Source organism: Aquarana catesbeiana, linkage group LG10, assembly GCF_042186555.1.
Source record: "Aquarana catesbeiana isolate 2022-GZ linkage group LG10, ASM4218655v1, whole genome shotgun sequence".
NCBI classification, from domain to species: domain Eukaryota; kingdom Metazoa; phylum Chordata; class Amphibia; order Anura; family Ranidae; genus Aquarana; species Aquarana catesbeiana.
In genome coordinates, this window is record NC_133333.1 from 152,588,934 (window position 1) to 152,733,112 (window position 144,179).

The 144,179-nt window shown below is 42.3% G+C and overlaps 1 protein-coding gene across 1 annotated transcript; it reads right to left on the reverse strand.

The window, feature by feature from the left end:
* Positions 1–8,147: 8,147 nt before the first annotated feature.
* LOC141110944 (G-protein coupled receptor family C group 5 member C-like) lies at positions 8,148–85,798 on the reverse strand. Its single transcript, XM_073602759.1, has 4 exons — positions 85,545–85,798; positions 37,444–38,503; positions 26,306–26,370; positions 8,148–16,344 (listed from the first exon to the last, which is right to left on the reverse strand). The coding sequence occupies exons 2-4, from the start codon at positions 38,489–38,491 to the stop codon at positions 16,270–16,272; spliced, it is 1,188 nt and encodes a 395-aa protein (XP_073458860.1). The 5' UTR covers positions 38,492–38,503; positions 85,545–85,798; the 3' UTR covers positions 8,148–16,269.
* Positions 85,799–144,179: the final 58,381 nt, after the last annotated feature.

Below are 144,179 nucleotides of genomic sequence, written 5' to 3' on the forward strand. Positions count from 1 at the left end.
CTAGCGTCCCCAGCAGTTTAGGGTTCCCAAAAACACAGTGTTAGCGGGATCAGCCCAGATACCTGCTAGCACCTGCGTTTTGCCCCTCCGCCCGGCTCGGCCCAGCCCACCCAAGTGCAGTATCGATCGATCACGGTCACTTACAAAACACTAAACGCATAACTGCAGCGTTCGCAGAGTCAGGCCTGATCCCTGTGATCGCTAACAGTTTTTTTGGTAGCGTTTTGGTGAAATGGCAAGCACCAGCCCCAGGCAGCGTCAGGTTAGTGCCAGTAGCGCTAACACCCACGCACGCACCGTACACCTCCCTTAGTGGTATAGTATCTGAACGCATCAATATCTGATCCGATCAGATCTATACTAGCGTCCCCAACAGTTTAGGATTCCCAAAAACGCAGTGTTAGCGGGATCAGCCCAGATACCTGCTAGCACCTGCGTTTTGCCCCTCCGCCCGGCCCAGCCCAGCCCACCCAAGTGCAGTATCGATCGATCACTGTCACTTACAAAACACTAAACGCATAACTGCAGCGTTCGCAGAGTCAGGCCTGATCCCTGCGATCGCTAACAGTTTTTTTGGTAGCGTTTTGGTGAACTGGCAAGCACCAGCCCCAGGCAGCGTCAGGTTAGTGCCAGTAGCGCTAACACCCACGCACGCACCGTACACCTCCCTTAGTGGTATAGTATCTGAACTGATCAATATCTGATCCGATCAGATCTATACTGGCATCCCCAGCAGTTTAGGGTTCCCAAAAACGCAGTGTTAGTGGGATCAGCCCAGATACCTGCTAGCACCTGCGTTTTGCCCCTCCGCCCGGCCCAGCCCAGCCCACCCAAGTGCAGTATCGATCGATCACTGTCACTTACAAAACACTAAACGCATAACTGCAGCGTTCGCAGAGTCAGGCCTGATCCCTGCGATCGTTAACAGTTTTTTTGGTAGCGTTTTGGTGAACTGGCAAGCGCCAGCGGCCTAGTACACCCCGGTCGTAGTCAAACCAGCACTGCAGTAACACTTGGTGACGTGGCGAGTCCCATAAGTGCAGTTCAAGCTGGTGAGGTGGCAAGCACAAGTAGTGTCCCGCTGCCACAAAGAAGACAAACACAGGCCCGTCGTGCCCATAATGCCCTTCCTGCTGCATTCGCCAATCCTAATTGGGAACCCACCACTTCTGCAGCGCCCGTACTTCCCCCATTCACATCCCCAACCAAATGCAGTCGGCTGCATGAGAGGCATTTTCTTTATGTCCTCCCCCTAGTACCCCTACCCAACGAACTCCCCCAAAAAAGATGTCGTGTCTGCAGTAAGCGCGGATATAGGCGCGACACCCGCTATTATTGTCCCTCCTGTCCTGACAATCCTGGTCTTTGCATTGGTGAATGTTTTGAATGCTACCATTCACTAGCTGAGTATTAGCGTAGGGTACAGCATTGCACAGACTAGGACACACTTTCACAGGGTCTCCCAAGATGCCATCGCATTTTGAGAGACCCGAACCTGGAACCGGTTACAGTTATAAAAGTTACAGTTACAAAAAAAGTGTAAAAAAAAAAAAAAAAACCACAAACAAAAATATAAAATAAAAAGTAATAGTTGTCGTTTTATTGTTCTCTCTCTATTCTCTCTCTCTCTACTCTCTCTATTGTTCTGCTCTTTTTTACTGTATTCTATTCTGCAATGTTTTATTGTTATTATGTTTTATCATGTTTGCTTTTCAGGTATGCAATTTTTTATACTTTACCATTTACTGTGCTTTATTGTTAGCCATATTTTTGTCTTCAGGTACAGCATTCACGACTTTGAGTGGTTATACCAAAATGATGCTTGCAGGTTTAGGTATCATCTTGGTATCATTCTTTTCAGCCAGCGGTCGGCTTTCATGTAAAAGCAATCCTAGCGGCTAATTAGCCTCTAGACTGCTTTTACAAGCAGTGGGAGAGAATGCCCCCCCCCCCCATCGTCTTCCGTGTTTTTCTCTGGCTCTCCTGTCTCAACAGGGAACCTGAGAATGCAGCCGGTGATTCAGCCAGCTGACCATAGAGCTGATCAGAGACCAGAGTGGCTCCAAACATCTCTATGGCCTAAGAAACCGGAAGCTACGAGCATTTTATGACTTAGATTTCGCCGGATGTAAATAGCGCCATTGGGAAATTGGGGAAGCATTTTATCACACCGATCTTGGTGTGGTCAGATGCTTTGAGGGCAGAGGAGAAATCTAGGGTCTAATAGACCCCAATTTTTTCAAAAAAGAGTACCTGTCACTACCTATTGCTATCATAGGGGATATTTACATTCCCTGAGATAACAGTAAAAATGATTAAAAAAAAAAAAAAATGAAAGGAACAGTTTTAAAATAAGATAAAAAAGCAAAAAAATAATAAAGAAAAAAAAAAAAAAAAAAAAAAGCACCCCTGTCCCCCCTGCTCTCGCGCTAAGGCGAACGCAAGCGTCGGTCTGGCGTCAAATGTAAACAGCAATTGCACCATGCATGTGAGGTATCACCGCGACGGTTAGATCGAGGGCAGTAATTTTAGCAGTAGACCTCCTCTGTAAATCTAAAGTGGTAACCTGTAAAGGCTTTTAAAGGCTTTTAAAAATGTATTTATTTTGTTGCCACTGCACGTTTGTGCGCAATTGTAAAGCATGTCATGTTTGGTATCCATGTACTCGGCCTAAGATCATCTTTTTTATTTCATCAAACATTTGGGCAATATAGTGTGTTTTAGTGCATTAAAATGTAAAAAAGTGTGTTTTTTCCCCAAAAAATGCGTTTGAAAAATCGCTGCGCAAATACTGTGTGAAAAAAAAAAATTAAACACCCACCATTTTAATCTGTAGGGCATTTGCTTTAAAAAAATATATAATGTGTGGGGGTTCAAAGTAATTTTCTTGCAAAAAAAAATAATTTTTTCATGTAATCAAAAAGTGTCAGAAAGGGCATTGTCTTCAAGTGGTTAGAAGAGTGGGTGATGTGTGACATAAGCTTCTAAATGTTGTGCATAAAATGCCAGGACAGTTCAAACCCCCCCCAAATGACCCCATTTTGGAAAGTAGACACCCCAAGCTATTTGCTGAGAGGCATGTCGAGTCCATGGAATATTTTATATTGTGACACAAGTTGCGGGAAAAAGACAAATTTTTTTTTTTTTTTTTTTTTTTTGCACAAAGTTGTCACTAAATTATATATTGCTCAAACATGCCATGGGAATATGTGAAATTACACCCCAAAATACATTCTGCTGCTTCTCCTGAGTACGGGGATACCACATGTGTGAGACTTTTTGGGAGCCTAGCCGCGTATGGGACCCCGAAAACCAAGCACCGCCTTCAGGCTTTCTAAGGGCGTAAATTTTTGATTTCACTCTTCACTGCCTATCACAGTCTCGGAGGCCATGGAATGCCCAGGTGGCACAAACCCCCCCCAAATGACCCCATTTTGGAAAGTAGACACCCAAAGCTATTTGCTGAGCGGTATAGTGAGTATTTTGCAGACCTCACTTTTTGTCACAAAGTTTTGAAAATTAAAAAAAGAAAAAAAAAAATTTTTTTTTTTGTCTTTCTTCATTTTCAAAAACAAATGAGAGCTGCAAAATACTCACCATGCCTCTCAGCAAATAGCTTGGGGTGTCTACTTTCCAAAATGGGGTCATTTGGGGGGGGGTTTGTGCCACCTGGGCATTCCATGACCTCCGAAACTGTGATAGGCAGTGAAGAGTGAAATCAAAAATGTACACCCTTAGAAATCCTGAAGGCGGTGATTGGTTTTCGGGGTCCCGTACGCGGCTAGGCTCCTAAAAAGTCCCACACATGTGGTATCCCCATACTCAGGAGAAGCAGCAGAATGTATTTTGGGGTGCAATTCCACATATGCCCATGACCTGTGTGAGCAATATATCATTTAGTGACAACTTTGTGCAAAAAAAAATAAATAAATAAATAAATTGTCACTTTCCCGCAACTTGTGTCAAAATATAAAATATTCCATGGACTCAACATGCCTCTCAGCAAATAGCTTGGGGTGTCTACTTTCCAAAATGGGGTCATTTGGGGGGGGTTTGTGCCATCTGGGCATTTTATGGCCTTCAAAACTGTGATAGGTAGTGAGGAGTAAAATCAAAAATGTACGCCCTTAGAAATCCTGAAGGCGGTGATTGGTTTTCGGGGCCCCGTATGCGGCTAGGCTCCCAAAAAGTCCCACACATGTGGTATCCCCATACTCAGGAGAAGCAGCTAAATGTATTTTGGGGTGCAATTCCACATATGCCCATGGCCTGTGTGAGCAATATATCATTTAGTGACAACTTTTTGTAATTTTTTTTTTTTTTTTTTTTTTTGTCATTATTCAATCACTTGGGACAAAAAAAATGAATATTCAATGGGCTCAACATGCCTATCAGCAATTTCCTTGGGGTGTCTACTTTCCAAAATGGGGCATTTGTGGGGGTTTTGTACTGCCCTGCCATTTTAGCACCTCAAGAAACGACATAGGCAGTCATAAATTAAAGGCTGTGTAAATTCCAGAAAATGTACCCTAGATTGTAGGCGCTATAACTTTTGCGCAAACCAATAAATATACACTTATTGACATTTTTTTTACCAAAGACATGTGGCCAAATACATTTTGGCCTAAATGTATGACTAAAATTGAGTTTATTGGATTTTTTTTAGAACAAAAAGTAGAAAATATCATTTTTTTTCAAAATTTTCGGTCTTTTTCCGTGTATAGCGCAAAAAATAAAAACGGCAGAGGTGATCAAATACCATCAAAAGAAAGCTCTATTTGTGGGAAGAAAAGGACGCAAATTTCGTTTGGTTACAGCATTGCATGACCGCGCAATTAGCAGTTAAAGCGACGCAGTGCCAATTTGTAAAAAGTGCTCTGGTCAGGAAGGGGGTAAATCCTTCCGGGGCTGAAGTGGCTAGAGACATAAAAGCGTAGTTCATTTCAATACATACAAGAAAACGTGCACAAAGGCTAAGCTTGGTAAATGGAAAAATACATGCATAACAACCCATGATCAAAGTACTAGATGTATATAAAAATGGCGTGCACGTGCCAATGATAACATGCCCAGGTACCAGCATATGCATCCACATGGTGTAGATGTGTCCAACCAAATGATATAAAAACATCCTAAAATATAATAGTGGTAAAAATATAATCATAGTAAATAGATATCTATCAGTCCGTATGGGGTGTAACTGTGGCATCGAGTAAAGCTCTACGCGTTATACAGTTGCAATAAAAAGCAACCCTTTTGGAATGATATGGATTTCTGCACAAATTGGTCATAAAATGTGATCTGATCTTCATCTAAGTCACAACAATAGACAATCACAGTCTGCTTAAACTAATAACACACAAAGAATTAAATGTTACCATGTTTTTATTGAACACACCATGTAAACATTCACAGTGCAGGTGGAAAAAGTATGTGAACCCTTGGATTTAATAACTGGTTGAACCTCCTTTGGCAGCAATAACTTCAACCAAACGTTTCCTGTAGTTGCAGATCAGAAGTGCACAACGGTCAGGAGTAATTCTTGACCATTCCTCCTTACAGAACTGTTTCAGTTCAGCAATATTCTTGGGATGTCTGGTGTGAATCGCTTTCTTGAGGTCATGCCACAGCATCTCAATCGGGTTGAGGTCAGGACTCTGACTGGGCCACTCCAGAAGGCATATTTTCTTCTGCTTAAGCCATTCTGTTGTTGATTTACTTTTATACTTTGGGTCGTTGTCTGTTGCAACACCCATCTTCTGTTGAGCTTCAGCTGGTGGACAGATGGCCTTAAGTTTTGCAAAATGTCTTGATAAACTTGGGAATTCATTTTTCCTTTGATGATAGTAATCCATCCAGGCCCTGACACAGTAAAGCAGCCCCAAACCATGATGCCCCCACCACCATACTTCACAGTTGGGATGAGGTTTTGATGTTGGTGTGCTGTGCCTCTTTTTCTCCACACATAGTTTTGTGTGTTTCTTCCAAACAACTCAACTTTGGTTTCATCTGTCCACAGAATATTTTGCCAGTGCTGCTGTGGAACATCCAGGTGCTCTTGTGCAAACTGTAAACGTGCAGCAATTTTTTTTTGGACAGCAGTGGCTTCCTCTGTGGTATCCTCCCATGAAACCCATTCTTGTTTAGTGTTTTACGTATCGTAGATTCGCTAACAGGGATGTTAGCATATGCCAGAGACTTTTCTAAGTCTTTAGCTGACACTCTAGGATTCTTCTTCACCTCATTGAGCAGTCTGTGCTGTGCTCTTGCAGTCATCTTTACAGGAAACCCACTCCTAGGGAGAGTAGCAGCAGTGCTGAACTTTATTTATAGACAATTTGTCTTAACGTGGACTGATGAACAGCAAGGCTTTTGGAGATACTTTTATAACCCTTTCCAGCTTTATGCAAGTCAACAATTCTTAATCGTAGGTCTTCTGAGAGCTCTTTTGTGCGAGGCATCATTCACATCAGGCAATGCTTCTTGTGATAAGCAAACCCAGAACTGGTGTGTGTTTTTTATAGGACAGGGCAGCTGTAACCAACACCTCCAATCTCATCTCATTGATTGGACTCCAGTTGGCTGACACCTCACTACAATTAGCTCTTGGAGATCTCATTAGTCTAGGGGTTCACATACTTTTTCCAACTGCACTGTGAATGTTTACATGGTGTGTTCAATAAAAACATTGTAACATTTAATTCTTTGTATGTTATTAGTTTAAGCAGACTGTGATTTTCTATTGTTGTGACTTAGATGAAGATCAGATCACATTTTATGACCAATTTGTGCAGAAATCCATATCATTCCAAAAGGGTTCACATACTTTTTATTGCAACTGTACAGGATTTATATAGCACCAACACTTTGCGTAGTTCTTTACAACATGAGGCCAGAAGTACAGTTACAATACAATTCAATTAAAGAGAAATCAGAGAGCCCTGGTCATTAGAGCTTACAATCTAGGAGTTGTGTTGGTCTCTGTGATTGATCACAGTGATCACATGGTACAGGCAGGGCCAATCCCAACCCATCTGTACCATGTGATTAGCTGCGACAATAATACACACCACTGAATGAATGGATTTCATTTAGAAAAAATGGTTGCTTAAAACAGTGATTATCACTGTCACCAGTCAGTGTCCCTGATCACCACCACACCAGTTAAATGCTGTCGCTGTACTGCACTAGTGGCAGTATGTAAAAAAAAATTGTGAAAAAAACAACTTTTTAAAAAAATTTATTCATTTTCCAAAAAATTGTGACAAAAAATTACAACTTCAAAAAACTCACCATGCCTCTTACTAAATACATTGGACTGTCTACTTTCCAAAAAGGGGTCATTTGGGGGGTATTTGTCCTATCCTGGCATTTTCAGGCCTCAATAAATTAGATGGGCTGTCAGTATATCAGGATTAATTGATTTTCAGACATATACCATGGTTTGTGAACTCTATGACTTTCCTACAGACTAAATAACATACACTGATTTGGGTTATTTTCACCAAAAACATCAGACCATGTTGCCATGACAATAGAGGGGTCAACTATAGAAGGAAATAATGGCTTTTTTACCATAGCAATGAAAGTATTTGAGTGGTTGACAGTTCAAGTAGATGATCTGCGCTGGTGCTATTGCATTTTTAACACTCTGACCTTTGGACAGGTAAGTATCCAAGGGTTCTTTTGCTTTCAGTTTTTTGGGAACCTGTTACATGTGTCACAATGTCCAGCAAATCCAGCTAAAGTTATATACAGACCATGACTATTCTTAAAAACATTGAACCTGACCCGCCACCCTGCCATCTCCTGAGCCTTCTTATTAGTGAGTGAGGGGGCCCATCACAGCAAAGTGCCAGCAAGAAGATTTAGAGGGCATGAGGGTGTGAGGTCAAGTCATGATTGGATGTGTCTGCTTCACGTTAATTATCCACTTTGACATTCTTCTATGAAAATGATTTCTCATTTAAGAGAAGGTTCCCCTTGATTCAAGCACCCCATAGTAACTACTTCAGCTAAACTAATCCTATTCACTGGGTCACTGCTCTAGCACTAGCATGATAAGACAAGAAATGGCTGCTTCTTTCAGCCCCTGTTTTGTTCGTTAAGGTTTTGGTTGCTCATTAAAAAAAAAATAGAGACACACATTAAAAAAGCACCCACTTTAATTTCCGTTTCATAAGCAGCATAGCAAATAGTTATCAGAGATTTCATAATGATTTGTCATTTCCAAAATAAGATAAATAAATCAGTAGTTGGCTTATCAAACTCGAATATGTTACAGCAAAAGCAACTAATTAACAAAGGGATTAAAAAAAGACCATCATTTTATTATTGGATCTTTTCCATGGACTGCTAAATAAATCTGCTTATCAGTTCCTGAAGATCTTTATGGAGGAGTGTAATTTGCAAGTGGAAAACGCTGTCAAGGAAGAGGATGATAAAAAGTAGAATTGTTTCTGGTTATAGTTATGAAGGCTTCAATGTATTTTGGAAATGTCATTTTTTAAGCACTTAAAAAAAAATTTAATATGCTGTATTCATTTAAGTATACCTGTTAGTTTGAAATGGATGTCTGTTTCAAGAAGTACTTACAGTGAAGTTACAAATAACTAGGTTGGTATGTGCAGTAAATGCCCCTGTGAACACACTAAGTGGACAAGATTTACAATATTATCCTAATTATTCACCATGTTGGGCTTATTATTTTTCAGCAAATGGGGAAGGACCCTCTCTATGATAACTCTGTACACTCCCTATACACTGCCTATAATTATCTTTTGAGTTCCAAATTGGACTACATTGTCATATATTTACAGATATCATCATTATATTTTGTGCCCAGGATAGATAAAATAAAATTGGGACATTATGGGTTTTCTGCTCCACAGAAGAAGGCTTTTTCTTTTTTTTTGCATATATTATATATACACTATATTGCTAAAAGTATTGGGACACCTGCCTTTATGCGCACATGAACTTTAATGGCATCCCAGTCTTGGTCCGTAGGGTTCAATATTGAGTTGGCCCACCCTTTACAGCTATAACAGCTTCAACTCTTCTGGGAAGGCTGTCCACAAAGTTTCGGAGTGTGTCTATGGGAATGTTTGACCATTCTTCCAGAAGTTCATTTGTGAGGTCAGGCACTGATGTGGACAAGAAGGCCTGGCTCACAGTTTTCCCTATAATTCATCCCAAAGGTGTTCTATCTGGTTAAGGTCAGGACTCTGTGCGGGCAGTTAAGTTCCGCCACCCCAAATTCACACATCCTTGTCTTTATGGACCTTGCTTTGTGCACTGGTGTGCATTCATGTTGGAACAGGAAGGGGCCATCCCCAAACTGTTCCCACAAAGTTGGGAGCATGAAATTGTCCAAAATGTCTTGGTACGCTGACGTCTTAAGAATTCCCTTCACTGGAATTAAGGGGCCAAGCCCAACCCCTGAAAAACAACCCCACACCATAATCCCCCTCCACCAAATTATTTGGACCAGTGCACAAAGCAAGGTATATATATATATATATATATATATATATGTTCATTTTAGCATCATGATGCCTATATGCCTTTGCCTGTGCCGATCCCCCTTTCATTTTCGATTGCATTTACTAGTTTGTCCTGGAGGGACAGCATTGTCGAAATGATTTCGGAGGGAGAAATGGTGGATGAATTTTTTATTGGGATTTGTTATATCATGGTAATTTCTTTATGTATAAAATGTTTTTATTTTTGTACAATAAATGATCTTAAACTGGGGACATGGTTATTGAACTACTTTTTGTGTGTTTTTGTTGAATTGATTTGGTTCCTATAGTAAGTTAAGGTAATAATCCATCCAAGTCTATACAGTGGTGTTTCAGTTATGTCTTCTTACTTTATAGTCACCTAGATTCTGAATTAGTTAGCGGGATTGTTAGGCCTTCATGGTGGGTATGGGTGTATTGCAACTTACTAGCCCTTAAATGTGCTGCCCGCTTTAGATTTTGTTTTTCAGTTAAAGAACATTTTCAGCAGATACAGAAAGTACAAAAAACAGTTGACCTTGCCAGAAGTGTCCTGGTCACTTCCTGTGATCTGAAAAGAAAGCACAAACCTTATATTTTGGTATAAACTTCTAGTCTCATCAATCTACCAAGAGATAAACAAAGGTAGAAATGTTTGAGGTCCAGCCTGATTGACAAATATGGCTCTCTCCATATATACAAAGGAGAAATTAGTGCAGACATGAAGTGGCAGGAAGTGCGTCTTTCACGGAATTACCAGGTAAAAATAAAGTAAAAAAAGTGGGAAAAAAGCAAACAAATACAGCTACCTCATCTGAGGACTGCCAAGCTTCAATATATTACATTTTTGTTTTTGGGTTTAGAGACACTTTAATAGCTGCTTTGGATCTGTGTTGTTACTGTGGCAGCAGTGGACCTTGGTCATGTGAGTGTTCGATTTTACATAAATAATTGGTATTAAACACTTAAAGTGTTACTAAACCCAGGACCCTGCATTCACAATATTTGGTCTCCCACAGTGCACAGAACATGGAAATGCAATTATTTTAGGAAATCTAAGCTGCTAAATACCTTTTCTCATCAGCAGTATACAGCAGTCTTGCGCCTTCTATCTGTGTCCAGCCAAGCACTGGTTAAAGCTTATAGAAGGAGTTTTCTGACTGTGCTATGAGACTGCAAGACCCCTGACCCTCTGTCTGGACAGTGCTGATTGGCCCTGTGCTGATCACATGCATCCTCCCAAGAAAAAAAACCTCTCTAGCAATACACACCAAACTGAACATGTGCAGCCTGACTCCATAGACTCTGTGTTTTGAGGAAATTATTAGGAGTCAGTAGAAGGAGGGAAGGATCAGAGAAGACAAGATCAAATAGCCTTTTTACACAATGCAGAGGATTAACCCCTTAGGTTCCACAGTGAGTATAACAAGCATGCTTTACTGCATATACAAACTGATTTTACTGTTACTGTGGGTTTAGTAACACTTGAAGAACAGAGCTGCTAAGTTAACATTTATTTTTCCCAGCCTTTATTCATATCTGCCAAGTAACATTTCATGTGAATGCTGTAATGGTGACGAGCCCCTTAGCACACAGGACATTTTGCCCAACATATTAAATTGAAGCAGGTCTAATTAAGGTTAGAGGGATGTCAACTGTAAGTCAAATACACCTGTCACTGAATTCTAAATCAGTGGTTCTCCACCCTGTCCTTCAGTACCTCCAACAGGCCATGTTTGCAGGTTTTCCTTTATCTTGCACCGGTGCTTTAAATCAGAGTCAATGGCTTGGTAGTTTGCACAGCTATTTTATCTAAGAGAAATTCAGTCACTAGTGGACCTTTGTAAATTTGAATCTCCACTCTTGATTTGTTATAACAGTGCAGCTTTACGTCGTGTGAATTACTCATTCTTTGCTTTTTCTTTTATATTCTCTCCCTGTTAGAGCAGAAGCATCGGGCCAAGTGTCAGGCTGTAACGGCATGCTGTTTTCAGCCTCAAGTCTACTGATAACAGATGCTCAAAATACAGTCCAATAATGAAAGTACACAAAACAAAAAAACTAAAAGATTTGTTAATTAATGGTTTTACCCTCAACCAGCAGCCCAAATAGAGTGCTACTTATCTACCCTGAGCTCAGACAGAAGACAGTACAGCCTTGATGGAGGGTAGCCTGACATTGGGCTGACATTTCTGTTCTGACATTTAAAGTAAAGGCTTAAAGCACATTTAAATCCAATATTTTTTTTTTAAATATATTGAAGTTTACTTGTCCTTAGATGTGGGGTGTTTTAGTAAGTACAGAAAAAAACCTTGTAGTTTTGCCAGAAATGCAGTGTCAATGTCACTTCCTGTGAGCTAAAGAGAAAGAACAAACATCCATATCTTTCTTTTGTAAACGGCTAGTCTCATCAATCCACCATGTAATGGAGATGAACAAAGGCAGACATGTTTGAAAATCAGTTTGTGACAACCACAGCTGCCTTCATACAAACAGTAGAGAAGTAAGCATTGCCACCCATTAACAGGAAGTGTGTTGTTTATATGAAAATAAAGGGAAAACATTAAAGAAAACTAATGCCATCAGGAGGAGTGGTAATATGCAACACAGTACATTTTTGTTTTTGGGTTTAGATATGCTTTACCATCAATTTTATGTATACTAACCCAATCATAACTAAAATAAATACAAGGACAATGCTTATCTTGCACATTCAACTCTTTAACAGCTTAGTAATTGTTGCAAAAATACAGGGGTTCCTTAAAGTGGTTGTATACTTATTTTTTAAACTTTTACCTACAGGTAAGCCTACAATAAGGCTTACCTGTAGGTAAAATAAATATCTCCTAAACCTATACGGTTTAGGAGATATTCCCCTCGCAATGAGCCGCTGACTGCAGCGGCGCATGCGCACAGACCGGGTGAGATGCTGACGCCTCGTTCTAAGGTAAGTATCTCATAATGAGCTAGTATGCGGTGCATACTAGCTCATTATACCTTTTCCCTTACAGGTGTAGGCGAAAAAAAAAAAGTCTGCGGGTTTACTACCGCTTTAAAGAGTAACTCCAGAGAAAACTCCAAGATTAAAACCTCTGCCAAGTTGGCATTCCTGCCTGGATCTCCATTGGAAAGACTCCCTGTGATTTTCTATTTGTGTCAGAACAGGAAGTATAAAGAGGTCTTCCCAAAAGGAATACTCACAGATATAAAATAATTTCCCTTTTTTCATGGAAAGGGGAATGGTTAGAACCTCTGTTTTTATTTCTTTTTGTGTCTCCACGGGAAGATTTTCCTCACTTTCTGTCCAGATAAAAACCTATGAGAGGTTCTAACCTATCCCCACTCTGTCCAAAAGGTTTTGGCTGGATTGGAGCACTAACACATATTTTAAAAATTAAAAAAAAAAATAATATTAATGGAGTGTTCTCAGAAAAGAACATACATGAAAATGATCTTACATAGATGCATATTCAAGTGCAAGAACAAAAAAGCCATACCAGCATATTTCATTGTCTAAACTTAAAAAGGATCTGTCATATTTATTCACACATTAGTGGTAAACCTACCTCAAGTAAACCTCCGCTAGTGACCAGCTTTCTGGAGCGATCTCCATTGATAACTTTTTTGGACCTGTTGTTCAGTACAGGAATAGCATAGTACAGTTGCTACGCATTTCAGGACCTTCTTTGTAACAATCTTAGAAGTCTGTAAGCAGGTGTTAGTACCCCTTTTAGTAATGTCCATCCCCTGGAGTACAACACCCCCATATAAGCTAGAGTGGTAGGAGTCTTGGTCAGAGGAGTAATGGGAATAGGATACCTCTGATATACACGATGTAGGTCTGTAGACTGAGAGGGAGGGTACCCTTCAGGGTGGGCCATAGAGACTCTGGGGGAGATCCCACTTATGAGGGATCTGCATGGAGGAATGTGGGAGAGCTGGCTAGACAGTCAGTGTTCATGTGTTTCTACACTGTGGTGTATTTTAGTGCTGGACATGAAGTTATAGAGGTGAATGTGATGTACAGATCTCTTGACATGTTGCTGTTACAGTAAAATTCAGTTAAGTGGCTGTACGTGTGGACATTCCAATATTGTTGGAGGTGGGCCTCAGGCCAGGAGAATGTGACTAAGATGGCAGAGTTTCTTCCTATACAGGTATATGCACACCCTATCACACCCTAAGTAAGAAGAAGATAGGTGGTGCCAGTTTGGCAGGAGCTGGCGGTGAATCAGGGCTGCCAACAAATTGACAAAACATCATCTTTAATGCATCTTGGATGACGGCTCAGAAGTCTCAGTTTAAAATGTTTTATCATTGATAATTTTATAATTCTCATAGTATATTACTTTATCGAGAAACAATAAGAAACAGAAATGTATGATATAAGCAAAGTCAATCTCACAAAAATGGATATATTCCAATAGCAGACTAACAAGATCAGATACCACTTGTTATACTGTATTTGATATATATGCATGCTGCATGTTAATTTGTAGAGTGGGGAAGGGTTAGAGTCTCCATCAGGTTTTCAATGCTCTCTGTGCCCACATAGTTTTCATTTCCTTTTCCAAAGATCATTGTCACTAGGCCAGGAAAAAAAGGAAAAATTGCCTGGTAGGAACCTAGTCAGCAATAAATATATTGAAAGCCTGGATAAGAGCGGATGCATGTTGGATAGATGCAGTCTGATATCTAGTGATCAGCATCTAGTCAAATGAGCTGGAAGAGACAATGTCATCAATTTACATTTTTCAGGATGCTCATGTCAGTAAGATGTATGAAATTAGTATTTGGTTGTGTATAGTAACATGTTATGCCTACTCTGAGTAAAAAAGCAGTATACTACCTTGGCTTTCTGTATCACACCTCTACTTCTATCCCCTCACTCTAGCATAGGGTTTCTCAACCAGGGTTCTGTGGAACCCTTAGGTACCTAACAGAAATTGCTAGGGGTTCTTTGAGCAACAAGAGTTTCTAACTCCCAGTAACCGCTGATATTAGTGATCTTTTTAGCTGAATGTAAGGGGGCAGTTTTCCTACTGGTCAACAAAAAGTAAGAGTGTCTTCTCCCATTGACCATTATATTGGAAGGCACTTTTCCGCTGACCACCAATGTAAGGAACACTACAATTTTCACAGTTGGTGTCTCTTTTCTGACCATGTCATGATTGTTACTGCAACAAATTTTTCTTATAGAGCAGGGGAGTTTCAAATATGCTAGATCCCCTACTTTTTTGTGTAATAATATAGTTTCAACTTACTGGCTATACAAATGTTCCCTAAGCTAGAGATGTAATAATACAGCAGGGGTTCCCCAAGTGATAAAAATGATTTCAAAAGTTCCATTGTATTAAAACATGGCTGCTCAACAAACAAAATAACAGCAAAACCAGAAAATGCTTTGATTTAATAAGCTCTGATTCCAGCTTTCCACGTACATGGAGCCCTGATGCAGGGGGATTTTTTCCTAGCCCTGGAAACTTGTTGGCTGCGTCATTCCATGAACCTTGTTTATGAAAATGAATACTATTGTGAACCCTGAGACCAGTGGTGTGGCACTTTCATTACTCTGCTCATCAAAGCAATAAAAATAAGTATATATGTCCTAAAAGGATGAATGAAAATAAGACACAGGTTTTAACTCTTTTCCCACTAATAAAAATCATTATATTGCCATATTTGTCCCTGGTGGAGAGCTTTCTACCCTTCCTATTTTGGTTATTATTATCACTGCAGCAGGAAGTATGGAAAGTTTTCCTAAACAAAGACACAGGAATAATAACCAAACAGAGATTCTAAGCCTTTCCCACTATAGGTCTCACTCCCCTCTTCTTCCATTTGCCAATTGCAAAGGTTCACCAGAGTTTTCCGTGATTTAATGTAGGTGGCTCTCTTCTATGTAAGATTTTAATACTAATTTTCTTTGGTTTGGTAAGAATATGCACATGGTATGACTTTTCCTTTGAGAAAAGGCTAAGGCTTCATGTACACGGGACTAAATTACAACCTCTCCTGAATGATTTGACAGAGAGTAACCCACGCTTAAAATGTCAGTTTTGCTGTGTTTACATGCCGTGTCTAGCGGCGTTTTGCCATATTTGCGCTTAGAAGCGTTTTTTTTTCAATAGCCAAAAATGAAAAATGCCTGTAAACGAAACGTGGCTAAATGTGAGTTACTGCGTTTAGCTGCGTTTAGAAGCGTTTGGTGCTTGAAATGCCTCTAAACTCAGCTTCTGAACCCATTCTTTTGCGTTCCAAAAACTGCCTAGAAACGACTGTAAATGGCCCTGTGTACATGTACTGATAAGATAACATAGCGGAGAGTTCAGGAGCAGTTGAAAAAAATGCCCAACTGCTCCTAAACGTCCATTTAGCAGCAGCAGTGTACATGAGGCCTTAGTGTCAGAATTACCTACCAATAAACAGCAGATGTTTGCTACTCACTTTACTCCAAGCAAACATTTGTCCTTCGGAATTGTTAACAGGTTAGTTAATTAAGGCTCCGGGGAGCTGTCTGGCAAGTAGAAAACATAGTAAATCAGACCAAGAATGATTAAATTATAATGTAGCCTGTTCAAATATTCATAGCACTGGAAAAGAAGAATTGCTGGGATGACTTGAGATAAAATTTGTTTTGTCTGCTTCCCGTAGGGTTATATCAGATTCTTCACACGTATATGTCATGTTCTAAACTCTGCCCAACTGAACTTTATTAGGGTCTTCTTGTCAGGCTGGAGGTCTGTGCTGTCAATGTGTCAGAGATTCAAAGATGGTATCTCCAAGGCTCCATTGAAATCCGTGGTAGATGTACAGGTATGTGATTCACAGTATCCACGTCCTAAAATCAGAATGATAAAGAATGTTGTAATGTATCAGCTTGGAACAAGAAGTGTAATTACAGAAAACTCCAAATGATAAAGACTCTAAAAATGGTACAGATTGACATCATACTCCAGACACAATTGAAAATGAAGTCTTTGAAGCAGAACTTGACTGGGATATTGTTATTTTGGTACCACCATCTATACTTAACTGCATAATTGGGTAGCAGGTCTTTACAAAGCTTTTATGATCTGGCAGAGACCTGGGACATATCTGCCCATGCGCAGATATTTCCACACATATGCGGTTAAGCCGCGTGGGTTCTGACATCAAACTTTATAGGGTTCTGTGGCTTATTGTCACATGCGCAGAAATGTCTGCAGCACAGGTTTGCTGCTGGTGTCTGTTATATCAGAAACAACATGCATTCTATGTTCAATTGTAAGAGAGTCCCAGGAGGCAGTGGAACACAGACATCATTTTGGCTAGGCTCGGTGCGGCACAAAAAAGGCAGTTAATTAGAAAAACACCCTAAAAACACCCTATTCTTACTGGGGCAGGGAGGAGGAACAAGAAAAAGTGATTTTAAAGGTTGGCAGTTGTTTTTGTTTTTTATTTAATAGCAAACATGTTATACTCACCTGCTCTGTGAAATGGTTTTGCACAGAGCAGCTCCGATCATCTGATCTTTGGGTCCCTTGCCAGTGGTCCTGACTCCTCCCCCCTGCCAAGCGCCCCCAAAAGCAAGCCTCCTGCTATGAAGGCACTTGAGCAGGCTTGCTCCCAAACCGTGCTCCTGTGAATGGACATTGTTTATTCACACACACAGAGCATGGCTTGGCCCCGCCCCCTGCTCTCTTCTCATTAGCTCAATGACTGTGATTGACAGCAGCAGGAGCCAATTGCTCCCATTGCTGTGTGATCCAATGAGGAGAGAGAGACTTGGGAGAGCTACTGCTTTTATGCATATGGCTGGATCCAGATGGGGCTCAAGTAGTATAAGGGGGAACTGGGGAGGGGAGTTGCACTGAGAAGGTTTTTTGCCTTAATGCATTAAGGTAAAAATTCTTCTGTCTTTAGAAAAAAATTAAAAATAATGATTACATTCCACATTCCACTTTAAGTTAACACAGGCAATCCAATCTACCCGCACAGGTTGCCAGTTTGTCTTTTGATAATAACTATCATACACTAGTCTATCCACTTCTTTTTTGTTGGTGATCTTGTGAGCTAGAAACCATCCTTTTGCTTATGTGTCTTTCTGGAATGTATGAGAGGCATTCCCAAAATATCCAATGCAGGTTTCCCGTACCGTCTCATATACAGAAAGCCTGAAATATCAAAATGTTGCCAGTAAAAAATTTTAGCCACCAATCAGATTCGGATCTGACTTGCAAATTTGAATCTGTTTGGTGATATGGCAAGCAGAAAAAAATCACCCTTTCATTGACAATATAGGGAATAGAGGTTGATCGATATATCGGCCGGTCAATATTTGGCCATTTTTGAGAAATCGGCAGTGGCTGATTATCATCCAAATTAGGCCGATATTTAACACTGACCGCACCGTGCCCACAAGTGTTCCTCCTCCCTTCTCCACACTCCGTTGGCAGAGCAGCGTGGCGCTTGACACTTGCCAGAGCCGCTGAGTGTGTGAAACTGACACATGTAACTGAATGCAGAGAGAGACCAGCTGTCAAAATGGGATGGGATCTGGGCGGGCCACTACATGTATGTTGCCCTGCCCCCTTTCTTAAGCAGCCTAATCATTGGCTGGTGTTTGATAGCCGCTGGGTCCCGCCCACCCCGGGTCCCACCCACCCCCGACATCACTGCTGAATTTTGACAGCTGGCAACAGGCAAAATATTTGTGCGAACACCGTTAGTCTATGGGACACGAATGTGAAAAATCTAAATTGCTATTTTTAAAGGCTTATATGAAAGTTACTGCCATAAAAAGTGCTTGGGGACCCGGGTCCTGCCCCAGGGGACATTAATTAATGCAAAAAAAGTTTTAAAAACTGCAGTTTTTTCGGGAACAGTGATTTTAATAATGCTTAAAGTGAAACAATAAAAATGAAATATTCCTTTAAATATCATGCCTGGGAGGTGTACTTAGTATGCCTGTAAAGTAGCACATCTTTCCCATGATTATAACAGTGCCACAGCAAAATGACATTTCTACAGGAAAAAATGTCATTTGAAATTGCTTGTGGCTGTAATGTATTGTCGGATCCCAGCAATATAGATAAGAATACCAAAAATACCAACCAAAAATGGCGTGGATGTCACCCCCAGGTCTGGTATGGATAATAGGGGGAACCCCGTACTCAAACTTAAAAAGAAATGGAGTGGGGGTCCCCCAGGTACTATATACTTTGAACAGCAGTATATATACTATACAGCCTGCCCTATATACTCTGCAGAAAATTGGGCCTTAGGTGTTGGTGGTACCAGAACACTGTAAGCTCTCACAGTTACTCTTGTTGGGCACAGGAATGGGCCTGCTGTGAAATATTATATCAAGAATTGTAATTACATGCCCCTGTTAAACAGGGGCAGAAAAATTGGGTCTTTGGTGGTGGTGGTGTCACAACACTGTAAGCCCTCACAGTTACTCTTGTTGGGCGCAGGAACGGGCCCTGCGTTGAAATATTATATAAAAAATTGTAATTACATGCCCCTGTTAAACAGGGGCAGAAAAATTGGGCCTTTCGTGGTGATGGTGGTGCCACAACACTGTAACCCCTCACAGATACTCTTGTTGGGTGCAGGAATGGGCCCTGCATTGAAATATTATATCAAAAATTTGAATTACATGCCCCTGTTAAACAGGGGCAGAAAAATTGGGCCTTTGGTGGTGGTGGTGTCACAACACTGTAAGCCCTCACAGTTACTCTTGTTGGGCGCAGGAACAGGCCCTGCGTTGAAATATTATATAAAAAATTGTAATTACATGCCCCTGTTAAACAGGGGCAGAAAAATTGGGCCTTTCGTGGTGATGGTGGTGCCTTAACCAAAAATATTGTTGGAATCTAGCATCATCAAGATTGAGGAGGAATAGGATAGTCAGCATAGGCAGTCTTCAAGGGATCCCACATCCATAGCAAATTTCAGAGTTCATCAGCATCAGGTGCTTGATAGCTGCTGATCCAAGACTGATTCATTTTTATGAATGTGAGCCTATCAACGGAGTCTGTGGACAGGCGCACTCTTTGATCCGTTACAAATCCTTCAGCAGCACTGAATGTGTGTTCAGAAAGCACGCTGAATGCAGGACAGGCCAGTAGCTCAATTGCATATTGAGCAAGTTCTGGGCAGTGGTCCATCCTCAAGACCCAGTAACCCAGTGGATACTCTGTTGGAAAGGTCTCCAAGTCTGTTCTTGCCCCTATATTTTCCTGCACCATGTAATGCAGATGCTGGCGATGGTTGCTTGAACCGATCAGACCTTGGCGCTGAGGACTGAAAAATTGTTTAAAGGCGTCGGTCAGCCGGCCACCTTCTCCACCGCTCTTCCTCTGACTGAACCAAGCCTCAGCAACACGTTGTCCAGCACCAGGAAATTGTAATCTCCCAGGGTCTAGAAAAGCGTTGCACAAACCTTTCTTCAAGGCCTCCTGAAGATGTTTCATCCTCTGCTCCCTCTGCGAAGGCAGGATGAGTTCTGCAACCTTACCCTTGTAGCGTGGATCAAGAAGGGTTGCCAGCCAGTAATGATTCCTCTCCTTGATACCACGAATCCTATGGTCCTTTTGCAGGCGTTGCAGAATCAGGGAGGCCATGCAGCGTAAGTTTGCAGAGGCATTTGCTGCTGAGTAGTCTGAGTCACTAAGGATCACATGATCAATAACTACCTCCTCCCAGCCACGTACAACTCCTTGGGTTTCTGGGGAATTAAAACCATCCCTTGAAGACTGCTGCTGAGTGTTATCCTCTACATCCATGCTGACACAATCCTCCTCCTCTTCTTCCTGTGTGTTTGGAGGGCCCGCAGGAATGCTATCTGGATAAAGGGGGCCTTGAGAGGTAAGGAAGTCCTCCTCTTCCTCCTGCTGTTCTGCCTCAAGTGCCCTGTCTATGATTCCACGAAGCTTGTGCTCCAACCGGAAGACTAGAGGGACAGTGTCACTGATGCATGCATTGTAGCTGCTCGCCATCATTGTGGCCTCCTCAAATGACCACAAAAGGACAGTGCATGTATCCTTGATCAGTAGCCACTGGCGTGGCGAAAATTACCAAGCTCCCCTGACCCTGTCCTGGTGCCATACTCGCACAGGTACTCATTGATGGCCCTCTGCTGTGTGTGCAGCCGCTGCAGCATTGTCAACGTTGAGTTCCACCTGGTGAGCCTGATGTCACAAATGAGGCGGTTGGTGGGCAGGTTCCATTCCCTTTGAATGTCAGCCAGCCGAGCACTGGCATTGTATGACTGGCGGAAATGACCACAGACTTTTCTGGCCTACCTCAGGAGATCCTGTAAGTCTGGGTACCTGCTGAAGAACCGCTGCACCACCAAATTCAGGACCTGTTCCAAACAAGATGGAAGATGGATCAAGTTTCCCTGTCGGAGGGTGGAGAGAAGGTTGGTGCCATTGTCACATACAACCATTCCTGGCTAAAACTGGCATGACGTCAACCACCTCTGAGCCTGCCCCTGCAGTTCTGACAGATTCTCTGCCCCAGTGTGGCTCCTGTCCCCTAGGCAGACCAACTCAAGCACCACATGGTATCTCTTAGCCTGACTGCTTGTGTAGCCCCTTGAACGCTTACAGAGCACCACTGGTTCAGAGGACAAATCTGCAGAAGAGGCCATAGAGGAAGAAGAAGAGTAGGGGGTGGAGGAGAGAGCTGTGGCAGAATCATCACTAGCATTTTGGAGGCATGGTGGTGGAACAAGCTCCAACAACACTGAACCCTGTCCTGCATCCTTCCCAAACTTGGCATTATGCTACAGCTGGGGGAACATGTCTGCCAGTTTCTTGTCCCTCTTGGGCATCCCCTCTCTCTAGGCTCGCGTTAGCCCCTTCCTCAATCTGGGAACCAACATCGGAGCCTTCAAATTGCTGTGCATCCTCCAGCAGCATGTACCCGACACTGTAGTCGAACAATTGTGGGGACTCCTCCGTGCATGATGTTGGGGCTACAGAAGGAGTGACCGTGGACAAGGAACCAGTGGAATAGGCTGCTTTGACAGCTGCGATGAAAGGCAAACTACTCTGAGCCTGGGTGACAGAGGATGAGAAGAATGAGGACGGCTTTGTTATCCACTCCACCAACTCTTCTGCATGTTCTGGCTCAATAACACGGCCAACAGCAGAAAATAAGGACAGCGTGCCCCACGGCTACCTGCAGAGGATGCACCATGTCCACGACCATCATTGTTGACTGTAAACACAGACGCTGCTTGCCCTCTTTTAGTGGCCTGTGAGCATCTGCCTCTCCTTGGTGGCCTTCCGGACATGATGTATTTTTTGTTTTGCAACACCACACTACACTGTATTAAATACTGTGTACACCACTTGAAGTGTATTAGAAACTGTACACACTGTATTAGATACTGTGCACACTGCCTGCACTGTATTAGCAACTGTACAATGGCTGCACTGTATTGTATACTGTGTACAACACCAGAAGTTTAGTAGAAACTGTACACACTGTATTAGATACTGTGTACACCGCCTGCACTGTATTAGCAACTGTACAACGGCTGCACTGTATTGTATACTGTGTACACCACCAGAAGTGTAGTAGAAACTGTACACACTGTATTAGATACTATGTACACTGTATGCACTGTAATAGAAATTGTACTATGGCTGCACTGTATTGTGTATGTGTACACCACCAGAAGTGTAGTAGAAACTGTACACACTGTGTCTGTCATCAGTGTCACGTATCATCAGTGCCATGTATTAGTGCCATCTGTCATCAGTGCCACATGTCATCAGTGCCACGTATTAGTGCCATCTGTCATCAGTGCCACGTGTTATCAGTGCCACATATTAGTGCCATCTGTCATCAGTGCCACGTATTAGTGCCATCTGTCATCAGTGTCACATCAGTGTCATCAGTGCCACGTATCAGTGCCATCTGTCATCAGTACCACGTCAGTGTCACGTGTCATTGTCCTGGTGCTTCAGGGCCTTCAAAAATGTAATAGGTAGTCAACAAGTTAGATGTGTAATTTATGCTCCTAGAACACTTGATGGTGCTCCCTGCATGTTGGGCCTCTCTAAGTGGCTAGGCTGTGAAAAAGTCCCACACATGTGGTATCGTAATACTCAGGAGGAGTAGCAGAATGTATTTTGGGGTGTCCTGTGTGGTATACACATGCCATGTGAGAGAAATAACCTATTACAATGACAATTTTGAGGGTAAAAAAATCTTCATTTTGCAAAGAATTGTGGGAAAAAATGACAACATCAAAAAGCTCACCATGCATCTTACTAAATACCATGGAATGTCTACTTTCAAAAAAGGGGTCATTTCGGGGGGGTATTTGTACTTTCCTGACTTGTTCAGATCGCAAGAAATGAGATAGGCCGTCAGTACATCAGGTGTGATCAATTTTTTATGATTTGCACCACAGCTTGTAGACTCTATAACTTTCACAAAGACCAAATAATATCCACTAATTTGGGTTTTTTTTTTTACCAAAGATATGTAGCAATATAAATTGTGGCCAAAATTTATGAAGAAAAATTAATAATTTGCAAAATTTTATCACAGAAACACAAGAAAAATGTGTTTGTTTTTTTTTTAATTTTCGGTATTTTTTCATTTATAGCGCAAAAAATAAAAAACCCAGAGGTGATCAAATACCACCAAAAGAAAGCTCTATTTGTATGAAAAAAAGGACAAAAAATTCATTTGGGTACAGTATTACATGACTGAGTAATTGTCATTCAAAGTATGAGAGCGCTGAAAGCTGAAAATCGGTCTGGGCAGGAGGGGGGTTTAAGTGCCCAGTTGTCAAGTGGTTAATACACTACCTGCACTGACTAGACTGACTGTATATATATCAAATACACTGCCACTAACTGAATAACCTGCCTGCTTAATCTAACTCCACGCCAACAACACTACACACGGCCGCCATGTAAGCAGCCTTATATAGTGTTGGGCGTGGACTTAGTCCCCCTGAGCCATGATTGCCTTTGGCCAATTATGGCTCTCTTAGCAGAGCGTGCTGTGATTGGCCAAAGCATGCAGGTCAGGTGCATGTTTTCACCAATCATCATACAGCAATGCACTGCGATCTCGCAGTGAATTATGGGGCATTCGGCAGCGCTTGAATTTTCCGCGAACGCCCCATAATGTTCACTCTTTGGCAAACGGGCGAACACCGATGTTCGACCCGAACTTATGTTCAACCCGAACATCGAGCTCATCCCTATTAAGGAGCCATTTATCCAAAGGAGGTCTGTAATCTACAGCACGCCAGGTGTCATAATTTCCCCAGAGGGCATAACTGCTGATTTTTCTCTGGTATGAGGTGAGCAGCCTGTGAAACTGGTGGTGGAGAGCACTCATCCTTGTTTGCACTGTTTGGTGAATTGATTTATGGCAGGATCCTCTTCAATCAAATATTTTTCACATGAACTTTTGTTTTAGATGTTTACACTTATGGATTTTAGTATTATTGTTATTGTATTTATTCAATAGTGCAACATTTAAATGCATTGTACTTACATTTGTTTATTGTTCACGGATTATGTATGGTTTCAAGTAGCGCAGCACTGTTTTTTGGCACATCATATTGTTTATAGGTGGTAGAGAAATCACTTAAAGTGTCAGCGGCTACTTTTATTATTATATTTTCAAAGTATATTGCGCTGATTGATTTATTCATACTAATTCTATTGACTTGATGCCTGGAATTGCCATTCAATGTCTATTGAAGACAAATATACTTGGCCCTTCCCCCCGCTCCCATGTCACAGCCAGTCGCTCCTGCTGCTATCAATCTGTCCAATGAGCAGAGCGACAGCGGCTGGAGCCACTGCAATTGTGCACATTACTGGATTGGATCGGGCTCAGGTAAGGAAAAGAGGGGGGTCTGGGGGGGAAGTTCCAGCACAAAAGGTTTTTCACCTTAATACATAGAATGCATTAAGGTGAAAACCTCAAGGCTTTACAACCACTTTAAGCTGGCCATAGATGGATTGAATGTCAGCTGGTTCAGTACCCAAGTGGATCCATCAATTGACTTGGGTACAACCAGCATGTTGGATTTTTAGCATCCACCAGCGTGCTGTTGAAAGAATCAAGCAATTTACTTTCCTGCAACCCATGGTTGCAGGAAAGAAAATTGCATAATCTATGGTTTGCTTAACTGTCTTTTGAAAAAGGTAGGAGCGGAGAAGCAGAAACAGATAAAGATCAAAGAGTTGGGGAGACATAGAGAAGAGGGACATGGGAAGGGGAAGAAGAAGAGGGTGGGGAGGAAAGACGCCCAGGCTGGGAGCACACACATATGATGAGGAAGGTATGATAGAGTAGATTCCACCACAAGGTTTGTGAGGTTAACATCCCTCGGAATGGAGCTGTACTACATTATAATATCCAGGATCTACATATATCATAGGTGGGGTATGACAATCATATGGATTTGCTGTTAGTTGCCCAATCATTTCAGATATTGCATCTCATCCACCCACTCCCTGCCATTCATTCTTAATGGCACCCCAATGCACCTTACCAATGCACGTTTGTTGCAGTTCACCACAATGCACAGTAACACACTACTATTTGTCATGGTGTGCTGCGTTACAAAATAAATCCACTTTTTTGTGGATACCCTTAATAAAACTATTGTTCATTTCTTTAGTTTAGTGTTTGTGTTATCATTGGGAGAACACAGAACTATACATACTGACATCTGTATGAAACAACTTTCTTTTTTTGGTGCTAAATCCTACTATCCTTTGGGTGGCTAGGGCTTATTCACACCAGATATGTTCACATTTATCATTTAGCACAGGCATAATGCATGGACATGAGAAAAACAATATTTCCCTGGAACTCATTACATACCTCCCGACTTTCTGAAATTGTAAACAGGGACACTGTTTAACACACATTATTTACGCAAAGGACACGTCCCTGCCATGGCCCTAGTTGCACAGACCACAAAGATCTAATATACAATTCCACCCTCCTAACTTGGTACATCACTGCCAGCGCATTACTGACTTCTGCCTGTTCCTGACCTTGAACTTGATCCTGACCCTGCGCCTGTTTACTAAACCTTTTTGACCTCTATATTTCCTTTATATTGGCTTTTCAAAATAACAAATGCAGTAATATAGAGGCTGGATAAAAAGTTTAGGGCAGCATAACGTTTGGTAGTAAAATAAAATATTTTTTATACAGCTGAACACATTAGACCAAAAAGAGGAACATCTAATGCTGCACGAAGGATAGAGGGTCTCAAACGTGAGACGGTCCCTCCAAATGAGGGACAGTTGGGTGCTGCTGTATGTTGTTTTCACCAACTCATTGTGCTGAGGTGCATTGCAAACAAGTCCATTGCATTGCATTTCCCCATTTAGGTCAACTGCGAAGCATCCTACAGTATTTCTCTGTAAATGCATGGTAGCTCATACTGATTCATACAAGCATTTTTCAGAAATTGCTGGTGTGAACAAGCCCTAAATATGCAATAAACTAAATCTGAGTTGTACAAGATCAAAGGTTGTGTCCGAGCCATGCTGTATGTGACATTTCCTGAAGGGGGCACTGTTCTATTACTTTCTATCAAGGAATGAGTATCATAGGTCCTGGATATTTTCTGCCACTATATTTTAATACATCCCCTAATTCAAAACTTTGGACAGCTGTAATCTTGTTGTGATGTGTATTTAATGTATCAGAGGTTTAGTCACATCATAGGCACAACTTAACAGCAGCTTAATAGCACAGAGTAATAGCTCAATAAGTAGAATAGAATGGTCCTTTGAGGCTGTACTTACCGCAGGATGCAATGGCAGAGTGGGATAGAGTCCAGTGTAGTTACTGTATGGAGAAACCGGCTTGTCTGGTGAAAACAGATGCAAACAAATACAAATAAATAAGTGAATGTATAAATTGTATTCATTTCTCAAAATACTAAAATGGATTTATTGACATCTGCTCAGAAGGGGCTTAGACATTTTTGCATGTTCTGTTGGAAAAAGTATAATAATAGTTGTATATTTTACAGTGTATATCCAAATATTGCTGTATTATTATTATTATTATACAGGATTTATATAGCTCCAACAGTTTGCGCATATTATATAATTTTTGTAGGAATGGCCACATTAAAACAAAGCTGGCAAGCCTAAAGCAGTATTAAACCCAAAAGCAAACATACATTATATTAAACCTTTCCGATTCGATGGCTGCCTTTGTTTTCTTTTATAGGCTTTCTTTCTGAGACAAACCATTTACCACTGACAGCAGTGCTTACAATGATCAGCTTGTATTTATTCATGTAAAAGCTTTATCCCCCAAAAAAATTGCCGTAACGGATTATGAAATGTGTGCTGGAGTTTGGCTTCAATTTGTTAGTGTATCTAAACCTGCTAGTACACCTGACACTTCCTCCAGGGTGACAATGCTGCTGTCTGCTGTGCCTCCTGTGCTCCTTCAACCAGAGTGTAGGCTCTCTAATACAGAAGGTTGGTTACTGGTTAGATCACCAGGTGAAAACAGAGGTAAAACAGCCTAGAAAAAGAAAACTAATGCAGCCACCCACATCCAATGATTGGTAAGCTATATATTGCATTTTTGGTTTTGGGTTTAATACCACTTTAAAGTGTACTGCAATATGCAGAGCCAAAAATCTCTGTGTTAGTACATATAGTAAATGTGTTTATGGGGGGTATCAGTGTTTGAAGTGCATGTGTTTGTGTGACTGGGTACAGAAGGAGCAGCTGGCATTGGAAGGTTTTTTGAAAATTTACCAGTTTAAAAGAGGTTTTTTTTGTTTTGTTTTTTTAATACTTATTTGTTCTGGCCTACATTCCTGGAATAATCAAAATATGGTAAAAAATGTACTATTTTGATCACTCCACACACCCCTAGGGATACCCCAGCTGACAAAGAGCTGCCTGTAAAACTTTAAGGGTCGGTTCACACTGGGGCGACTTGGGATCCGACTTGTACGCCCTCAAGTCGCCCCAAGTCGCCCCAAGTCGCTTTGCATTTAGATTATCATGGTAGGCAATGGGAACGTCTTAATTGACACTACTGAAGTCGCTCCGACTTCAGAAAAGGTTCCTGTACTACTTCTATCCGACTTGTAGGCGACTTGTACCCATTCAACTCAATGTAAGTCGCCTGCAAGTCGGATCTCTCAAGCGACTTTGCAGAGAAAACCCCTCCCTCCCCCCTCCCTCCCAGAGAGGTGATTGGCCACAGGCGAAGTCGCCTGTCATGGAGGCGACTTCAAGTCGCCTCGTAATTTGCCGAAGTCGCGCTGAAGTCGCGCTAAAGTCGCGCTGAAGCCGTGTTGAAGTCGCGGTACAAAGTCGCGCTAAAGTCGTGTTGCCCATGTGTGAACCGACCCTAAACCTCACCAACTTCTCTCCTATTAGTGGGTACAATGTTCCGGCCATACTTTTTGGCCCTCAGTCTATTCCTGGAATCTTTGCTCTCTTGTCAAGCTACAGCCACTGGCACAATCTTCATTTCTGACACTTCCAGGTGTGTCGGACACTTCGTCCTCTGCTGGTTTCATCCACTGGCCCATACATTACTACAGAACATAGTAGTTGTCAGGGATCTCCTATTGCAAGTCCTCGCTCCCGTGCAGCAAGTATTCATTGCCATTTCTGTGCAGTAAGTGCTTGATGGCCTATTTAAATGTATTCCTAGTTCCTGAAAGTCTGCTTACCTTGTTCCTGACCCGGCTATGCCTGAGATCTCTTTTGGATCGCCCCCGCCTGTTATGTCTGCTGCTTCCTTGTGTTACCAACCTCTGCTTGGACTTCTGACCACAATTCCGCCCTCCTAACTTGGTACCTCACTGCCAGCACATTACTGACTTCTGCCTGTTCCTGACCTTGAACTTGATCCTGACCCTGCACCTGTTTGCCTGGCTGCTGCTGAACATAGCTTATGAACAGACTCCATACTGCCACTGGAAGGACTGCTGCTCCAGTTAACTACTCCAGCTTCCGGACACCTGTGCCCTTCCACTGCTCTAGCAGTCCCTGTCTCCACTACTACCCAGATAGCAAGCAATTGTGCTGCAAGTTTGAAAATGACTTGCTAGGCTATTGCTAGACTTGCCAGGCTTCACAAGTTTGTTGCACAATTGCAGCAAGTCCGCATTGCATGACTCCAGATCAACTTTCTTTTCAAACATTCTGCAAGTCTGCTATAAGTTCTCATTCAGTTATGTTGTGCAATAGTCACCCCACCACAGGGGTCACTGTGGCTGAATTTTCATACTGTTGACTTGCAGAGCTCTTGCTGTAAATTCACCACTGTAACTTTGCTCTTACTAGAGAGACATGCCATGCAAATTTGCTACAAATTGGAAAAGTCTCAACTAGAACTTGTTCTTCAAGTGTTCTGCAAGTGTACAACTTACCAGTGAAAAAATGTGCAGCAAGTTAACAGACTTACAATTCGTGCACACACCCACCGGTCTTGGAGCCTGACGGAGCCAAAGCTTAACAGGGAGGAAGGTTTCAGGAATGGATGATGGGACAAGCGAATATAAAGAACCTTCTTTTTCACACTGCTGAGAAAATCACTTTAAAGTGGTTGTAAACCCTTAGGCTCAATTCACATCTATGCATGTTGCTTTTGAGCGTTTCTGCAGTGTTTTTTGCGGTGCTTGCCGTGTTTTTGAACATGCGTTTTTGCAGCGTTTTCGCCGCGTTTTGCGGGGTTTTTTTTACAGTGTTTTTTTTATACTGTATACAGTGCACAAAAAAAGAAAAGAAAAAAATGCAAAACGGGGCAAAAACGCAGCAAAAACACTGTAAAAACGCTGCAAAAACGCAGTACTTGTGTTTTTGATGCTGGTCCATTGAATTCTATTACATGCAAAACGCTGCATTTTGCATGAAAAAAGTCCCCGACCCTTTCCAAAAATGCAGGGGCACAAAAATGCATTGATGTGAACATGTTCCATAGGAACCCATGTTAAAAAATTCCCATGCATTTCTGCAAAATGCATCAAAAAACGCATTAGTGTGAATGGAGCCTTACATATACCCATTGAAGTGACTGGCCTCAGTTGATACACAAAAATTAAACAAACCCTCCTATATAAGTTGTACCTGTGTAACTACAGTCATCTTTTACCTACATTCATTCAAAGTGCAGAATTTACACAGGATTTCTCAGCTCTGAAAAGCAGGGGGCAGGGAGCTGAAGTTACATCAGTGAGGAGAGTTCTGAGAGCTGATTGGAAGGAACACCCCCCTGCACACAGAATACAGGTATAGAGTTGAGTCTGTCAATCACAGGCTGTGCCCTCCCCATCACCATTTTTCTCTTGACGTCAGGAAAACTAATCAGAAATGACTGTTAGCAGAGGAAAGAGGCAGCAGACAGAAATTACATTTAGTGCTCTGGATTGAGACAAGTACACACTATACAGGGAAATGCTTTGTTCATACACTGTATTGTCAAAAGTATTGGGGCACCTGCCTTTACATACACTTTAACTTTAAAGGCATCTCAGTCTTAGTCCATAGGGTTTAATATTGAGTTGGCCCACCCTTTGCAGGGGCATAAAGCAAGGTCCATAATACATGGATGAGCGAGTTTGGGGTGGAGGAACTTGACTGGCCTGCACATAGTCCTGACCTCAACCTGACAGAACACTTTTGGGTTGAATTAGAGCGAAGACTGCAAGCCAAGCCTTTTCATCTAACATCAGTGCCTGACCTCACAAATACTCTTCTGAAAGAACGGTCAAACATTCCCATAGACACACTTCTAAACCTTGTGGACAGCCTTCCCAGAAGAGTTGAAGCTGTTGTAGCTGCAAAGGGTGTGCCGACTCAATATTGAACCCTACGGAATAAGACTAGGATGCCATTAAAGTTCATGGGCGTGTAAAGGCAGGCGACCCAATACTTTTGACAATATAGTGTATTTCATATCTGAGGTTTATAACCTCTTTAAGGCTGGCAACTATATCATTTTGCTACTGTAGAATATTCAGTTAAGGTGAAGACCTCATATGCTAACAACACAGATGTTTCCCTGACCTCATACTGAAGGGTGTTCTTCCATAGTTTGTGTAGAATGTACCCCTCGTGTACAGTCAGGGGTGTTGATTCGGGGGGGGGGGGGGTGGATTGGAGGAATTCAGATTAGAACTACATTTGTCCTTTAAATCTATTATTACTGAGAAGTGGTGTGGACCAGTTTATGATGCTTCTCTGCTATTTCAATGTTGACAATGTAACAATGTAACAGGCAACAACCTTTGTCTCTACATCTTCCCAATCATTCCAATTTGCAGATTATTTTCAGAAAACCAAGAAATTACTGTTCAGTGACAATGAGCACCAGATAGAACATGTGGGACTTGTTCCCAGGCTGTTCATCAATACAACTATGGAAAACGAACTAACTGCAAACCATGCAGTGGAATAACGTCCTTACAGGATGTCTTCAATTTACAAGCTGACCTCAATGCTCTGTCTAATTGGGCGACTGTGTGGCAGATGAGGTTTAATGTTGATAAATGTAAAGTTATGCACTTGGGGGCTAAGAATATGCATGCATCATACATACTAGGGGGAGTACAACTGGGGTGATCCATAGTGGAGAGGGATCTGGGGGTTTTGGTAGATCATAAGCTCAATAATAACATGCAATGCCAAGCTGTGGTTTCCAAAGCAAGCAAAGTTCTTTCTTGTATTAAGAGAGGTATGGACTCCAGAGAGAGAGATATCATTTTGCCCCTGTACAAATCATTAGTAAGACCTCATCTGGAATATGCACTTCAGTTTTGGGCACCAGTTCTCAAAAAGGATATCGGGGAACTGGAGAAAGTGCAGAGAAGGGCAACCAAACTGATAAGAGACATGGGGGAAAGATTAGAGGAACTGAATTTATTCTCTCTTGAGAAGAGGAGATTAAGGGGGGGATATGATCAACATGTACAAATATATAAGGGATCCATATAGTGAACTTGGTGTTGAGTTATTCACTTTACGGTCAACACAGAGGACAAGGGGGCACTCTATATGCCTAGAGGAAAAGAGATTTCGTCTCCAAATATGGAAAGGTTTCTTCACAGTGAGAGCTGTGAAAATGTGGAATAGACTCCCTTCAGAGGTGATTCTGGCCAGCTCAATAGATTGCTTTAACCACTTCCGACCCGCCGCACATCGATATACGTCCTACATTTGAAGAGGGATAGCTTTGTTATGGCAGCAGCTAGCTGCCATAACCCTGGTATCCTTTTCTTTGGCGGGTGGTCCAGTTTCCAATAATAGTGGTCTCTGTGGCGGATTCGCCCCAAGATCACTTTTATCGGCGGCGGGAGAGGGCCCCCTCCTCCCGCTACTCTCTGCCATTTACCGGAGCTGTCGGTAGCGCCGGAGGCAATCGGATCCTTGTCCTTCCTGGGTATGGAGACAAGTGAAGGGAAGATGGCCCCCACCCGTCTCCATACCTTTGCAGGGCGGAATCAATATCAAAACGTCACTTCCGCCCATAGCTCTTAAAGGGCCATTTTTTTTAATTTATTTTATTGCATTTTATTGTAAATATGAGATCTGAAGTCTTTTTGACCCCAGATCTCATATTTAAGAGGCCCTGTCCTGTCAAGCTTTTTTTAAAAAATTTTTATTAAAAAGGGATGTTTACATTCCTAGTAATAGGAATAAAAGTGACACCATTTTTTTTTAAAAGAACAGTGTAAAAAATAGAAAATAAAAGGTAAAATAAATAAGAAAAAAAATAAATACATTTTTAAATGCACCCTGTCCAGCTGAGCTCGCGTGCAGAAGCAAAGAAATACGTGAATAGCGCCCGCATATGAAAACGGTGTTTAAACCACACATGTGAGGTAACGCAGCGATCGGTAGAGTGAGAGCAATAATTGTAGCCCTAGACCTCCTGTGTAACTCAAAACATGCAACCTGTAGAATTTTTTTTAAACGCTGCCTATGGAGATTTTTAAGGGTAAAAGTTTGTCGCCATTCCACAAGCGAGCGCAATTTTGAAGCGTGACATGTTGGGTATCAATTTACTCGGCGTAACATTATCTTTCACAATATAACAAAAAAAATTTAGCTAACTTTACTGGTGTCTTATTTTTTAATTCAAAAAATTGTAGACCGCTGCGCAAATACAGTGTGACAGAAAGTATTGCAACGACCGCCATTTTATTTTCTAGGATGTTAGAAAAAAATGTATAATGTTTGGGGTTCTAAGTAAATTTCTAGCCAAAAAAAAACAGTTTTTAACTTGTAAACAACAAATCTCAGAAAGAGGCTCGGTCCTTAAAGTGGTGTTCCACCCTAAAAAAAAAAAGTTATGATTGTGCCTAAAAAAAAAATAAAAAAAAACATTTGGATATTTTTTTTTTTTTACTTACCTCTAAATGCCTGTTGCTAGGGGATCCCTCGTAGTCTGCCTCTTCCAGTGCCTGGGCTGGTGACATCACTTCCCCCTCGGCACAAGAAGGGCTCAGCTCTGCTCCCTCCCTCCTGTCAATCATCTGGGACCCATTACAGGTCCCAGGTGACTGAGCGGCCAATCATGGCGCGCGGTGCCGCTCGCGCATGCGCATTGGGTGCCAGGCTGTGAAGCCACAGCCCGGTGCCCACAGTTGCAATGCCGGCGCCACTGAACGGAGGGGGAGACGAGCGGGGCTTCGATCCCCCGCATCGCTGGACCCTGGGACAGGTAAGTGTCCAATTAAAAGTCAGCAGCTGCAGTATTTGTAGCTGCTGACTTTTTTTTTTTTTTGACTGGCCCTCCTCTTTAAGTGGTTAAGAAAGGCCTGGATTCTTTCCTAAATGTACATAATATAACTGGATACTAACTTTTATAGGTAAAGTTGATCCAGGGAAAATCCGATTGCCTCTTGGGGGTCAGGAAGGAATGTTTTCACCTGCTGTAGAAAATTGGATCATGCTTTGCTGGGGTTTTTCACCTTCCTCACCACTCTGCATATCACGCATATCGTAGAAGAGTAGAGGGTACAGCGTGGGGAAAATGAGCAGGAGGGGTTCAGAGATGAGAAGGGGATTCAGCAGTGGGACAGATGAGCAGGGGGGTTTAGTGTTGGGCCAGATGAGAAGGGGGTTCAGTGGTGGGGCAGAAAAGCAGGGGGGTTAGAGCAGTGGGAGAGATGAAAGGAGGTGTATTGGTGGGGCAGATGAGCAGGGGGTTACAGTGGTGGGGCAGGAGGGCAGGGGGAACAAAGGTGGGGCAGAAGAGCAGGGGGGTACAGAGGTGAGACAGATGTGCAGGAGGTACATTGGTGGATCAGATGAAAAAGCGGGTTACAGTGGTAGGGCAGATGAGCAGATGGGTTCAGTGTTAGGACAGATGAGAAGGTGATTCAGTAGTGAGACAGAAGAGCAGTACAGTGGTGGGGCAGATGAGAAAAGGGGGTACATTGATGGGGCAGGTGAGCAGGGGAGTTACAGAGGTGGGACAGAAGAGCAAGGGGGTACAGTGGTGGGGCAGATGTGCAGGAGGAACAGTGGTGGGAGGGATGAGAAGGGGGTTCAGCGGTGGGACAGAAAAGCAGGGGGGTACAGTGATGGGGCAGATGAATAGGGGGTTACAGTGGTGGGACAGATGAGCAGAGGGGGGTTCAGTTTTGGGCCAGATGAGGAGGGGGTTACAGTGGTGGGAAAGATGAGCAGGGAGGGTTCAGTTTTGGGGCAGAGGAGAAAGGGGGTACATTGGTGGGACAGATGAGCAGGGGGGTACAGCGGCGGGGCAGATGTGCAGAGGAGAAAGGAGGTACATCGGTGGAACACATGAGCAGGGGGTTACAGTGGTGAGACACATGTGCAGGAGGTACAGTGGTGAGACAAATGAGAAAGGCGGTTACAATGGTGGGGCAGATGAGCAGATAAGTTCAGTGTTAGGACAAATGAAAAGATGGTTCAGCGGTGAGACAGAAGAGCATGGGGTTACGGCGGTGAATCAGATGTACAGGGCGGTACAGTGGTGGGGCAGATGAGAAAGGGGGTTACAGTGGTGGGACAGATGAGCAGGGGGATATAGAGGTGGGGCAGATGTGCAGGGGGTTACAGTGGTGAAACAGATTTGCAGGGGGGACAGTGATCTGAGGTGTGAAGTTGCAGGAATTGGGGCTGATCTGAGGCGTGAGAGTACAGGATGATAATCTCTCACTACTAAAGTAGTTTACATCATTTGCTTTAAAAAAATCCTTTTCGTGATTGAGAGTGTGAAGTTGACATTTTTTTGTTATAAAATCGGCACACTCAATTTCTTTGAAAACTTTTTTCGGCACACTGTGCTCAAAAGGTTGCCTACCCCTGGTATATGGGATTGTTTGATATTATTTTTTATTTATTTTCATCCTGACTATGTAACTATAGAAAACAACTCTGGTGGTTGTTGACAGATAATCATGTGAATGTCCTTGACAAATCTAACTTCCATTTGTTGAGTTGAAGAGGACATGTACATATGTATAGTGAGTGTATGAAGGCACACAGAATTATATCATAGCCATCTAGATTGGTAATATAAATACATAAATGCTGCACAATAGAATGTTATGTCCTGACTAATACACCGAGGGGTTATAAAAAAAATCTTGGCATAACTACACTTGTAAAAGAACACATATCCTGTGCAATTTTTTTAAAACTACAGTTAATGTAATCTGTATTGATCATTTCCGAGGGAGAAATAATATTATTCATGTTCAACAGAGTTAAAATAAATCAATGCTGAGCTCCGTGCATGCATTAAAATAATTGACATCCAGTATCTACTGCCAGCTTAATATGTAACGTTGTGAAATGAAGAAAATTTTGGAATAAAGATACAGCATTCCTTTCTTTGTGTAATTATTCATTTTCTTACTATACAACATCCACAGAAGGGATGACTGCATCATGCCCGCTTTTTATTTGTGATGTTACCAAGTCACATGATGTTTGGATTACTTTTCCACCAACAACATGCATGAATTGTTGGCTGCCAGTGCAGACAGTGCTGGATCATGAGAGGTGTCAGATACAGTAAGTGTTTGAGGAGGGAATAGCTAGTGGAACATTTTTTCCCCTAATGCAGCATTAAGGTAAAAACCTTTTTGTTTTTAGTACCGCTTTGACCACTCCCTTCTGGACTGGGTCATTTTTTTGCGATACGGCACTGCGTTATTTTAACTGACAATTGCGCGGTCATGCGACGCTGTACCCAAATAAAATGTATTTCCTTTTTTTCCCCACAAATAGAGCTTTCTTTTGGTGGTATTTGATCACCTCTGCTGTTTTTATGTTTTGCACTAGAAACAAAAAACTTCAGACAATTTTGATTAAAAAAAAAAACAATATGTTTTACTTTCTGCTCTAAAACATATCCAATAAAAAAAATGTAAAAAAATCGAATTTCATTAATTTAGGCCAATATGTATTCTGCTACATATTTTTGGTAAAAAAAAAAAAAAAAAAAAAAAATCGCAATAAGCATATATTGGACCCGCTGATCAGCTTCCTCTGTGTAAAATCACAGCGGGAGCGAGCTACCGGCAGTGCGCGCTCGCACCCAAAACTCGGAAGTGCAGAATCACACATATATACGTGATTCTGCACAGAACGGCCGCCCTGTAGCAGTAAATCTGCTATGGGGCGGTCGGGAAGTGGTTAAACTCAGAACATCTGATCTGTATACTTTTTCCAGACAGTTACTTGGGAAGCACTGAAACCATTTGATCAGCTGGGTTACTGGCAACCAGCAAACTATAGGGGGAAGTCAAAAATCCAGCCTCCATATTTCTCTGAGCACAGACCTCTTTTAAATTAATAATGTTTGCTTTCTTTGATAGAGTCAGTATTATAAAATGTTAAATATTTTTATTTTTTATTTTGTCAGGTAAAGAGGAGCTGCAGTCTGCTCACAGAATTTGTAATAAAAACATCTTTGCCATTCTGAAGCTTCCCTCCAATCACTTTACATGTCATTTTATTTTTATATATACTGTGATTCTGTACTTGCCAAATATGCTGAAGCAATCTCCCTCCACTAAGTCTGGCTACACCCGTTTTAACTGTGGGCAGCTGAAGCTGCTGCCTGTTCACTTCCTGGATTTACACAGCCACACAGAGGCAGCTCCAGCTCGGCAGCTCTCATTGGCCATCTTATGACTCACTCCCCCTCCCTTCCTGGCAAACTCTCACCAGAGTGAGAGAGAGAGAGCTGTGCATGTTGCGAACAAACATGAGTTACCCGTGTGAAACGCGTCAACATATGCTCCTGTAATTTCCTATGGCATGGTGACAATAAATAATATTTTCCACCAAAGTTATCCCTCTGGGTGATGTCATAAGCCTAGGCTTATGACATCATACCAGACAGGAAACGGGAAGTAGGCTGTATAAGGTTTTTACTGGCAGAAAAAAAATGTTTTACTATCCAAAGTTAAAACAACAATGCCAGAAGATTTAATAGATGGAAAGTTGAAAAAATGACTGAAGTTCTGCTTTAAATTTGAAATATTGCATATCCAACTGTTATATCCTTAATACCAGCCAGAAAGTTAAGCACTATTATTATTATGATCTGCTTTGCTGAAAAAAGTCAGAGGCGTAACTCCCGAAAATGGTACAGTTTTATATAAAGTTTAAATTAGAAAGAGAGTGTGCGAAAGGGAAAAGATACTGTTGTGTTGGAAAACCCATAATGCTTCTTGATACTATGTGTTATGGGTTATAGATATAGCTTATAATGATGTCAAATGTGTTAAAAAAACAAATAAAAATACAAAAAATCTTGATGTCAAACCATTATACAGTAGTTTAAATAAAGAATCTGGTTTGTGCACCAAAACTACATTTCCCAGCATTAAACCAAAGCTATAGCTAGTAACTGAGTACCCATAGCTCTCATATATGATAACATGTCTATTACTTGATTCTTATATATTGCTTACTTTGTTCTCTTCTAGAGCTGTCTGGCTCAGCTAAATTCAGGTTATCCATAGAGAATGCCCGGTTTTCCATTACAATAGAGGGTGACTCGTCACAATGTCGATTCAGGATGTTCAGTCTGTCCCCTTCATACTTGTATCCAGACCTTGTCATCTCTACAAGCTGCGGGATGGCATAGAACAAGAGGAACACCCAGGCGTTTGATGCCAAAGCTATGGCCAAAACTGGATCATCCCAAGATTTGTGGCCTAACTTCTCATCGCCATACAGATACATCACAATCCAGGCCACCCAGATAAGAAGAGACAGCAATGCAGTAGATACAATGTGTTGTCCATGACGCCTCCATTGTAAATAGTGTCCACGGAGCACTAAGCAAGAGATTACCAAGGATGCCACTATCAGGAACATAACATAGACTAATGCTGTCACAAAGTCCTGGTTAGTAATGTTACATGGATGATCAGTATTTTGCTGAGTTTGGCGTACATCGGTAATGAGAAGCCATTCCACATTTATCACCGTCTCTACCAAGAAAAGTCCAATAGCCAGCAGAAACACCAAGCATCCTCCGGGGCCACGATTCTGAAGTACTAGGTAGTTGAGCCTTACTGAATTTGCCACAAGGCATGCAAAACATTTGGCAAATAACACACCAAACAAAAATCTGCGGATTATGCAGACTGCGGAATTAGGTCCGATGATAAAGGCAAAAACTAAAGAAAATAACCCCAAAACTCCAGTAAGAAAAAGAAAATTTAGAGCTAAGGCACCTTTGCGTTCATCCTGAGAAACAGAAGCAGAAAAGGCTATACATAGTAATATTAAGATTAGTGTAACAAAAATACCCAAAGCTGCCACAGATTCGAGGATAATACCCCAGGCAGCTTCCAAATCACATAAGAAAAAGAAAATCCACTTCACATCTTCACCACAACCAGGAGGTAAAACTGTGACGTTCTGGGAATTTGAAGCTGTTGAATTCTGAGTGAGTACTTCTCTTGCATATATCACCAGACACAAAATAATCAGGTGACCGCAACGAGCCATTTTTGGTTAAATCTATGGGAGAAGAAGAAAACAAAATTACTATGACATAACTCTCACTTATTTTTCAAATACTGGGTTTATAGATCAACTCTAGATAATTATATTAAGTGCCTTTCAGCTCACTTCTGTTTTGCTTCATAACGTCTGAAATCATTTTTCAATTAACCACTTGCTTACTGGGCACTTAAACCCCCAGACCAATTTTCAGCTTTCAGCGCTGATGCATTTTGAATGACAATTGCGCGGTCATACAACATTGTACCCAAATGAATTTTTTATAATTTGTTTCCCACAAATAGAGCTTTCTTTTGGTGGTATTTGATCACCTCTGCGGTTTTTATTGTTTGGTTAAAAAATTAAAAAAGACCACATTTTTTTAAAAAGATTTATAATTTTTTTTATATTTTGTTATAAAATTTTGCAAACAGGTAATTTTTCTCCTTCATTGATGTACGCTGATGAGGCTGCACTGATGGGCACCGATAGGCTGCACTGATGGGCTGCACTGATGGGCACCGATAAGGTGGTACTGGTGGGCACTGATAGGCGGCACTGGTGGGCACTGATAGGCGGCACTGGTGTGCACTGAGAGGTGACACTGATGGGTGGCACTGAAGGGCATTGATAGGTGGCACTAATAGGTGGCACTGATAGCTGGCAGTGATGGGCACTAATGGGTGGCAGTTATGGGCACTGATGGGTGGCAATAATGGGCACTGATCGGCACTGGTAGGTTACACTGACAGGCAGCACTGCTAGGTGGCACTGATGAAGCACTGATTGGCACCACTGGTGGGCATTGATAGGTGGCACTTGTTGGCATTGATAGGTGGCACTCATGGGCATTGATAGGTGGCACTGGTGGGCACTGGCAGGTGGCATTGGAAGGCGGTAATTGTGGGTACAGATGAGACAGATGTGTCTCCTTCCTCTTCGGGGCCGATGTCCCTTGCACATAAGCCGGTGATCGGCTGTTTTTTGTCCTCAGGCTGTCAGCGCGAGGAGAAAAAAAAACTATTACCGAGCTTTTGTTTACATCACGTGATCAGCTGTCATTAGCTGACAGCTGATCTCATGGTAAGGGGCCATGATCGGCCCCTTACTCGAATCTGTGATCACCCGAGTCTCAGTAACTCAGTGATCACAGCGCGCCCTGCGTGCTCCCTGCAGGGGGCGCGCGGTGAGCGTGCAAAGGGGAGGACGTCATATGACGGCCTCCCGGAAATTCAGGTCCGCGCTGTGGTCGTCATTTGGCTACAGCGCGGACGCCAAGTGGTTAAAGGAAAAATACAATGTATTTCCAGTAAGCCAATATCTTAATTATTATTTCTGAGTTTAATCTAACATAATTTTTGAAGCATCTTTCACATTTGTATTTTTTTTTTTATTTTGTTATTGTTAAATAAAGAGATTGTTTTCAGCAAACTTTTATTTAAAGTATGTCTAAAGTCAAAAACTTTCAAGGGGAGTGAAAACTAAATTTTTTGCCATCTGTGTCCCATTAGGGGGATTTTTCTTTAGTTAGGCTACTTTCACACTGAGGAGTTTTTGAAGTGCTTTTGTGTTAAAAAAAAGCACCCGAAAAGCTCAAGAAAAATGCTTCCCTTTAAATTCTATGTATATTTTCACACGGAGGCGGTGTGCTTCCGTTGCGGTGTAAAAAATCCTGCTTGACGCATTTTTGGAGCATGTTTGGGGAGCTAAAAAAACCACACCAAAAAAAGCTCCTCCCCATTGAAATGAATGGGAGCTGCATCTAAAATGCCTAAAAAACACTCCATTAAAGGTCCTACACACGATGCGAAAATCGGATGCAAACATTCGTATGAGGAGCTGTCTGACAATTTTCGGATCGTTAGTACGGTGCTTTCGACAGCCGATTTCGCTTTTTCATCAGACAAAAGCTGGATGTGCAGACTATATAATTTTTGTCAGACGTGAACTCAACGTCTGATTTTTGTTTAATTTGTACGGTTTTTGTACGAGTAAAATCATAAGAGCAAGACTATTCAACACATTACGTCACTTCTGATGTTGTATTCTGTCGTCCGAAAATTTTTATATTGTGTGTAACCTCTTCACTTTCGACATAAGACTAGCATGTCACAAATCACGGACGTTCAGTCGTCTGAAAATCTAAGTGTGTGTACAAGGTTTTACACTAGGCATTTTACATGCAGTTTTGATGCGAACCAATGTGAAAGTAGCCATATCATCCAGTAGATTCAACAGGAAAATGATAGGATATATTTCCAATGTGAGTATCCTCCTTTGGAAGATATGCCCCTATTCCTGTTCTAATGGCAACTCAAAATTCTGAATTTACCCCACTTTTATTCTGGTGGCATTGACGATCAGGGCAGTTAGAGAGAGTGTAACTTCCTAATGGGAACACAGACAGCAAAAAAAAAACCTTATAACCATATACCATAATAAACCAAGTGAACTCTGTGCTGATTAAACTATTGTGTCAAAATATTAATAAAAATTATACCAACAGAACAGCTGGTCACAGAAGATACCCAAAAACAGATATCTATACAGATTTATACATACATGTGAAGCGCTGTCCCTAAGTGCCAAAGAAATAAATGTTGAATATACCACTAACCCTTTGAAGATCACAAACATTTAAACATACAATGATATCATTATTACAAATTATATAAAATAAATCATGTCCCATCAAATTCTGTGCGTTCTGCATTACACTCCAAAGAAATGTTTCTTCTTTAAATTTGGTGTTAGCACACCATCTGAAATATACAGGCCAGGAGCTCAGGCACAGCATAAGCGGAGGGCCACATGATGGGGTTTGTCCAGAGAGGCTATAGTCAGGAAGGGGTTAAGTTAATGTTGGTGAATAGTAGGAAGAATTATGAGGTCTTATCTCATTGGAGGAGGTTGTGGTGGGGCAGAGAGGGGTCCTAAGGGGTTACTTGGTGGGAGGCGACCCTCCAACATCAGTTGGACCAGGGGACAGCGCCGGACAAGATTCTCCCACCCTCCCTCCCCTTTGTTGATTTGTGGGCAATGGGTTGTTTTATTTTCATTTCAGTTGTTTTAGTGGGATTTTAGGATGGAGATTAAGGGATGTCGTAGAAGCAGGCAGAGGTCGTAGGGTTTTTGAAGGCAGGGATGGTTATGTTCTTTGGTGAACGATGGGTTGGGCCCATTTCTGGTATGTGTGTTCCTGCCCTAATAAGGGCTTAAGTAAGACGTGTTGGGGCAGTTGGCTGTATCAGCTGGAGAAGTTGCCAAACAATTGTCCCCAAGCCGGTGTATGTTGTGGCTGGGGGCCGTAAAAGGGCAAGGTGGTGTCAGATACAGCTAGTTGGTCAGTCAAGGGTGCCTTCAAAATTCCTAATACATAAAAAAAAAAAAACAGGCAGTTCCATTCAGTCTGAGAGATTATGGTATATTTTTATGTTTATTACTGGTTAAATTATGTAAGAAAGTGATTTTTCATGGTTGGTATTGTAATAAAAGGGCTGCTATGGCCATTTAAACCCAAGAAGTATGTTTGGTCTAATTTATCAAAATAGGTAAGGTGGTATATGGTAAAATGGCATAACAGCCGGTAAGTGGGCAATACCCCAGACATGTCCTTTGCCACCAACAGATAGCCAAACTCCTTACCGTGTGGTCTGAGGTGCTTCCTGAGAATGTTATTTTTAGTGAAACGTGCATCAGAGCACGCAGTCTGACATCATCACACTATGCGCATGTGCGCTGAGTGCCTATTCAGATGTAATGGGCAAATGCAAACTACATGATAAATGAGGTTTAATGTGGAGAAATGTACAGTAATGCACTTTAGGGCTAAAAACATAATAGCAAACTACTCACTAGGGGGAGAATCCCTGAGAGAATCAAGGATCTGGGGGTCCTAGTGGAGGACAATAGCATGCAATGTCAAGCTGCAGCTACAAAAGCCGGCAGAATATTAGCATGCATAAAAAAGTGGATATACTTCAGAGATAAAACTATAATCCTGCCACTTTAAAAAACTCTGGTCCGGCCATATCTGGAGTATTCCCTCCAGTTCTGGTCACCAGTCTTCAGAAGGGATGTCCTGGAGCTGGAGAGGGTCCAAAGAAGGGCAACAAGTAATATGGGGATTGGAGGACCCCAGTTATGAAGAGCTACAAGCGCTAAATGTATTCTCGCTGGAGAAGAGATGCTTGAGAGGAGATATGATGGCGATTCACAAATACCTCAATGGTGATTCCAGCATAGGAAAAAAGCTATTGAGTCTCAGGGATTGTAAGGGGACACAAGGTCATACAATGAGATTGGAGGAGAAGCAATGGCGTCCCTGGGGGGGGCCAGATGGATCCCTGACCCCCCCAACATTATGCTGTGCCCCACCATGTGCCCCCCCCCCAATTGAAAAAAAAAATTATTTTTTTTTACAAAAAAGGCAATTTTTTTTTTTGCATCCGTAGCAAGTCTTTTTGTTTGCATTCGTAGCGGATGCGCAGCATCTTACTCGGGCCACAGCTGGAGTAACACAGTCTCTATTGAGAGGGAGAGCATGCCCAGTCAGCTCCTGCGGGTGATTTCTCCCCCCCTCCCTCTGCTCGCTGACACTACATAATGTGAGCGCTCACACAACCACGGCCGCCCGTTCTGCTCCTTCCCCTGCATCCTCATTGGCAGGGAGAAGAGCGAGTTGCATGAAGGACTCCACCAGGACTCTCAGTTACTGAAAAAACAGACTGATTTCTCCCGTCCTTAGGACAGGAGAACCAGCCTGTAAATTCCAAGAGATGCCAGACCAGCACTGTCAATAGCAGGGGTAGGACAGCAAGAGGAGGCTGGGGAACCAGAACACCAGGGCCCGGTGGCAAGACAACCTTTGCAACCCTGATAGTTCTCCCACTGCTTTGGACCCTTATATTTTCTTGGTATGCTGGTGACATATATGTCTTGTTTTCTGCCACCTTGGGGGGCTCCAATACAGTAGGAAGGGGGCTCACTGCAGAACATGTGAAAGGGCCCATTGTGGGACCATAGAAAAGGGCCCCAGGATATATATATAGATATATATAGATATAGATATAGATATATCTATATATATCTATATATAAATATATATATATATAATTGCATTTTATAGTTGCCCCCCTACTTTTGTCCCTGTCCCCCGATGTGCCCCTCCTAAATATGAAAGCTGGAGACGCCACTGAGGAGAAGCGGTTTAACCTTAAGTTGCGCAGGGGGTTTTTACTGTCAGGGTGGTGAGAATGTATTACTCTCTTTCACAATTGGTGGTGTCAGCGGGGAGAATTTATATTTTTAAAAGACTTGTGGATGTGCATCTTAAAGAACACAACATACAGGGATATGGGAATGATTATCGACACTGACACACATAAACCTACACAGGTTTAACTGGATGGACTGTTGTCTTTATTCAACCTTACCTGCTATGTAACTATGTAAATCTACCCTATGTGAGGTTTTCTGCTTATAATAAACAGAGATTTAAAAATAGTGTTATGCTATGTGCCGTGTGTTTTTTCCCTCTGATTTCACAGTCCTCATTAGATGATGTATGGAGATTGATTGGCCAAATTGCTTTGAAGCAAGTGTCCTGGGAGCCCTGAAGCAAGTGCCCTGTGGTTCCTGTATGCTACCTACGTTGGTTGAAAGCACTTGATGACCTCCATTAATAAGATGTCAGACCACAAGGTAAGGAGTTTGGCTATCTGTTGGTGATGGTATAGGATTCTTCCCTCAGTGTGCTGACACTAAAGCTAGGAATAGATGGTGCGATTTTCCTGCAACCACTGGTTGCAGGAAAGAAAATCAGTCAATTCCCCAATCAGTCAATTCCCCCAACAACACAGTCAATATTGATGGGGGAATCCCTCCCGCAGAGCTATTGTGTTCTCCTGATGAGGGGGTGGGGGGAGCTGTCCCTGCTGGGCAAACACACAGTGATTATTGCTAGCGGCTATAGCCACTGGCAATAATCACATGTATAAATTGATGGAGATTGAAATTGATTCTATTTGAATTTTGGGAAATGGATCTTTCTATTCTATTCTATTCTAATTTGAATTTCAGAAGATAGTTATATTCTTCCTATTTTATTCTATTCTTTTTTTATTCTATTTGTTTCTATTCTATTCTGTTCCTTTATTTGATATTCTATTTTGTTCTGTTTTACTCTATTATGTTCTATTCTTTAAATTTTTGTTATTTTCTTTTCTATGCTATTATATTTTTTCTATTCTATTCCTTTATTTTCTATTTTATTTTATTCTCTTTGGAAATTGGAAAACAAATCAAATACTATTTGTATTCGAAAACTATTTGAACTTGAAAGCTTTTGGAATTTGAATTTTAAAACTATTTGAATTCCAAAACTATTTTAAATTGTTTCGAAAACTATTTAACTCAAATTCAGAAAAATCTAAATCAATTTGAATACGAGTAATCAAAACGAATTCCAAAAATGAATTAAATATTTTAAACGAATTTAACTAAACAAATTTATGTAAATAACAAATCGAAAATGAAATTAAACTAAACAACATTTTTTCGTTCTGCACATGTCTAGTGGGAACCTCAGGTACTTAAATTACTGCTGCCACAAGAGAGACTGGCACATCATCCACCTTGGCAGTTGCAGATCATGGTTTCTGGACCTTGCCTGGTCCCAGTGCAAGTTAAGTGTCCAGGAAACAAAAGGGCTACACTGTTTCCTCTGCTCAATTGTAGGCTTATTTATAGTTCAAGAGACATAAACAGTCAGGCATCAATACAGAAACCTTGACGTGCTGTTCAAGTGAAAGTGATACTCATAAGGCAACTCTAGATAAGCACTTTCTAGTGCGAAATGCGTCATGTTTTTCATATTATTAAATGATTGTTTTTGCCTCTTGAGCTGTCGATAAGCCTATAATTGAGCAGATGAGCAACATAGGCCCATTTTTTTCTTGGACACTTATCTTTAGGTGACCAGCCCTATTTATTGCAAAGACACTGGCCCAAAGTCGGGGGCCTACCAACAGGGGTCACACAGGTCGCAATTGCAATCCAGCCCCATGCTACAGGGGGCCCGTGCGCCCCCCCTGTACACCTGGATAGGAAGAACGGTGGGGGCGGCTGCATATAGAGAAACTGATCTCTCAATTTTCCTCCTGCTGAATGCCTACAGGAGGGAGAGGGGGAGAAGCAGGCATTCAGCAGCTGTGAGAGGAAAATGGAGAGATTGGTTCTTCTGTATGCAGCCACCCCCTCCGCTTCTCCTATCCAGCTTTTTTCCTGCTCCAGCCCCCCTGTGCTCTCACTTGGCCCCTCCTTGTCCCCTACAACTCTACTGAGTTCCACCCTACCCTCTCCCGCCAGGTGCAGCGGGGGATCTGTCAGGATAAAGAGTGGGGAATGGGCCGGTAAATGACTGTCTGAATGGATCACTGACTCTGTCCATTCATAACTAAAACATAGTAAACTGTGTTTACTATGTTGCAGTTTGTGAGTGGAGGGGAAGCTCTGTACAGAGCTATTCCTATCCATTAATTCAGTTCAGATGAGGCTGCAGAGATGGAGATTGAGGGCTGTGTCCTCAGTCTCCTTTCTCTGTCTCAATGGTGAAACATCAGCGGTCTATCTAGACCCCTGATATCTCATGAAAGCCCCCAACGGAGCTCCTAAAAAATTGTAAAAAATAATAAAAAAATATTGTAAAAAGAAATTTAAAGAATACTGACACGAGTGGCGAAACTACCAATGTCACAAAGGTTGCACTTGGAGGGAAGAGTCCTGGCCGGAACCTTCATGGTTTCTTGCACCGGGGCCCTGAAGGTTTTAGTTATGCAACTGCTCAAACTACATATGTGTCTCTGTACCCAGGCCCAGTCCTTCCCTGCACTCATCCAATACCGGCCTCTGAGTTTTAGGCCTCATGCACAGAGGGCGATTGCCCGGCTCTCTTTGGCAGAAAAAACGCTTGACATATGTAGATGTGTTTAGGTGCATTTTGGCATATCAAGTGCTTGGGTGGTAATTAATGTAATTGGCCAGAGTAATAATTTATTCTGGCCTTTGAAATGAGTTAACACTCAAGCGTTTGACACTGCTAGCGTTAATGCTCGCTAGACGTTACAAGCATCAAGCGTTTTTTCTGCCAAATGCTGCTGCTCCTGGATGCACTGGCAATGAGTTTTTTTCTGCCTCTAAATGCCTCTGCTTCTAAAGTGTGCATGCTCCCATAGGCTAACATGGAAGGGAGTTTAGAAGCAGAAAAAAAAGGCCAGACGCCCCTAAAAGAAGTGTAGTTAATGCTCAGTGTGCAGTGCACTTTATTTTTTTTAGAAACTATATGTTTGCTGGAAATTGTACCAAAGATATAGCAAACCAGTAAACAGGCTTTTTTAAAAACCTAGGAAGAAAGAGATTGATTGGAAGCTGAATCAAGCAATCTAACTTTGTTTTTTCTCTCCCCATCCCCCAAACCTCTCCTGAATGTACCCTAAAAGGTCAAGAGTACTAGTTTTCCTAGCAAGAATTCCCTGCTTACTGACCTGCAATCAGTTCTATAAGCAGATCCAAGGATTAATTAGACATTCTTTCTAGAGGGCAGAGAGGGGAGAAGTGTGTTGCTAGTGAGAAAAATAAAGTATTGATGGTGTCAATTTCATTCAAGGATATATTTCACTTTATAATTTTAGGGATATGGTTCAATTTTGCATTTTTATTACATTATTTACAGATATGTGTATCTTGGTTATGGTCTATAACTGACCATAGAATCAAGCCCATCCACAGTAAAAAAAACAGAACAAAAAAAAAAAAAAAAAAAAACAAGCATTGTCTGACTACATAAACATTCATTCAATCAAATACATCAGTAGAGAGATGACATATTAATTAGATACCAACATAAATGTTACTTGGATGTAAAAGCATAGCAAATTTTCTAATCATCACAACTGCGATTTTCTGGAAAACCTTTTTTTTTAGTTACTTAAATTTATAAAATATTAGCAGTATATAACACAATTTTATTAAAGTTGGTGGATGGGATTTATGGTTATCCTTGAAGCCTGTTATATAGAGAAAATTATTTTCAAGTTGTTGATAAAGCCAAGTGTGTTATAATGGGATTTTCATCACTAGGAGGCATTATGGTCTTTATTTTGTGTGAAGTTTAGTAACCCTATAGCAACCAATCAGCTATTGTTTTTTTTATTTTTTGACTACTCTGAATGGATGGAAAATGAACTATATTTAAATATTTTTAATGCTATTATATCTCCTAATGGCACAATATTCACACAATATACAAGGCATGTGATTATATTTGATTTACACATGTGCAAAAGTGAGCCTTTAAGAACAAGTACACAAGCAAGCAAATAGAATTGTTATTAAATATCTAAACTGTATTAAAGACACACACACACAATACATGATTGCTTGGTAGGAGATTAAACTGATAATTTAGGGGTTCATAAGTAGGGGTGAGCTTCGAGTTCGAGTTGAATGTAAGTTTGACTTGAACGGCGGGTGTTTGACCGTTCGCGGAACAGCGAATTTTATGGGGCATTTGCAGCAAATTGCACCCCATAATGCACTGCAAGACCGCAGTGCATTGCTGTATGATGATTGGCCAAAGCATACACCTGACCTGCATGCTTTGGCCAATCACAGCACGCTCCCCAGCGAGAGCCATAATTGGCCAAAGGCAGAGTGCCTTTGGCTAATCATGGCTTAGGGGGACTAAGTCCACGCCCCACACTATATAAGGCTGCTTACACAGCGCCCGTATAGTGTGTTATAGTGGACGGAGATAGAGAAATTGAACTAGATTAAGCAGGCAGGTTAGTTAGTGGCAGTGTATTTGATATATATATATATATATATATATATATATATATATATATATATATATACACACACACACACACAGTCAGACTAGTATATATACAGTTGTGTGAAAAAGTATTTGCCCCCTTCCTGATTTTTTTTTTGCATATTTCTTACACTTAAAATGATTCAGATCATCAAACTAAGAAACGAGGAGAACAAGCCCCACAAGAAAAGAGGCTGTAGAGCAGGAAAGAGAAAACAAACGAAAAAGGGAGACCTAGGAGAAGGCATTTTTAATCTCACAGATATACCACTAACCCAGGAAGAACTAGTAGTGCTTGATAAGGGGTTAAAATACGCACCGGTGAAGAATTTTGATAAATTTGAAACGTATATAAGTATACAAAAATACATAAGAAAATTGAATATCAAAAAATACTTGTTGGAAAAACCCATTAATGTCAGCACGACGCAGGAAGATTCAGTGTTACACAGTAATCTGAGAAATAGATCGATTTACAACCCGAAGCCGAAGGACAATACCCACATAGAAGTCTTCAAGAATCTTGTGACGGAAGAAATTAAGAATTTAACCTACAAAATAAGAGAAGAACCAAGAAATATCAGGATTGGCATTCAAAAACTCACCAAAAGAAAGAATCTTGTTATTAGGCCGTCAGACAAAGGCGGTGGAATCGTGATTCTTACCACCGAACAATATCATAATGGCATGATGAAACTACTAGAAGATCAGAATACATATTGTACACTTCCCAATAATCCCATATTTAAATGGAAAAAAGAACTTGAACAAGTAGTTCAACTGGGCCTTAAAAAGGGCATTCTTAATAATAAAGAATCCAAGTACCTGGTCCCAGAGGCCTGTAGAACTCCGATTACGCATTACCTAAAATCCATAAGGACAGAACAGATCCCCCTCTAAGACCGATCGTTAATGGCATAGAATCAATCATAGCGAGATTGGGTGAATATATTGATAAATACCTCCAACCAGCAGTACAAAGTACAAAGGCTTATCTACGCGACACGAAACAAATGCTCCAGACACTTGAACAAAGAGTAGACATCGGCACTGTATGGATGGCAACAGCTGACGTTTCGTCACTGTATACGATCATACCCCACTTTGCGGCATGTGAGGCCGCGAAGTGGGGTCTGAGAAAATATACCGAACTTCTCCGGTTCCAGAGGAAATTTCTCGTTAAGTGCCTCGATTTCTGTCTGAAACACAGCCATTTTTGGTACTGTAAACAATTTTACCATCAGAAAACAGGAGTAGCTATGAGGGCTAAATTTGCCCCCAGTGTCGCAGGGCTATTCATGTCCCAATGGGAAGAGGAAGTGGTGTTTACAGATCCCCCCGAAGAACTACGACTGTATAAAAGATACATTGATGACATTTTTATTATATGGGTAGGAGATCGTGATCTCCTAACCTCTTTTTTTCTCAAACTAAACAATAACATCAAAAACATCGTATTAACCTGGCAGATTGAGGAACAGTCCATTTCTTTCCTCGACCTAGAGATCTCACGTATTAACAATCAATACACCACTAAAACATTTTTTAAAAATGTCGATCGTAACAGTTATTTACCTCTAAGTAGTTGCCCTCACAGTAACTGGCTATTTAACATCCCTAAAGGCCAGTTAATGCGACTAAGACGCAATTGTACTTTGGAAGAAGACTTTTATATGCAAGCCAGAATGATTGGAGAGAGATTTACCAGCAAAGGATACGATCAAGAGTTTATAAAAGATAAAATAATAGAAGTCGGACAAATGCAAAGAAAAGAACTGCTTGAAGATAAAACACCCATGTGCCAGCAAGACCAGGTACCCCTGGTGTTTGATTACAACTTTCAACACAAAAAGATTGAAAGCATTATATCTCGCCATTGGCATATTCTAAAATCCGATACTGGCCTAAGAGAGGTACTACCAGATAGACCAAAGTTCATCTATAAAAGGGCACCCACCCTGAGAGATCGGCTAGTGAAAAGCGTGATTGATCCCCCAAAAAAACAATTTTCTTTCTTTACGGGTAAAGGGTTTTACCCTTGTAAACGCTGTTATGCCTGTACCCGCACCAAACGTCCGAATGAAAAAGTATTCTCTTTTAAATCAAACAGTAATGGCACCCAATATGATGTCAACGAGTTCATCGGGTGCAACACTGAGGGAGCGGTCTATGTATTGGAGTGCAGCTGTGGCCTCCAGTATGTGGGCCGCACCAAAAGGCTATTGAGAATCCGTATTAAGGAGCATGTGCAAAACATCCAAAAGGGTTTAGACAAACACAATGTGTCCAGGCATTTCGACAAATACCATAAAAGGGACCCCAGTCATTTGAAATTTTGGGGTATCGTACCCTACGCCAGACCATGGCGTGGGGGACACAAAGTAAGGATTTTGAGTCAACTCGAGTCCAAATGGATTTTTTCCATGGACACTCTTGTGCCGAAGGGACTCAACATCGAGTTTGACGTAAATTGTTTCCTTAGCGACTTTTAGGCTTCAATATTCTTCTTAGTGTTCTTCCTCGGTTAGTGGTTCCTTTCCTTTCATCAAGTCAACCACTCTCTGTTTCTAGTTGCACTAGTTTACTAGATCACATTGGTTGTAATGTTATATATTTATACATATTTTTATATTTGTATTTTTGTACATTTTTATTATTCATTTAGTAGGTCTGTGACACGTCCCGAGCTCCAGCTTCCTCTTCTTTCTTTTTTCTTTTTTCTTACATTGGGTCGTTTTTTCCGTTTTTTCCATCTTCCCCATCGTGCTATTTTCATTCTTTATTCTTACTTTATTTTTTATTTTTATTTTATTTTATTATTTTTTATTTTTATTTTCACTCACTTTTTTTTTTTTTCTATTTTTACTTTACTTTATTTTTATTTTTATCTTTATTTTTAATTTTTATTTTATTATTTTCATTTTCATTTTATTTCATTTTTATTTGTATATGTAATTTTATTTTTTTCATCATCTATATATTTTTTTTTTCATTTTTTTACACTTTTTTTCATTTTATATATTTTTTATTAAATTTTTATTTATTTACGTTTTTGTTTTCCGCATACCTCAAATGTTATGCATTTTCAGTACAATTCCATATATGTGATAGTGCGTCTTGGTAGGGCGTTGCATTGTGGTTTTTATTTTTCGGTTTCTAAAATCTAGTTTGAGATTATGTTCTAGCTGATCTGGTCTGTGGCTAAGTACATTCTTTCCAACCTCACCTGTTAGAGCCATCCTGACAACAGGCAACAGCACTGTGTGCTATCCTTTGTATTGATGGGCTTTGAAAAAATGGCCGCCGGGCACCCATTAACATTAGAGCGGGCTTCGGGAAAATGGCCGCTGTGCGCCCATTACAAGGGGACGATATATAAGCATTGGCTTTCTATCCCGTGTTATCCTCTGAAGAAGTCACGTGACGTGACGATATGCATTAGGATTGGAGCACGGGACGCTGCCATAGACAAACAACAGGAGACGAGCTCAGCGCTCGTAGTTACTACACACTGCAGCATTGTTTTAAATGTAAGTTGATTGGACTTGTTTTATTAAATAAATATACCTTTTATATGGGATCACGCTATGTGCGTCTCTTTCCCCCTCACACTGTACATCACTACTCTACCTGACGAACACTGAGGAGAGAGGCACGGGGACATATTCCAGTTTCCAGGCACGGGGACAGATTCCAGATTGGTGACACTCCTGGAGGCATACGAGCTCGGCGCTCGTGGATTGATGCCCACACTCACTTCATGAAAGTGAGTGCAACCTCCCCCTGTGTGTGTCTTGCCCCCCCTCCACTGTGGTCGTTGCAGAGTTATTTTACATGCTGTATACTTTTTATTTTTTATATTTCGCTTGGCATGTTCATCATTGTCACTGCCTGTATACACGGAACGTCTACACCTGCGGGTCATTTGCAACACAGGCTGTACACCTTACAGCTGTAAGGTGTCCTCACTGAAGATCCCCCCTCCCTTCACGATTGGACTTGTTTTGTGTTTCTCATCACATGTTTTTGTTTTTTGGACTGGATGATAGAACTAATATTCATGTTTGTCCTAGGGATTTGTCACTTGTAGTTCACCAGGATCTGGCACGTTTTTGCTAATGGGGCACTAGCCCACATATATTTTTCTTGCATTATATATATATATTTTTTTTTTTTTGCATTGTGTCATTATTCACCCTATTTGTGTTGGTATATGCATTTTTGTTTTGCTATATTCAAGCAGTCACTGTTTCACGATTACCTTTATATATTAGGCTTTGTCTGCCCGCAACATGTCATGTTGATCAGCTACGTTGCACTGCACTGCATCCCCACCATGTTCTTTTAGCATGTAGGATCTATTCATGCATTGGCCCGTTTCTGCTTTTTTAGTTCACTTTGCCACTTTAGTCATCTTTGTAGCTTCCCTCCCCCCCCCCCCCCCCCTTCATCACAGCGCAACTACCATCTTCCCCCACTTAACTAATTTTAATATTACACAAAGATAGCCCGACTAAATCCAAGATGCAGTTTTTTTAATTATTGTTTAATTTAGTGAGGGAAAAAAGCTGTTCAAACCTGCCTGGCCCTATGTGAAAAAGTAATTGCCCCCAGGCATGCTGAATCATGAATGAACTGTGATTAACAACAATTCTTTGGAAAGCTGAGTTAAATTTCACTTGCCACACCCAGGCCTGATTACTGCCAGACCTGTTGAATGAAGAAATCGTATAAATAGAAGCTGTCTGACGAAGTAAAGCAGATCACAAAAACCACACATCATGCCACAATCTAAAAAAATTCAAGAACAGATTAGAAGTAATGCACGTGTATCAGTCTAGGAAGGGTTTCAAAGCCATTTCTAAGGCTTTGGAACGCCAGTGAACCACGGACGGGGAGAGCCATTATGCACAAATTGAGATAATTTGGAACAGTGGTGAACCTTCCCAGGAGTGGCCGGCCTACAAAAATTACTCCAAGAGCATGACGACGACTCATCCAGGAGGTCATAAAAGAACCCAGAACAACATCTAAAGAACTGCAGGCCTCACTTGCCTCGGGTAAGATCAGTGTTCATGATTCAACAATAGGAAAGAGATTGGGCAAAAATGGCATTCATGGGAGAGTTCCGAGGCCAAAGCCACTGTTGACCAAAAAGAACACATTTACTAAAAAACATCTTGATTATCCCCAAGACTTTTAGGCAAATATTCTGTGGACTGATGAGGCAAAAATTTTACTTTTTGGAAGGTGTGCGTCCCGTTACATCTGTCATAAAACAAATACAGCATTTCATAACAAGAACATCATACCAACAGTCAGACATGGTGGTGGTAGCGTGATGGTCTGGGGCCGCTTTGCAACTTCAGGACCTGGACAATATACCATAATTGATGGAATCATGAATTCTGAGCTCTACCAGACAATCCTAAAAGAGAATGTCCGGCCATCAGTTTGTGACCTCAAGCTCAAGTGCACTTGGGTTATGCAGCAGGACAATGATCTGAAACACAACAGCAAGTCCACCTCCAAATGGTTCAAACAAAGCAAAATTTAGGTTTTGGAGTGGCCTAGTCAAAGCCCTGACTTAAATCCAATTGAGATGCTGTATTGTGACCTTCAGGCCGTTCATGCTGGAAAACCCTCCAACGTGGCTGAATTAAAACAATTCTGCAAAGAAGAATGGGCTAAAATTGCTCCACAGCAATGTGAAAGACTCATTGCCAGTTATCGCAAATGCTTGATTGCAGTTGTTGCCGCCAAGGGTGGCACAACCATTTATTAAATTTAGGGGGCAATTACTTTTTCACATTTAGCCAGGCAGGTTTCGACAGCTTTTTTGCCTTAATGAATGAAACCATCACTTAAAAACTGCATTTTGTATTTACTCGGGTTATCTTTGTGTAATAATAAAATTTGTTTCATGAACTGAGTGAGATGTTAAAAAAAAAATACCCATCATATCTGGAAGGCCTCCAAGGAGAGGCAAACGCTCACAGGCCACTAAAAGAGGGCAAGCAGCCATCCATACTAGGCCCTTTGGGTCTGGTATGGATTTTTGGGGGGAACCCCCACGCCATTTTAAAAACAAATGTTGGCGTGGACTTCACCTTAATATCCATACCAGACCCAAAGGGCCTTGTATGGACTGGGGGGGGAAACCCATGTTGTTTTTTTAAATTATTTTTTAGATGCCGGGATCTGGCAATACATTACAGCTGTGAGCAATTTTAAATTACATTTTTTTCCTTTAGAAATGTAATTTTGCTGCAGTACTTTTCTAAACATGGGAAAAATGCGCTACTTTACAGGCAAACTAAGGGGACCCCCCAGGCACGATATTTAAAGGAATATTTCATGTTTATTGTTTCACTTTAAGCATTTTTTTTGCATTGATACATGTCCCCAGGGGCAGTACACAGGTCCCCAAACACTTTTTATGGCAATAAGTTGCATATAAGCCTTTAAAATGAGCACTTTTGATTTTTCACGTTCGTGACCCATAGACTTTAACTGTGTTCACACAAATGTTTTGTCTGTTCGCAAGTTCTGGTATGAACCGAAAAGGGGGGTGTTCGGCACATCCCTATTCATAAGCAGCTTTTGAGGTCTTCTGCTTGCAGAGTGGACAGTGCTCTGTGGGAACCACCTAGAACCACTTGGAGTTTTATAATTCCTCCAATTTATTACTGTAACTGACAATGAAGTTCCAATTAAGAAATAATTTTCATGGTAAATTGAAGCCAATGATACTTACAGGGCATTTAAATATACGTGCTCTTCTTTTTATTTTATATTGCCTTAACCTGATTGGTGTGATTTTTCAATTTGACATAAAGAGTGCTTTGCCAGGCTAGCAAACTATATTAAATCACCCACCTTGATTGTTAAATTATCCATGATCTTAGACTGCATTTAATTATGGTAAGCAGCGGGAACAATCACTTGATTTTATAATCTTTTGCATATATTTGAGTGCCAAGACAGCACTAGGAAAAGCCAAATAACATTTCATCTTGGAAGGTATATGATTCCTTCAGGGTATAACAACAGATTAGGTTAAATATTTAATCGCCTTTAGATAAAGTAGCACATTTACAATGAGAGCACAATTCTACTAATGAAAGGAAAAATGATTGCGCAAATTAACAACATTTCTTTAAAAAAGCACGAAAAGTTTACACTTCAGCTTAGTCACAGTCACACATCTGATGCCACATGCTGACACCAGCTCGGCTTGTTTGATCAATTAGAAATCTGCTTTCAGTGTTAATCACCTGAACATTTGTAAAGATGTTTCAATGAGGAAACAGATGTATTGTAATGCTAATTTAATTGATTGTAGGTGCAATTGTCCTTTTATTTTGCCTTTACAAACATTAGCCCCTTAACCGAAACTGAGTGACTTTCTGGGGGCTTACTGAAACACTGACTGAATAATTAAATGAGCCTGGGGACAATAAGATTAACAATTTACTGTGTGAGTCAGAGGCAATCTGCAGTGGTCTGAAGGTGCCTATAGAGAAAACAAGGGGCTATCTATTGAGGAACCCAGTACAGAGTTTCGGGTGAAACTATGGGACAAAATCAAACACAGCTACAAAAATGTTAATGGCCTGTACACACAATACGAAAATCAGAAGTAAAATGTTTTTCTGATGAACGATCTGTGGATTTTCGGATCGTTAGTATGGTGCTTTTGACAGCCAATTCGTTTTTCGGCCAACAAAACCTGGATTTGCAGACTATAAAATTTTTATCGTATGTGAACTCAATGTCCGATTTTCATTTAATTAGCACGGTTTTTGTCTGAAAAAAAAAACGTAAGCGCAAGACTTCGCATGCTCAGAAACAAAAGAATACATACCAAACTATTCAACACATTACGTCACTTCTGAATTTGAATTCTGTCATACGAGAATTTTCGTATGGTGAGTAACATCTTCACCTACGACATGTGAGTAGCATGCAACAAAAACCGGACGAACGGTCGTCCGAAAATCTGACTGTGTACGAGGCTTTACTTGAACATTGGGAGGTGCGCAGTCATACTCTCATTGCAAAACATATTTTTTTCTAATGCAAATTTTAAATGTAAGCAAACCTGAATTTTCTTTTTCTAAGTTAATATAAAATTTAGGCAAGACTGAGCCAGTTAGGCTTCAAAAGAGGGTGGGTTGGGTTTTTGAAAATCTACATACACTTCAGCCCCGTACACACGGGCTAAACATCAGCAAAAAAAATAAAAGAAATGGTTGTCATTCGGCCTCTGTGTACCACCCATTCTATCAGGCAAACCAGCAGCTGACTGGCTCCCGATCAGCGCTCTCAGCCAATGGCGGATTCCCCTGTCAGAACACAAAAAGCTCAGCAGGGGAGCTGGTCTGGTATGGAGTGGGGGGGAGCCCATGCCATTTTTTTTCTTAATTCGGTCATAGGGTTCCCCTTAACTACTTCAATGCACTGTACTATATACTGACTGCACTGTATATGCAGTGCCTTGCAAAAGTATTCACCCCCCTTGGCTTTTTACCTATTTTATTACATTACAGCCTTTAGTTTTTTTAATCTGAATTATATGTGATGGATCAAAAAACAATAATCTAAATTGGTAAAGTAAAATTAGAAAAATATATACATAAAACTATTTTTCAGAAATAAAAAACTGATAATTGGCATGTGCGTATGTATTCACCCCCTTTGTTATGAAGCCCATAAAAAGCTCTGGTGCAACTAATTACCTTCAGAAGTCACATAATTAGTGAAATGATATCCACCTGTGTGCAATCTAAGTGTCACATGATCTGTCATTACATATACACACCTTTTTGAAAGGCCCCAGAGGCTGCAACACCTAAGCAAGAGGCACCACTAACCAAACACTGCCATGAAGACCAAGGAACTCTCCAAACAAGTAAGGGACAATGTTGTTGAGAAGTACAAGTCAGGGTTAGGTTATAAAAAAATATCCAAATCTTTGATGATCCCTAGGAGCACCATCAAATCTACCATAACCAAATGGAAAGAACATGGCACAACAGCAAACCTGCCAAGAGACGGCCGCACACCAAAACTCACGGATCGGGCAAGGAGGGCATTAATCAGAGAGGCAGCACAGAGACCTAAGGAAACCCTGGAGGAGCTGCAGAGTTCCACAGCAGAGACTGGAGTATCTGTATATAGAACGACAATAAGCCGTACGCTCCATAGAGTTGGGCTTTATGTCAGAGTGGCCAGAAGAAAGCCATTACTTGCAGCAAAAAACAAAATGGCACATTTTTAGTTTGCAAAAAGGCATGTGGGAGACTCCAAAATGTATGGAGGAAGGTGCTCTGGTCTGATGAGACTAAAATTAAACTTTTTGGACATCAAAGAAAACGCTATGTCTGGCACAAACCCAACACACCACCCAAAGAACACCATCCCCACAGTGAAACATGGTGGTGGCAGCATCATGCTGTGGGAATGTTTTTCAGCAGTCAGGACTGGGAAACTGGTCAGAGTTGAGGGAAAGATGGATGGAGCTAAATACAGGGTTATTCTTGAGCAAAACTTGTACCACTCTGTGTGTGATTTGAGGCTAGGACAGAGGTTCACCTTCCAGCAGGACAATGACCACACACTGCTAAAGCAACACTTGAGTGGTTTAAGGAGAAACATGTAAATGCTTTGGAATGGCCTAGTCAAAGCCCAGACCTCAATCCAATAGAAAATCTGTGGTCAGACTTAAAGATTGCTGTTCACAAGCACAAACCATCCAACTTGAAGGAGTTGGGGCAGTTTTACAAGAAGGAATGGGCAAAAATCTCAGTGGTAAGATGTGGCAAGCTCATGGAGACTTATCCAAAGCGACTTGGAGCTGTGATAGTGGCAAAAGGTGGCTCTACAAAGTATTGACTTTAGGGGGGTGAAGTTATGCACATTGACTTTTTCTGTTATTTTGTCCTATTTATTGTTTGCTTCACAATAAAAAAAAAATCTTCAAAGTTGTAGGCATGTTCTGTAAATTAAATGATGCAAATCCTCAAACAATCCATGTTAATTCCAGGTTGTGAGGCAACAAAACACGAAAAATGCCAAGGGGCGTGAATACTTTTGCAAGGCACTATTTATTATATATATATATTTATATTCACAGTTGTGCTATAAGTTTACATACCCTGGCAGAATTCAATTTCTTGGCCATTTTTCAGAGAATATGAATGATAACACAAAAACATTTATTTCACTCATGGTTAGTGTTTGACTGAAGCCATTTATTATCAATCAACTGTGTTTATTTTTAAATCATAATGACAACAGAAACTACCTAAATGACCCTGATCAAAAGTTTACATACCTTGGTGATTTTGGCCTGATAACATGCACACAAGTTGACATGAAGGGGTTCGAATGGCTATTAAAGGTAACCATCCCCACCTGTGATCTGTTTGCTTGTAATTAGTGTGTGTGTATAAAAGGTCAAGGAGTTTCTGGACTCCTGACAGACCCTTGCATCTTTCATCCAGTGCTGCACCGACATTTCTGGATTCTGAGTCATGGAGAAAGCAAAATAATTGTCAAAGGATCTGCGGGAAAAGGTAGTTGAATTGTATAAAACAGGAAAGGGGTATAAAAACACTTCCAAGGAATTGAGAATGCCAATCAGCAGTGTTCAAACTCTAATCAAGGAGTGGAAAATGAGTGGTTCTGTTGAAACCAAACCATGTTCAGGTAAACCAACTAAAATTTCAGCCACAAGTGCCAGGAAAATTGTTCGGGATGCAAAGAAAAACCCACAAATAACTTCAGGTGATACAGGACACTCTGAAAACATGTGGTGTGGCAGTTTCAAGATGCACAATAAGGAGGCACTTGAAGAAAGATGGGCTGCATGATCGAGTCACCAGAAGAAAGCCATTACTAAATGCCACAAAGTATCCCACTTTACGCCAAACAGCATAGAGACAAGCCTCAAGCCTTCTGGCACAAAGTCATTTGGAGTGACGAGACCAAAATTGAGCTTTTTGGCCACAACCATAAAGGCTACATTTAGAGAGGAGTCAACAAGGCCTATGATGAAAGGTACACCATTCCTACTGTGAAACACGGAGGTGGATCGCTGATGTTTTGGGGATGTGGAAATTTGGTCAAAATTGATGGCAAGATGAATGCAGCATGTTATCAAAAAATACTGGAGGAACATTTGCATTCATCAGCCAGGAAGCTGTGCATGGGACGTACTTAGACATTCCAACATTACAATGATCCAAAACACAAGGCCAAGTCGACCTGTCATTGGCTAAAGCAGAATAAAGTGAAGGTTCTGGAGTGGCCATCTCAGTCTCCTGACTTCAATATCATTGAGCCACTCTGGGGAGATCTCAAACATGCAGTTCATGCAAGACAGCCCAAGAATTTACAGGAACTGGAGGCTTTTTTCCAAGAGGAATGGGCAGCTTTACCATCCGAGAAGATAAAGAGCCTCATCCACAAATACCACAAAAGGCTTCAAGCTGTCATTGATGTTAAAGGGGGTAAAACACGGTATTAAGAACTGGGGTGTGTAAACTTTTGATCAGGGTCATTTGGGGAGTTTCTGTTGTCATTATGATTTAAAAAGTGTAAACACAGTTGATTGATAATAAATGGCTTCAGCCAAACACTAACCATGAGTGAAAGAAATGTTTTTTGTGTTATCATTCATATTCTCTGAAAAATGGCCAAGAAATCATAAATTCTGCCAGAGTATGTAAACTCATGAGCACAACTGTATATATACAGACTTACATTCGACTCGAACATTGGGCCCATCCCTATTTTTGATACTATTATAATTCAATATTTGACATTTATAAACATATTTTTTATTTACCTAATTGAACTTGGTTGTTTTTGATACACCATGTGTGTCCTTTTAAAGCAGCTTCCCTTTGACTGGTATTCTAGTCATCTTTTTTCTTTTGTATTAATAAGTATGCTGCAGGGACCGCACTGACTTAGTGAGTTGGCATATTTCTACGGTTTACATTTTACCTCTTTATTAGCAATAAAAACTGAAGGGGTTCTAATACTGTATCTATCCCACTGGATATCCCATGAGATAAAATACCACATGGTTTCATGAGATAAATACCACATGGGGTATTTTAGAAGTGTTTTTTAGTGAATGCCAACAATTTTTTTGAAAAACGCTGTGCATTATTTTACCACGTTTTTTTAACCACTTGCCAAGGTGGTTCGGCTGCGCAAATCGCCGTACAGGTACGTCGATTCGTACACTAGCTTTCGTGGGCGTGCACACTCCTATTGGCCAGCGGGGGAGCCAATCAGCGGGTCCGCCGGCCGCCCGCGATTGTTCCCCGCAGAGACAGAACTGGGATTTGCTGAAGTAAACAAGGTAGATCTCTGTTCTGTCAGGGGATGACACTGAGATCTGTCTTCCTGCTAAGCAGGAAGATGGATCTGTGTGTTTCCCCAGTCACACAGTCCCCCATAGAGTTAGAAAACACAAACAGGGAACACATTTAACCCCTTGATTGCCCCTGATGTTAACCCCTTCCCTGTCAGTGTCATTAGTACAATAGTATATAATTACATATACTTTATAATTACATAATCACATGCAATTAGTGCATATTTTTAGCACTGTAATAATGCCACTGGTTCCAAAAAAGTGTCAGGTCAAAAATGTCAGTTAGGTGTCCAATCTGTCTGCCGCAATGTCACAGACCCGCTACAAATCACTGATCACCGCCATTACTAGTAAAAAAAAAATTAAAAATAAAAAATGCCATAAATCTATCCCATAGTTTGTAGACACTATAACTTTTGCGTAAACCAATCAATATATCCTTTTTGGATTTTTTTTTAGCAAAAATACGTAGAAGAATACATATTCACCTAAACTAATGAATACATTTATTTTTATATATTTTTTGGGATATGTATTATAGCACTAAGTAAAAAATATTGTTTTTTTTTTTTTCAAAATCTTTTTAAGTTTATAGAGCAAAAAATAAAAACTGCAGAGGTGATCAAATAGCACCAAAAGAAAGCTCTATTTGTGGTAAAAAAAAGATGTGAACTTTGTTTGGGTACAACGTCACTCGACTGCACAATTGTCAGTTAAAGTAACGCAGTGCCGTATCACAAAAAATAGCCTGTTCATTAAGGGGGTAAATTCTTCTGGGGGTGAAGTGGTTAAAGCAGTAGATACTTTGTGAATGGAGCCCAAAATTTCTATATGAACAGTTACTTTTTTTTTTACACTCGTCGAACATGTATAAAAACATGCTATTTATGGTATATTTAACAGACCAAAAAAGGGGGGAAAAAAAAAAAGAAAGTTTTTGTTAAGAGTTTAACCTGTTGGCCAAGGCGGTGCGCAAATATGTGGCCTCTAGGCAGGTGGGCCTTGGCACCCAGCGGCCGCATATTTGCACGCAACATTGCAAAACCAGCTGTGCCAAGAGCGTGTGCACAGTTACTGCCGGCTAAAAGGGAAGCTCCCGATCACTGCTTGCAATCGAGAGCTTTCCTATCAGGTCACATGATCATAGACCCCGCCTCCAGGCATCTGAAAACCCTTAAAGGGCCGGAGGCGCCAGCGCTGAAGGGTTAAATAAACTTCAAGCTCCCTACATAGTATACAGTATATAGCAGTGATGGCGAACCTTGGCATCCCAGGTGTTTTGGAACTACATTTCCCATGATGCTCACACTCTGCAGTATAGTTGAGCATGTAGTCACTGGTATATAGTATCACTGCAGGAGCTATAGGTGGATCTCATATGTATATATATTGCTTTACAAATCTTTTGGCAGCTCTAACATTTTCTATATTTCATATGCAGATTTGGTTGTCTGGCTATTCATAATAACTGAATGATTGTACTGACAAGTGTAATGCTATCTTACCTATTTTACTGTTGATTCATTTGATAATAATCTGTCTTATTATTTTCCCTAATGACAGTGGCATTGATAGGAGAAAGAGAGACGTATCCCAGACACTATCATTATTACGTGAAATCTTGTTATAATAAGGACATTGAGCCCCGCCCCCTATTTCATGCATCCGTAAACTTTCACAGAAGGATAACTGAGAAGGAACCACCCAAGCACAACACACTCACCATGTTAAAAGCAAGACTAACAAGCGTACACTGGCTCCCATGCTGGGCAATTTAAATAGCCTTCCACCCACCATCATTCAGTCTCTAAGACTAGACACCGCCTTGCCAAGAGACAAACAGATTAGGCAGCAGCCTCTTCCTTGTTCTGTTTGTTCAACAGTGGCATTATTTCGGCTTCACACGTGAGTTTATGAGCAAACAGTACGGAAATCTATTAAACAATACTGATAGTGGCTGGCAGCATTCTGGTGCGATTTCTTTTATCAGCAAGATAAACATTTCATAATGAGGTTTTTTTATTCTCTAGATTTAACCGTTAGGGCTCATGTTTCGGAAAAATCTTTTGCTGGGTTTTTCCTCATTGCTGTCAGAATAAGGAACCAACGTAGATGAATTGGTTGCCTTCCACTAACAGGCAACCCTAAAGTGATTGTAAACGATCTCCTTGTATAACAACCCATTCGGTTTAAAATAGAAATGAAAGGCATAACATTTTTGTATAGATATAAAAATACATTATAAATAACTTTTTATGAGTGATCACATTCCCTCTGTTCTCAGCTGCATAAGAGCTGGGGGGAGGAGAAGCAGCAGTACACTGAGCTTTCCAGTGAATGGCTGTACAGAGGGGCCATGTCATATACTGCAGCAGGGCGGCCCAGCTGAGCTCATCTCAGTGTCACTCTGCTATCTCTTCCTATCAGCAACAAAAATGAATTGGCTCCTTGTACTGCTTCTTCCTCTGACATTCCAGCTCTGCTTTAAGGGAACTGCAAGAGGTGGATGCCAAGTCAAATCCCGGTACAGGTATTGCTTTCATTTAAAAAATACATTTAATGATATATTAGTTACTACGTAACTGCATTCATTGCGTCTTTTATATCTACCTAGTTTCGTTTTAAAACTGACAGCCAGGCTAAAGCCAAATATAGAGATTCAATACATATAAGAGAGGCATTTTACCTACTAAAGGATTAGTATTTCTGTCCATGCAGTCCTGAGATTTACACAGCTCTATCACCAGAAAAGCTCTGTCTGGCAGGGCAGATGATCTGATTTTTTTCTCTGCTGTAGTTAAAGGGGTTGTAAACCCTCGTGTGTTGAAAAAACTTCTGACAGTGACCGCCCCCCCATTTTACTCACCTGAGCCCGTTCGTTCCCTCAGTGGAGATGTGCTGAGCCTCTCTGCCCGGGGTTCTCGGCTTTTGATTGGATAGATTGATAGCAGTGCAGCCATTGGCTCCCGCTGCTGTCAATCAAATCCAATGATGCGGGCACCGGGGGGCGGGGCCGTGTCTGGCATTCTGTGTCTATGCACTCAAATGCTGGACTCGGGAGCGCGCCTGCAAGGTAACCCCCCAGGAGAGCGCTTCTCCCAGTGGGTTTATTGATGTGGGGAGGAGCCGTGAGCACCGCCGGGGACCGCAGAAGACGAGGTTCGGGGCCACACTGTGCAAAACTAACTGCACAGTGGAGGTAATGTAAGTATGATATGTTTGTTATTTAAAAAAAAAAAATGAGGGTTTACAACCACATTAAAGCTGAGTTTCACCTGCCCCTTTTAAAATTTAAAGTCAACAGCTACAGCTGCAGCGTCCAGCGATGTCGGCACAGAAGGTGATGTTTACTTCGGCTGGTCAGGTGCTGCCATTGCGGGTAAGGAAACCCGGCAGTGTAGCCTATCCGGTTCACGGCCAGGTCTCTACTGCGCATGCCCAAAGCACGCTGTGCTCTCTCACTGGCCCCACAGGAGAGGAGGGAGGAGGAGGGGGGCCAAGCTGTTGACGTAATTCTCCCGGAAGTGGGGACAGGGTACCTGTAAAAAACGGGTATCCACAAACCCCCTCCCCCCCAAAAGGTGCCAAATGTGGCACCGGAGGGGGGGATCAGATAAGCGGAAGTTTCACTTTTGGGTGGAGCGCCACTTTGAAGTAGTATTGAACCCTCAGCGTTGCTTAGCTTAACACATTGAGCACCTTAAAATAAACATCCCCCATTAAAAAAGTTGGTAAAATTCTTACCCCAGGACTTGCAGTTTACAACTTTCAATGCAGCTGGCTGTGCTCTCTCAGTGCTGCATCCCTATACTTCCAGTTTTCACAAGAAAGGGTTAAAGGTGGACAGCTCAGTCTGGAGTCAGTCTGTTAGTTGGAGAAGGGAGGGGTCGTGGGGAGTGCCTTGCCATCCTAGACTATGGGGCTCTGTGTTTCTATTGATGCACACAGTGTATGGAGACACAACTCTAGACCCTGCATGCAATGGTGGCTCCATAGGATGCTGCAATAGAAAAGAGTCACCCCAAAACAGAAAGTCTGGGGCAGCAGTCATGGCACCAGCTTAAATTGGATCATGAGCAAGGATTAAAAGATAAAGAAGCTGCATATTTAGTAAGTGAATACATCAGCTGCTAAAAGTGCTTAAAAAAAAAGAGATTTAATATTACTTAAAGGTCTTGTCCCTTCCATGGGCTGTGATTGGATAGTGAAAGAAGCAGAAAATTGCTGAACTGATCTCACTGTCACTTTGCTTCCTCCTCCTATCAACAAGCTATTTGTTAGAACATGAGCAGTATGGCAGAGTAGCACTGCTGACTGGCAACTTGTGCTGCTTCTTTATCTCCTAGTCTGAGTATTACCAGTGTTATGCCGCGTACACATGAGCAGACTTTTCGACCGGACTGGTCCAACGGACCGAGTCCGGCGGCCAATTCATCGGACCTGCAACGGACTTTTTCGGTCGAAAATCTGACGGACTTTAGATTTGGAACATGTTTCAAATCTTTACGTCTGTATGCTAGTCCGACGGACGAAAACTGACGCTAGGGCAGCTATTGGATACTGGCTATCAACTTCCTTATTTTAGTCCGGTCGTACGTCATCACGTATGAATCCTTCGGACTTTGGTGTGATCGTGTGTAGGCAAGTCCGTTTGTTCGGAAAGTCCGTCGGAAGTCTGCCAAAGTCCATCGGATAGACTGTCGGACCAGTCCGGACAAAAAGTCAGCTCATGTGTACGCGGCATAAGGCTCCATTCACACTTGTACAACTCCAAAGTTGCACTGACTTTGGAATGCAACTTTGGTGCAACTTTGACGCAACTTTGGATGGGTACAACTTGGATACGACTGGCTTTGACCAGTGATAATGGACAACTGTAGCACAGAAGTTGCATTGTATAACATTCAGGTATGACTTTCATGCAACTTCTGAGGGTTAACATTGAAGTCTTTGGCCCTCAAGTTTCATGAAATTCAGACCAAAGTAGTGAACTACTTTGAAGTTGCTGCAACTTCAAGTCGTGCATACATACCTCCCAACTTTTTGAGATGGAAATGAGGGACACCTATCAGCAAAAGTATGCAGGCATAGGACACACCCCTTACCACGCTCCCTTAAAGGAGAATTGTACAAAGAAACAAGATTGGTTAAACCCACAAGTGCTTTTTTTACCACTATCATTCCTTTATATTGGCTTTTGGAATTTATAAATGCAGCAATTTAGAAATCAGATGAAAGGCTTAGCGCTTGAAAACACTTTTTGATAGATAAAAAGTGCATTTTATATACATCTATATACAGTATCTCACACAAGTGAGTACACCCCTCACATTTTTGTAAATATTTAATTATATCTTTTCATCTGACAACACTGAAGAAATTACACTTTGCTACAATGTAAAGTAGTGAGTGTACAGCTTGTATAACAATGTCAATTTGCTGTCCCCTCAAAAAAACTCAACACACAGCCATTAATGTCTAAACCTGGGGCAACAAAAGTGAGTACACCCCTAAGTGAAAATGTCCAAATTGGGCCCAATTAGCCATTTTCCCTCCCGGATATCATGTGACTCGTTAGTGTTACAAGATCTTGGGTGTGAATGGGGAGTAGGTGTGTTAAATTTGGTGTTATCGTTCTCAGTCTCTCATACTGGTCACTGGAAGTTCAACATGGCACCTCATGGCACAGAACACTCTAAGGATCTGAAAAAAAGAATTGTTGTTCTACATAAAGATGGCCTAGGCTATAAGAAGATTGCCAAGACCATGAAATTAAGCTGCAGCACGATGGCCAAGACCATACAGCGGTTTAACAGGACAGATTCCACTTAGAACAGGCCTCGCCATGGTCGACCAAAGGAGTTGAGTGCTTGTGCTCAACATCATATCCAGAGGTTGTCTTTGGAAAATAGACATATGAGTGCTGCCAGCATTGCTGCAGAGGTTGAAGGGTGGGGGGTCAGCCTGTCATTGCTTACACCATATGCCGCACACTGCATCAAATTGGTCTGCATGGCTGTTGTCCCAGAAGGAAGCCTCTTCTAAAGATGATGCACAAGAAAGTCCACAAACAGTTTGCTGAAGACAAGCAGACTAAGGACATGGCTTACTAAAACCATGTCCTGTGGTCTGATGAAACCAAGATAAACTTATTTGGTTCAGATGGTGTCAAGCATGTGTGATGGCAGCCAGATGAGGAGTACTAAGACAAGTGTGTCTTGCCTACAGTAAAGCATGGTGGTGGGAATGTCATGTTCTGGGGCACTGGGGAGCTACAGTTCATTGAGGGAACCATGAATGCCAACATGTACTGTGACATACTGAAGCAGAGCTTGATCCCCTCTCTTTGGAGACTGGGCCGCAGGGTAGTATTCCAACATGAGAAGGACCCCAAACACACCTCTAAGATGACCACTGCCTTGCTGAAGAAGCTGAGGGTAAAGGTGATGGACTGGCCAAGCATGTCTCTAGACCTAAACCCTATTGAGCATGTGGGGCATCCTCAAACGGAAGGTTGAAGTCCGCAAGGTCTCTAACATCCACCAGCTCCGTGATGTCATCATGGAAGAGTGGAAGAGGACTCCAGTGGTAACCTGTGAAGCTCTGGTGAACTCCATGTCCAAGGGGGTTAAGGCAGTGCGGGAAAATAATGGTGGCCACACAAAATTTTGACACTTTGGGCCCAAATTGGACATTTTCACTTAGGGGGTCTACTCACTTTTGTTGCCAGCAGTTTAGACATTATTGCCTGTGTGTTGAGTTATTTTGAGGGGACAGCAAATTTCCACTGTTATACAAGCTGTACACTCACTACTTTACATTGTAGCAAAGTGTCAATTCTTCAGTGTTGTCACATGAAAAGATATAATAAAATATTTACAAAAATGTGAGGGATGTACTCACTTTTGTAAGATACTGTAGATCAGAATAAAATGAGGGACAAATGAGGAGCAATGAGGGACAGAGGGACATTGCTCCAACTCAGGGACAGTCCCTCAAAATCAGGGACAGTTGGGCGCTATGGTGCATATATGAATGGTTATCATTGGAGAACATGGGGAACGACTTGTCATGCAACTTTGATGTCCAAAGTTGCATGACAAGTCGCACAAGTGTGAATGAAGCCTAAGACAATTAGCATAATTATAAAGTAAAAGTGCAGGTTTTATTGTGCTATTTGTCCCTATCTGGTTTCTGGTACAAAGCAAGGCAGAGTTGCAACACTACAAGAATGAACCAAAAAACATGAATAAATAAATAAATATGAATGGTAAAAAAAGGTAAAAAAATAAAAAAAAATAGAAGCTAAAGTGAGAATGAGAGGAACGCGTTAATTAGGATAAGTGTTAAATAAGTGTTAATAGGGGTTAATTAGGTATAATTTTTATATTACATGTTTTATTTTTTCCCTTGTTATTTACATGAATGAATATACATGTACTAAAAACAAAGCCTGCACACACTCTTTGCTAGCTTCATTTACATTGTCGTCAGCAGGCTTGAGACTTAGATTTTGAATTGCCTGCCATGTCCCTGCAATTGTAGCTAACACAGTCGCTACAGCGGGGGAGGAAGCCCGGGGTATTTGAGTAGTTGAGTATACCTTTATGTTTTTTTGTCGTTGTTAGCCTCCTTCTGAAAAAGGCTAGTTGTCTGGCTTGCTCAGATCAAAGTTACAATTCCCGATTTGCATGTGTATTCCAGGTCAGTGAATTAAAATGTATTGAAGCTATTGGATTAATATAGAAGATACACAATTATCAATTTTAAGAGGTTTTCCTTCAATTCTAATAACATATTTTGCAATTGTTGTATGGGACACATACAATTTTAGTGTTAATGGTTGTCATTGCAAATTGAAATAAAAAATATCTTTTAAATTGAAATTTCAACTGCGTTTAAAATGATAACTCATATTGATAACATTTCTCATAAAGGATATGTGCAGACAAAATGGAAAATCATATTCCATTATTTTCTATTAGCAATTATTTTTGTATCTATTATGTTTCAAAAGTAATTTGTCAAGTGATTAAAATGTGAAGTGAACCTCTTCCCAGGCTAGGCACACAAAAGTATTTCTATCTAATTATATCTTCTGAACAAGCAGTAAAAGAACTTTAATAGGTAACTCCACTTTTGTGGAAAAAAATATAACAATATAATGATATAATGTGATTTAGGCATTGGTCATGCGGTCTTAGAACACTGACATTCAGGTATAGTCAGCTCTGCCTGGACAGAGGTTTTCTACATTACTAGAGGCCACTAACAAACGCCAACTAATGCCGTGCCTTATGCAGTAAGAGACGCACTTGTATTCTAGATTTCTTGCTCCATTTTTTATTAATTAACTGCTCTAGGAGTAGCATAAAAGTAATTGAGCTCATTATGGTCATTATATTAAATCATATATTATATGAATAAAATAATAGTCACATGGCTGAAAATGCTGATTGTTATTGGACATAACACGTGTTTTGGCTTAGTGAAATAAGACTATTGTAGAACTGTTCCATTAGGACAAATGTAAAATTGGAAAATCTTGGGGACTACTGAAAATTGACACTTTAGCTTAAGTCAAATGTCTACATTTCAGTCATCTTCTCATTCCATATATCATTATGTTAATGATACCCATATGTCAGAAACCTACCTTACTCATATGTCAGAAACGTCCAGCTATCTGACTGTTAAGAGTTATCATCCTCTCCTCTGCATTAACAAACACGGATCATTTATTGCCGTCACGCCTGATAAGGCAGCACAACATACCCAGGGTAAAATATAAATTCAAGTAGCCGTAAGAAATATTATATTGGAGTCCTTCAACCATTGAAGATTATCACTTGAGCTCTTCAAATATGAAATTCTGCTACAAAGCCATCTGGGAAATGTACAAAGGAAAAAGCATCATCCTCAACTAGGCTAAGTCATGCAGCACCTCCAAGCTCTATGAAACTAATGAAGGAGTTATTAATACCTTCTGTGCCTAGGAGGCCCAATGCTAATTACTGTTTAGCAGTGCATGCCTTTGTGAATGCATCTTACTATAAAATACAGGCAAAGTGCAAATGGCTAAAATCCATCACATGTTGTATGGAGTCTAATCAATACAATAAAGGAACTTACAACAAAAACATGTCACAATTTTATAGTTGTCTCATCTGACTGTGTGATCCACTTGTAGGACTGATTTCCTCCAAATTGTTTATCTTTTCTGGGAATTTAAAGATTTTTACCAGTCTTTTTTTTCGATATTCATGTAAACGTGAATAGCTAAGACTGGCCATACATGAAGCAAAGTTTGGCTGGTTCCTGATGAAGCAGCCGAAATTCAAGCCGGTATCCTACCACCCGACAACCTTAGTTGACGTAAAGTTAATGTGAATCCAAAAATCCCATATAATCTTTAACATTTAAAAGTAATTTGTAATATTTTTAAAATCTATAATACAACGTACTTAGTGATCTTGCCATAAAGGTCTTTGCTTAGGCACATTTCTGATATGGGGTGACAACGCTCAGCCCCAGTCCCCCAATTGCTTGCCTGTGTCATCACCCTTTCACATGCTCTTCTGGTGCCGTAACTCATTGTGCAGACATGTTCCATTGTTGTCTGTAGAAGGCCTCATGCACACAGGACGTTTAAAAAATGCCAGCGCTGCTGCAATGAAAAAGCCCCGTAAAAGCGCGGTTTTGTTCGCATTTTTTGAATAGCGGTTATGGGTGGTTATGCACGTTTTTCTGCATTTTTTAGCATTAGCATTTTTGTCGTTTTTACAGTAAAAACACTCCCTATAATGTAAAAATGCCTAAAAATGCCAAACGCGGCTAAACACGATTAAAAGCTTGTTACAGCTTTTAGCCGTGTCTAGCAGCATTTTTTGGTGTTTTTTTTTTGGGGGGGGGGGCGTTTTTTTTTTCTCTAGCTCAACAGCCTCTGCTCCTGAACACACAGGCTGTCGTTTCTTTATACTGCCCCTAAACGCCTCTGAAAGTTTAAGTGTGTGTAGCACCCTCTACCTTAGGTAGGTAGGTAGGTGCAAGAGTAGTGGGTTTGTTTTATACTGTCAGCGCAGGTAAATTTAGGCAGGCCTATGCTGTGAGCTAGGCCTGTTTGTTTTGATCTGGTGGCAGGGAGTGGTTTAGTGTAGCAGCAGGTGACTGACATGTGCTTCAGCTTTTGGGCGCCTCCTCTGGTTTTCAGAAGGTTCTGGAAAAGAGGCAGGGCAGAGAGCTGGAGTGATATGGGGTGTATGTGGAAGCCCTGACCACTCCCCAACTAGAATTGGCAGGGGGCAGGCCCATGGTCAGCCTGTGGTGGGAAGAGTTGTACCTTGGCATCGATTAAAATGAACACGGGGGCAAGGGGGTCAGTTACAGCAGATCTTTTGTTGGCTGAGATCTTGGTGGTGGAAGAACTTGGCACTGAGAGATGATGGGGTGAAACTAGTGGTATGCACTATATTCAGGGGTATTTTAGGGTAAGGAGGATATAGGGCTAAGGCAGTCCATACATTTATCTTTTTTTTTTTTTTTTTTAAACTAGTGGATTGAACGGAAAAAAATAAAGATCCCATTCCCCCATCCACACATTCGATTTAGGTGGGGGAATCCTCCCGCTGTTCTATTATGTTATGACAGTGGGGAGCCTTCTCCCCTGTCAGAATACAATGATCAGTGCTGCTGGCTATAGTTGGTAGGACTGACCCAGTGGTGAAAACTCGACTGTACAACCAGGGTGCCCATATATGGATCAAAATTCATCTGGTCCCTGCTGAACCATCCAAATTATTACCCATGTATGGCCGGCTTAAGGTTAACATTAAGGATACTTTAATATGACATCATTGGCTGTGATTTGTGAATGACTAAGCAGAGGGAGGTGAGTGTTACCACCACAGGGTATTTATCGAACAGAGATAACAAAAATTATTTCAATTGTAAGAGACCAAAAGAGAGTAAATAAGAAAAAGTTCATTGTTAGGGTTTGCATGCACTTAAAAGAGGAGTCCCCCACCACCACCCAAAAAAATTAAAGTCAGCAGCTACAAATACTGTAGCAGCTGACTTTCACCATTAGGGTACTTAGCTGTCCAGGTATCCGACGGTGTCCTCATCTGAGCTGATCCTTGAGGTGGTGCCGCCGCCATCTTGGCTTCACAGCCAGTCTTCTACTGCGCATGTGTGAAACGTGCTGCGCTTTCTCAATGGGTCGGCTGCGGGGGGGGGGCAGACTTTCAGACTCTGCAGCAACTGAGCAGGAAGTCAACACCAGGTACCTGCTCTCCCCCAAAAGGTGCCAAATGTGGCAGCAGAAGGGGAGGAGGCAAACAAGTGGAGCTTCCCCTTTTGGGTGGAGCTCCACTTTAAGTTTCAGGGTTAAAGACATAGATCAATTAAAGCAAATTAAAATACAGATTATATAGCAATAGGTAGTAACAAGCCATGGTCAGCAGCCATTTACTGTATCTATTTCAAGTTCTAAGATAAAAAATGCAATAAAAATGCTCATCAAAATACATTTCAACACACACAGAACACGCATGTTGACATATGACCATGCACCCGCCTAACACTCCAGAAAAAAAAAACCCACACCTCTATACACATGCATAGATCTAAATGGGCCCCAGTAGTGAAATCATTTCATAGTAGCCTATTAATTAAATAATTTAATTAATTTTCCAAATATTTTTTTCTTTCTATCTTATGGTGCTAGAACAGGATTGCAGCTCACAAAACTTAACTTTTGCAGAAAATGTCGCCCTCAGTGCAGGATGTAAGGAATTTCAAAGCACAATTTTTTTTTTTAAAGAAGTACCTGGACATGTGGAGAACTAAATGCTGTCAACATGTCATCTCTGCTGTTTCATTTTGTATGCTTACAATGGCATGCACAAAGGGGGCATGATGCCAATGTTTAGTTTGGCATTTGGCAATGATCATGATGAGAGAAAGAGTCCTTCAACAGGAATATTCAGCCAGCAAATAATTCAGCTTGCACACAGACACGGGAGAATGAAATACCTCTTCTTAGCTAAGTGCACATTCAATAGTTTCTTTATATTACCATAGCTCCCAACTGTCCCTGATTTCGAGGGACCGTCCCTGATTTGGAAACAAGTCCCTCTGTCCCTCATCCCTGCTTATTTGTCCCTCATGTTGGTGTGATCTATATAGTTGTATATAAAATGCACTTTTTATCTTTCAAAAAGTATTTCTCAGTGCTAAACCTTTCATCCAATTTCTAAATTGCTGCATTTGTAAATTTCAAAAGCAAATATAAAGGAATAGCAGTGGTAAAAAAAAAAGCATTTGTGGGTTTAACTAATCATTTTTTTTGTACAATTCTACTTTAACCATTTGACCTCCAGAAGATTTACCTCCTTTCATGACCAGGCCATTTTTTGTGATACAGCTCTGCGTTACTTTAACTGACAATTGCGATGCTGTACCTAAATAAAGTTTGTGTCCTTTTTTATGTCCTTTTTTCCCACAAATTTTCCCAATAAGCACATATTGATTGGTTGCGCAAAAGTTATAGCGTCTACAAACTATGGGATATTTTAATTTTTTTACTAGCAAATGCGGCGATCAACGTGAGAGCGGGACTGCGATATTGCGGCAGACATCCAGACACTAATTGACAATTTTGGGAGACCAGTGACACTAATACAGTGATCAGTGCTAAAAAATATGCACTGTCACTGTACTAATGACACTGGCTTGGAAGGGGACATCAGAGGCAATGGAAGGGTTAACTGTGTGCCTAGCCTGTGTTTTTACAAACTGTGGGAGGTGCTTTTTACTAGGGGAAGAAATGGATCCTAGTCCCTGCTTTGCAGAGACACCGCATCCATGCCTTCCTTCCTGTCAGAACACCAATCTGCCTTGTTTACATAGGCAGACCGCCATTCTGCCTCTCTGCTCAATCATCAGCGGGTGCTGGTGAACATCGAGTCCTTGGTACCCGCCCCACTGTGTGTGATCACGGGGAGCGAGCCATCGGTGGCACACATGCACGCCACCTACACGGAAGGCACAGGTGCCGCCCTGTAGCAGTAAAACTGCAATGGGGCGGACCTGAAGTAGTTAAGGGGGCGTGTGTCCTATGCCTATATACTTTGCTAGTAGGTGTCCCTCGTTCCCATCTCAAAAAGTTGGGAGGTATGAATTACCACCAGTAATCCTACTACATAGTGTATGGGCAGTTTAACAGTTGCATGTAAATGTAGCTTATCTTTGTGATGGCAATATAGTCCTGTTTGTACCTGGTGCTGAACCGCAGGCCTGCAACCATGACTTAATGCTAATCAGCCCAGAAACTGAGACTGCATCACGTTTCTTTACATTTGTCCCCTCTTATCACTTGGCTGGTTTTCATTTTACCCTTCTTTTAACATTGACATTCTGCATGAATGTTATTTTTTCCCTGACTTGCCTATTATTGCTATTATCTCCTGCAACATTCCAGGAACTCACAATGGTGATTTACAAGGTGCATTAACATTGGCCCAGAAACATCCAGAGATTTCAGCTGTTTACAGGGAAAGAACAGGAATCCTTGAACTGCTAGTGGAGAAATAAAACTTCACAGATGTTTCAGGGTTAGAGCATAAGTATAAATCTTCCTGCAATGGAGCTGTCTGCCAGCTCCTATAAAGTACTGCTCAGGCAGTCCTCCTACACAAGGCTGCAAATTAAGTTTTGGGCAGAACAGAAAAATACAGTGAAATGCAGAACTGGTCTTTTTTTTACTTTAAAGCGGTAGTAAACCGCATTTAAAAAAAACAAAAAACCCTGCAACACAATGACATAATATGCTAGTTTAGCCGGTAACGTCACCGACTGTATGCAGTGCGAATATCTTCTAAACAGTGCAAGTTTTTTATTATATTATTATAGGCTTACCTGTAGGTACAAGCCAAAAAGAACACTTTACTACCACATTAAGTTTGATTTTTAGTTTAGTTTAAAAGGGAGACCATAAAGAAACTATAGTAATTTAGTAGGTATTTCGTATCAAGTGTAACCAAACCCAAAACCAAATATGTAATATAGTGTAGGTTACTAGTCGTTGGTGTGGTGACTGCATTTATTTTCCTTTTTCAGGCTTCCTTTGCTTTATTTTCACCAGGTAGTTGTGCAAAAAACAAGAAAACAAAAACACATTTTCTGTCCCTCGGTAGCTATGTCACTCCAGGATTATATCTATAGAGAGAATCATGGTTGTCACCTTAGGCTGCTCTCCTGATATGGACTACAAACACATCCATTCCTGTTCATCTACATTACAATGTGGCAAGGCAATGGGTGGTTCATAGAGGATAGCTAGAAAGGAAGATTTTCTTTGGTGCAGCTCACAGGAAATGACAATGACATTACATTTTTGGCAAGATCTATGGGTATTTTCTGTATTTGCTGAAAATGTTCTTAGCCTGGGAAAAAAAAAAAGAAAACCTATGCAGCCATCACTAAGGACTGTACACTGTAATATATTGCATTTTTGTTCTTGACTTTAGTTACTGTATATTTTAAGTAAAAATATTATTTATATTTTCATCTAACAAGGAATCCACCAAGGTACCCTAAGGCTCGGTTCACACCTAATGCTGATGCGGCTCGCAGCAGGGGTCCCGAGCTTCCTGGTTTACTGTTTCAGGTCTGATTTCAGCCCGAATTTTGGTCTGAATTCGGACCTGAAATGGACCAAAAGATGCATATGGCTCCTGTGCAAATTTGCACTGGAGCCCCATCGGAGATATGTGATTCCGCATCCAATTCGCAATAGTGTGAACTTGGCCTTAGACAACTTCTGTATCTTTGTAGATTCATCCAGACATCCATTCTTGAAGCCAATTGCTTCTAGAAAAGGCTAGCATCGGGACTGACTATTGCATGAAAATACATGATCTGGTGATACAAGAGTAAATGAAAAACTTTGACTATTCAGGTGTCAGATCATGTTCACCAATGGCGTATGCTACTAATGGTAAATGGCAAACACTGTAGGTGTACAATAAAGAGTACGTATAACCCAAACTTTTCTTTTAGTTTTAGGTAGAGCATGGAAAAGTTAAAATCATTGCTAGTTTATTATTGGTGTCTGTGCACCAATAAAGACATTTCTGTTCACTTGCTGACTCAAAGATGTGATAGGAAGTTAGAGGAAATCTCCCAAAGTCAGGGGGATTCTCCTCTTAGACAGCTGTCCCCAGATCAGGTTACTCCAGAAGATTTCTCCTTACCTCTTGTTTTGTGGACAACTCTCAAATTTTGGATTTCCCATTATTTTCTCTTTCTAGATGACAGTGGCCATAAGTACAAATAGAGGGGTGGATCCAGACAGTACTAAAAACTTAACGGGGAGTCAGTCTAACCTATTACCACTCTGTCTGTTATCCCCTGGTATTCATGCAGCTCCTTGGGGTGTACTCAGATTATTCTTCGTGAAGCATGATTAACTTTCTTTATCATTGATTACATTCAAACTTTCATGGTGAGTTTGAATCAGACTGGTGGCTGTGCCCAACTTATTATTAATAATGAATGTTTCCACTTTCTGTCTATATAACAAAAATGAAGCATGGATCATCACATTGTCAGCTAACAGGGCCTTGGATGTGTTGGTGCATAGAAATCACGACTGAATACAATACTGATGTACCATGCACACTATTGTATGCAGATCAAGGCTTCATTTTAAGTTTTGATTGACATATTCCCTTCAAGAGTCAATAGACATTAAATGATGCCTTGTCTTCTATTAAGCTCAAACAGGCTGGGCTGTCTCCTGTTATATTTTGTTATTGCTGTGTTTGTTTTGCTATACAACTCTGCTTAAAGAGCTGACAATCTAATTTCCCCACCCCCTACCAGACACACAAGCACACATACAATAGGGCCAATTTAGAAGAAGACAATCAACCTACAATCAAATACAGACTGCATGCAGACAGTGTACTTGATGGAAAAAAAGAGCTCAAACACAAGACGGCTAACCAATGAGACGCCAAGCTGTCCTTTGCTATTGAAACTTGTTTTGTATTTCATTTTATTAAGCACCACTGTATGAATTACTAGGGTCTCATGCACACAGACGTTTCAAGTTTTCAGAGCCCTCTAGTGTAAAATCCTTGGCTTTTCCCTATGCCTGAAGAGCTGCAGGTGCCACAAGTGAATGGCTGTACACGGACGTACCCATACAAAACGTGCGTGTGTGCATGCAGCGTATTTCCCCAAATGTCAGAGTGATTCAATTGGGTGCAATATGCTGTAGCCATATGTATAAGTCATCAGCATTTACTTGAGTATTTTTAATGGACAAGTAATATCTCCATAACTTATCAGCCTAATATGAATATTTTTGGCATATTTTGGACTGTAGTTTGCCTTGTTGGATCTAAAATAAAAAAAAAAAAAATTTAAGTCTCTATGATTATCAATATTTTTAATTAATGGCAATCACCACTGAACATTGCTCTACCTTTCGTAATAGAACATCTACAATAGCGATATCTGCCGACTTTACTGTTGTCTTATAATATGCCTAGACCAGTGGTGTCCAAACTATGGCCCTCCAGTTGAGGGCCGTAGTTTGGACATCCCTGGCCTAGACTATTGAACTGTTTATTTTTATAATGCCTAGGTTACCAGCAATTTAATGTCTTCTGTACAAGACCCTTTTTTAGGTGCTGTACAAACAAGTTGCTTCAGGCTTTAAACTGGCTAAGGACATGAGAAGTCACCTTGTATGTGACCTAACCAGAAGGACTTGACTTGTTCTCTGATGCTTTTGATAACAGCGCTTGTTGGCATCTGCTGATAACTTTTTCTACCTCCTTGGTATGTCACATTAGCATATGATATTCCAATCCTGTAGGGTTGAAAATAACACTACTGAGCCTCAATACAATTTTGCTCCTAACTATTTGCAGTTCATTAACATGCATTGCAGTAAGGCAGCCTATTAATTTGGAATGGGTTTCCAACACATCCCAATGGGCTGAAATACTCACCTGCACATTTTTTCCAGCACACCACAATGCACAGATGTGAACAAATGTGAGCATTGCGGTAGACTTAACTCAGATCTCTTGTGAGGCATTAAGGAGCCATTCATAATAAAGGACAGCACAAAGCACTGTGGTCTGTTTACTAATAAAAATCTTTGAGCCCGGGATAAGGTTCAGTGTAGAAGGATACAGACTGATGTAGTCTGCTTTCAGTTGTTTCCGGGGGGGGGGGGGGGGTTTAGGACAATTTAAGATGCCTTTGGGCTTTCTTTATTTGTGATCAATTGCCTTCGTCAGCCAAGCACACATGCATTAATGCACACCACTGTATTTGATCTTGGTGAAACATTGGAGAACACTTTTTGAATTCCATCTGAAAACATGTTACTTTGACGTTTACATTAGGGCTAGACAAATTCTATTCACAAGGTCCCCAAAGAGATGGAAAAAAAGTCTACTGTTGACCAAGAAATCCCAGACATAAACTCCCTCATGAAGGATGGCTTCTCGTCAAACAGATGACCTAATGCCTGTGCCCACCGCCAACAATTGGAACCCGTATTTCTCGGTGTGCTGCACTTTCCCTTCACAGAGCGCAGGAGAACCAGACAGTATGCATAATATGTCAGGTCGCCTCTTTGATGACAAATAGGTCAGAGTGAGGAAGCTTTTAATGATTACCACTATGTGTGGTCACTGTAAGGCTTTGCAGTAATCATTAAACGTGGTACCGCCAACCATGAAACTCAAATCAGGGATTATGGAGCATATGGCTGTTAGAAGGATGAGTGCATGAGGGATGTATATATTATATATATAACTGTAGTATATATGTATGTGTGTTTGTGTGTGTGTGTGTGTGTGTGGGGGGGGGGGGCAGAACACTATGTATGTCTGCTGTGGAGAGGGGTGGTTGGGTAACAGAACTATATATACAGCTGCTTTGACAACCTTACTTTAGCTATTGAGTTTTGTATACGACAGGCTTTACATTAAGAGAAGCAGAGAGAAAACTGTGAACTTCAAAAAGAGCCTATACACCTCCTACTGTCTCAGAAGCAGCATGCCAATTTGTATATGCAATACTTTGCATTTAAATAAAATATTAGTTTTAGTCCTATTTAGCGTTGACAATAAAATACAAAAGGACATTAATTATGCTCAGAGCAGCTACATTCCTTTTAAATTCCAAACTTTCTATTGACATTAATGGAAAACAGGGGACAATACTCTACAGTTAGAGAAGCTCAAACTGATCTTAATGTTTAACTAGAGCAATCCAAAGTTGGAGTAATTAAATGTTTTTGTACTGCGTTGTCTTGTGTGTCATTGTTTGTAAAAGGCTGGTAAAAGCCTCCAGTTTGGCCATGCAAAAAGATATTTGGCTGATCAACAGTTCCAATGGAACACTATATTTTTTAAAAGATTTTGGATTAAAAAAGAGATGGGAACTGAAATAAGGAAACTATCATTTTGACTTAGTTTTATGCGTTAAAGCGGGGGTCCACCTATCTATCATTTTTTTTTTTTTTTGAGTTCATTCACAAACTTTTCTTCTCAGCATTACATACTCACATATTGTGTGCAATATGTCCGCCTGTGTCAGATTTCGTCGGAAAGAATAACTTATATTATTCATTGCAGGCGGTTTCCATCTTCATTGTGGGCATTTGAAGCCCACAAGCATTTATTTCCTGGATGTGGTGAATGCTGTGCTCCCAGCATTCACCACTCGTTCCTGCACATGCTCAGTGGCATCCTGAGAAGCCTGAGACTAGCTCCCAGGAGTCTGGGAGAGGCTAGAAACACGCCTACACCCACGGGAGGAGAACCAGGAAGTGCAAAGAAGAATAGAAAAATAAAAGGTAATTACGTTGATTTAAATTTTTTTGAACGGCATGTCAGCATCTAGGCAAGGAAGAGAATACATACAGATATTGTTCAAAATTTGGGTGGAACCCCGCTTTAATGCAACATGTTATTGTGTATTAAGAAGTGATGATTTAAAGCAGCCTATTCATTTGAAAGAACTGGCAGTGCTCCTTAACGCACTAAAAACCACATATGAACCTTTTCTTTCAATGCACCACACCACAATGCTTAACAATTGTGCATTATGGTGCACTGAGATGCATATGCATTGAGATTCCCTGATAAGATGGATTGAGGTTCATTCAAAATGAATGCATGTTAATGTTTGGATAAATATTAAGCCCTCATGCACACAGGCTGTTAAAATAACGTTATGAAAACGCCAGTATCTTTGCAGTGATTTTTTTAAACTTTTTTCAGCTTTTTTCAACATTTTTGCAATAGCGTTTTTTAGCGTTTTTGAGCGTTTTTCCGCGTTAACGTTTTTTAGCGTTTTTTTTTTTTTCAAATTTTTTTTTTTTTCAATGGACCAAAAACGTTAAAAAACGTTGGTGAATGACGTTTTTGAGCGTTTTTGAGCGTTTTTCAGCGTTAGAGCGTTTTTACAGCTGAAAAGCGTCTCTCAGAACCCACTGGTCCTGGGTTTTTTTTACAGTTTAAAAACGCCTATGCCACTTGCAGCTCACAAACGCCTAGGTGGGCATGAAGCCATAGACTAACATAGACAGGCCTTTTTAAGCTGCAAAAAAAGCTCAAAAAAGCAGCTGTAAAAACGTCTGTGTGCATGAGGACTTAATGTTTGTGTCGCTGCAGTGCATCAGTTTGGATGGGCCCTAAATTATTTTAATTAAAATTATTTATGTAAAAAAAAATACTACATAGCCATTGCCATGCTTCCATCCTCACATTAAAAAAAATACACATAAAACAAAAAGAGCACTCTTAATGATCTAGGTTTCCAAAAGTTCCATATGTTTGTGATGATCTTTTAATCTCCCATCAACTGGGGGGATGGGGGTAGGGTTGCCACCTGTCCGAGATTCACCTGGACAGTCCGGATTTTGAATCATGTGTCCGGGTTTTGTCCGGGTTTCATTCAGCCTGAAACCCGGACACAATATTCCGACAGCAATGTAGCTCAGAATAGGGCCTTACAGGAGGGTGAGGGGGGCACTATGTACATTGCATTACTATTCTCTTTGGAACCCCCAAAGGTGTTCCAGGTCTGTTATAATCCTAAAATGTAAGCTAAATTGTTTTGTTTTGCTGTGCACCACTAAAGTGTTCAGGTCTGGCTTGAAGAAAAAGTGGCAACCCTAGATGGGGGGTCGGTGAAGGGATGTGCAGGCCCCATCTGATTATCCAGGGTAAAACATCTTGTCTTATTGAATGAACCAGTAAAGGTTCTGTAAGCTGTTCTATTGCTTTCCCAACAGTGGAATTACTTGCAATGTGGCTGTACACCCATACACAATTGCGTGTTGCCCAATCCAGTAACTGGTATTCCAGGTTACTGCACACATATAATGATTCATATACAAACAACTGGATCATCTTAATCCTTGTTGATACCAACCATCCCAAGAATCTCTGCAAATATTTTGGGATTTTTTTTTTTTTTTACATGTATACTTCTTGTTTAGCGCGTTAATAAAATGTTCGGAAACAAAGAAAAAAAAATCAAAGGGCTTCCCAGCTTGAAAAATCATTTTTAAATATATCTGTCTGTTTCCATGAAAATTTGCAACTATCATTCATTTTTATCCAATTGTCATCAAATCATTGATATTGGGTCAGTTTAAGGCAGGCCATATATTATGCAATTTTCTTTCCTTCAACCACGAGATGAAGGAAAGAAAATTTCTGGATTCTCCCATCAACACAGTAAGTGTCGATGGGGGAATCCCTCCCGCAGCGCTATTGGGTTCTGCTGAGGTGGAGCACGGGGAGCCTTCCCCTCCAGCAGAATACAATAGCAGTGATCGGGCAAAAAAAATATAACCTGACAAGGTTGGTTGTACCGAAGTCGATATGTGGATCGACTTCAGTGCAACCAGCCTGCCTATAGACAAATCAAAATTTGGCCGGTTCCTGGTGAACCCGGTTCGATCTGTCTATGGCCAGCTTTAGAAATGTCTCCACGTTTTCAGAGATAAAAGTGATATAAATGTAACGTTAATATGTAACCACCTATGATTAGTGGCCTTTCTCTTGTTTTCAGGTTGTTTTCTTGTTTTCAGATCCATCAATCGACTTCAGTACAACCAGCCTGCTTATGGACGGATTGGAATTCGGCCAGTTCCTGCTGAACTGGCTGAATTTCAATCCATCTGTGACTGGCTTTAGAAATGTCTCCAAGTTTTCAGAGATGAAAGTGATATAAAATGTAATGTTTATATGCAACAACCTTTGATTAGTGGCCTTTCTCTTGTTAATGTGGCCATACATGTACAGAATATTGGCATACAAAACTTCTCGTTAATCTTTTTCTAGCAATGTTAAAGGGGTTGTAAACCTTCATGTTTTTTCACCTTAATGCATCCTATGCATTAAGGTAAAATAACACCTGGCAGTGACCGGCCCCCCAGCCCCCCGTTTTACTTACCTGAGCCCTGGAACTTGACCATGTGCTGTCACTCTGTCCAGGGGTTCTCGGCTCTTGATTGGATAGATTGATAGCAGCGCAGCCATTGGTTCCCGCTGCTGTCAATCAAATCCAATGATGCGGGCACTGGGGGGCGGGGCCGAGTCATACATTCGGTGTCTATGGACGCTGAATGCTGGACTCGGAAGCGTGCCCACAAGGTAACCCCCTCGGGGGAGCGCCTCTCCTAGGGGGTTATCTGATGTGGGGAGGAGCCGTGAGAGCCGTCAGGGGACCCCAGAAGACGAGGATCGAGGCCACTCTGTGCAAAATGAGCTGCACAGTGGAGGCAAGTATGATATGTTTGTTATTAAAAAAAAAAAAAAAAAAAAAAAAACAACCCTTACAATCACTTTAAGCCAGCAAAGGGACCAGCAACAACTTTTGAGGCTGAAATACCTGCTCAATAACCAGAAAACATGGGAGATGTATTCATTTGACGTTCACATAGACTTATATATCTAACTTATGCAGCTCTTGCACAATATTTTCCATATCTCCTTGAGCAGTTGATATCATTCTGCACCATTCACATCTTGTAGATTTAGGCCAGCCATAGATGGTTCGAATCGCGGCCGGTTCCTGCTGAACCGGCTGAGAGTTGAATTGTTAATGGTCAGGCTGAATGTACCAAGTTGATCAATCAATCAACTTGGGTACAACCAGCCTGCCGAATTCTCTTGTTATTATCGCTAGTGGCTGCTATAGCCACTAGCGATAATCACTGCCTTCTCCCAGTAGGGACAGCTTCCCCCACCCTCCCCCACCAGGAGAAGACAAAGGCCCAGCAGGAGGCATTCCCACATCAACAATGTCTGGGTTGATGGGGGGAATCGAGCAAATTTCTTTCCTGCAACTCGTGGTTGTAGGAAAGAAATTTGCTCTGTGTATGGCCGACCTTAGCCATCACTGTAGATGCCAAACCAGTTTCATATCACTCCATCTAGAGTGGAGAGGAGGAAGTCTCCAGTGTTTCTGCCATCCTGATCTGCCTATGTGTTGGGAGGATTTTGCTAACATATATTCATACAATAAACAATAAAATACATAAATCATTACTAAAGGTGTAATTTCTGAAAGATTTAAGATTGTTTCAAGAGATATCCATTCTTGAAACAATCTATGAACATCTGCAGGTTCTCTTTGCGTTTGCATTGTTTTGTATGAATTTCTTACATGACAGAAAACATAATGGTGGATTATAAGAAATGTTACCATTGTATATTTTGTACATGTGTTATTACAGGTATTAGATTAGATTAGAGCAGAAACCAATGTGACTAGTCTAATGCCCTGTACACACGATAGGATTTTCCGATGGAAAATGTGTGATAGGACCTTGTTGTCAGAAATTCCGACTGTGTGTAGGCTCCATCACACAATTTCCATAGGAATTTCTGACACACAAAGTTTGAGAGCTTGCTATAAAATTTTCCGACAACAAAATCCGTTGTCGGAAATTCCGATCGTATGTGTACACAAATCCGACGCACAAAGTGCCACGCATGCTCAGAATAAATTAATAGACGAAAGCTATTGGCTACTGCCCCGTTACCCGACGTACGTGTTTTACGTCACTGCGTTCAGAACGATCGGATTTTCCGACAACTTTGTGTGATCGTGTGTATGCAAGACAAGTTTGAGCAAACATCTGTCGGAAAAAATCCATGAATTTGTTGTCGGAATGTCCGATCAATGTCCGACTGTGTGTACGGGGCATTAGTATTCCATAAAAGCCTGCAGAAATAAATTGTCCCCAGGGATTTCCCAACTTGCTGGTTGAGTACCATTTGACTTGCTTCGTAAAAGGGGTTATCCTTTTGCTGTGTTTGCCAGTGCTCATAACAGCCCAGTTGGAATAAAATATTATGCTTAATACAATTGTTTGACCATATCTGAGACTACAGGCATATCTCATATTCTGTTCATTTATGAATAGCCTTATTTTTTAATCAAAAATATCTTTCCAAAATTTGCTCTCCTGAACAGACCAAATCATGATGCAAATCAATCCAGCACACTGGTAGAATTCTGCGACTGACACGATTTCTGATACTTTATGGGGTTCCTTATCACTTTTCATTAAATCATATACCACCTCACTACAATAAAGGTAGGTGCACACTATACGAAAATCGGAAGAAAAATTCCGTACGAGGAACGATTGTACGATTTTCGTATATTGTGTGTACACATCTTTTGACATCTGATTCAGACTTTCCAAATTAAAATTTCTGAGGGGACAAACTCCAAAAATGTTTTCGTACGTAAACAGAACTAACGGTTTTCGTTTAATGTGTATGGTTTTCATATGAGAAAAGTTGGATACAAAAGACTGTGCATGATCAGAAACAATAAACAACAAAAAAAAAAGCCCTTGTCGTGCGAGAATTTTCATACAATTAGTACCATCCTCAGTTTCAACTTGCTGTGAAACATTGAGTGAAAATCAGGCAATCATTCATCTGATTTTTTTATAGCGTGTACCCAGCTTAAGGCATGCACTTTGTATAACCTATATATATATATATATATATATATATATATATATATATATATATATATACATTACTTTAATTCAGATAGCTCAGAAATCACATCAATAATACAAAAATTAAAATGCAATGCCTTACTACCCGGGCATTTTCTTTATAGCGCTTTTATGCGAACCTTACTAACTCCCAGTTGATCTTGGGCTTTATAACAAATAATAGTGAATATAATATGTAAAACATGTTGCAAGGTGCCGCTATAGTGGTAAACAATTACTGCTATAACTGTTCACATTTATCACACTTAATCCGCTTCACTACCACTTGGTAAAAAGTGGACTAAGGCTAGGTTTGTATTTTGTTTTCATGTGTTTTTTTAAAGCAATTTTTGATACACAATTTGCACAATACTATTTGCCTCAAAACACATGAAAGTGGACCAAAACCTAGCCCTGGTCGATTTTCAAAAATGTTCCCCAGCGCACAGATGTGAACATGCTCTATTTACAGCATTGCCTTTTAGTGCGTCGTAGTGCGTTCAGACGCAAATGTTAAAATACAAATGTGTGAACTGCACTGTATTGCAGCAGAGAAGTCATCTTTGTATCAAAGCCCAGACTATTGAAACAAAGAAAGTTCAAACAGTCCATTATGTCTGTTGATTTATATTGTTCCCAAACAAAAACAGAACCACTTGGTCACCCAGTAAATAGTTGTTTTATATTTTCTATAAAAAGTAGACATCTGTTACACTGTACTCACCGCATGCACGTCTCTAGCTGGCTAGGCTTCCGTTTTGCAGTCTGGAATTCTGCTATCAAGTGTTTTGGATGAAGAGTAGACAAAGTATTAGAGCCCCCTCCTCTATGTGACCAAGCCTCTAACTAGTGGAAGGAGACTGATCACCCTCCCAACAGAAAGAGGTGAGCACAGAGGGGGCTAGGGTGGAGCCATTCCAATTATTCAGCCTTCCATCAGCAGCCACCCCTCCAATGCCCACACTGCTCCAGCTAGGTAATCTTGAGATATTTGGCAGGCGGACACAGAATAACGTTGGAATGGCTAGATAAGCACACAGAACTGTGTTGCTCAACACTTGCAAAAATCATTTTTTATACTTCTTGTACAAAGGCATTTCATGCTTAGAAGACAAACAAACTAGAATCTCATCTGATGCTGGTCTACCATTTCAAATATCATTATTAACGTAAGAATATATCCGCAAAGGGTAGCCCCAACTGTCCTCCATTTGGCATCAAACCCCTCATTCCGTGTCAAATGTCCATGCTAAAAGTCTGTTGTGAAGATAGATTGTAAGCTCTTATGAGCAGGGCCATCTTAACCCTTTTGGATGTTCTTATATTGTAACTGTACTGTTTCCCTTTCATATTGTAAAGCGCTGGGTAACCTGTTGGCACTATATAAATCCTGTATAATAAGATAATGAATAAGTGAACTGTTTACATGAAAATTACACATTTTGGAAAAAAATTAAAAAAATAAATGCACCCATATTGCAAAAAGCAAATATGTGCGTTTATTATTTTTTTGCATTTATGTCTGCAAAGCTTTGCACCCACATCCATTGATTCCTCCAGCTCAGGTCTGTACCAAAGTGTGGACCTTCAGGTGTGGACCTGGAGGAAGTATTAGTGGGCTACACATTGATGTCACTACACTTGTGCTTCATTGAGAATAAGGCCTCATTCACATGGTGTACGCAGAGTTCGTCCATGTGAGGGCCACGTTTACCCACATGGGAATGCACAGGTTTTCCGTTCATCCCTGTGCAGGCAGTCCCATCTATGTCAAATGGGATATAGTGGCTGTATGGACACTGCTGCCAATCTGACATGCATGCAGGTGCATGGCCCTGAACACACATGCATGGATGTCAAATTGTGAGCATACAGCCACTACATCCCATTTGACATAGATGGGACTGCCTGCACAGGGATGCACGCAAAACCTGTGCATCCCCATGTGGGTAAACATTTTAATCCGCATACAGCTAGCATTAGTAAATAAATAGGAAGGTATATCATATTTACTTATTTTAAACTTTTTTTTTTTTACATTCCTCAGTTACTTTCTGGTTTCTTGCCTAGGCAAATGATACATCCCAGGAGACTTCAGGCAGGGAGGAGAGGAGGAAGATTTTCTCAGCTAAGCACACTCTCCTGCATGCATGCCTGAGCTAAGTGCAGATGGATTACAGGAAGTAAAGCGCTGTATAAAAAGACAGCGCTATATAAGTAGCTGTAATAAATAAATAAATATGGTGACAAAAGTTAGCTTTTAAATATGGTGTAAAAAAGAGACAAAAAAGAGAGATTTAAAAGGAAAAGTGCACTTTAAAAACGTGCATTGATCACTTTTGCCCCAGTGCCCAGACCTAACAGATCCCATCTTCTTCCTCCACAGACACATACTTACCTCCCTCCAATGGCCTTAACATCAAGTGGTACAAGTCTATAGTGTCCTGGCTATGCCTGAGTATTAGTGCCTCAAAGACTACTATGAAGCTGTGTCCTGAGGCCAGAGATGATCAAGTACGGTCCTGTAGAAGTCTATGAGGTTGTAATGTGCAGGTGTGACCAGGAAAGCAAAAAAAATTGTGGTGCTGCACGGTGGCGTAGCGCGGGTTGTCAGCACCCGGGGCAAGGCAAGTAATTTGCGCCCCCCCCCAACCTGCGGACTTTTAGCTATCCCTGAGTCCCTTCAAATACAATAGTACTGACCTACCCGATTCCTATACTGACCACTACACTACATTGTCCACTACACTGACCACTATACTATACTGACCAATATACTGACCAGTATACTATACTGTCCACTATATTACACTTACCACTACACTGACCACTACACTGTCCACTATACTGACCACCATACTACACTGTCCACTATATTACACTTACCACTACACTGACCACTAAACTGTCCACTATACTACATTACACTGACCACTATACTACACTACACTTGACCAACATACTACACTGTCCACTATACTACACTATACTGACCACCATACTACACTGTCCACTATACTACACTATACTGTCCACTATACTACACTGTCCACTATACTACACTATACTGACCACCATACTACACTGTTCACTATACTACACTATACTGACCACCATACTACACTGTCCACTATACTACACTATACTGACCACCATACTACACTGTCCACTATACTACACTATACTGTCCACTATACTACACTATACTGACCACCATACTACACTGTCCACTATACTACACTATACTGACCACCATACTACACTGTCCACTATACTACACTGACCACCATACTACACTTACCACCATACTACACTGTCCACCATACTATACTGTCCACTACACTACACTACACTGTCCACTATACTACACTGACCACTATACTACACTGACCACCATACTACACTGTCCACTATACTACACTATACTGTCCACTATACTACACTGTCCACTACACTACACTGACCACTATACTACACTGACCACCATACTACACTGTCCACTATACTACACTGTCCACTACACTAACCACTACACTGTCCACTATACTGACCACCATACTACACTGTCCACTATACTACACTACACTGACCACTATACTACACTACACTGACCACTATACTACACTGACCACTATACTACACTGACCACCATACTACACTGACCACCATACTACACTGTCCACTATACTACACTGACCACTATACTACACTATACTGTCCACTATACTACACTGACCACTATACTACACTATACTGACCACCATACTACACTGTCTACTATACTACACTATACTGACCACCATACTACACTGACCACTATACTATACTACACTGACCACTATACTACACTGACCACCATACTACACTGTCCACTATACTACACTGTCCACTATACTACACTATACTGACCACCATACTACACTGTCTACTATACTACACTATACTGACCACCATACTATACTGTCCACTATACTACACTGACCACCATACTACACTACACTGTCCACCATACTACACTGACCACCATACTACACTGACCACCATACTACACTGTCCACCATACTACACTGACCACCATACTACACTGACCACCATACTACACTGTCCACTACACTAACCACTACACTACACTGTCCACTATACTGACCACCATACTACACTGTCCACTATACTACACTATACTGACCACCATACTACGCTGTCCACTATACTACACTATACTGACCACCATACTACACTGTCCACTATACTACACTATACTGACCACCATACTACACTGTCCACTATACTACACTATACTGACCACCATACTACACTGTCCACCATACTACACTGACCACCATACTACACTGTCCACTATACTATACTGTCCACTACACTAACCACTACACTACACTGTCCACTATACTACACTATACTGACCACCATACTACACTGTCCACTATACAACACTATACTGACCACCATACTAAACTACACTATACTGACCACTATATTAACCAGTATACTATACTACACTAACCACCATACTAACCACTATACTACACTACACTGACCTCCATACTAAACTACACTATACTGACCACTATGCTAACCACTATACTATACTACACTGACCACTATACTACACTGACCACCATACTACACTGTCCACTATACTACACTGTCCACTATACTACACTATACTGACCACCATACTACACTGTCTACTATACTACACTATACTGACCACCATACTATACTGTCCACTATACTACACTGACCACCATACTACACTACACTGTCCACTATACTACACTGACCACCATACTACACTGACCACCATACTACACTGTCCACCATACTACACTGACCACCATACTACACTGTCCACTACACTAACCACTACACTACACTGTCCACTATACTACACTATACTGACCACCATACTACACTGTCCACTATACTACACTATACTGACCACCATACTACACTGTCCACCATACTACACTGACCACCATACTACACTGTCCACTATACTATACTGTCCACTACACTAACCACTACACTACACTGTCCACTATACTACACTATACTGACCACCATACTACACTGTCCACTATACTACACTATACTGACCACCATACTAAACTACACTATACTGACCACCATACTAAACTACACTATACTGACCACTATATTAACCAGTATACTATACTACACTAACCACCATACTAACCACTATACTACACTACACTGACCTCCATACTAAACTACACTATACTGACCACTATGCTAACCACTATACTATACTACACTGACCACTATACTGCCCCCCATAGTGACCATTACACTGACCTCCATACTATACTATACTACACTACACTACACTACACTACACTACACTACACTGTCCTGCCTACAGTCTCTCTCTCGCACCCCCCCCCGGCCAGTAACATGACTCTCACTCACCTTCTTATCCTGGCTGCATCGATCTGGAGGAGGAGAAGAAGACAGCGGCGGCTCACATTCTTCTCTCCCCTGCGCTCTGTTTGCTGCCATGTTCAGTGTACAGCGCCCTGTGATTGGGCGTATGGGGGGTCATGTGCGGAGGCGGGACTTCAGGAGCGATCAAGGACAGGCCAGCCCTACGCCTCACATGACCCCCATACACCCAATCACAGGGCGCCGGACACTTAACATGGCGGCCGGAGCCCGGGGACACAGAATTAGAAATTAGGAGGAGGCAGCCAGTGACACATACTGGCGCCCCCCTAAATATCGCGCCCGGGGCCACGGCACCCCCTGCACCCCCCACGCTACGCCACTGGTGCTGCATGTAAACAGTGTAACTGCAGCCATCAAATCTAGGTATGCATATCTATGTATATCTGTGAAGGAAGGAGGATAATCCACACATGAGAAAGTGTCCCCATTGGAAAATATCCCCTCTATTCCTGTTCTGGTGGCAACTGGAAACTTTGGAGTTACTATTACTTTCATTCCCAGTGACATTGGTGATCAGGACAATTAGAGAAAGTAAATCTCTCTAATGGGAACACAGACAACAATAAAAACCTAACAGTGGTTCTTACCCCTCACCTTTCTATCTAAAGCTTAACCACTTGCCACCCACTCAACGTCATATGATGTTGACCCAGAACGGCCACTCTTGCTAGGACACGGCGCCACCACGATCTCTGTAAAGAGCAAATGACGCGGATCTTTAACCATGTGATTGGCTGTGTTCAATCACAGCCAGTCACATGTAAATAAAGGAAGAGTTAGCAATCGGCTCTCATTGCCTCACACTGACAGAGTATGCGGCGAGGAGAGCCGATCAGCAGCATCTCCTTGCAGGGGACAGCAAGACAGGTAATCAGGGCACTGATCACCAGTGCCCTGATTACAATAAAGTGCCAGCAGTGCCAACAATCAGTGCCCACCAGTGCCAGCAATCAGTGCCTACCAGTGCCAGCAATCAGTGTCCATTAGTGATACCAGTCAGTGCTGGCTTTCAGTGCCCATCAGTACTGCCTATCAGTGCTGCCCATCAATGCCCATCAGTGCTGTCTATCAATGCCCATCAGTGCCACCCATCAATGCCCATCAGTGCCGCCTATCAGTGCCCATCAGTGCCACCTATCAGTGCCACCTATCAGTGCCCATCAGTGCCACATATCAGTGCCACCTATCAGTGCGGCATATTAGTGCCTCCTCATCAGTGCCCATAAGTGCCACCTCATCAGTGCCCATCAGTGCAGCCTATAAGTGCCCATCAGTGCAAGCGCCCATCAATAAAGGAGAATAATTGCTTATGTAGCACTGGTAGATTTTCCAATCTACCGCTTATATGTAAATTTAGTGGGTCATCTGGGCCGTACATAGTTCAGATTTAATTTACTGTTAGATTAGCCTCTGTTCCAGTTTGGCTGTGTTGCGTGCAGTTCCGCATTCCGCCTGTGGGTGTCGTTGTCGCCCTGGGTCGGTGTTGGAAGGCAACAGGCTGAAGTGTATGGGTGCTCTTCTGTCCCGTAGACAACTCGGCGGAGGTGGTCCTCCGGGTTGCATTCTGGGAGAGAGTATTTATGGGGCAGACGCCATGTTTCTGTGAGCTTTACCTCGTGGCCCTCCTGGCCTAAAGGTATGTGTTAGTGAGTTCTATCTCGCGGCCCTCCGGCCTGGAGGGTTGCGTTGCAGCAGCCGTGCGGGTAGGCCCAGAAGCCTGTCTGGGGCCTGCTATCGCTGGGATGGGCCTGTGCTGTCTGTCCTGCGGGAAGAAGCCGGACAATTGGGAAGATCCAGGGGAGGACCCATCTTGGAAGGGACCATGCAGGGCTGGTCTTAAGAAGGGCCTGGTGACTCGACTGGAGGACGCATCCTAAACTAATCTACCGCACAAGTACTGCCGGGTCGGCTTAAAGGTTCTGGTACTGTGTTTGCTGTTCATCGAAAACTACTACATCCTGTGGCAGAGGATTGTACAGTTTTATTTCACTCAAGTCTGTGGCAGAGACTTTTTGTTCGTGCTGCGTTCCGGCTGCTAGGTTAGTGAGAGAGACCTATCCGGGCGGGCAAAGATTTAATTCTGAACGGAGAATATATTCACCCCTGAGACTTCAATTCATTAGTGCTACACCGAGAAAAGGTATTTGAACTTCCCTGCAACTCTTCTTCTACCTCTTTCCTGCTACTTCTTCCAGTTATCTCCCATTAAAGCATTGGAAAAGTACTCAAGTGACTGGTGCCTACATTGTCTGATAATAAGGTTAACGTGGACTCTAAGTTCGGTGTTGGTGAAATTACAGGTAAAAAGGTGACGGTAACAGCCCGCTTTAAATCAGCAGCTCCACCGTGAGTTAGTGCTACACTTATTTACAAAATTTACTGAAAGAAACTAAGAAAAACTTTTTAAAAGTCAACTGGGAGGTAAAGATCCACCCAGGGATTCCACAGGCGATCATATTTTTTAACCCTATCTAGCAGGATTGCTTCGACCTTGGTGTGTATCATGGCTCTGGTAATTCTATCCTTAGTTTCCGCAATGTTAAGGTGAATTTTCCATGCATTGGCTATAGTTTGCTTGGAGCAGTTTTCTTTCTGGCAATCAAGGTTGCTCGATTCTCCCATGTTTACAGTCAGTGTTGATGAGAGAATCCCTCTCGCAGAGCCATTGTGTTTTCCTAGTGGTGGTGGGGGGCACCACCAGGAGCACAGTGAATATTGCTAGTGGCTATAACAGCAGCTAGCAATAATCACATGTAAAATCCGACAGGCTGGTTGTACCCAAGTTGATCGATCTATCAAATTGAATACATTCAGCCTGCCTATACATGGTTCCAATCTTGGCCGGTTCCTGCTAAAGCCTCGTCTACCATCTGACACTGGAAGTGTGCTGCTGGCTAGATCAGTGTTTCTCAACTCCAGTCCTCAAGGCGCACCAACAGGTCATGTTTTCTGGCTTTCCATTATTTTGCACAGGTGATTTGATCAGTTTCACTGCCTAAGCCTCGGTTCACACTGGGACGACTTGTCAAGCGACCTAGGTCGCCTGACAAGTAGCGTCCCGTTCAGTACAATGGAACCGTTCTAATCGGAGCGACGCAAGTCGCTCCGACTTAGAAAAAGGTTCCTGTACGACTTTGGGGGTGACTTGGGGCGACTCGCATAGACTTCTATACAGAAGTCGTTTTGCAAGTCGCCCCAGCAGTCGTGTGCAGTTCGCCTCGGTGAGACGACCTGCAAGTCGTGCCGCCTCTGGTGTGAACCGAGGCTTAGTAATTACTACAGCCATTTCATCTGAGGGAAATCCTGAAAACATGACCTGTTGGGGCTCCTTGAGGACTGGAGTTGAGAAACACTGGGCTAGATCATCAAAGGGCCAATGGGGATGAATTGAATAGTACAGTCTATTGCTTTATCCACTGAGTGGAAGAAGAGCCCCTCCCACCAGCCACAGCAGTCTCGCCAGAAGGGGAGAGGAACGGTTATGTGATTGCATGTAAAAAAACACTAAGAAAGGGTATTTAAGATTTGTGATACATACAGGGCCACGGGGAGAAAAGGACAGGGAATATTTCCATATCAGTTTGCTAGCTAGCCTTTCCTCCTACTTAAAGCATTGGGAACCTGCAATATTTGCTTTTGGGTTTAGACACGCTTTAACGTTTTATTCATGCTTCAGATTATTGCTCTCTAATTTTTTAAAAATGTTAATTTAAAGAAAAAGAACAAGTGAAAAAACCCTCAGGGGGTTTCAGTGCTCGTTCTTGTGCTTTAATACATCATGGTCTGTGTGATCAGGAAAGTAGCAAGAGTCTGTTCTTTGCCTAAATATTCTGTGCTAAAGTGTCCATTTTTCCCGTAGCAAAAAATAGGCAAGCATACTAGGCAATCTATTACACCATCACATCATCCTGAATGACCTGCACTCCAAATCTCTAAATTATTTCCAAACCTATTTTGATGTGTCTAAATTCTCTCACTTGTCTATTTATTTTCTTTAATTTATAACAGATATATTTAATACTGTAGTGCTTCACAGATTGCATGTCCCTACAGCACTCAAAACTCTCAGGCTGGCCATAAATGGGACAATTATTCATCTGGTACATCCATAGTGTATTGGTCCATCTTTACCCACCTTGTTAAGCAGCTGGTGCAGGCTCATTTCATTTCTTTGATCACAATCCCCTGAGCTCCCACAATCTCCATGACTCTTGGACATGCCCAGAAGATATAAGCATAGCTCCCAACTGTCCCTGATTTCGTGGGACTGTCCCTGATTTCCCTGATTTGATTATGTCCCTTTGTCCCTCATTCCTCCTCATTTGTCCCTCATTTTGGTCTGATCTATATAGATATATATAAAATGCACTTTTTATCTATCAAAAGGTGTTTTCCAGCACTAAACCTTTAATCTGATTCCAAAAGCCAATATAAAGTAATAGTAGGGGTAAAAAAAGCACCTGTGGGTTTAACCAATCTTGTTTTTGTACAATTCTCCTTTAAGGGGGCTGAGTCCAATGCCTGCATACCTTTGCTGATAGGTGTCCCTCATTCCCATCTCAAAAAGTTGGGAGGTATGATATAAGTGAAACTGTCTCCTACCCTCAATTTCTCAGAGAGACTGCACCTGATGACACAGCAGTGACTGGGAATTTTAGCTGTCATCCAATGACCATAGGGCGGCCCTGTATCTTCAGCTGACTCCATATACACCCATCGCTTGGACTTTTGCTGTTTGCTGAATATCCAGAACAGAGACTCCTCTTGCCTCTCCCCTGTGGAACCTGCCTGGAGATCCCTGTGGTCAACCACCTGGGCTACCAGATACAACCAGGCTCCATGTGAGAGAGGTGCTACCTCACCTTCCGGGGAACCACAAGTAACTGTGTTTGAAGTAAACTGAACTGTATAGTGCTGTTTATTACTAGTGATTTGTCCATATAATCTGTTCTCTTAGATTAGGGGGTCTCAAACTTAGATACTGTTATTCTGTATTGTGCTGCCACCTAGTGGCAACGTTCTTTAAGCATCCCTGTAATGCGATAGTTGCACTGCCTGTTTGTCTTTATATTTTTGTTGCATTACTCTTTAAAACTCTTTACCATTTTATTAGCAATGTCGATCTTACATCCATACAGTAATCTTCAACTTTCGCACTACTGTTTGATCATTTGGCTGATACCGTTACATAGCACATCAAACATCTGCAAAATAAGTTCAAAGAAAAATGCAAATGAAAGCTATTCACAAGTTGAATGATCTTCTTGAAATTCATTCTTCATTCTGTTCATTTATATTAGTGATGCAGCTAAATTTGTGCAGATTCCTAAGCTACACAGTAATGCCCCAATTCTCTGTATCAGACAACATGACTGCGATTGCACACACAACTAACCAGTGGCAGTGTCAGGTTAAAAAAATCTTTCCATCAATGGCTAACCTTTCTCATTCCAGATACAGTAAGCATAAAACGGATTTATAATATTTTCAGACAATGCAATAGTAAGGGCTCACACTTGTGGCAACTGTTCCTGCCCCTCTGAACATCAATCTGCAGTAGATTGCATTTCAGAGGGCAGTTGACTGAGCTGAGAGGTGATATGTCACTTCTTCGCTGCCTGTTTGAACACCCCACACATCGGAAAACACAGCACATTTTTTGGTGCATGAAAATCGCAGCTGCAGTGAGGCTGTGATTTTGAAAAGATGAAGCATCAATGCAGCTGTGTTTCGTGCAGGTACAGCCGGCCATTGCAATGAATAGGCTGCTGTGCCCGTGCAAACATGGCATGCAGGTAACAGGCTGGTGTGATGAGAGGTTCACTCCATCTCTTTACAAATGAAGAACAAGCTAGAATACTTACTAATACTTACTTAGTAACATGTATCATCTCTGATGGGGAAAGAGAAAACTTCTGCTGCTTATTATTTTAGTTAAGAATTTTATCAAACAGTAGATGATAAATAGAACAAATATGCTCATAATATTTCCTCCCCAATGTGCCCATTCCCCTGACTTCTCTGTCTAGATTGATGGCACAACTATTAGTCTGTCCCCATATTTCAGGGTGCTGGGGCTAACCCTGGACTATGAACTCTCCTTTCAGCCCCACTATCCAATCACTGTTCAAATTGTGTAGCCTCAACCTACGCAATATCTCCAAAACACGCCTCTTCTTACCCAACACCACCAAGTTTCTTAATCACTCCCTGGTCATCTCTCGCCTCGAGTGCTGCAATCCCCTCCTCATCGGCTTACCTTTACATAGAATATCCCCCCTTCAGTCCATTATGAATGCTGCTGCCAGACTCATCCACCTTACCAAACGCCCAGTGTCTGCTACTCCTCTCTGTCAATCCCTCCATTGGCTGCCACTCACCCAAAGAATACAACTTTAACAACAACCTACAAAGCCACCCACAGCTCAGCCCCCGGCTACAACCCCAATCTCATCTCAAAATACCAACCAAACTGTTCTCTTTGCTCCTCCAAAGACCTCATGCTCTCTAGCTCCCTAGTCACCTCCTCCCATGCCCATCTCCAGGTCTTTTTTCAGAGCTTCTCCCATTCTTTTGAACTCCCTACCCCAATCTGTCCAACTACTCTATCCTACGCTATCCATCTTTAACCACTTCCCTACCCGCCTATAGTAATATCACGTCCACAGATGGGATCTCCCATCCTGGGTGGACGTCATATGACGGCCTCGGGTTCCCGGCCGCCTAGGGGGCGCGCGCGCCCGCCGCGTTGCTCGGGACCCGGTGCGTGTGCACCCGCGATTGCCCGTTAACCGGGCCGGACCGTGGATCTCTGTGTGTAAACACAGAGATCCACGTCCTGTTAGCTCAGAGGAGAGCGATCTGTGTTCCCAGAACGGAGGAACGGAGGAACACTGATCGGTCTCCTCCCCTTGTGCGTCCCCTCCCCCTACAGTTAGAAGCATTCCCTAGGAAACACATTTAACCCCTCCCCGCCCCCTAGTGGTTAACCCCTTCACTGCCTGTCACATTTACACAGTAATCAATGCAATTTTATAGCATTGATCGCTGTATAAATGTGAATGGTCCCAAAAATGTGTCAAAAGTGTCCGATGTGTCCGTCATAATGTCGCAGTCACGAAAAAAAATTGCGATCGCCGCTATTACTAGTAAAAAAAAAAAAATAAATATTTTTTTTTAAAAATGCCATAAATCTATCCCGTATTTTATAGACGCTATAACTTTTGCGCAAACCAATCAATGTACGCTTTTTGCGGTTTTTTTTACCAAAAATATGTAGAAGAATACGTATCGGCCGAAACTGAGGAAAAAATTTGTTTTTTTTTTTAAAAATTGGGATATTTATTATAGCAAAAAGTAAAAAATATTGTGTTTTTTTCAAAATTGTCGCTCTTCTTTTGTTTATAGCGCAAAAAATAAAAACCGCAGAGGTGATCAAATACCACCAAAAGAAAGCTCTATTTGTGGGGGAAAAAAGGACGTCAATATTGTTTGGGTACAACGTCGCACGACCATGCAATTGTCGTTTAAAGTGCGACATGCGCTGAAAACTAAAAATTGGTCTGGGAAGGAAGGGGGTGAAAATGCCCGGTATTGAACCGGTTAAGTAATTCCTGAAAACCCATTTCTTTAGAGAAGCCTATCTTGCCGCTACCTAACAACCAAACTTTCACTTTCTCCATCAGCTCATCACCCGCAGTTATTACCTTTTGTATCATTTGACCCTATCTTTTAGATTACATGCTGTAACGATCCTCTGATTCCTCTTGTATCGAATAAAAACAGGGAAGTATAGCGCTTCAAAAAATATGAATAACACAATTGTGAATGTAAAGTCCATTGCTTATCCACAAACAGTGCTTGATAGGGGGAATAGGGATGTGACCCATGGAAAAGTACACCACCTCCAACAGAAGCACACACAGCCTCTTACCAAATAGAGTTGACCACCTAAATACAAGTGGCCAAAAAGCTCAATATTGCTCCAATCCACCAGCTAATATACTTGGCTTTGAACCCATCCAAAATGGCATGGTCAGATGGAGTACAAAGATAATTTCCCGATTGATAGTATACAAGGTTGGTTTCACAACAGATTTATCTCAAGGAAACAAAAAGAAGCCCTCTCATGGTGTACTGTAGTAAGCTTATAAACTTTGGTTTATTACAAGTAAAAAATAACACTCACATACAGTAGATCCGGATTAAAACAGTCTGATGTCTGAATGGTAAAGTTTCTAACCAAGAAGATGACTCCACTCCCTGTCAGGCAGATGCTGGCCAGCAAATGTGCACAAGGATTCATGCACATGCGCACACGTGTGTGTCCCTTTAACATTGGTGCCAAATGGCATATATAAGGATGAAAGTTGCACTAGGGCCTTGCTGTCTGTTCGGCAGTTTTCCCCTGTATCCTGTGCCTGTCCTTGATCTTGTTGACCTGTATTTCCTGACCATCCTGATTATCTCCAAACCTGATCCCGGCTTGTCCTGACTCTGATTCTGCTACATCTGCTTGATCCTCTGCTGCCAAACCTCTGCTTGAACTTTAACTATTTTTTTTTGCCTGATGTTTTTGATGTATCTGACTTCCTGTGTATAACCTGGCTTGCCTGACTCTGCACCAGTCTTCTTAGCCCCACCAGCCTTCACTTATCTGCATCCGCCGTATCCAGGGCCGGTGCTATCACTAGGCAAACTAGGCAGCCGCCTAGGGCGCACTGCTGCCTAGGGCGCCCGGCCACTGGTGTTCCCACTCTCTTCTCTCTGCAGCAAGCAACTAAGTCTCAGCATCAGCAGGCAGCTGCGGCTCCGTTCGCTCACAGTGTCAGAGGCACAGCGGAGGACTGTGTCTGTGTCCCGACTCCCGAATGAATAGAAGCAAGCAAACATTCATTGATGGGCACTGGTAGGCTGCATTTGATGGGCGCTGGTGAGGCTGCATTCGATGGGCACTGGTGAGGCTGCATTCGATGGGCACTTCATTAAAAGGGTGGGGTATAAATGGGCAGGGCAAAGGGGGTGGAGTCAGGGGTGGAGCAAGGGAGGGACGGCAAAATTAGGTTTCGTCTAGGGTGTCAAAAATCTTTGCACCAGTCCTGGCCGTATCCGACACCTGGATCTTCTCTGCATCTTCAGGACACCTGCATCCACATTGTGCCTGCCTCCACAGCCAACCAGCACACGCTGCTACTGCTGTAGTCTGCTTCTCCTACCTACCTGCTAACAGAGAATATCGAAGGCACTCCTACCTCACTGTGCTCTCGCGACTGCTGTTGCAACCTCAGTGGTTCTTGAACCAGGGCTGTACAAGAGGCTTTCCTCTGCTCGCCAGGCTCTACTTGAAGCATGTGACACTTTGCTCCGTTTCAAGTACATGATGATGTCGCATGCCAAAGCTGCACCCTACGCGTTTTGTTATCAGAAAGACGTTGTCATTATATTGAATTGTATTGTGACTTTACAGTCCACTTTCATTTTTAAATTGCAGTGCAAACTGTTGGCGCCATATAAATCCTGATTTTCCCTTTTTATAAGTGATCACATATCCTCTGTTCTCAGCTGTATAAGAGCTGGGGGAGGAGAAACAGCAGCACACTGATCTTCCCAGTGAATGACTGTGCAGCAGTGAAGTTTCACTTTAAACAGCAATGAGATGCTGGAGCAAATAGAAATAGAATAAAGTTGGCCATACACTGATTGAATTCCTACTGAAGTTCATTCATTAAAGGAGCTGGGCGGAATATTCCTGGCAAAACAGCATCTGCATCCAATGAGATGAAGTCATTGTTTTAGGTATTCTGACACTTGCATGTGCTGATTAACATGGTACAATAGTCAGCAGAAGAAATTCCTCCATCCATGATGTTAAGCGTGGATGGGAGATTGATTTCTTGTTCACCAGTATGTGTATTGCCAGCTTCAGACTTGAAGTAGATAGCTAATTATTTTTTTTTTTTTAAACACTTACCGCTCTCCACAAAAACACATTTATTGGCCTTTTTGCTATCATCATCTAATTGCATGCAAATGGTTTATTTTACAGCATCTAGCTAGAAACTGGTGCTAATTAGGCAAATGAAAGCAATTGTTTGGTTGCTAGGGGCTACACTCTCCTGCTGCACTTCAAGAATAGTCAATACAGCTGTACACACGGGATTGCATGTCCTATAGCAGTCCAGACTATAAAATTCATTAGGAGCGTCAAATCTGTCTGACAAATGGCACAAATTGCGACAGATTCATGTTCATGCCAGTAAGGTAAATATAAATGTCTCAGAAGTGCAGCAGGCAGAATTGTGTCTGCTACACAATACTTGCACTCACCGGCCACATTATTAGGTACACATTATTGGTAAGGGCAGTCCCCACGTTACAAACAAGATAGGGTCTGCAGGTTTGTTCTTAAAGGGTAACTACACTTTCGTGGGGAAAAAATTGCAACACAAGTCATATTGTAATTGAATGTTATTAACCACTTCAGCCCTGGAAGGATTTACCCCCTTCCTGACCAGAGCACTTTTTGCGACACAGCACTGTGTCGCTTTAACTGACAATTGCGCGGTCATGCGACGTTGCACCCAAACAAAATTGACGTCCTTTTTTTCCCACAAATAGAGCTTTCTTTTGGTGGTATTTGATCACCTCTGCGGTTTTTATTTTTTGCGCTATAAACAAAAAAAGAGCGACAATTTTGAAAAAAAAGCAATATTTTTTACTTTTTGCTATAATAAATATCCCCAAAAAATACTTAAAAAATGTATTTATCTCTCAGTTTAGGCCGATATGTATTCTTCTTCATATTTTTGGTAAAAAAAATCGCAATAAGCGTATATTGATTGGTTTGCGCAAAAGTTATAGTGTCTACAAAATAGGGGATAGATTTATGGCATTTTTATTATTAATTTTTTTTATTAGTAATGGCAGCGATCTGCAATTTTTATCGTGACTGCGACATTATGGCGGACACTTTTGACACCATTTTGGGACCATTGTCTTTTATACAGGGATCAGTGCTATAAAAATGCACTGATTACTGTATAAATGACACTGGCAGGGAAGGGGTTAAACACTAGGAGGCGATCAAGGTGTTAAGTCTGTCCTAGGGAGGTATTCTAACTGTGGGGGGGATGGGCTTCCACTGACATGACAGCGATCACTGGAGCAGTAGATCCCTGTGATGTCACTAGGCAGAATGGAGAAATGCCTTGTTTACAAAGGCATCTCCCTATTCTGCCGCTCTGTGACACGATCTCGGGACCCGCGGGCACGGTCACGGAGTACGCGGCGGGCGCGTGCATGCGCCCACAATGCCGTGATTTAAAGGGGACGTACCTGTACACCCGTTTGCCCAGCCGTGCCATTGTGCCGGCATACACCGCCGTGCGCTGGTCGGCTAGTGGTTAAAAATTACCTTTCGTTTTCAATCTGCAGCCGTTGTAATTTTCTGAAAATGCAATGCAATATGGCTACCTGGAGGTGTTCTGTACACAGAATGTGTACTGGCCACCCCCAGAAACGTCATTTCCTGCTTATGTGATTGGCTCACTGATTTTCCTAGAAGTCTTCCCTAAGATATAAGTCAAATATCAGGCATCCCCTGAAATAAAAATGTAATTTTCGGTGAGATACTCCCAGTAGGAACATGTCTAAAGGGATGCAGGCCCAGCAGATTTCCTCATTAGTGCTCTGCAGCTGCACACCTGATTGATACAGTGCCTTGCAAAAGTATTCAACCCCTGTCAGGAGGCAGAGCTGTAGTCATAAGTCCAAGTCAGGGTCAGTAATATAGGCAAAAGGCAGATAAACAGATAATCCAAGAGAATAGTCAGAGGGAAGCCAGGTTTTCAGGAACAAGGTCAGCAGGTATGAATAGTAATCAGGAACACGGGAACGAGCTGAAGACAATCCAGCACTGAAGCTAGACAGACTCACAGTTTAAATAGGGCACCGTGCGCCAGGATTCGTGGATGCATGCGTGCGTTTACTAGCGCACAAACGCACATACGGATACGCCATTGCGCATGCCCGTTCCAAACCTTGCCCGTCTCTGTCTGTGGATCTGTACATGCGCATTAGCATTAGAGCAACGGGAATTAGCAGCTGCTGCATAGGAATGAGCATGTGCACCCCCTTGGCATTTTTCATGTTTTGTTGCCTCACAACCTGGAATTAACATGGATTGTTTGATGATTTGCATCATTTAACTTACAGAACATGCCCACAACTTTGAAGATTTATTTATTTTTTTATTGTGAAGCAAACAACAGAAGGACAAAATAACAGAAAAAGTCAATGTCCATAACTATTCGCCGCCCTAAGTCAATACTTTGTAGAGCCACCTTTTGCGGCTATCACAGCTCTAAGTCGCTTTGGATAAGTCTCTATGAGCTTGCCACATCTTACCACTGAGATTTTTGCCCATTCCTCCTTGCAAAACTGCTCCAGCTCCTTCGGGTTGTATGGTTTGCACTTGTGAACAGCAATCTTTAAGTCTGACCACAGATTTTTTATTGGATTGAGGTCTGGGCTTTGACTAGGCCATTCCAACACATTTACATGTTTCCCCTTAAATCACTCAAGTGTTGCTTTAGCAGTGTGTTTGGGGTCATTGTCCTGCTGGAAGGTGAACCTCTGTCCTAGCCTCAAATCACACACAGAGTAGTACAGGTTTTGCTCAAGAATATCCCTGTATTTAGCACCATCTATCTTTCCCTCATCTCTGACCAGTTTCCCAGTCCGGACTGCTGAAAAACATCCCCACAGCATTAGGCTGCCACCACCATGTTTCACTGTGGGGACATAGCGTTTTCTTTGATGGCCAAAAAGTAAATTTTAGTCTCATCAGACCAGAGCACCTTCCTCCATACATTTTGGGAGTCTCCCACATGCCTTTTCGCAAACTCAAAGCGTGCCATTTTGTTTTTTGCTGAAAGTAATAGCTTTCTTCTGGCCACTCTGCCATAAAGCCCAACTCTATGGAGCGTACGGCTTATTGTCATCCTATGTACAGATACTCCAGTCTCTGCTATGGAACTCTGCAGCTCCTCCAGGGTTACCTTAGGTCTCTGTGCTGCCTCTCTGATTAATGCCCTCCTTGCCCGCTCCGTGAGTTTTGGTGTGTGGCCGTCTCTTGGCCGGTTTGCTGTTGTGCCATGTTCTTTCTATTTGGTTATGATAGATTTGATGGTGCTCCTAGGGATCATCAAAGATTTGGATATTTTTGTATAACCTAACCCTGACTTGTACTTCTCAACAACATTGTTTGGAGAGTTCCTTGGTCTTTATGGCAGTGTTTGGTTAGTGGTGCCTCTTGCTTAGGTGTTGCAGCCTCTGGGGCCTTTCAAAAAGGTGTGTGTATGTAATGTCAGATCATGTGACACTTAGATTGCACACAGGTGGACATCATTTCACTAATTATGACTAATTTTATGGGCTTCATTAAAAAGGGGATGAATACATACGCACATGCCATTTATCAGTTTTTTATTTCTGAAAAACTGATAATTGGCATGTGCGTATGTATTCACCCCCGTTGTATATATTTTTCAAATTTTACTTCACCAACTTAGACTATTGTGTTCTGATCCATCACATATAATTCAGATTAAAAAACATTGAACTAAAGGCTGTAATGTAACAAAATAGGTTAAAAGCCAAAGGGGGTGAATACTTTTGCAAGGCACTGTAATTGTGAAACCACTCCCATTAGACCCACTCGGCACAGAGGAACAAACAGGGATTTCTTCAGAATAACAAAAGGTAGGAATCTGTAACAAAGGTTGTTATAACCCTTGCAATGTACATAGACCACCCAGAGGGGAATGTTTTTTCTCAATGAAAGTGGAGTTACGCTTTAAGTTGAATTTGTCAAGACAGGTACATTTTTTAAGTGTAGCTCCAGCCAAAAAAAATAATTTTTAAAGCGGTTATATTGCCCGCTTGGTCATTTTTACCTACAGGTAAGCCCATAATAAGGCTTACCTGTAGGTAAAATGAATATCTCCTAAACCTGCACGGTTTAGGAGATATTCACCCTTCATGTAGCCTCTGATGGTCCAGCGGCTTGTGTCAGAACTTGCTGGAACGGAGGACTCCGGCACGGGAGTGACGTCATTGCGTCTCTTGCCACTCACAGTGCCTGAGCCCACGAACCCAGAAGAAACTCTCAGGGAACATGTCAGCCCCCTCGGCGAGCTGCGGGAGCTTCGTTCTAAGGTAAGTGTTTCATAATGTGCTAGTATGCGATGCATACTAGCACATTATGCTATTGTCTTGCTGGGTTTTTTTTTCGGGGGGGGGTTCGGCAGTTTACTTCCGCTTTAAGTTTTTTGGATAGCATAGAAAGAGATAACACTCCTGTATCATTTCTTTTGCTGTCTGTGCTCCTGTTCAGAAGATTTCACTTCACTTTTTGTCTTTATGACAATTCAATTTTGAATATTTTGGGTTGTTGTGGAAACAAGGATTTGTGATAAAGCTTCAGTGGAGACACCTTTTTCCCATGATAACTCTTACAGGAGTGAATTTCCCTTTCTAGGGATAGATTCCCCCCACTTCCTGTTGTCTCCCTCTGTTTGTAAGTAGGAGTCATTTGTAAGTCAGATGTTTGTAACCCGGGGAGCGCCTGTACTAGGTTGGACCCCCTTTTGCCTTCAGAACTGCCTTAATTCTTCATGGCATAGATTCAACAAGGTGTTGGAAACATTCCTCAGAGATTTTGGTCCATATTACCATGACAGCATCACACAGTTGCTGCAGATTTGTCAGCTGCACATCTATGATGTGAATCTCCCATTCCACCACATCCCAAAGGTGCTCTATTGGATTGAGATCTGGTGACTGTGGAGGCCATTGGAGTGCAGTGAACTCATTGTCATGTGTAGAGAACCTCCTCTCAGAATGATAATCCGAACACAGACATAAGCCAGACATAAGCCAATAGGCTTCAAAAAAGGGTGGGCTCAGGGCACAGTGTTGTTTGCCAATAGCGAATGAATAATTGCTATTGTCACACTGATTCTCCTCTCGGCCAATCAGGAAGCGGGTCTTGAGACCCATTTCCTGATTGGCTGAAAGGAGAAGTGATCCTATTGGCTGTGGAGGGGGGGGGCGGCTTTGGGTGACCCAACTGACCCGCTGGGGGGGACCTGACCGACCGGGTGTATTGTTTTTTTTTTTTTTTTCCACTTCAGAAACCAATAAGCAGAGGGCAAAATCAGCTCGATGTTCATTGACTGTCGCCTTCTCCGGTTTACATCATAGTGGATCATGCATTACCTCTATACCTTTTGTATCGTCCCTCTGAATACTTTAATGTATCACTTTAGCAGCAAGTCCTCCCTTATTCCCAACACCTAGGCTCAATCTGTAGTAACGCTAAAGCCCAGTGGTAAGTGGGGCTTTATCATTTTCTGGGCCAGGTTGGAGGGGAGAGGGACTCGTATAAGGAAGTAAAAATATAGAAAAGATAAAGGAAAAACAGGAAGGGGATATATAATAGAAGACTTTTGGGCTCCCCATGCCCGTCCTTTACTGAGCTGCCCAGAATTTCACAAAAAGTTTACTTATTCCCAAATCAACCCCCCCCACCCCCCCTCAAGGTTTAACCTGCAACCATCTAGATTATTTATTTAATCAAAGTAAGAAAAAACAAGAAAAAAAGAAATAAGACACTAAAAAAAGAAGAAAAGAAAATATGCGCGCCAAAATCACTTCGCTATAGCGCTCCTTGTCCTCAAGGATCTCAGTTACCTATATAATTGTGTTAAGCCCCTCTCTTGGTCTAATCCTACGCCTTGCCTATTAGGGACCTCCTGCTTTCTCTAGCCATGGCTTCCACATGCTTTCAAATTCCTGAAGGTTGCCTCTCTTTATGTACTCCACTCTTTCCCTACTCAGAGTATCATTAATAGTAGAGATCCAGTCTTTCACCGGGAATAAAAAATACCAGCCGCCACTGCTAACAATGCAAATGTCACAGTGGTTTTGTGAATTAATTGCAAGGCTTCCAACTACATCCACACCCCAGAAATGTGGCCCAAATGCATTATTGAATAATCCTCACTAAATTTTAATGGAAACCTATCCTGAGAAAATATGAAGGTTGCTATTGCTGAACTATCCCCTTATTTATTCTTTTTATTCTAGTTTGGCTGTTACGATGATCCCAAGACTTCAGTACTTTCTAAGGCACTGACTTGCAACAAGTATGCAATTCAGGAGTTCTGATTGCCTCTAACTACTTTAGCTGTATTTTTGTTTGTGGTCAGTGACTCAAAGTATTGATTCCGGACTCCAGAGATAGCCAGGCTAGCATTTTTAGGAAAAGACCAGCACTGGCAGCTTTCGTAGTTGTCTCATCCTTCCTCTTCTTTTAATTTAAACGTGATGGAGAAAAACTCCCAGATCAGAGACAATCAATATTCCGCACGTATGGAATATGTTTATATTTTTTTTCTTCAAACAACATAATCCCTGTAGATTTGTATCTATTTCTATGCTCATACATAATGGATCATACATATATTTTATTTTGTAATGAAAAGATTGTGTAGTATCATGGGGTGGCCATTAAAAGGAAGATTTTCAGCGGCTTCTACATTAATTTGAGTAAACAATCGAGTTAAAATAAAAACATAAATCAGAAAATTTACAAAAACACTACACAAAATGAAAAATGTTTTGATTTTGAAAATCAAAAGACCTTACAGAAAACAATTTGTCATTTCAAATGTATGTGTTGTATCAGATTTATAATACAACAATACAGTGTTGTGAAAATGAAAGCAGTAAATAATTATTAAAGCAGTATTAAACCCAAAAGGAAACATTTATTATATTGCAGCTTACAATTTCTTAGATGTGATGGCTGCATTTGTTTTCTTTTAAGGATTTTTTTCTTTTATTTTCACTTGTGATTTGGCCAATAAGTCTGTTGTCTTTCAACATAATAAGCTCTCCTTCAACTGTATGGGTTAGAGTTTTGAGACAAACCATTTATCACTGGAAGGGGTACTAAAAATGATCAGCTGTTATTTATTCATGTAAAACCTTTATCTCAAAAAAATATTTGTTTGCTGCAACTGCTTTTATAGTATGAGCTGGAGTCAAGCTTCAATTTGTTAGTGTATGTAAGGCCCCTGTGTTTACTATGCTTCAGTTTGTGAATGAACAGGAAGCTACTCAGAACAGAGCACTTCCCATTCATTCATTGCTCCGTAAAGCTGAGGCTGCAGAGAAAGGTATGTGTGTTTTTGCTTTGGGGTGCACACCCTAATGCAATAGGCTGCTCACACCTATGGTTACTGGCCAGATCACCAGATAAAAACAGAGGGAAAAAGTCTAAAATAAGAAAACAAATGCAGCCACACCATCTAATGATCTGTAAGCTGCAACATATTACATTTTTGCATTTGAGTTTATTACCTCTTTAATGGCTCTTGTCAATATATGTGGCAATTTAATAGAATAATCAAAATTTTGATTATCAAAATTTCAAGTACAGTATTTATCGGCATATAACACGCACAGGCGTATAACACGCACCTTTATTTTAGGAGGGAAGTTTCAGGAGGAAAAAAACTTACATTTTAAGTAAAGAACTTTGAAGCAATATAAGGGTCAGTGCCCATCAATGCAGCCTCACCATTGCCCATCTGTAGCCTCACAATTGCCCATATGCAGCCTGATCAATGCCATCTGCAGCCTCACAATTGCCCATCAATGCAGCCTGATCAATGCCCATCTGCGGCCTCACAATTGCCCATTATTGCAGTTTGATCAATGCCCATATGCAGCCTCACCATTGCCATGAATGCAGCCTGATCAGTGCCCATCTGCAGCCTTACCTCAGATTGCTGCCTCGGAGGGGACAGGGAGGGGGGTGGGACGAGCACCGTCAGATTACATACAGTAAGAATCTCCTGTTTACTCAGCGGCCTCTTGAATACAAAGTTCTATGATAGACAGAACACTGGTCCAATGCCCGCCCAGGAGACGGGACTTCCTATTACAGAGGCTGCTAAGTAAACAGGAGATTCTCACTGTATGTAATCTGACGGCGCTCGTCCCACCCCCTCCTGGTTCCCTCCTAGGCAGCCCAAATTAAATTAATCAATAAACTGTATTAAATGTGTCAATTTATAGCCCAGTTTTAGCTTCACAATCAACCAAATTCTAGTGGTTGATCGATCTTGTGGGTGGTAGATTGCTTTGTTCACTTGATTACCGTCATTTGTGATTCCCTGTGAATAAATAGTGGGTGAAATTGTTATTAGCATGGACAGCTTATAGCCTTGTAATCACTTTAAATAATTAGTTTGGGCCAATGTAGCCCAAAATATCAATTTCCCTCACTAAAGCCTCGTACACACAATCGGATTTTCGTCCGGGAATTGTGTGATGACAGACTGTTTACTTAAAATGCGACCATTCGTATGCTCCATTGGACAATTGTTGTCGGATTTTCCGCGGACAGATGTTGGATGGCAGGATTATAAATTTTCCGCGGGCAACGGTCTGTTGTCGGATTTTCCGAGCATGGGTACTCAAGTCCGTCAGACAAAAGTCCAAAGTACAAACACGCATGCTTGGAAGCAAGGGCGAGCCGGACGTGGTCGGTTTTGTAAACTAGCATTCGTAATGGAGAATTAACATTCGTGACGTGGCAAATTATGTAATCTCGAAATGCAGCGCACAATTTAATGGGATAATAATGAAGCTGCTTTGCTGGTGATACTGATGGAGTTCTGCCAAACGTATTTAAAACAGCTTTTTTTTTCTAGTCATATCAAGAATAATATTATATATATATATATATATAATGGTATTGTGGTAACTTGACCAAAAAAAAAAAAAAAAAAAATTATATATATATATATATATATATATATATATATATATATATATATATATATATATATATATATATATATATATATATATATATAATTTTTTTTTTTTTGGTCAAGTTACCACAATACCATTATCCTGTAGTTTTTTTAGATCAAAGATACAACTATGTTGGTGTCCCTTGTCGATTTTACATTGTACTTTTTAAATGTAACTGCCTACTCCCAAACTGTCATTTGAAGAAAAACACATAGCCAATTTTTGTTTTTTATTGCACATTAAAAAAGAAAACAAATAAAATTAGACATGCTATCTGAACATATAGAACTTAACCAAAAAGTGCATTCTGTGCATCCAAAAATATAGAAAATATACCAAATCAAATCATTATTCAACCAAAAAATAAAATAAAGCCTAATGCATGTGTCCTGCTTCTTAATATAGGGGGTCACCAATGGCAAGAGTTGGTGAAAGCAGGGGACCGTCATCAGGAGAGAATTCCGAAAATCATCTGGGTTATTCTCCTGGATCTCCCGCAGCAAAGGCATATGACATAATTGGTCACGATTAATAAAGCAACCAATTTTTGGTCCAAGAACTTCTCCTCCTCTTGTTCCTAGACTGGACTTGGGTCAAAGCAATAACTCCAAGGCCAATAATAAATAACACGTTATCTCCACCGATTCCGCAACATGTCTGGTTGACGAACGGCCGTTCAGAAATGAACTGAAAAACGCTAAATGAAAAGCGTGGAATGAAAAGCGTGAAATGAAAAGCGTTAAATGAAAAAGCACTAAATGAAAACTGCAAAATGAAAAGCGCAAAATGAAAAGTGCGAATCAACACTCACCAAGCTTCTACTAACGCGAAATTAGCAGAAGGAGCCCAAAGGGTGGCGCCTGACAATTGAACTTCCTCTTTATCAGCTCGTAGTACTTCTAGTACGTCACTATGTTCGTGTTTGTTGGCCGACAATTGTGTACCGTTTGTATGCAAGACAAAATCCAGGCACAAGCCCTTCGGACAAAAGTTTGATGCTTTGCCTGCGGAAAATCCGATCGCGTTTACGAGGCTTTATGCATGGGCTCTCTGTGAGCGCTGCATAAACTGTATGTACTATCAGCTTCATACAGTATACAGGGCTGTGTTACAGCAGTACATCAATGAGTCAGATGGAGCCCTGCTCTGGCGTCAGAGGAAGCATTGTATTTTATCATATATACAAGGCTTCCTCTGAATGGCTGAGGTGGAGATTGTGACGTCATTTGCCAATCCCTCCCCCTCAACCAATCAGAGGAAGCAGTTTTATTCCGATCATTCCAATCAGAGGAAGCCTATTCATTTCTAAAAATACAAGACTTCCTGTGAATGTCTGAGCAGGGCTCAGCCTAAATTGATTTCATTCCAGCAGCAGACAGAAAGTCCCCATACTGATGCTGAAACACATTAAAGGAAATAGATTGTTTTGGCCAGCTTGGCTTACACAAACTTTTTAAAGAGATAGCAAAGCTGGAGTAATGCCTCCTACACACGATAAGAACATAGTCTCATATTGAAAACCAAAAACTAATAACCAACCAGGTTACTAAAGTTATGAAAATTCTCTTATGACAGAAACAACTTCGGAAGTGATGTCATGTATTGTATTGTATTGTAATGTCTTCTGTCATTTCCAAGCATGCGTGGTCTTGGTCACATGGTTTTTTCATACAAATACCATACTAATTTCAGGAAAATCGTTTGTTCTGTTATCATACTAAAAACATTTTCTTGCTTGTCCCTTCGGATGTTTTCACATGAACTGTCATGATCGGCTCTCGAAAGCTGTGTACTAACGATCAGAAAATCGTCCAATTTTTTCATCTGTGTACTAGGCATTAGACTTTAAAGGCTCAGTTTACCTTTTTCTTTTTAAATCCAGCTCCCCTATGTACCAATATACCATTACCACTTGCCGACCAGCCACAGTATACTGTATATACTGCAGAAGGTCAGCTCTCCTGAGCAGACCGACGTACCCGTACGTCGGTTCGTGCATGTTAAACTGCGGGCGCGCGCCCGCAGGACCCGCATAGCCAGTCAGTGTCTGCTGGCCACCCGTGATTGCGGTGAGGAGAGGCAGAATCGGGATCTGCCTATATAAACAAAGCGGATCCCCGTTCTGTCAGGGGACAACTCTGAGATCTGTTGTTCCTAGTGATCAGGAACAGCGATCTCTTTGTTGTCATAGGCAGCCCAGCCCCCACACAGTTAGAACACATCCAGGGAACACACTTAACTCCTTGATCGCCCCCTAGTGTTATCCCCTTCCCTGCCAGTGTCATTTATACATTGATCAGTGCATTTTTATAGCACTGATCAATGTAATAATGTCACTGGTCCCCAAAAAGTGTCACTTAGGGTCAGATTTGTCCGCCGTAATCTTGCAGTCCTGCTAAAAATTGCAGAGCGCCATCATTACCAGTAAAAACATTAAAAAAAAAAAGTCCATAAATCTATCCCCTATTTTGGAGACACTATAACATTTGCGCAAACCAATCAATATGCGCTTATTGTGATTTTTTTTTACCAAACATATGTAGAAGAATACATATTAGCCTAAAATGATGAATAAATTTGTTTTTTTATATTTTTTTTTTTTTAGGATATGTATTATAGCAGAAAGTAAAAAAATATAGTTTTTTTTTTCAAAATTTTCGCTCTTTTTTTATTTATAGCGCAAGAAATAAAAACTACAGAGGTGATCAAATACCACCAAAAGAAAGCTCTATTTGTGGGGAAAAAAGGACATCAATTTAGTTTGGGTACAGCGTCACATGACCACGCAATTGTCAGTTAAAGTGACGCAGTGCCGTATCGCAAAAAATGGCCTGGTCATTAAGGAGGTAAAACCTTCTGGGGCTCAAGTGGTTAATGTGCTTTGGTTGCACAAAAAAAAGTTTTCTTTGATTTTGAAAACAAGGCCTTACTTCAGTCATTGCTATATCTCTCATATCACTTTAACCGCTTGCACACCGATGTATGTCGGCAGAATGGCGCTGGTAGGCAAAAGGGCGTACAGGTACGTCCCCTTTAAGAAGCGGTGTCGCGGGCGAGTGCCCGCCGCGGTCTCCGTGACCGTGGGTCCCGCGGACTCGATGTCTGCAGGGTGCCCACCATCGTGTCACAGAGAGGAAGAACGGGGAGATGCTTTTGTAAACAAAGCATTTCCCCGTTCTGCCTAGTGACAGGACAGAGATCACAGCTCCCTGTCATCGAGAGCAGTGATCACTGTCCTGTGTGTTAAAGCCCATCCCCCTAACAGTTAGAATCACTCCCTAGGACACATATAACCCCTTCACTACCAGTGTCATTTACACAGTAATCAATGCATTTTTATAGCATCGATTGCTGTATAAATGACAATGGTCCAAAAATAGTGTAAAAAATGTCCGATATGTCCGCCATAATGTCGCAGTCCCAATAAAAATCGCAGATCGCCGCCATTACTAATAAAAAAAATTAAAAATAAAAATGCCATAAAACTATCCCCTATTTTGTAGACGCTATAAAATTTGCGCAAACCAATCAATATACGCTTATTGTGATTTTTTTTACCAAAAATATGTAGAAGAATACATTTCGGCCTAAACTGAGGAAAAAAATTGTTTTTTTATATATTTTTGGGGGGATATTTATTATAGCAAAAAGTAAAAAATATTGCTTTTTTTTCAAAACTGTTGCTCTTTTTTTGTTTATAGCGCAAAAAATAAAAAACGCGGAGGCGATCAAATACCACCAAAAGAAAGCTCTATTTGTGGGAAAAAAAGGACATCAGTTTTGTTTGGGTACAATGTCGCACGACTGCGCAATTGTCAGGAAGGGGGTAAAATCCTTCGGGGCTGAAGTGGTTAAAGACTCCCTGGTGTACAGACACAGACAGACCAGCCAGTAACACATGAAGGAGTTTACCAGCTGACCTCCTTAGCACATCTTCACCCATCAATTACGTTTTCCTAGCACCCCCGGCATTCCTTCATGTGTGCATTTGCCTGGCTTCCCTAGTGTCCCTTCAGACGGGCTCAGGTTGCAAGCTAAACTCCCTGGGGCCACATGTAACCCACGGGACACCCCTGATGTAGTACAAGAGCATACCTGATTGGATACAGAGTGATTGGATTGATGGTATGTCCTCCTATAATATAATTTTGGTAAATCTAAAGGAGCGCAGAAATTGTACAATTGTATACATTTATACATATACATATACATTATAATATACATTTATACACCTAAAATTACCTAGTTGCGTTTTCGGTGTCGTTAATTGTTAACGGCACACCAAACACATATTTTGCCACATGTAAAAAACAGGTGACAAATGCAGTAAAAAACATGCAAAAATGTTCCACAAGTTACTTACCAGGCGTAGCGCAGCCCATTGAAATCAACAGGCGTGTGTGTCACTGGTCACAAAACATGCGCTTCCACTACTCTGAGTGTAAATGGGGCCTGAAAGTGAAATTGGTGCTTTTACAAAAGAACAATGAGGCTCCATTCACATCTGTGTGTTTCCAAATGCACGACAACCACACAGAAAACGTGCGCTTTGCCATGTGTTTCAGAAATGCTGCAAATGTGCATCATGTTTGTGTTGTCATTACATGATAAAGGCTCTCCAAGTGCAGCAAACGCACCAAAAAACTGCGATAACGCACCATGCTCCGCTCCAAAAAAGGTTCTGGAGCTTCTTTGGGGTGATTGTTGCATGTAGAGCAATCCATTCAAGTGAATGGGCTGCCCTATGTGTGACGAGTGAAAACGCTCCAAAACACCCAAAACAAACACATGCGGGAATGTAAGTTTTTGCTACGTGGAGATGTGAACGAGTCCTGACATCTGAGTGTCTCCGTCCACTCCCTCCTATGTACTTGTATAAAGATGGCCATACACTATGCAATCTGATTGTGCAATCTCTGTACAATTTCCTTTAGATGTACCAGATCTATAGAATAGGTGGTCACACCTGAACAATCCATTAAATTTGTATCCAGTCAGGCAGGCCCCTGTACTACATAGCTGATGGGAGATCTAAGGCTGGGTTCACACTGATGAAAATTGGATGCGAGTTTTGCCGCATCCAATTCGCATGACAGGAGACTGTGACTGGCTCTCAGCTGAGTCGGTTCACACATCTCCGGGATGGCTGCAGAGCACATTACACAAGGGTCCTGTGCGTCTTTGGCTCCATTTCAGGTCGGAATTTAGGCAAAAATTTGGGCCGGATTCATCCCTGAGACGGAGAACGGGTAGGCACCGAACCCCTGCTGTGAGCCGAGTCCGCAGAGATTGTACAATCAGATTGTATAGGGAGTAGGTGGTAAGTAGTATTGGAATGAGGGAGGTGTGGCCCAGAGTGGTGAACACACCCTATCACACCCTCTTCTATGATGCAACAAGGAAGTGAAGGCTTCTGGGAGATGACCTGCAGGAAGTGATTACTGAGAGGATCACAGGAAGTGATGGAATCTGAAAATCCATTCAAAAATACAAAATAACTGACAAGATTTTAAACCCCCTGTGGATGAGGTAAGTGTGAGAAAAGTATATTGGGATGGCTGGGCCAGAAATAGCATTGGACAATGCTTCTATTTATTATGAAAAGTCAAATTCTGCCCGAAAAGGTGAGCTTATCCTTTAACCACTTGCCGACCGCCGCACGCCGATGTACGTCCTACATTTGGCGGTGGATATGATTGTTATGGCAGCAGCTAGCTGGCATAACCCCCGGTATCCCTGTTTTCGTGCGGCGGTCGGCTTTCAGATAAAAGTGGTCTCTGTGGCGTATTCGCCGCAAGATCACTTTTATCGGTGGCGGGAGAGGGCGCCCCCTCCCGCAACGATCCAGTGCCCTCCGCCGCTTACCGGAGCCGTCGGTAGCGGCGGAGGCGATCACGTCTGTCCCCTTGTGCCTGGAGACGAGTGAGGGGGAAGATGGCACCCACTCGTCTCCATGACACTGCAGGGCGGAAGCGAATTCAAAACGTCACTTCCGCCCATTCGTCTTAAAGGCACATTTTTTTCAATGTCATTTTTTTTAAATGACTTCTTTTTTTTTTTTTTAATTGCATTTTAGTGTAACTACGAGATCTGGGGTCTTTTTGACCTCAGATCTCATATTTAAGAGGTCCTGTCATGCTTTTTTCTATTACAAGGGATGTTTACATTCCTTGTAATAGGAATAAAAGTGACACAATTTTTTTTTTGTTTAAAACAGTGTAAAAATAAATAAAATCATGTAAAATAAATAAGAAAAACATATATATATTTTTTTTAAAACTCCCCATGCCAGTCGAGCTTGCGCGCAGAAGCGAACGCATGCATGAGTAGCGCCCACATATGAAAACGGTGATCAAACCACACGTGAGGTATCACCACAATTCTATAGAATTTTGTTAAACGTCAGCTATAGAGATTTTTGAGGGTAAAAGTTTGACGCCATTCCACGAGCAGGCGCAATTTTGAAGCGTGACATGTTGGGTATCAATTTACTCGGCGTAACATTATATTTCACAATATAAAAAAAAATTGGGCTAACTTTACTGTTGTCTTATTTTTTCGTTCAAAAAAGTGAATTTTTTCCAAAAAAAAGCGCACTTGTAAGACCGCTGCGCAAATACGGTGTGAAAAAAAGTATTGCAATGACCGCCATTTTATTCTCTAGGGTGTTAGAAAAAAACAATATATAATGTTTGGGGATTCTAAGTAATTTTCTAGCAAAAAAAACTGTTTTAAACACCTAAATTCCAAAACGAGGCTGGTCCTTAAGGCCCCTTTCACACTGGGGCGGTGGGGGCTTCGGCGGTACAACAGCGCTATTTTTAGCGCTGCTGTACTGTCGTTCTTGCAGCTGTATTCGGCCGCTAGCGGTGCGGTTTTAACCCCCGCTGGCGGCCGAAAAAGGGTTAAAATCACTCGTACAGCGCGGCTATAGCCGCGGTATTGCCGCGCTGTCCCATTGATTTCAATGGGCAGGAGCGGTTTAGGAGCGGTGAATACACCGCTCCTTCACCGCTCCAAAGAAGCGGTTTGCAGGACTTTTTTCACCGTCCTGCCAGCGCACCGCTTCAGTGTGAAAGCCCTTGGGCTTTCACACTGAACAAACAGCGGAGGCTGTTTAGGGGCGGTTTGCAGGCGGTATTTTTAGCGCAATACCACCTGCAAACCGCCCCAGTGTGAAAGGGGTCTTAGTGGTTAAGATTAATTCTCCATTAGTTTGTTCAATATTTGATCTGATGTCAGTTGTTTGAAAGTTTCAATATTTTAGTCAGGTAAATTAAATATTGTATGGGCAGTGGCGGCCTGTGCATTGTGGGCGCACGGGTGCCGCCTCCCCCATCCATGCGCCCGGTCCCTTTTCAGGATGCTGGACGCATGGATTCCTATAGCGGGGCGGGAGGGGGTGGTACTTTTTGAAGCACCTGATGGCAGCCAAAGGCTCTAATAGGCTTCATAATAGGGTAGGCTCAGGGCGCAGAGAGTGTGCCCTGATCCCACCCAATTGTGTGACGATAGCAAATTAATTTTTGCTATTTTCACACTAACCTTCCTCCCTGCCAATCAGGAGGTAGGACGTCAGACCTGCTTCCTGATTGGCCAAAGCACCAGGCCACCCTATTGGATGCCTGGCACTTAGGAAGAGGAGCGAGGAGACACATGCTGGAGCGGAGGTCACCTCTGCTCTGAGAGGAGCTGCTGCGGTAAGTCCCCTCTGTCAGAGCCGCAGCGGGGGGGGGCGCCAGAGCCGCGAGCCACAATCCACGCGCGCGGGGGGGATGCTGTCAAAGCCACAAACCCTGCAAGTGGGGGTCGGTGGGTACAGTGGCTGCATATGATGGGCTCAGGTGGCTGCATATGATGGGCTCAGGTGGCTGCATATGATGGGCTCAGGTGGCTGCATATGATGGGCTCAGGTGGCTGCATATGGTGGGGCACAAGTGGCGGCATTTGCTGGGGCACAGGTGGCTGCATATGTTGGGCACAGGTGGCTGCATATGATGGGCACAGTGGCTGCAATCTTGCAGTCCCGCTAAAAATCGCAGAGCACCGCCATTACCAGTAAAAACATAAAAAAAATAATAAAAGTCCATAAATCTATCTCCTATTTTGTAGACGCTATAACTTTTGTGCAAACCAATCACTATACACTAATTGTGATTTTTTTTTTTTTTTTTTACCAAAAATATGTAGAAGAATACATATTGGCCTAAACTGATGAATAAATTTGTTTTTTTTAATATATATATTTTTTTAGGATATGTATTATAGCAGAAAGTAAAAAATATTGTTTTGTTTTTTTTTCAAAATTGTCGCTCTTTTTTTGTTTATAGCGCAGGAAATAAAAACCACAGAGGTGATCAAATACCACCAAAAGAAAGCTCTATTTGTGGGAAAAAAAGGACACCAATTTTAATTGGGTACAGTGTCACACAACCGCGCAATTGTCAGTTAAAGTGATGCAGTGCCGTTTCGCAAAAAATGGCCTGGTCATTAAGGAGGTAAAACCTTCCGGGGCTCAAGTGGTTAATGTACTTTGGTTGCACAAAAAAAAGTTTTCTTTGATTTTGAAAACAAGGCCTTACTTCAGCCATTGCTATATTTCTCAGATCACTTTAACCGCCTGCCGACCAGCACACGCCAATGTACGTCGGCAGAATGGCGCTGGTAGGCAAAAGCACGTACAGTTACGTCCCCTTTAAGAAGCGGTGTCGCGGGCGCTGCCCGCTGTGGTCTCTGCCGGGTGCCTGCGATCGTGTCACGGAGTGGAAGAATGGGGAGATGCTTTTGTAAACGAAGCATTTCCCCGTTTTGCCTAGTGACAGGACAGAGATCATAGCTCTCTGTCATCAAGAGCAGTGATCACTGTCCTGTGTGTTAAAGCACAGCCCCATAACAGTTAGAATCACTCCCTAGGACACACTTAACCCCTTCACTGCCCCCTAGCGGTTAACCCCTTCACTGCCAGTGTCATTTACACAGTAATCTATGCATTTTATAACATTGTTTGCTGTATAAATGACAATGGTCCAAAAATAGTGTAAAAAATGTCCGATATGTCGCAGATTGCCGCCATTACTAATAAAAAAAATAAAAAATAAAAATGCCATAAAACTATCCCCTATTTTGTAGACGCTATAAATTTTGCGCAAACCAATCAGTATACGCTTATTGCTTTTTTTTTTTACCAAAAATATGCAGTGTGCTCTGGCACCCCAGCAGTCCGGCTCCCAAGCCACAGCTCTGTGTGTCCATTCACACATTCACACAAGGAACCACGGCTCGGCCCCACCTCCTCCGTCTCCTGGCTGTGACTGACAACAGCAAGAGCCAATGGCACCCGCTGCTGAAAAAAGCCAGTCAGGAGTGCGAGTCCCAAAAAGGCAAGGCTCTCGTGAACATCGCTGGACCGTGAGGGGGCTCAGGTAAGTAATGGGGGGGCTGCTGCATACAGAAGGTTATTTACCTTCATGCATAGAATGCATGAAGGTAAAAAAACCCTGTGCCTTTACAACCCCTTTAAATATATTTAAATGAATAAAGTTGAACTGCAGGTATGATCTTAATTGCATAGTTACATTCATTCAGCTTGGACCAATGCAAGTATGCCTATCACATACCTGAGACCTCTGGGTAGCTGGAAATCACTGTAGTGTCAGCACTAGTACAGTGATTACTGCTGTCTTCTGGGTTCTTTGCCAAGCAATTACCCTGCACACTTACTCCAGGCACTTTCACCATGCACAGAACACCTTGTATTTTGTTTCACTTTGTATCAATGAATACAAGGCATTTTCTAATTGGACAAGGTAGAGATGTTGACGTCACTACCCTTCATCTCCACTTCATCCAATCAGAAAATGCCATGTATTCATTGAAAAAATACAGGGAATTCCTTGACTGGCAGTAACCCCCTGTGGTCAGTATGTAGGCAGGTGTAGTCTATTTTCTCCACTGTAGGTGGTGCTAAATCGATGGAGGGGAAGTCAAGAGGAACATGGTTCCTCTATGGTTTCCTGGGTCACTAGGGAAGCTATCTGATTGAATGCTGCCTCCCCAAGTGACTCTGGCAGCCATCTTGGATCAGGCAGTGCCTATATAGGGCCATTGCTCCATGGCTTGGCATGCATTTTAGCATGTCGGTAGTGTAGGGACAGATCTCTCCTCTGTCAAGGACAGTGAACAACGGTAGGATGAAGTTCTAGATCAGTAGGAAATAGGGACACGGCATCCTTCCCTGGAAGACTCCCCATTTGGGCATGGACCAGTCAGGCCATATTCCACCCCTCAAGACAGACAATATTGGCATATCTGAGATCTGCTCTGCTACACATCGCTGTTACATCCTGTGAGTGTTCCTGCTTGGGCATCCTCCTCCTGTTGTAAATTGTGAGCTCTAACTTTAATACAAGTTCTGTTTTCTGCAATTGGACTCTGAGTGTTTACTGCCGCCACACCATGCTGCACCTCCTCATGAACCTTGCTCAGCAAAGGTTCTGGAAGATCAAGAAATCATTGTAGTAGTGCCGACTACTACAGTGAATGCATACTTGATACATACTTTTCGCATTACGGTCAGTGTTTACAGCAGTCTGTCTGACAGAAGCCAGCCCAATGATCAGCTTGTTGGAAAACCAGCATCCGATCTGTGATTGCAGCAAGTGCTGATCAGTGTATTCTGGCGGGGAGATGCCCCAGTCAGAATACGATAGCACAGCAGGGGAGATTGTTGCACCAACATCGCTTATGTTGGTACATCGATCTTTTCCTTTTTTTTTTTTTTTTCATTCAACCTGCTGAGTGTGTATCAGGCTCCACAGCAGTCCTACGGGTATAACATATACATACTTAAATTGGTTCAAGCTGGACAGATGTATATATGCAATTAGATCATACCTGCAAGTCAGCTTTAAGTTAAAACCAAAATTTTAGTCAGATTATTTATTAGTTTTGGATAGATGGGGAGAAGTAAAATTAATGTCGGGGGGCGTGTCCGGATGTAGTGGGGAGCAGACGCGATTCAGAGGAGCTCCGCCGTACCCTTCTTAATCCGCAGGAATCCTGCTTCAAAAATCCGGGATTCCCCTAAAAAACAGGTCCTCATTGTTCCTGGCCACCGCCGGCAGCAGACCCGAGGGGTATTGGGGAAGCTGGCCGATTGATGGAGCTGCTATAGGCCCTCGGCCGGCTCCACATACTGGAGGCAATCCGCCATCTTGCGGCCTACGCGGCCCTCGAGATCCCCGGCCTCGGGTGACGGGATCGGCCAGGGGAGGGCCGCAGCACACCATCCACTGCAGCTAACCGTCTGGGAGAAGGGGGGCGACCCGGAGGAGACGAGCGGTGACATCCGCGACCCCCCGGCGGCCCCGGCTGGCTCCATAATCCTTAAGGCCTACGAGACCTCCGCGATCCCCGGCCTCGAGTACCGCGATCGGCGGGAGAAGAGCCACTACACACCCCACAGCGGTGCCGGTCAGCGGTGAGTGGCGGAGGGGACCGGGGGAGACCAGTGGGGACCTGAAAGAAGTGGATGGAGACACTGGGCTGGCTGCATATACAGGCCGCCGGCCGCCATCTTGAAGCCCACAATTACAACAGCAGCAATCCCTGCACTTAGGTGCTGCAGTCTGCAGAGGGAGAGCAGTAACTTGGCCTGGGGCTGGTACAGTGGGGACCTGTGAGGACCTGACACTCCATATAGAGACGCTGGGCTGGCTGCACATACAGACCGCCGACCGTCACCTTGAGGCCTTTAATAATAAAAAGCACTAATCCCTGCACTCAGGTCCTGAACCCTTGCAGAGCGCTGCCCAACATCACAGTTTATCCCACCCAGCAGTGGAAGGCACCTGGGCATGAGAAGAGGCAGGTCTGGCTCCGCGAAGTCAGGAGGGCATACCCCTAAAGCTTCCTCACAGCGGAAGTCACAGGCCCCAGCAAACTTAACCGGCTACACGAACATGGCGTCTCAGACCGTCCCTGCAGATCCGGGATCGGAAGAAGACCGCTTTCAAGCTCTAATGCTGGCTATAGCGGGTTGCCAGAACACCTTAACAGCCAAAATTGACACCCTGCAAATGGAATTTGGGCTTCTGCGCAGAGATATGGACAAGATGCGGGATCGCATGACTGAAGCCGAGAGACGTATCGGTGACTCGGAGGATGCCATTCACGACAACCGGGCCTCTATCCATACTCTACAAGCTAAGGTAAAGATCCTCGAATCGCGGGCTGAGGACAGTGAGAACCGAAGCCGCAGAAACAATTTGAGGCTGGTGGGCCTCCCGGAGGGAGCTGAAGGTCGGGACCCTACAGCTTTTACAGAGACTCTCCTCCGCGCCCTACTGCCACAGGCCCCATTCTCCCCGCACTTCGTGGTAGAGCGAGCACACAGAATGCCTCCTGTGCGGGGCCCACCTGGGGCCCCACCGCGTACCTTCATCTTTCGGCTGCTAAATTTCCGAGACAGAGACCTGGCTCTCCGGGAGGCCCGAAAGATTCCGGAGCTTCGCTTCGAAAACACCAAGATTATGATGTTCCCAGACTACTCTGTCGACACCCAGCGGCTCCGCAGAACATTCGACCACGTCAAGGCACAGCTACGCCTGAAAGGTCTAAAGTACAGCATGTTGTTCCCGGCTCGACTTAGAGTGATTGATGGAGAATCATCCCGATACTTCACCTCACCAGAGGAGGCTTCCCGCTGGCTGGATACCCTACCCCAAGATCGAAGAGGTCAGGAGTAGCCTGCACAGTAATGATTGTGTAAATCTCTAATGTTGAGACCCTTTGCCTTAGAAGGAACTGTACTGGTAAAGTATGCCAGTCACCCTCACTACTTATCGAGATGACGGTTTTTGTTCTTACTACTCCTCGCACGGCTCCATTGCCGCCCCTCCCCCCCCCCCCTACCATTGATACGAGTCCACTAAATGGTGCCTGTTGAAGAGGGAGGGGTTGGAGTGGTGGATGGCCTCCTTTCTGCTTTTCCTGTTAAATACATCGTGGTGGGGGTTTTTTTTTTTTTTTTTTTTTTTCTCTTCATGGCGACTTTATCCTCAACCACCTTTATATAAGTGGACACCATGACAACACAGATATACCATATGTGGCTGACTGAAGGGAATGGAGTCTGATGGAGGAGAGCAATATTTCCCAAGGCCTCTGTTGAAGGTTTATGGGGACCTTAAGTTACAGGTTTGACCAAAGTGTGTGCCCCTGGCAGCAGCTAGGTGTTTTTCTTTTTGCTTTTTTCTCATTAAGTTTTCTGTGTTAGCTTATAAGCTATATGGATTCCTATTACGATTCTTTTATCCTCGGGATACGGACGAGAGTCTCTGGACTGCACCGAACTCTGACCGCCCCTGTGTTGATTGGTGCCGTTCTTGGGGTTCTCTCTCTGTTTTGTAGGAGACTGTCCTAGAACCTAATGGGTTTGGTTTGGGGTTTAGGCACGCCGAGTTCCACAACGGATGTGCGGGGTGGGAAGGGCTTGGGTTTTTGTTTTTTCTTGTTCTATAGTGTTAATTTGTACTATATGAGACAGATGAGTGACAATGTATGTTATGTGGGGGTGCTATGGATTTGGGCCTTGCCGCCGCTCTGCCCGGATCCGTGGCGGACCCATGGGTGTGGGGTGATGGGGACGGTGCCGACCTCCCAGGGTCCAGCTGACGGTAATTTAATCCTTGTATATCTATATTCTCCCATGCTATGGCCCCCCTGAGAGTCCTTTCTTGGAATGTCCGGGGACTAGCTGATAAAATAAAACGCTCCCTAGTATTTGATTACATTAAAAAATACAATCCCCACATCTGCATATTGCAGGAAACGCATCTAGTGGGGAGTAAGATAATGAGCCTCAGACGCCCCTGGGTGGGGCGACATTTCCATGCCACCCACTCGGGCTACTCACGGGGAGTCAGTATTTTGATCCATAAGTCCCTTCAATTTGAGTTGTTGGATGTTAAGCTGGACCCTGGGGGTAGGTACATACTGATTCATGCAATTATTGATACGGTTGAGATGGTACTAGTGGGCATTTACTTACCACCCCCGGCTGACATATCCCTAATCCATAACCTTATCCCCATGCTGGCTCAATATCCCACAGATAATGTCCTCCTGGCAGGGGATTTCAATATAGCGCCGGATCCGTCCCGCGATAGACTCACCCCCGATCCAGCCACGAACTCTTCCTTATCCAGATGGGCAGGTGTCTTCGGGTTTAAGGACGTCTGGAGATGGAAATACCCTAATGAACGCTCATACACATGCTGCTCCCTTTCACATAATACGCTCTCCCGCATTGATCTCATCTATGCCAGCGGCAATCTTTTGCCTAAGATTAGAGAGATCAAGATCCTCCCCAGAGGAATATCGGATCATTCGCCAATGTTCTGTGTTATACAGGCGACAACACCCCCTGCTGACAGAATATGGCGTTTATCTAGATTCTGGATAAAACACCCGACTATAGAGTTTGAGATGGCCACCTTGATTAGACAATACTGGTTGTTAAATGCTGACTCAACTTCACCGGGTAATGACTGGGATGCATTTAAGGCCTATATCAGAGGATGTTATATGTCTTCTATAGCTACGGAACGTAAAAATAACCAGATTACACTTGAGGAAGCAGAGGCCAAGGCCCAGACTCTGGAATCTGACTTTGCCCTCACGGCTAACCCCATCACAGGACAGGACATGAAAGCAGCATACAGGGAGGTTCTTCTTCTTAGAGTGGCCAAAGCCAATAACAAACAGTTAGTTCAATCACAAAAAATATTTGAACAGGGGGAGAAGACGGGGAGACTGCTGGCCTGGCTTGCCAAAGAACAATCCATAACCCCCACCATAGCGAGAATTGCAGCGACTGACGGAACAATAAAGACAGACCCAGTAGACATAAACACATGCTTTATGGAATTCTACTCCAATCTGTACTCGTCAAGAGCAGAATACTCTGTAGAAGAGCTATCTGGGTTCTTAGATGAAGTGGAATTCCCTACTCTGACCACGGAGGACAGACAATTACTGGATAGTCCAATCACAATAGAGGAGGTCCAATTAGCCCTGGGCTCTCTACAACCGGGTAAGACTCCTGGGATGGATGGCTTCCCTCCTGAGTTCTATCAGCAATATACTGAGGAAATGGCCCCAAGAATACACAATATGTTGGTTAAGACGCTAAGGGAGGGAACCCTCCCCCCTTCTATGGCACAAGCAATAATAGTCGTGGTGCCCAAATCAGGGAAAGACCCCCAACTGTGTTCATCCTATAGGCCCATTTCCCTGTTGAATTCTGACGCAAAAATCTTAACTAAAATTCTTGCCAGACGTCTTAATGAGGTAATATTATCATTAGTACATGAAGATCAATCAGGGTTTATGCCGGGCAAGGGCACAGACATTAACCTCCGGAGACTGTATGCTGTCTTGGCCTCGGGGATTGGAGACGTTGACCAAGCGGTAATGGCCTCCCTGGATGCAGAAAAAGCTTTCGATTCTGTGGAATGGAAATATCTATGGGAGGTCCTCCGCAGATTTGGATTTGGTCCCGTCTTCATCTCCTGGGTTGAGGCAGTGTACAGGTCTCCTACGGCCAGGGTACGAACTGGCGCGGTCCTCTCTCCGTCTTTTCCCCTCCGTAGGGGAACAAGACAAGGATGCCCGTTATCCCCAGGGCTTTTTGCGCTGGCAATAGAGCCCATGGCTATCCTTATCAGATCCACCCCACAAATACAGGGTATTACTATAGGCCCAATACAGGAAAAGGTGTCATTGTACGCGGATGACACCCTGTTATATCTTACAGACGACGGACAATCACTGACACAAGCACTTCAAGTTATCGATAGGTGTGGGCGGTACTCAGGAATACGTATCAACTGGGGAAAATCAGTATTGTTCCCATTGCACTCTGGGGTTGCTCCTTTACATTTGGATGCACAACTTTGCCGTGTATCACAGTTTAGATACCTTGGCGTGGAGATACATAGAGACCTTAAACAGTTTATTGGTCTTAATCTGACCCCGGTGATGGCTCGGGTGACCCACCAATTCTCGTCATGGAAAACTCTTCCCCTTAGTCCAGTGGGCCGCGTAAATTTAATTAAGATGTCCATCCTGCCTAAATTCACCTATTTATTCAGACAAACTCCTGTACCCATACCTCTTTCCTTCTTTACCAAGTTGGACAGTTTGGTCACCTCCTTCGTATGGAATGGAAAGGCCCCTAGAATCGCAAAAACAACGTTACAACTACCGGTTGCTATGGGTGGCCTAGCACTCCCATGTTTCCTAAAATACTACTGGGCGGCAGTCCTGGTGACATTAAAATGGTGGCTCGCGGAGGAGCCCTCTAATCCGGCATCCGCTGTGGAGGCCGCGATACTGGGTTCCTACTCGGAACTACGAAATCTCATACATAAGGGGCCCCGCTCCAGTCCCAAAATATCTGTGCCCATGAAAACGACCATTAAGGTGTGGGATACGGTGAACGCTAAACTGGGGACACAAAATGCGTTGTCCCCAGTGACACCACTTTGGGGTAACCCGCGGTTGAGTCATTTTCGGTCGATCCCAGATCCTGTCATATGGGCTAGATACGGAATAGTTACCCTTGGTGATATTGTATCACAGGGACAGCTAATAACGTTCGATGATCTGAAAAGTAGAAAAGATCTCCCAAACCAGATGTTCTTTAGATTTCTACAGCTGAGACATGCATTTCGCTCCCAGTTTCCCAACCCGATAACATTATGGATGTCGGATTTGGAGGCTGAACTTCGTGCACCTGAAGGCACTAAACTACTCTCGTTTATTTATAATAAACTTGCCCTTCTGGACACGTCTAGAGTCTCGCAATTGCTAACAACCTGGCAGCATGACATACCTGACTTGACCGAAGATGACTGGGAGGAGGGGGTGCAACAGTACCTAACACTGACCATCTCCTCTAAAGACAGATTTAGTCAATTAAAATTCCTACACCGGGCCTACTACTCCCCATCGCGGCTTGCAAAAATTTATACAGATAGAACAGCCACCTGTCCCAGATGTGGCTCTGACGATGCAGATTTTTATCATACTGTATGGTCATGTCCACGGATAGTGGTTTTTTGGAAGTTAGTCCTGGACGATATCAACTCGGTGGGCAGAATTAGGGTCCCCTACAGTCCTCTTCCCCTCCTGCTAGGCATGTGTGGCTCTCTGGAGGCCCCCAGAAGGAAAAAACTATTTGTTTTCTACACTGCGATGTATGCCAGAAAGGCGATTCTCCTTAACTGGAATCAGCCCCAACCACCTACTAAACAACTATGGCTCTCTCTCATCAATGCAGCCCTGCCCCTATATAAACTAACATATATGGGAAGGAACTGCCCAAAAAAGTTTGATGCAGTATGGGCAGACTGGGTGGAGGCCAAACACCTGACTATTCCATATTAGCTATCCAATTATCCCTGACTTAGGTAAATCTGCCCCAGACAAGGCTCCCCTGATACACGATTAAAGTATATCTAAGCTTGGAGGACCCCTGCTGGGCCTCCCTGCCCGGACCTTCCCCCCCCCAACCCCCAACCCCCCCCCCTACCCTCCCTCCCCCCTCACTTGGACTTCTACAATGACTTGGATTAGAAGTGTTATAACTCTACTTTGACCCTTAGCTATGCGGTAGTACTGTAATTTCTGCACTATACCTACTGTCTTAATTTGATATGGACAATCATTGTACAATATCTGTCTCGAGCTAATGTAACTTGATCTGTGTTTAGTTTGTTTGTGATAAATAAATAAACTTTATGTTAAAAAAAAAAAAAAAAAAAAAAATTAATGTCAGTTTTATTTCAGTCTATGACCCACAATGAGGAACTTTTCCCTCACTTCCTGTTCCTGTGGCACAAAGTATTTTGGGGGAATCGTTGTCACAGTACATGAAGGCACAGGCAGAAATAAAAATATTCTCAAAAATCTACTAAAACATGTTTTTTATGTCCCTGTTGGAGAGATTTTCCATCATTCCCTACCCTGACAGCTCGTAAGAGGAAGTTTTCCCTATAGGGTCATAGATGGCAATAGAAACCTGACAGAGGCTCTAACCTTTCCCTGCTCTATCCATAACAAAATAAAAATGGTGTCCAAAGTTGGGCTTTAATCCTGGGACTGTAAAAACGTCAAAGACAAAAAAGTAGCAAGTGTGGGTTTGAGAACTTCCATCTTTGGTGTGGCTTTTTACTTGGGCTTCCCTTTTCAATCTTCCACACACAAAGACCCCACTGTCAGAAAAGATATGTATGGCTTTATGTGATTTGACTCTTCTTTTAGAATTAATGCGCTGTCCGGTTTTGAACAGTTGTTGTGTTTCTTGTATTAAAGATGAGTGTTTTTAGCTTTTTAACCTTGGAACAGCCTAAACCTTTGAGGTTTGACTTTTCACTAAAATACATTGACATTTGTACAGAACATGCACACTTTTCAAAGCATCCTCCTAAACAGATAGAGGCATTACAAACAGAGCTTTGCCTGAGTGTATAGCTCACCAGGAGATGAGCACATACCATGGAATTTAGTAAACTGTTTTAAAAATAGTTCAACATGTTCCAGAAAACTAGAGACATGGGAGTACATCTCACCATCTCTTGGGGTTTAGTAGATATTCACTGCCAGGCAATATGAGTGAATGTCATCACTTCCTCTGTAGTCTCCGATTATCTCTCTCACCAGCTCTTTCTTGGTATTGCACAAAAGATCTCCAGCTATTTTCTCCATACAAAAAGTAACAAAATATGTTAAAAATCTCCAATATATTTAAAGGAGTTCTATGGTCACAGTATACACTTTCAATTTACAACATCAGCATTATAATAACAATACAAACTATATTTATTATTGAAAAACCAATATCAACCTATTTGGAAAATTTCCTTTCATGTTGTAAACTCTGCCTGTCTCTTGATCATCTCTTTCCACAACTTGCTGGATTCCCTGCATCTTTGCAGTTTCTCCTCTGCTGTTTAGATTTTGATTTCTAAGGACTACATATCCCATGGTACCTTGCTGTCTGCAAGCAGTGATTCTTGTACTGACTCCACCTCCTGAAACTCCTCCTCTCAGCAACGCTGTAGGCAGGCTCTGTGAAATGTGTGACGCAGCAGTGCCTACCCACAGGACATAGTGAATACGCATCACAGAATTCAGGGAATTAAAAGTGTCGGGATCTTCACAAAGTTACTTACAAACTTCATGATTGTCCAGATTAATATGAGTAGGCTATAAATAATTGAAGCACAATGTGGAAATGAATATAAGACTTTCAATTTTGACAATAGATACATTTTAGAACACTTTAGAAATAAATATAAAAGAAATATGTACATAAATGTCCTTAAAAAAAGAAGTACTTCATGGATTAGTTAACCTTTTCAGGAAAAATGAAAAGGTGAATTAATACCCTACAGCCTCCCCACCACCTCAGTTCATCAGTGTACTTACCTTTGTGGGTGCTGAGCAGTCAGTGCCCATGTAGCTGGTGTTGATGGCGGGATGTATCAAAGTGACTCCAATTGGTAAGCACCGGCACAGAGAAGAGCATAAATTTTAAATCCATGAACCACTACACCATTTGCGTGGGCACTAACCCCTCATCAGTCATGGAGGTAAGTGCAATGGGGTCCAGGGAATGTTGGTTCGCCCTTTCATTTTTAATAAAACAGATGACTAAGAGAAAGGGGGGAAAAAAAAGAAATATAGCATGGTCAAAATTACATTCTAATACACCAAAGGCAATTGGATACTCCCTAGACCAATGTACTCCAATATTATTTCCTACAATTACATGTACGCCTAATTAATGCACATATAGCCATTTACAAACCCTGGCAAAAAGTATGGAATCATCACCCTTGGAAAATGTTCATTCAATTGTTTAAAAAAACTAATCACAGACATGCCTCAGAACTATTTTCATTTAATATTCCAACCTTCTGGCTTTAAGAAAAAACAGTTTAAAAAAAAGGAAAAAAAAAGAAAGAAAACTGCAGTCAGTTGCAAATGTTTTTGCTGATCAAGCAGAGGAAAAAAATATGGAATCACTAAATTCTGAGGAAAATAGTATGGAATCACCATGTACTTTGCAGCTCTAAAACAAACATCTGCATCAGATTACATCCTGAAAAATGATGTCATCATCACCAAACATTAAAGTATATATTGAGATTGTTTGTTTTAGAACTGCAAAGTATATGGGGATTCCATAATATTTTCCCCAGAATTGAGTGATTCCATATTTTTTTCCTCTGCTTGAGCTGCAAAAACAGTTGCAACTGACTACAGTTTTCTTTCTTTTTTCTTTTTTAAGTGTTTCTTAAAGCCAGAAGTTTGCAATGTTAAACAAAAATAGTTTTGAGACATGTCTGTAAAATAGTTTTTTTTTGTTACACAATTAAACAATTGAATGAACATTTTTGAGGCATGTCTGTAATTTAGTTTTTTTTTATTTTTTACACAATTAAACAATTGAACATTTTCCAAGGTTTTTATATGGCTACACAAGTAGCTATTTGTATTTTCTGCATTAGAAACACATCCAGTCCTTGTTTCCATTTTCATAGTGGGGGGTTAAACCTCTTTTCTTCCAGTTGCAAATCTTGTTTTTTGTGGTGTCCTTAGGCCTCACACAGCCTGAGTGCTTAGCATCGGTGCATGAGATTCCTGCATTGTTGGTAACACTTGGTGCATTATCCAGCAGCACAGCTTTCAGCCTCTCATGGAGTTTTACAGACTAGCTGGATGTTGATCTAATATGCCCATGTGCCTTCTGCCCACATGAAATTCTATGCGTTGGGGCTAAACGCTGAGTGTACATGAGAACTAAAGTGATCAGCTTTTCACTGAGCTAGCCAAATTCTTCATTTATGTGTATACAGTTGTGCTCACAAGTTTACATACCCTGGCAGAATTTATGATTTATTGGCCATTTTTCAAAGAATATGAATGATAACACAAAAACTTTTCTTTCACTCATGGTTAGTGTTTGGCTGAAGCCATTTATTACCAATCAACTGTGTTTACTCTTTTTAAATCATAATGGCAACAGAAACTACCCAAATGACCCTGATCAAAAGTTTACATACCCCAGTTCTTAATACCGTGTATTGCCCCCTTTAACATCAATGACAGCTTGAAGTCTTTTGTGGTATTTGTGGATGAGGATCTTTATCTTCTCAGATGGTAAAGCTGCCCATTCCTCTTGGAAAAAAGCATCCAGTTCCTGTAAATTCTTGGGCTGTCTTGCATGAACTGCAGGTTTGAGATCTCCCCAGAGTGGCTCAATGATATTGAGGTCAAAAGACTGAAATGGCCACTCCAGAACCTTCACTTTATTCTGCTGTAGCCAATGATCGGTCGACTTGGCCTTGTGTTTTAGATCATTGTCATGTTGGAATGTCCAAGTACGTCCCATGCGCAGCTTCCTGGCTGATGAATGCAAATGTTCCTCCAGTATTTTTTGATAACATACTGCATTCATCTTGCCAACAATTTTGACCAAATTACCTGTGCCTTTGTAGCTCACACATCCCCAAAACATCAGAGATCCACCTCCGTACCTTTTATCATAGGCCTTGTTGACTCCTCTCCAAATATATCGATTATGATTGTGGCCAAAAAGCTGAATTTTGGTCTCATCACTCTAAATGACTTTGTGCCAGAAGGTTTGAGGCTTGTCTGTGCTGTTTGGCGTATTGTAAGCGGGATACTTTGTGGCATTTGCATAGTAATGGCTTTCTTCTGGCGACTCAACCATGCAGCCCATCTTTCTTCAAGTGCCTCCTTATTGTGCATCTTGAAACAGCCACACCACATGTTTTCAGAGAGTCCTGTATTTCACCTGAAGTTATTTGTGGGTTTTCTTTGCATCCCGAACAATTTTCCTGGCAGTTGTGGCTGAAATTTTAGCTGGTCTACCTGACTGTGGTTTGGGCTCAACAGAACCCCTCATTTTCCACTTCTTGATTAGAGTTTGAACACTGCTGATTGGCATTCTCAATTCCTTGGATATCTTTTTATATCCCTTTCCTGTTTTATACAGTTCAACTACCTTTTTTTTCGCAGATCTTTTGACCATTCTTTTGCTTTCCCCATGACTCAAAATCCAGAAACGTCAGTGCAGCACTGGATGAAAGATGTCTGTGCCCCCATTAGGAAGATTCATTCTCTCGATTAGTTCCTGTTTAGCCCCCTTGTCCTAAACAGTGGCTACTATGGCAATTTTGTTTTTGGCTGGGCTATAGTTAGCTCAGACTGATTGTATAGTCTTTCACCTGGTTGGCTTGTGATTTCTCACTGTCGCCAGTAGATGTCACTGGCATAGCATATGATATTACAAGCAAAACTAAGTTATGAATATGTACATTTTCGTCAGCCAATTCAGTAGGAGGTTTAGGTCAGTGCTGCATGCTGGGAGAGGATATAAATATATGAGATAGGCCATGTGCTCCCTCTCTTCTCCTGGGCTGAGGCCTAGGAAAGTGCTACTGGATGGAATGCTACTGTTAGTCCCAATAGCCTATTTTGGGGCCTAACATGTGCTGAAGTGGTCCTGAAGCCATCCTGCCTGGTCTGGAGAAAGCTATGCCAAGGAGGAGAACCAGGGGAGGCCCCTTGCTGGAGAGAGACAGGAAGGCTAGTCCCTCAGAAGGGCCTAGTGACTCACTTGGAGGACGCACTGAATTTGGTAACATGCTTAAAGTGTTGCTGGGTCAGCTTAAAGGTTCTGACACTGTGAAGCTGAACATTGATCTGGACCTGGAGAGTCTAAGTGATCTGCTATGGTACCTAGAACCCCTAACCCTCACCTCCTTAACCAATAAAACTTTAAAAAGACAAAAGTTCCTGGCGCCCGATATCCTTTCCTGGTCCCTTCATTTTAGCCATGGACTCAGCCCTGGGGTGAAATGTTTGCCCACCCCTGGCCTCTGGAGGTGCTATCCTGCCTTTTGAAGTGTCAGAGGTGTAGCCAGGAGCTGTCAGTTTTTCAGGTGGACCTGAACGGACGCTCCATGCACCTCTATGAAGCGACGGATGTCAGCGGTGGTATGTCTGCTGTCATTCGATCCACTGCGATCCACTAAATACAGATGGATGGAAATCCTATTTTCCATCTGACTGGCGGATCGGAACAGATGAAAATGGAAGGGCGGTCCGTTTTCATCCGAACCCCCATAGAAGAGAGCGGGGCTCTGATGGGTCTGTCCCTGCACAGCGAGCAGAGTTTGACCTGTCATCTGCCGGCTGAGTGGAGATCAATGGAGCAATCTCTGCTGCGCAAGCGGAGTGCGTCAAAACGGACAGCCCCGTGTGAAAGGGGCCTTGAGTGCCTTTTTATTATCGTACAGTGTTGAGATATACTTATTTCTGTGTTCTCACTAATACAGTAAACAAACTTGAACAGTTTCATTAATACTGTGTGAGTCTCTCCTTATTAATACAGTTGGTAAGATGACTGAACCCAGGGTGTCAGAGGTAATGGAGGATTTGCAGAGTTGTGGTAATGAGTGGGGTACAGAGTCTATTAGCAGCCTTCATGGGGGTACCGCTACAGAGGGATGCTTCACCATTATCATTAAAAGTGAAGGAAATAAGAAACTGCCAAATTGTTGGGTTGACATCAGAACAGGAATTAAGGAAAATCTTCTAATGAGGACAGTAGTTCTGGTGACCCTGGTGACATCCTGGGATTTCCTTTTACTTCCTGTTTTGACTATGCAACATGAAATCTTCTTTATGGGACACAGATGGCAAAAAAACTGACAGGGGTTATAATCCTTCCTTACTCTATCCCAAAAAAGTTGTACCTTTTTAGTGACCCTTTAATCACCACTTTAAATTTCAGATTTACTATAATAAGGGGAATGGAGAACCTCAGCTATGTAGCTGAGGTTCTCCGTTCCCCTTATTATAGTAAATCTGAGCTTTAAAGTGGTTCTAAAGCCTCAAGGTTTTTTACCTTTAATACATTCTATGCATTGAGATAAAAAAACTTCTCTGCTGTAGGATCCCCCTCCCCAGCTTCCCATTATTCTTACCTGAGCCCGATCAGATCCAGCAAGGTGCATGGGAGCAGTCTCTCTCCTCATTGGCTCCCATTCCCATCAATCAACACCAGTGAGGGGAGCAAGGTCAAGTCCCGCTGTCTGTGTGAATGGTTGCAGCAGCGGGGCTTGGGAGCAAGCCTGTTCTAATGCCCCAGTGGGCGTCAGATTCCTATTGGAGGCACCAGTAAGGAGGAGCCACGAGCGCCGGCAGCGGACCCGAGAGGGAGGAGGATCAGGGCCGCTTTTGCAAAACCACTGCACAGAGCAGGCAAGTATAGACATGTTTGGTATGTAAAAGAAAAAAAAAATCCTTTACAACCACTTTAAATGGATTTAATTTCATTTTTTGCTATGTTTTATTTTCCAGTGTACTGTTTTCACCATTTTGTCCTCCTTTGCTGTTACTCGGTGCTTTTGATGGCAATCACAGTCTCATATATAATACAATATATAGTATTATGAGGATTTTTTTTTATTTTCAATACATATCTGGTAGTGCCTTTTTTTTTAATCTATTTTCCATTGTGCTTTACTTTATTAGTGCAGAATATGTGATATCACAAGGTAATGTGAGCTCATGGTTTCCAGAATGGCAGTTATGAGGCACTGTCTCTGTGAGTTATATTTTGCAGTGCATCAGCTCTGTAGATTCAGCAGTGACATACTTTTAATGATTAACTAAATGACTCATAGCTAGAAACTCTGGGGAAATGATGGGCTTAATCAGTTGTTTAACTTCTAAAATATTGAACATATCACATTAATGTTTTCAGTGGTGTTCAGCTTTACCCTTACCAAACCGTTTATTTAAAATGAATCATTAAGTAAATATATCTGTAGCACTCTCTACCTTAGATAGGTAGGTCTAAAGTAGTCTTTTAGTGTGTACTGCCAGTGCAGATAAATTTTAGGCAGGCCTAGCTCACTGTTTGTTTTTTATCTGGGGGCAGGGGAGTGGTTTTAGTGTAGCAGCAGGTGACTGACATGTGCCTCAGCTCTCTGGCACTTCCTTTTGTTTCCACTGAGAAGGTTCTGGAAAAGAGGCAGGACAGAGTGCTGGAGTGACATGGGGTGTATTTGGGAGCCCTAACCAATCCCCAACTAGGATTGGCAGGGGCCAGGCCTCATATATATCCATGGTCAGCCTGCTGGGGGAGGAGTTGTCAGATGGAAGAACTGAGATGGAGTGTTAGGCTGTGGTGGGTCTTGAGAGACCCTCTTTCTCCCGGGGTGACCTTGGGCCTGGAGCTCGGGAGCTGGGAGGAAGCCTCTTTTTACATTGAGAGGTGTCCTGGAACAGGAGCAGGAGGAAGACAGCGGGAAACACGGCCAGGAAAGTCATTCAGGAGGGATCCATGTCAGGTTCAGTGAGTGAGAAGCACAGTGAGAAGCTCTGGGACAGACATGCCAGGATTGGATGTGGAGCCAGAGGGAGAGACTGTGGTGTTAAAATCAAGTTTCTGCAGCCAGGAGGGTTGGCAGGATTTGCACCGGACTTGCTGGGATCAGTAGTCCACCAAGTATCAGTTAGCACAATTATCCTTTTCACCTAAAATGGTTGCTACCACAGAGGGGACTGCAGATCCCCGCCTGCAGATGGCTACTAGGAAAATGTTACAACTTATTCAGAGTGAGGCCTAGCCATCTGCTAACGGTGACAAGAATCTAGAATTGGACAGTAAGAGGAAAGCGAGTGATCTCAAGTAATGTGCTGGAGGAGATAAGAAGTTACAGAGACTGTCAATTTAGATTCAACTACCTTTATTTCCACTAAGAAAGATTCATCATTTGGGCATCCCACGTCCCTTTTCCCCATCCAAGTTTAATCCCCTAATAAAAACAACAAAAACAAGCAAGAGACTGTTTATTGACTGGAGAAAGTGTGCCTAAAATGGATGTCTGACCAAGCAGGGTGATGTTTGGATGCTGAAATATGCAGCGACCCCACAGGGGCACCGCTACGTTTTGGAGGTCCCATTGAGATCCACCATCACAGTTAACCTGCTGGCCATCGCCCCTAGCAACGCAGAAAAGGGGGGACTTTGCTTGTCCTGTTGCATAGAGGATCCAACTAGGGGAAAAAGACCGTGTGTTTGCCTGCAATTCAGCCATAACAGGTCCTGTTGTAAATAGCAACCATCCAGGATTGTCAGTATTACTTATCCTGCTACCCAGCTACCCCAACCAATGCTGGTACCTATACTACAATTCAGTAACTGTAAAATATGTGCCATCACCCGTGGCAACCACGGTGGGCGATCGCGCCCATGGATTACAAATATGTCCAGCGATCTGTTCGGCGTGGACATTTCCCACTGGATTACAGGAAACTTGAAACTTGCTCCAGACTTCTGCTTAAAGACAGTAAAGTGTGTGTGAGAATGTCTACTGTTACCCCGGGTGATAGGAAGTAGCCTGGGGGTGCCTGCGGGCGAGACAATTTTTAGTCAGTCCTTTACAGGGAGGCATTGGTTATTGACTTTATAGTTGCCATACGCAACCACTGGACAATACACCTGCTATCAGTCTCTAGTTACTTTGGCGCAGCCTGAGCTGACCAAAACCTGCTAGCATCAGCATGCCCGCTAACTCCAGCTTGTCCCACAAGGGGTTAACGCAGCACATGCAGAATGGAGCCTGCTTATCAGTTCCTCAGGTGCTTGGCAGATGGGGAGTTGGAGGGTGGAGCCACGCCCTGGAGGAAGCCAACAGGTCCCAGTTAGCAGGAGACACCACGAGGCTGCTGAAGATGGCAGAGGGTAATCGGCTGATGCCCACATTGCAGTGGTTACCTGATGTGCAGGAGTGGGCACTAGTGGATACTGGCGTTTGGATGGAGCTACGCGGAGAGCTCACTTTGGCCTTTCAATTGGTGGGCTGCGGGCAGGGTTATCTGTGTTTGGGTCCCCCTGCAGTCCTCCTAGCTGGGGATCCTCTTTAACTGGAGGGGGGAGGGAGGGGAGTTCCCCTCTTATCACCTCCTGCAGTCCTCTTAGCTGGGGGTCTTCTTTAGTTAGAGGGAGGAGAGGAGTTCCTGAGGGAGGGTCCCCTTTTATCACCCCCCCTGCAGTCTTCTTTAACTGGAGGGGGAAGGAAAGGGAATTCTTGTATTCCTGGATAGGGGTCCCCTCTTATCACCCCCTTGCAGTGCTCCTAACTGGGGGTCTTCTTTATCTGGAGGGGGAGGAAGGGAAGGGAGTTCCCAAAGGGGTTCTCCTTTTATCGCCTCCAAGCAATCCTCTTAGCTGGGGGTCTTCTTTAACTGGAGGGGGAAAGAAGGGAGCTCCTGAATGGGGTCCCCTCTTTTCACACCCCTGCAGTCCTTCTAGATGGGGTCTTCTTTAACTGGAGGGGGAGAGGGATGGGAGGTCCTGTATTCCTGGATAGGGATCACCTCATCACCCCCCTGCAGTCTTCCTAGCTCGGTTTCTTCTTTATCTGGATTGGGGAAGGAGGGGAAATTCCTGTATTCCTGCATGAGGGTCCCCTCGTATCAGTCCCCTGCAGTCCTCCTATCCAGGGGTCTCCTTTAACTGGAGAGGGGTCCTGTATTCCTGAATATGGCCCCCCTGTATCTGTCTGTATCCCTGGATGGATGAGAGGGGGTCATTTCTATTCACCTCCATGCACTCCTCCTACTAAGGGACCCTTGGGGGGGGGGGGGGTGGTCGGCATTTGAGTATTCCTGGATGGGGAGGGAGGGTCCCTTTGTTCACCCCTTGCACTCCTTAATGGTAGGGGATCTCTAAATATTTCCTCTGCATGCCTGGAAGTGTGTGTATGTGTGTGGAGGGGTTTCCCTGATTCCAGTTGGGGGTCTCAGATTACCCCTTGCAATTCTGGATGGGGGTCTCTGATTACTCCTTCATTATGGGGGCCCCTAAATACTTCTAGATTCTCATTAGTGATTGAACTTTGTAGAGCGGGTTCAAAGTTACTCCATGTATTTCCAAAGAGGAGGCAAATTTCATTACTCCATTTTGGGGGTCTCTATTTAATGTGCCTTCTCATTTGTGGGGGTCTCTAATTCCTCCTTTATGGCATCTTGTTCTCCAGTGTAGACATCTCTTGTCGCTCTGTGTTAACCAGTACTTAGACCCCCTCTTTAATCTGTCCTTCAATACAGGATACCCCCTGCCTTCCAGTGCATAGGTCTTCTGGTTTGGAAGGGGTCTCTGCATAGTAAACTCTGTTTACTTTGCTTCAGTTTGTGAATGAACAGGCAGCTGCTCAGCACAGAGTACTTCCCAATCCTTTACTGTCCAGTGCAGCTGAGGCTGCAGAGAGAGGAACTGGGGAATCTGTCCTCTGTCCCTTTCTCTGTCTCAAAAATGAGACAAATCTGTTTAGAGCCCTGATATTTCACCAAACCCCCTAACAGGACTACTAAAAAAAAATGTGTAGCACCCTCTAGTAGGCTAGGGAAATATTGCAGGTTTTTCCTAGTGCAGGTAAATTTCCAGGCTTGGCTGGTAGCCAAACAAAAAAAGCGCCACTGCCCCCACCCATAACTGCCCATCGCAGTAAACAGCATTAGAGGGCGACATAAGGTATAAACAGAGCCAAGGATAAATCCAAGGGAAAAAAACAAGCTTACTTACCGACCAGCTCGCTAGTAGCCAAGCCTGTGTGTGTTTTGTGATCTGGGATGGGAGTGACTCAGTAAGTGCTTTGTGACTCACAGGTGGCATCACTAGGACCTCCTACTTCTTTCTAGAATCTTCTAGTGTTTTCTAGAAAGAGAGGCTGGAGAAGAGGTGGAGCCACTGGGGTGTTCTAAGGAGCCCTGACCAATCCCCAACTTGGATTGGCAGGGGGCAGGCCTCCTTAAATACCCAGGGTCAGCCCAGCTAGGGGGTTGATCTTTGGCCTGGGCTCGGGTGCGGACGGGGCCCTCCAAGGTAGCATGAGGCACATGAGGAGCAAGAGAGGACAGTGGGAGAACACTGCTGGGCAAGTCTCCAGGAGTTGCACTGAGCTGCAGCCAGACATCAATCACACACAGAAGGGACATCATTCCATGCAGGACAAACAGTGCTGATAAGCGCACACGTGACCCGCCGCCTCTCTCCTCCTTCCCTCCTGACTGACGTCAGCGGGGGATCCTCGGCCCCACCCGCTGCAGCTGTCAGACCGATAGAGGAGAGAGGCGGCAGTCACGTGAGCACCGATCGATGCTCTGAAAACTGGTATATAGTTGCATTTTTTTTTTATAAAACAGACACAGGAGTGCATTGTGCATAGTGGGATAAATAGGTTATAAACCTCTGTGTCGGTTGTACCTATAGGTAAGCCTAGAATAAGGCTTACCTATAGGTACTGTCAATATCTCCTAAACGTGTGCCGTTTACGAGATATTTACTGTATACTGCACCGATGATGTCATCAGCGCATTCGCTGTGAAGAAACGGCCACCTGTGCCATGCCCGGTGGCTCCGGCAAGCATGCATGGGAGTGACGTCATTTGGCTCCTGCTAGTCACAGAGCTGGAGTCCCCAGCCACGGAAGGAAGAGGGGGGAAGATGGATGCGGCTTTCAGCGGGGACGGCACGGGCTTCATTTGCAAGTGTGTCACATAATGTGCTAGTATGCGATACATACTAGCACATTATGCCTTGTGCATAGTGGGATAAAGAGGTTATAAACCTCTGTGTCGGTTGTACCTATAGGTAAGCCTAGAATAAGGCTTACCTATAGGTACTGTCAATATCTCCTAAACGTATGCCGTTTACGAGATGTTTACTGTATACTGCACCGATGATGTCATCAGCGCATGCGCTGTGAAGAAACGGCCACCTGTGCCATTTCTTCAGGAGCGTGTGCCATGCCCGGCGGCTCCGGCAAGCATGCGTGGGAGTGACGTCATTTGGCTCCTGCTAGTCACAGAGCTGGAGTCCCCAGCCCCAGAAGGAAGAGGGGGGAAGATGGATGCGGCTTGCAGCGGGGACGGCACAGGCTTCATTTGCAAGTGTGTCACATAATGTGCTAGTATGCGATACATACTAGCACTTTATGCCTTTACTTTACAGGGGATAAGAAATAAATAAAAACCCATCAGTGTTTACTTCCTCTTTAACAACCACTTTAAGTTCACTTACGAACAACTTTGAAATGATAATTAAATCCGCAGGCGACAAGGGGGGGTGGCATAGTTATACAGGATAAGACGGCCTATATAGTGGAAGCTTATTGACTCTTATCCGATCAATCTACCTACAAAAAACTGTGTAGGCACCCCATTACAGAGTACACCAAAGAAGCAGAATCTCTCCTATAGGCAAAACAGGAAGTGGGAAAATATCCCTCCAAAGTAAAGAACTCCATGGTTGTCATCAGAACGGCTTTCTTCATTGGCAGATTTCCCCTCTATTCCTGTTCTGAGGACAACCCAAAATTTGGGATTTTCTTTTACTTTCATGTTTGGTGATAACGGTAAACAGGACAAAGAGAGGGTGAATCTGGCTAACTGGGACATCAATGAAAAACCAGACAGATGTTCTAATCTAAAAAAGTTTTGTCTTTCGTTAAACTTTAAGTATAGGAGACTGTGCAAGACTGAATGTAAGACTTTAGTTCAGCTTTAAGAGATTTAGGTAATTAAGAAAAATAGTAACTAGATTCCCCTCATGTTTTAACTGGGTCAAAGGATCGTGTCTGTGTAAGGCACCTCATAGATGAGTCAGTTTTTCCATTCAACCATGGGTTCAATGAGGAGAAAAAAAAAACTGACTTGATTCCTCCTTCCACACACTTGAGCTATTCACTCCCTTCTGAGCTATTGTATTCTGACGATAGGGAGACTTCCCTACCATCATAGTACACTGATCAGTGTTTTAGACTATAACCTGCAGAGCTGATCGAGCAGGGACAATCTGCCAGGGCGGATGTACAGAAGCCGATTGGTAGATAGACCAAAGTGTAAATACACAACAAATTTACATAGAAGTGAGCTGCTTTATCTACCAATAGACAAGCAATTTAATTTAGCCAGTGTTGTAACATAGTTACATAGTAGGCAAAGTTGAAAAAAAGACACAAGTCCATCTTGTCCAAGCTGTGTGTGCGATTATATGTTAGTATTACATTGTATATCCCTGTATGTTGTGGTAGTTCAGGTGCTTATCTAATAGTTTTTTGAAACTATCGATGCTCCACGCTGAAACCACCGCCTGTGGAAGGGAACCGCTCTTACAGTAAAAAACCCTCTAGCAGTTTAAGGTTAAACAGCTTTTCTTCTAATTTTAGTGAATGGTCACGTGTCTTATTAAATTCCCTTACGCGAAAAAGTTTTATCCCTATATCCATCACCAGTACGTAGTATTTGTATATTGAAATCCTATCCCCTCTCAAGCGTCTCTTCTCCAGAGAGAATAAGTTCAGTGCTCGTAACCTTTCCTCATAACTAATGTCCTCCAGCGCCTTTATTCGTTTTGTTGCCCATCTCTGTGATTCACACACCCCTGCCTCATTGCACAGGCCGTGCAGGTGACACCACATATTCATATTTCAGCTTTGTGTGTCACCTGGGACCATAATGGTTCAATGTCGGATGAGCTGGCGGGTGGCATAGGAGGCTGGAATGCTCTTGGCTTCAGAGACATGGTTAGTTCCCTAAAGTGGCCCTCCTACCAGGTTACATTTTGTAGCCTGAATACAACAATAGAATGTTTGAAAGAAGCACTTATTTATGTTCCTGTTATCCTGGAAGTTTGTTTTCCCTCTTGTCAATTAAGGACTCCAAAGTTCTCTTCATCCTGCGGAATACCTGGGAGTGTTGGTGGCTCTCTTAGCCTGACAGCAGCAGATGCTCCAAACCCCTCCGCTGCTCCACACTGGCCTTTAAAATTTAGAGCTCTGTATAGCTGTCTGGTTAGGAACTTCAGATACTATCACCTGAAGCTCCTCTTAAAGGCGAATTCCACCTTCCTGACCATGCCAATGTTACACTGATATTTGGAGTATAAAATGGCTAATGGATTTGTCAACCTGGTCCTAAAACCTGCCCTAAAATAAAGACACAGACTGCGCGACATGCGTTTAATACGGCCACAGCAGCCAATTTATTAACACTGAATAAATAACATAACAATGAAAATACCATTCAACAATGTAATTCTAACAATGTAAACAAGAGGTCTTTGGGTGTCCGTAAGGCACAATTTTACTGAAATCATCCATGTCCTTATCCGTACCCCAACTGGCTCGAATACGTTACAACCTCACCATACTTCCATTCCCCCCCCCCGGGGACCTAGCTCCTGGGGGGTGGGTACCACTAACCAACCACATGTAGGTGCCATACCTTAGGTGGACCCTACAATTTAGCAACAATGTCAATAATCACTGACCCCCCCCAAAGACCCCCTTACCCGCCAAGCTGCTATGACAAAATCACCACCAACACAAGTGCTCACTGGGTGTTTTTTTTTTATTATTATTATTATTATTATTATTATTATTATTAACAGAAACACAAAAGACATACAGTGCCTTGCAAAAGTATTCACCCCCTTGGCATTTTTCATGTTTTGTTGCCTCACAACCTGGAATTAACATGGATTGTTTGAGGATGTGCATCATTAAATTTACAGAACATTCCCACAACTTTTAAGATTTTAATTTTTTTATTTTTTATTGTGAAGCAAACAACAAATAGAACAAAATAACAGAAAAAGTCAATGTGCATAACTATTCACCCCCCTAAAGTCAATACTTTGTACAGCCACCTTTTGCGGCTATCACAGCTCCAAGTCGCTTTGGATAAGTCTCTATGAGCTTGCCACATCTTACCACTGGGATTTTTGCCCATTCCTCCTTTCAAAACTGCTCCACCTCCTTCAAGTTGGATGGTTTGCGCTTGTGAACAGCAATCTTTAAGTCTGACCACAGATTTTCTATTGGATTGAGGTCTGGGCTTTGACTAGGCCATTCCAACACATTTACATGGTTTCCCCTTAAACCACTCAAGTGTTGCTTTAGCAGTGTGTTTGAGGTCATTGTCCTGCTGGAAGGTGAACCTCCGTCCTAGCCTCAAATCACACACAGAGTGGTACAAGTTTTGCTCAAGAATATCCCTGCATTTAGCACCATCCATCTTTCCCTCAACTCTGACCAGTTTTCCGGTCCCGACTGCTGAAAAACATCCCCACAGCAATATGCTGCCACCACCATGTTTCACTGTGGGGATGGTGTTCTTTGGGTGATGTGATGTGTTGGGTTTGTGCTAGACATAGCATTCTCTTTGGCCAAAAAGTTCAATTTTAGTCTCATCATACCAGAGCACTTTCCTCCATACATTTTGGGAGTCTCCCACATGCCTTTTCACAAACTCAAAACTCATTTTGTTTTTTGCTGAAAGTAATGGCTTTCTTCTGGCCACTCTGCAATAAAGCCCAACTCTATGGAGCGTACGGCTTATTGTTGTCCTATGTACAGATACTCCAGTCTCTGCTGTGGAACTCTGCAGCTTAGGCCTAGGGTTACCTTAGGTCTCTGTGCTGCATCTCTGATTAATGCCCTCCTTGCCCGCTCCGTGAGTTTTGGTGTGTGGCCCTCTCTTGGCAGGTTTGCTGTTGTGCCATGTTCTTTCCATTTGGTTATGATAGATTTGATGGTGCTCCTAGGGATCATCAAAGATTTGGATATTTTTTTATAACCTAACCCTGACTTGTACCTGTCAACAACATTGTCCCTTACTTGTTTGGAGAGTTCCTTGGTCTACATGGCAGTGTTTGGTTAGTGTTACCTCTTGCTTAGGTGTTGCAGCCTCTGGGGACTTTCAAAAAAGTGTGTATATGTAATGACAGATCATGTGATACTTAGATTGCACACAGGTGGACATCATTTCACTAATTATGTGACTTCTGAAGGTAATTGGTTGCACCAGAGCTTTTTATGGGCTTAATAACAAAGGGGGTGAATACATAAGCACATGCCAATTATCGTTTTTTTATTTCTGAAAAATAGTTTTATGTATATATTTTTCTAATTTTACTTCACCAACTTAGACTATTGTGTTCTGATCCATCACATATAATTCAGATTAAAAAAAATTTGAACTAAATGCTGTAATGTAACAAAGTAGGTAAAAAGCCAAGGGGGGTGAATACTTTTGCAAGGCACTGTATACTCCCCAATCTTGACACCTCATGAAAATTTTTTTCTTTAGCGTACATCATGGGACACAGAGCCTTAAGTAATTACTTAATGGGTTATGGGCCACCTTCAGGTGTTGACACTGGTATACCCAATACAGGAAGTTGACTCCCCTATATAACCCCTCCTCCTTCCAGGAGTACCTCAGTTTTTTCGCCGGTGTCTAAGGTGTTGGTCACAAGTGAAGATGTGCTCTGAGGAGCTCCAGGAGGGATCCATGCTGGATTTAAATAGCCTCCACAACCGTATCCATCCACGCCACTGTGGCCACAGGATGGTACCCGGGCCTCGCATAGAAGAACGAGGTTTTGCCTGTAACGCTTCTCTTTGAGAGCTGGACCCTAGGAACCAGGACTCTTTTTGGTCTTTCTACATTACCTAAAGTTGTCCTGAGGGGTGCTATACAGGTCCAAAGGAGTGGAACCCCTATTAAAAGGGACCCAGTTTTTGAAGGTTTAACTACGTTGCTGGCCGTGATGGGTGAAATTTGGATCTGTCTGTTTACAGCAGTATCCTGCAGCGAGGAAAAGGTAGGAGAAAAGCTTAGGCACTGCAAAGTCCACCTATGACTTTCATTTTAATATACTGTTGTAATGCCTTAAAACTCCTCTAGAGGGAGTAAGAATGTATATACCCTGTTGAAATCTGTGCTACAAACAAGCATGTGTCCTAGCAGCTGGAGGGGGGTTCTCCTCTCCCCCCAATGGGGAAACTGAGTGCCGGGGGGTAAA

Excerpts from the sequence above, each read along its gene's own strand:
- LOC141110944 (XM_073602759.1), bottom strand. The coding sequence starts at position 38,491 with ATGGCTCGTTGCGGTCACCTGATTATTTTGTGTCTGGTGATATATGCA. Across the intron at positions 26,371-37,443 it reads CAGCTCTAGAAGAGAACAAA|ACAAGCCGGTTTCTCCATAC; the intron begins GTAAGCAATATA and ends TGTTTTCACCAG. Across the intron at positions 16,345-26,305 it reads CTCTGCCATTGCATCCTGCG|GACGTGGATACTGTGAATCA; the intron begins GTAAGTACAGCC and ends TTCTGATTTTAG.